Raw genomic sequence first — 144179 nt, forward strand, 5'->3', positions numbered from 1 at the left:
TAACATAAGTTTATTACAAACACAGGGGGAAAGGCAAACGACATATCAAGGGCAGGCAGCGGTCAGTAATCCAGAGCAGAGTCCGAAAGGTACATAACGGCAGGCAGGCTCAGGGCAAGCAGAGGTCAGTAATCCAGGGAGGTGTGACAAGGTACAGAACAGCAGGCAGGCTCAGGGCAGGCAGAATGGCCAAAAGTGGGAAAACTAGAAAACAGGAACTTGAGAAAAGACAGGAGCAAGGGAAAGGTATAAATAGGTATAAATACACTGGGGATAATGGGGAAGATGGGTGACACCTGGAGGGGGGTGGCGACAATCACAAATACAGGTGAAACAGATCAGGGTGTGACAGATACAAGTTATATCAGCTTAAAAGGGGTTTATTTACAACCTATGGGGTATAAGATGTTGGGAATAATGGCATAGGAGAGTCTGACATTAATTAAATACCCTAACCCTAAGCTATGTTCAATATCAGCAGAAATTTCCAGTGAGAAATGCTCAGTCTGAAGCCATTCGGCTATGAGTTTCACGGCCGTATAATAATGATACAAGTTTTATCAGCTTAAAAGGGTTCATTTACAACCTCTGTGGTATAACATGTTGAAGTGATATAGGTGAGTGACATATAACCCCTAAATTAAGTTCAGTCTTCGCCAATCAAGAGGGGCCTAGCTTAGTCCATCATGCCTGGGACAGGCCTCAATTCTAGGCCATAGGAAATCCTACATCCATCTCATTAGATCAGAACAGGATGATCAACAGTGATTCCTATTACTGGTTTGCATCCTAAAAAAAGGATAGTTGTGTTTTGCTGCATAAAACACTTCCATTGTTTGTCCCAATGATGTGGATCATTGTCAGGTTATTTGATATATAAGTTTAGGTTCTATAAGCTTAGGTTCTAGGCAGAGTTGCAAAGAAAAAGCCATATCTCAGACTGGCCAATAAAAAGAAAGTATTAAGATGGGCAAAAGAACACAGACACTGGACAGAGGAACTCTGCCTAGAGCACCAGCATCCCTGAGTCGGCTCTTCACTGTTGACGTTGAGACTGGCGTTTTGTGGGTACTATTTAATGAAGCAGCCAGTTGAGGGCTTGTGATGCGTCTGTTTCTCAAACTAGACACTATTGTACTTGTCCTCTTGCTCAGTTGTGCACCGGGGCCTCCCACTCCTCTTTCTATTCTGGTTAGAGCCAGTTTGAACTGTTCTGTGAAGGGAGTAGTACACAGTGTTGTACGAGATCTTCAAATTCTTGGCAATTTCTGGCATGAAATAGCCTTCATTTCTCAGAACAAGAATAGACTGACGAGTTTCAGAAGAAAGTTCTTTGTTTCTAGCCATTTTGAGCCTGTAATCGAACCCACACATGCTGATGCTCCAGATACTCAACTAGTCTTAAGAAGGCCAGTTTTATTGCTTCTTTAATCAGAACAACAGTTTTCAGCTGTGCTAACATAATTGCAAAAGGGTTTTCTAATGATCAATTAACCTTTTAAAATGATAAACTTGGATTAGCTAACACAACGTGCCATTGGAACACAGGAGTGATGGTTGCTGATAATGGGCCTCTGTACGCCTATGTAGATATTCCATAAAAAATCAGCCGTTTCCAGCTACAATAGTCATTTACAACATTAACAATGTCTATACTGTATTTCTGATCAATGTTATTTTAATGGACAAACTTTTGAACAGTAGTGTACATTTTTGTGTGATTTCATTCATAGGAAAATATAGATATATTTTGAAAGTTATTAGAGCAATGCATTTTGGCTAATGGTGTTCTACACTGCCTTTGTGTCCCAAATGTATTTATATAAAAAAGCAAATGCGTTAACAACCCAATATTGTTAATCAACCAGGTTCTCACCAAAATACTTTTTAATATAATAGTTTTCTATGCTTGTTTTTGCTTAATAGTTTGGGATACTGGCGCTAATTCGGATTTTATGAGGGTTGCCAGATTGGAGTAAAAATATTTTTGTTGTTGTTGGTATCGATTAAGGTATTTGATTGGGGAACGGGGTGACATTTTCATGATGGGGAATTAATTCATCATAAATGTGGGGAAACAGACGACCTGAAAAAAAACGTTTGGTTTAACAGTGAAAATCACTTACATTACAGATAGGAAAATAAAAATGTACCTCTAAAGAACCAGTTGCTCATCCACTGTTACTTCAGGCCCAGGGTTATAGAGGTATGGCAGACGCTCCAAACACTTCTCCCAGACCTCTCTTATGGCCGCCAATTTGTCTCACACGTCTTGCAGGTCTTGACTCACGGTTATTAAATCGTAGCATTCTTGAGAAAGTGTGAAAGACTTTCAGTGGCATCGTGGCACGGAAAATCGCCCTTCCACTCTCTGCATCCCAGAGACTACATGTAACTACAGTTGAAGTCGGAAGTTTACATACACCTTAGCCAAATACATTTAAACTCAGTTTTTCACAATTCCTGACATTTAATCCCAGTAAAAATTCCCTGTCTTAGGTCAGTTAGGATCACCACTTTATTTTAAGAATGTGAAATGTCATAATAATAGTAGAGAAATTGATTTATTTCAGCTTATATTTCTTTCATCACATTCCCAGTGGGTCAGAAGTTTAAAAATGAGTTTTAATGACTCCAACCTAAGTGTATGTAAACTTCCAACTTCAACTGTATGTTCTTTCTTATTGTGCAGTGGATTATAAAAATACCTGTATGCCTATGGATGTGTAGCTAGCCATCTAGCCAATCTGTGTTTGGGCCCTAAAACGTTTGGTATGAATATTAGTTCAGAACCTAGCTATGAACCTCAGCTATCATAGCCAGTTGTATCAACTTCAAAACACTCTAAATGACATTAATGAAGCCTATGGACTGAGTAGAATATATTTTTGTGCCAAGGATGCAAGTCGTATATACATGTAGTTATTACCAAGCATCCCCACATTGTAGCCTGTACATTTAATATAGTCACTGATCATGTACTCTACCTTGGGAAATAAAGGTGCAGTTCAGGTATGAATGTCTTTTAGATAATTTTTCAGTCACATCCAATACCAGGAGTATCAAATACCAGTCTTTGAATGACACTGTGTCTGCATGTATGTATTACAATTATACACTTCAACAGTGTTTACCAATCTTGGTCCTGGGACATCAATGGTTACACATTGTATCTAATAGACTAGAAACAGGATTTAACTAGTTAAAGGCTGATTTGTAATTCATATATACAGAAATAGAATTAAAAAAAATAGTACACTACACTTCCTACGCATCATGTAAATACTCTAAAACGGGTTCATCTCGATATCTAATGCCCTTCATCTGCATTGATCTGATGAACACAGGATAGGTGTAGTATTTCATCAAATGAGAGACTTAATTTCAACCAGTAGAGAAAGTGAAACGCTTTATTGAAAGAAGTTCATTATCTAAGTGTTATAAATACATGCATAAATATATTTGTAATATTATAAATACAAGTTCAATCTGTACTTCAATGCACATCTGTTGTGCATTATAAAAACAGAGGAAGAAAGAGGTGGTGAAAGGTGTAAGACAAAGGGAAAGAGGTAAGAACAAAGGAGAGAAGGCAGCATATGATTAATGAATCATTGCTACCCAAATATTCTCAGTTCATCACAATTACATACGTGTCTCTAGCCGGCCCGAAGGTTATCTTAAGAGCGGGTGAGGTGGCGATGATGGGACTGGGAGTTGGCATTCTCTCACATCAAAACATATCTGCAGACGAGAGACAGATAGCATGTTTAAGCCTTGTTTTTATTTTTTATTCTAACATTGTTAGTCATCATAATCATCAGGTTAAATGCTAAACTGACCTTGGATCCTTAACTCTGGGACTACTACATCTCTGTCTGTATTTCAATGTAAAACATCTCTTTAATTTTACATTTACATTTTAAGAGTATTCTTCCAATACTTCTTGTTGACCTGACCAAGTGACCTCTATGTAGCCAGTTCAGATGCGGGAGGGGTTCACCGACACAGCTGATATAACCTAGAGGATTCCAGGAGAAGAGGAGAGAGGGATGAAGTGAAGGAGAGAGATTGTTTATTGAGAAAATAAGGTAGTTAAAGTGACAGTGTTCAACAGGAATCTGTGTGTGGCCTCACCTGGTGTCCACACCACACTAAGTGGCTGCAGAGTACTTTATGCTGAAAAACATGAACGGAAACACAAGAACATAGCCTGTTTTGTTTTTGTACAGACATCACACTCATACCTAAACAGCACCCTCACCTGAGAAGTAGAAATCAAAGGGAGAGAAACTGCGAATTGAATAACTGCAGTTGACATAGCTAAGTAAATGGAAGAATACTCTTATTGCAATGTGAATGGCTCTTAAAAGAGCCTTTGGTTGTGCATAGTGTAGTCTATGGTGTTACCAGGGAACAGCACCCTCTTCAAAGAGGTAGGAGGTGAAGATCTCCCGCACACAGATTGCCTCTCTTGCTGCGTTGTTGGATCCCATCCTTAAAACATCCTGCAGAGCAGCAGACTTTTCCTCTGGAGCTGCAGATCCCCTCCTGGTCCTTGTGTCCATCCTCATGAAGTTATGCAGGACACAGGTAGCCTTCACACACCTGAATTCCTCCAGCAGGCAGTCCCAGATGGCCATGGTCACCCAACCTTGCTGTGCCCTACACGTTAACTGTAGGCAATCATTTTGAAGGAATCTCCAGTTACAAGGTATCTGTAGGAATATGAAAGATAATGTAATTATTAGACTTTTACATCACCAGGTCATTGTAGATTACTAAAGTATAATATCCCTGAAAACAAATCATGATAACATTGGATTGAAAGATGCATGGGCACACATATATGCATGTGTAGCATATGACAATAACAGGATCATATCAAGGATAGCATCACAAATGAATACATACATTCCACTTGAAGCTTGATGATGAGTTGATCATTTGAAACAAAAATGTGCACCCCTTTGAGTCCCCAGGACTGAGAACCACTGCTCTTCATTGGGACCTCTTCATATGCAGACTGACTTTCATAGCTCTCTTTATCTGAGGACAGAAAACCTCACAAGAATAAGACTTCATTATAATCAAATTACACCGCACTGAATATTATATTATACTATTATATTATACTATTATATCCATCCTCACTTCTAGGGACAGGAACTACACAAAAGTACCTGCCCTATCCAGAATAAACCACTCTGACAGTTGGGCCTGCTATCCCTTCACCCTCCTCCATGGCTGTTAGCTAGCTACCTACGAATGCATTTTGAGTTTTTTTTACAGCGATAAATACATCAAGATAGCTAGCTAATATGACGTTAGGTAGATGGTGACATTTCATTCACTTAGCTAGCTATCTATACAGTATGTGAAGTTTGCTAGATAGCTAACCAACTAGCTAGCTCATTCAGCAGCTCATTTGAGTTAGCCTGCACTGTAAGCTAATTAGCTAATAATACATCGGTTTTTTTTATTTTTATTTTCGAGATGTATTTATTTACTTACTTGAATAGGTTCAGACCCCTTAACCTTTTCCACATTTTGTTACATTACAGCCTTATGTCAAAGCAAAAACAGGTTTTTAGAAATGTTTGCAAATGTATAAAATAAAAACAATATTCCCACTCGGGTCATGGTACTGACGGCTATTATGCTACAGCAGTTTGCTAAATATAGTTGATGGAATGAGCCGTTATCTGACGTTTGTACATGGTTACAGCCACAACAACACTGCCCCTGGGGGTTTCCCAACCGGTGATGTAAGGGGATTTTCCACCCAACCGAACAGCCACTTAAATCCATCCAACGAGTGTCGAACTAAACGCTCAATCGAACATGTGAGGCGACTCATTTTATCCATAACATATTCCCGAGATCATCGCTTACTAGAGAGGTAGAAGTTGTATGCTTTTTAAAAAAACGAAAGGCCAATTGAAGCATATCGGAGAGCGACTTTTTGATTGCAGTAGCCTACCGTTGCCACGAAATGATCGGTCTGGGGGAATAGGACAGAATTGTGTTTGTGTCTGTTTGTTTTTTTTAACTACTCGAACAAGCTTTTCACCTCCTGGACAAACATCGTAACGTGCCATGAGAAACATGAGTGTTCAAAACGGCACTTCAAGTAAGTGACTTTTCTTTTACATAAGCTAAATCGGAGTTATGCATCTACGGTGTTTGATATGTGTTGTCGGACGACATTCACATTGGCATGGACAGTAGTATAATTTTCATACATATTTTACACAGATATAGAGAATAGTGTAAAGTAAACGCATTGTCATGGGTCTGTGTCAAAAAGGGGACTGACTGCAGGGGCCCAGACAAGTGACCCAACAGTTTAAACGGCGCACTGCCATGCTATTCAATTGGCAGTTTGTGTTGTCACTCTGTCTTCCCAAGCGTGACTGACAGTTGAGTAGAGGGGTCAACACCCACTTCTGAGATATTACACTAGTCTTAGGCACTAGTCTTAGGTACTAGTCTTAGGTACTAGTCTTAGGCTACTTGTTAAACCTATACTATTACATTGTAATACATATACTTACCTGATATACTATTACAGTCATTGTCATAAATGTATTTAGTCTTACCTGTTACACCTATACTATAACATTGTCACAAAGTAATTATTCATGAGTTAACTTGCTTTTTTCTCCCGCTTTGTACACCAGCAAACGACTTGGGTGAGTAGGCTATTTATTATTAATAATTATTTTATAGCTTGTAGGCCTGTAGTCTACATACATAGGGCCTCCTTGGCCTATGCATCATGCTCATGGTTTCATGTAGCTGGTACTGCACACATACAGACATAGATCACACTCAGATGGCCTACACACCAGCTCCCTTTGCAGGCTCCTCATCCCACTCCCTTTACTTTTTAGACATCATTCAGGAGGTGATCTCTGCAGACAGAGGGTTTCCCTGTCATGTCCAGTCTGGTTTCTGCCTCCCCGGACCTCCTCATCCCCCTGTAGACTCTGACCTCCAGGCCCAGAACCACAGGGTCATGCTCAGGCAGACCCCCTCCTCAACGCCCCCAGTGCTGGTGCCAAGGGGCACGACCTCCAGGGTGAGTACCAGGCCTTTCGGGATCTAATACAAAAATATATTCAGCCACTCTTGAAGGAAAATATGTACAATAAATTATAATTTTTATTAGGCCATTGATTCATAGAGTTCAATAGAAAAACCGAGAGGTCGACTTGTTAGTTAGTGATTTGATTTGTTTCTGCAGCCTCTCGGGTACTCTTTATGGTCGCATCAGTTCACACTGTTAATGTCTCAGTTTGTTGTAATAGCTGGGAGATAAAGTCAAGAAAACAGCTAATGGGTTGATCTGAAGTATGTTCTTATCAGGGATGTGTGCTATCACTTTTTCATTGTCTAGTGGTGGGAACCAAGGCAGACAGACACACCTCAGGGCTAAGTGAAACTCAACTACTGACAGTTTCCATGGATAAGGAATGTGCACAACGGCACATAGCGTGGTGATTTGATTCACTGGTGCTTTGACTTCTAAGGCGGCCTTGAGCACCTTGTTGTTATGCCTTGGGTTGCTGTTCTCAAATAGTCCTGAACTCACAGTGAGACAATTGTGGTCTGTGTGTGTCTGTGTGTCAAAGTGGTGCCTTGGAATAGACTGTTAGCTGAGTTGACACACCCCCGTCTGCATGATGTGGTCTCTCGTGGGGGAGGTGGCAGAAAAAGGAGAGAAAGAGTGTCATCTGATTCCAACTTTCGTTTTTGAGTTCCCTTCCTTCCGGGACCCAACCCTTTCAGGGTGGAAGTTCACATTCTGAGGCTTTTCTGCTTTTCTAATTGGTCGATCTGCTGTAGATTATGTCAACTTCCTGTTTCCTGAGCATGCTGCTCCTGGCTCGATTGGCTCGATCCTAGCTGCTTTTGTGTAGAGGCTTTAAGGCATGCCCATAATATCACTCTTACACACACACACACAAACCGCCTGTAGACGTTACTTTGAAGTGGAGCACAATGATCTCACACACACCTCTTTTTGTTCATACAGCCTTATCAACTTCTGGCGGTTTGTTTAGACAGACTTGAGTTGTAGGACGGCTTGTAATAACAAAGGGTTTTAAGGCGATCCCTTAAGTCGGTCAGCTTGTTTTTCTTTGTTCCGGTTTGTTTTTGGCGAATAGTTTTTCCTGTTGCTGGTCTCTAGGGATTCTTCAAACGGGCTGTTAATTAGAAGGTATGTGGTTGAAGTTGGAGAGTTAAGGGCAAAGTGTGTGTGAGAGAGATTGCTTCTGTCTATAATGACCACAGGCCATTTTTTTTTACTGATATAAGTATACCACTTTGACGTATAAGAGAAACCAGGAGAAATGGGCAGACCGAGAGAGAGCAAGAGAGAGGGAGGCATGAAGGATGAAAAACAGTTGCCAGAGAGGACGGAAGTATAGAGGGGTTTACCAAAAACGGAAGAGAGATGCTCTCTAATTTAACGGTTGAGAGGGGGGCATGGCAACAGAATGTGTCAAATGAGGACATAGAAAGTGGTGTACTGAGAGGGAATATGTAGATAAATGATCTCTGAAAACGCCCTCAACCGTTTTATTCTCAGTACCGTCATGATGATGTTTTGGATACAAAATGAACTGTTTGTTATCTGCTGTGTTCTTTACATGGATTTTTAAACACGGCCATTGACTTTAAATGATGTCTCTCCGCAGGCGCCCTGCTTCTTCCCTCAGCCCCAGCACCCCTCTAGCACCAGAGATATGGCAGCACCTCACCCCACTCGTGGGGTCTCTCATTCGGGCTCAAACCGACGAGGACGGGGGTCCTCTGGTTCAGGGACTTCCAGGGGACCAGCGGGTCCCTCTCGACAGGCCCAGACAGACACTGATCTGTTGGAGCAGATCCTGGAGAGGCCCACCCTGGCTGTGGTGGAGCAGCCCAAGGAGAGAGGCATGAGGTTCCGCTATGAGTGTGAGGGCCGCTCGGCCGGGAGCATCCTAGGAGCCTCCAGTGGGGACTCCAACAAGACCCTGCCTGCTATAGAGGTACCCAATAGATCCATATTGTATTTGGCTGTATTTTAATTTACAACAACAACTTAGCAGTTGCAGTTAACACCCTTATTCTTGTGATAACTTCATGACCACTCAGTCAGAACCTTGGTTTAACGTCTCATTAGAATAGAACCTAGTCCTTATATTTGTTTCCTGCAAATTGTGTTCCCAATGTCTTCCCTAACCTGCACTGGATGTGTATGTCTGTATGGGAAGTGGGAGGGTTAACGGAATGTACCATCTATCCCAGAATTCCCCCCTTGTTGGTTTGGCTGCCCTCAACATGTAGAGCCTTGTAAGGATCAGGGGCAGAGGGGAATGGGGAGGAATTGAATGTAACTGAAATAGAAAGTACCCCACAAATCCATGTCTTTGTCTGATTTAAACACGGTTGATCCCCACCCACATACTACAATTCAGACCGCAGAACACTATCAGACAAGTGCCAAGCTTGACATTTGAAAGGGAGAGGCACTGAATCTGTTTTGGTTGTTCACCTTACATTTATTCAGTTTTAATCATGCTCTCACTTGTGTTGGAGGAAGAAAGACGGTTTGATTGATGCATACAGTATCTCTCCTCCTCTTTCTTTGTCCCTCCCCCCGCTTTCTCTCCCCATTTCTTTCTCTTCTTCACACTCTTCCCCCTTTCTCCTCCCTCTTTCAGCTCCAGGGTCCCATTCAGAACATAAAGAAAGTGATGGTCACTGTTTCCCTGGTGACCAAAGACTACCCGTACCGCCCACACCCCCACTGCCTTGTGGGTAAAGACTGTGCGGATGGTACCGGAATCTGTGTCGTCTGCTTTAACCCCCACAGCAACCGACGTCACAGGTACCCCTCTCTTTCTCTCCTCTATTCATCACTCTCTTTTCTTAAATTTCTCCCTTTGTCTACCAGAGGCCCATATCCTCTTTCTCATTCATCCTTCACCTTTTTTGGGGTGCTTTGCCAGGAAAGTGCACTGGGTTAGTGTAAACATGTCTGTTTTTAATGGTTGGTAACCAACCATGTTTTTTGTGCATCTTGCAGTTTCGCTAACCTGGGCATCCAGTGTGTAAGGCGGAAGGAGCTGGATGCCTCTCTAGAGAAGAGACGGAATCAGAAGATCGACCCCTTTAAAAGTGAGTAGAGCCCTGACACGCACATTAAGCACATCGCAAGCACACACAGAATGTATCCAATTACACACATCCAATATTATTGTACAATAAAGTTGTATTGTCATTAGCAGTAGGGTAATATCCTCTCCTCTGTCCTCCCAGCGGGCCACTCTAAAAGCATCGAGGACATGGACATGAACGTGGTGCGGCTGTGTTTCCAGTGTGAGCTGGAGTGGGTGGATGGAAAGAGGGACTTCCTGAACCCCATAGTGTCCAACCCCGTCTATGACAAGAGTAAGATCCCCTCCCAAACATCCTCCTGACACTGACACGACCACCTACACATGACTGCTTTTACATAGTCCTCTAACGTGATGCGAACCAGTACTGTAAGACCACAGCTATGTAAATGTACTTCCTGAACGATCCAGCAGGTGCTCAATGTGCGTATGTGTGCATGTTTACAGAGGCGACTACCACATCTGAGTTGAAGATCAACCGTCTGAACATTGTTAAAGGGCCATGCACCGGCAAGACTGAGATCTACATGCTCTGCGACAAAGTCCAGAAAGGTGAGATGCAGCTAGACTCCCAAGTTGTAATATACAACAGGGAAGTAAACTCCTGTTAAAACAACTAAATGGAAGTGACACATGACGTGTGATGACACCTCTCAGGAAATACATTGTTGAAGTCAAACAGCTTGGAGAACTATACAAGCTGATTGGTGTGTGTTTGTGTGTGTGTGTGTGTGTGTGTGTGTGTGTGTGTGTGTGTGTGTGTGTGTGTGTGTGTGTGTGTGTGTGTGTGTGTGTGTGTGTGTGTGTGTGTGTGTGTGTGTGTGTGTGTGTGTGTGTGTGTGTGTGTGTGTGTGTTGCCCGCTCAGACGACATAGAGATCATCTTTAAGAGGGGGCCTTGGGAGGCCAAGGCGGAGTTTGCCCAGACGGACGTCCACCGGCAGATCGCTATCGTGTTCAAGACCCCGTCCTACCAGGAACAGGACGTGGGGGAGGAAGTGGAAGTAAAAGTCTTCCTGCGCCGTCTCTCTGACCACATGGACAGTGACCCCGTCACGTTTACCTACCAGCCCAACAACACAGGTTGATACAACTTATGATGTTATATATGATATCATAATGCTGTGTTATAACATGTTAGGTGATTTATTTATTTTTTGATGCCGTGTTCAGATCCCTATGAAGTGAAGCGGAAGAGAAAGATAAAGACGGACATCAGCTTCACAGAGAGATCCTGTGTGGCAGGTGAGGATTGGCCTCGGCTCTCTCTCTCTCTCTCTCTCTCTCTTTCCAGCTTCAATTTCTGTGACCTATTTCAGGACAGAAAGTAAAAAGGAAAGTGAAAGAGAGAACAATGAAGGCTGCTTACACAGCACCCTCACAAAAACAAATGACTGCACAGCTGAGTGTCAATAAGGTGTTCTAACACAAGTCCTTTCTACCGTCCACAGCTCAGAATGTGGCTGCAGCAGAATCCTCCACCTCCCAGCCATTCGAGCCGTTCACCTTCACCCCAGCAGAGAGCTGGCTGGACCCAGAGGAGTTGCATCCTCCTACCCAGTCTGGGGCCTCCACCATGGGGGAGATCCACTACAGTGACCCCCAGGAGGACAACTTCTTGAATGAGTGCATAAGCCCAGAGGACATCAGTGTTCTCTCTCTACTTCTGGAGCCTCTGTTCCATGATCCTGCCCTCCTTGGCTTTGGCCAGGGGGTCAACTCCCTCTTTGCCCCAGGTGGCATGGACATGAACTTTAACCCCAACCAGTGTGAGTCTGGGCAGGACTTGGGCTACTACAACGACCAGCAGTTCAACCAGCTAGTCAACGAGAATCAGGCCTCTCTGATGCAGCCCCTCCCACTGTCACTCCCCAGCTCCGCCCCTCAGGGTCAGTGTGATAACGAGGGGTGTGATTTGGTCCAGGTGAAGACAGAGGGGGACCTATGAGGGCAAAACATACCCCCTTAAGACTGAATGTGGTAACCTCTGAACTTTAAGGGGCTTTTTATTGTGTTGCTCTTCAAACCAGAAGTTTAGGGTGTGTAGGGACCTAACTCTGTACCCTGTGACAGTCCTCTCACCCAAACAAAGTACAGTATGAGAGTTTGGAGACACACTGGTAATAGCAGTAGCTGAGGCACCTTGTACCCTAATGGTGTGGTTACCCCTTACCCCCAAAGGCCTCGCTGGACGAGGCTATAATCCAGACCCGTCCCCCCTTCCCACACACGACCACTACCAGGCCCTAAAAGAATACATTTCAAAATGTCTGTCCAGACCCAAGCCTTTGAGTGTCATGTGCTGCCTTCACCATGCTGCTAACGTTAGCCTAAGGCTAATAGCCGTGATCAGCACAGCACCCACAGATGACATGTAGCTTTAGCATGTAGCTTTAGCATGTAGCTTTAGCGCCTCCGGGGAGACCAGAGTGATACTGGTGGAGGCGAGTTGCCCTTCCAATAGGCTAGCCATGGATGATAAAAATGGTTCCTACCTACCCATTGTCGAATACTACCTGTGGTGATTAGGGGACCATCCAGTACTCTGACCAAATACAAAATGGACACTTAAACTCAACTCTTGTCTGCCTTATCAGTTTTCCTTGTCAGGCTCCGTCTGTGTATATATTGTGGTTGAGGCAGACTTCGACAAGAACCTGCAGGAAATCCCTGAATTGAGGATTCAACTAAAGGAAAGCATAACTAAGGGCTCGATTCAATCCATATCGCGGATGTTCAGCGCTATAGCGGGATTGAAAATTAAAGGTAATTTCCAATTGAGCCGACATGTGCACCGTTTACCATGAATGCAGTCTCTGCGAATGTGCCATCATTGCCTTTAAATGTATTTTGCGCTGTAGCGTGGATCTTCAGCACTACAGATTGAATCGAGCCCTAAGCATTTAACTGTCGATGCAAGACAACCTGAAAACTACCCCTCTGTGGATAAATTGTTAAGTTAAAGGGACCATCTATCAAAGGCTGTTTATTTTTCACTTTCCATATGTGATATATTCTTTATTGTGTAGTCAAAGTCATTCTCTGTTGACTGGTATTTGTCGTTTTTGAATGTTGACATCAGTTTTAACCTCTGGCTCACCTGTTGACTCTGTTCATTATAATAACCAATATTCATGTACAGTAGAAACGACCATAGTCCAATGCGCTGTCGTTCCTAGTGTCTACCTCTGTCGTGTTGCTGTAAGTGATATTCAGTTAAACATGTTCAGTGTATGTTCAGTTCCTTAACAGATCCATAGCTTCTTTGTATACTGTATGCCAGACTCCTCCCTTCATACTAGCCTGTTGATTGTTGTCATTAGTCTTTCAAAAATAAAATGATTGCAAGTCTTCATCTTAAACTCTTGGTCACATCAAGTGCGTTTTGTTGTTGGTTGTATAGGCTATTTCATTTGTAATATAATTGACATGGTAAGTTTTTACTACATGTAAAAAGCAAACTGTCCGATGACAGAAAGGAGAGTGAAAAAGAGAGGGGACTGAATGAAAGACACAACGGCTGTGGGAGAACGGGGAGTCAGACGAGTGTGTGTCCTCCTCCTGGGTCCGTTGTAGTGTTCAGGCTCGGCTGCTTTTAATGCAATCCTGTTTTTAGCAGCCAGCTTTTGTTGCCGGTCAGAGTCCATCCCCCTCACATTCCTAACGCCGCACTCACATTTACTACAAAAACAACGTGACTTCCCCTAACCTCACCCACACAACCTGCCCAGTCGTGTACATGGGACCTGACTTGACTGTTGTGACTTGAGAATTACTGTAATACACAGAAATATATTATTTGAATTGTATGTAACTGGTGTAAAAGCAGAAATGCTCTTATGTTAGCCCCACCAGTTTCTGGGGAAGCGCTTTGATGAGGCGCTTCACTTTGTACTCCAATGCCATTGGATATGGCTTTTTGCCTCATAAGTTCGCACCACCTCTGAGTCACTGCGTCAACAATGACTCATTCTCCCATACAGCTTGTGTGTAGTACCTCTGAAATTTGTTCTCGTTTATTTTTAACCATATCTATTTGGATGTATTTATTAAACCGTCATAGTTTAATCCCTCGTGTTCAGTTTTTGCTGAGTCAGAGGACCATTATGGGAAGTTCTAAGGCCACTGTAAAATCATAATCTCGGCAGCAGTTCAAGCTTTCACCCAGGTTCTGTTTATTAGGCACAAACAGTAACGATGTTTTCAAATGTTTTTACAGGAGAGAAGTTTAGGCGGTTTACTCCTTTTTTATGCCTACTGAACACAACCCAGTGAAAGAGAGGCACAATTCACACCACCCTTATCTGCTTATCCCTTATCACCCTTATCCAGAGCGACTTACAAAATGGTGCATTCACCTTATGATATCCAGTGGAACAACCACTTTACAATAGTGCATCTAAATCTTTTAAGGGGGGGGGTTAGAAGGATTACTTTATCCTATCCTAGGTATTCCTTAAATAGATGGGGTTTCAGGTGTCTCCGGAAGGTGGGGATTGACTCCGCTGTCCTGGCGTCGTGAGGGAGCTTGTTCCACCATTGGGGTGCCAGAGCAGCGAACAGTTTTGACTGGGCTGAGCGGGAACTGTGCTTCCTCAGAGGTAGGGGGGCCAGCAGGCCAGTGGTGGATGAACGCAGTGCCCTTGTTTGGGTGTAGGGCCTGATCAGAGCCTGAAGGTATGGAGGTGCCGCTCCCTTCACAGCTCCGTAGGCAATCACCATGGTCTTGTAGCGGATGCGAGCTTCAACTGGAAGCCAGTGGAGAGAGCTTCAATATGAACTGCAATATGACGACGTACATGTGTTTGATAAGCTCAATAATAACATAGAAGCTGAATATCCCAGTTAAATGGTGTCTCTTTGCTCCTCCTGTAGACGTACAGGCCCAGTCTGAGCAGGTGTATTTCACAATGTGCTTTTTTCACTGTTGACCAACACTGGAAAAAGCGTGGCATAAAGCCACAGGGAAACCCCACACTGGGCTCACAGCCAAAAGTTTCATTCCCGCATGTACACACAGTTAGTGTGACTAAAGTTAGTCACACCCTGATGAGTATTACTAGAGGTAAAACCAATACACATTTCAAACTTGACTATAGTACATTTCATACTTGACTAAAGTATACACGCTCACATGAATGGTTTTATTTCTATAGACCTACTGTACATGCTCAAGTTTTTCCTGCTTTGGTCTGAATTCACTTTAAAACTAGCTCAGCAGCTTTCGGAGAATTTGCATACTTGCCCAGAAATTAACTTTTGGATTTTGTAACGTAACATTTCTACAGATTCATGCAGAAGAGCTTTTCCCAGTATTTAGATTAGTCATAAGAAAGCATAGACATGAGGTTATCTAGTAGTGAGTGTAACCTGCAGCTACCCTCTCAGTGTGGTTATTCCCTGTAATATAAGGACAATGGTGGGAAGACAAAGCAAGTGAGCGAATACAAAGCATTGGCAGCTAGTAAGGGGCTTGGATATTGAAAGTTCCCATCTATAAAAATGCTGATTGAGGGAGTTGAAATGTCCTGTGTGGCCACACAACAATCCCCATATCTCCTCGTCTTACTCACACATCACTTACTGTATTGTTCTGCAAATGTGTTTGAATGCAAATGAGAATGTGTGACATAAAAGTCAACGTTTAACCTTTCCTCTCTCCACCTTTTCTGGTGTTAAAACGTAACCTGTGTGTGTGAGACAATTTGAATCTTTGTGACGTGTTATTCAATATTTTTGTATAATATTATAGAATTAATTTAAACTAGATTGTCCTAAATGTGGAACGATTAAATCATTTAAATCATGTTGAAGGATGAAATTTAATTACCGTATAACAGAATTATAGGAGTGGATTTTGCTATAAGGATGAGCCATGATAAGGCCTGGAAGTGGTAAAACTTGACCATTTCCCTTGCACTTCATTTTAGCAGACTCTCTACTGCCTCCTAGTGGTTTCGGACAGGGTTGTGGAGTAACTGATTACATATAATCCATTAAATGTAATCTGATTATAAACAACTAACTGTAATCTGTCAGGTTATCAGAAAAAAATATTGTAATCAGATTACATATACTTTTTAAAAACTAGATTACTTCATGGATGACTAACATTCCGATAGGATGTTTGCGAAAAAAATACATTGACGCCTTTCTTTTTTTCCTCAATGACATTCAATTCAGCATTGAAAAAAGGCCCAACTTTGTTCCACCAGAGCAAGTCTGACCACAAGTCAAAGACCACTATGATGGATCCTTTTTGTCTTCTTCTAATGCCTCTTAAGGGGAAAGTAATCCAAAAGTAACTGAAAGTAATCAGATTACGTTACTGAGTTTAGGTAATCCAAAAGTGACGTAACTGATTACAGTTTTGGACAGGTAACTAGTCAAACAAATTACATTTATAGGTACCTTACCCAACCCTGGTTTGGGATCACTGAATGTTGATGGCCCTACACAGTGGGACTTAGCAGCTGTAATTTATCATGGGCCACATGAACACAACCAGTCACAAAGGCTGCGTCTACACAGGTTGCCCAATTATTGCCAAATTAACGATCTGATTGTTTAAAAGACCAATTAGTGGCAAAATATCAGAATTGGTCTGCCTGTATAAATGCAGTCTATGGTGTTGTTGTGGTTTAGAGATGGCCTACATAGCTGTTTCTATGGGGATTCAAGGGGATTTTGGCCTGGTAGGCTGACTGGCTGATCGTTGTGTGGAAAAAATTTGCAAACAAGATACTATCTTCTGAATTTAGCTGATAGTGTTGTCACCCCCTGAACCACAATGGTTACAATAGGGGAAAAGTTTGAACGCAAAATGATTCAACTTTCATAATGAACAGTCCCTCTAAAACATGTTACCAAACATTAGGAACACCTTCCTAATATAGATTTGTTTTGCCTTCAGAACAGCCTCAACTTATCGGGGAATGGACTCTGCAAGGTGTCGAAAGCATTCCACAGTGATGCTGGCCCATTTTCACTCCAATGCTTCCCACAGTTGTGTCAAGTTGGCTGATGTCCTTTGGGTGGTAGACCATTCTTGATACACACATGAAAGTGTTAAGGGTCAAAAACCAAGCAGTGTTGCAGTTCTTGACACAAACCAGTGCGCCTGGAACCTACTTCCATACCCCGTTCAAAGGCACTTAAATATTTTGTCTTCCCCATTCACCCTCTGAATGACACACATACACAATCCATGTCTCAATTCTCTCAAAGCTTAAAAATCCTTCTTTAACCTGTCTCCTTCCCTTCATCTACACTGATTGAAGTGGATTTAACAAGTGACATCAATAAGGGATCATAGCTTTCACCTGGATTCACCTGGTCAGTCTATGTCATGGAAAGAGCAGGTGTCCTTAGTGTTTTGTATACTCAGTGCTTGATTTCAATTTATTATAGGTCTATCAAGTAAAACTAGAAATCTATAAACCTCCCCACCAACCTACTTGTCAGTCAATGACATAATGGAAACATGTACACTACCGGTCAAAAGTTTGGGGTCACTTAGAAATGCCCTTGTTTTTGAAAGAAAAGCACATTTTTTTTGTCCGTTTAAATAACATCAAATTGATCAGAAATACAGCCTAGACATTGTTAATGTTGTAAATGACTATTGTAGCTGGAAAGGCAGATTTTTTAATGGAATATCTACATAGGCGTACAGTGGCCCATTATCAGCAACCATCACTCCTGTGTTCCAATGGCACGTTGTGTTAGCTAATCCAAGTTTATCATTTCCAAAGGCTAATTGATCATGAGAAAACCCTTTTACAATTATGTTAGCACAGCTGAAAACTGTTGTTCTAATTAAAGAAGCAATAAAACTGGCCTTCTTAAGACTAGTTGAGTATCTGGAGCATCAGCATTTGTGGGTTTGATTACAGGCTAAAAACAGCCAGAAACAAATAACGTTCCTCTGAAACTCGCCAGTCTATTCTTGTTCTGAGAAATGAAGGCTCTTCCATGCGAGAAATTGGCAAGAAACTGAAGATCTCGTACAACGCTCAGACTGGCTCTAAGCAGAATAGAAAGAGGAGTGGGAGGCCCCGGTGCACAACTGAGCAAGAGGACAAGTACATTAGAGTGTCTAGTTTGAGAAACAGATGCTTCACAAGTCCTCAACTGGCAGCTTAATTAAATAGTACCCGCAAAACACCAGTCTCAACATCAACATCAACAGTGAAGAGGCGACTCCGGGATGCTGGCCTTTTAGGCAGAGTTGCAAAGATGGTTGCTGATAATGGTCCACTGTACGCCTATGTAGATATTCCATAAAAAAATCGGCAGTTTCCAGCTACAATAGTCATTTACAACATTAACAATGTCTATACACTGTGTTTCTGATAAATTTGATGTTATTTTAATGGACAAAAAATGTGCTTTTCTTAAAAAAAAAAATCTAAGTGACCCCAAACTTTTGAACAGTAGCGTATGCATATAATCATAAGGGAATGGAGCAAAGCACTCAATTCTCACATCTCGTCAAGTTCAAAGTAGTTGAGAAGCTCTCAAGTCACATGTCCATATTCAAATCTATATCATACTACACTGTCATTCCATTCACTATCTTTACAATCAAATCACTCAAGACACTGACCACACAGCAGAGGCATATTCCCTGAATGATGATCCACACATAGTATAAATCACTGTTTACTCTGCCTGTGTAATGGCATAAAGACAGGTAAAAAAAAAAGGTATGGGCCTATGGGGAAAACGAGTGCCATCATACATTAGATTTACAGTAAGGGTAATTTAAGTCTTTGGCATACAACATCGCCTATCCTTATAAGGTGAGGATGAACCTGTAAACAGGTAATTGTTGAGAACTCATACTTTGTTGCTAGGTTACTACAGCCACAGGAGTCCCCCAACTAACAGGGACTCCCCGCCCAACAAGTGTCTTAACCACAAACCATTTGGTTATGGAAACAGTTACAGCGGACATGTGCTGGCACACTGAAGGAGTCGAAAGCGAAAGCCACAAAATAAACTGTGTTTACTGAAGAGCCAAGCAGCTTATTTTTCAATAATATCATTGGTTCCATATAAGGGAATTCATAGACATGGGTGTATGTGGTCTATCTGCCATTTAAGTGAGTTAAGGGGTGTGTGGTATAAATAAGACGAAGTCTATCTTGCCTTCTAGTCCTTGTAATCTCCCAAAAAGCACAAATAGAGAGAGAGTGGGACATAACACAGGAGGGTTATATTCAAATTGTAATGAGAAAAATGAGTTTATTTGTTTAAGATTCAATTACTGTAGGCTATTGCCTGTTGTGTTTAGATTAATGCCATGATGATGACATGTCGCCTCATTTATCAACCGTGAGTACATTTCGTACTAAAATCTGGCATAGGTGGAGATTGTAGGATTTGTGTGCGCAACAAATGATTGGGAATTATCAAACTGTGGTATGGAACATACAGTGCCTTCAGAAAGTATTCATACCTCTTGACTTATTCCACATTTTGTTGTCTTACAACCTGAATTCAAAATGGAAAGACTTGAAGATTGCTGTTCACCACCGCTCCCCATCTAACTTAACAGAGCTTGTGAAAATCTGTACCGACCCTTCTGGACAAATCAGTTAAAATTACACATACTTACAGCCCATGACAATCACATCAGATCCGTCCCGTGACATTACTTAGAATTCTGGATCCGGACCCGCTCACGTCCCAGATCAGGTCTCAGGTATTCGGTACAGGTTTATCCGTTAAGACCTCTACTGCATATGCATGTTTTTATTGATAAATTAGAGCCATACTGCACTGAACAAAAATGCAACATGCAACAATTTCAAAGATTTTACTGACTTACAGTTCATATAAGGAAATCAGTCAAAAACATTCATTAGGCTCTAATCTATTCACATGACTGGGAATACAGATATGCTTCTGTTGGTCACAGATACCTTGAAAAAAGGTAGGGGCATAGAGTTGATCAGGCTTTTGATTGTGGAATGTTGTCCCACTCCTCTTCAATGGCTGTGCGAAGTTGCTGGATATTGGTGGGAACTGGAACACGCTGATCCAGAACATCCCAAACATGCTCAAATGGGTGAAATGTCCGGTAAGTATGCAGTCCATGGAAGAACTGGTACATTTACAGCTTCCAGGAATTGTGTACAGGTCCTTGCAACATGGATCTCATGCTGAAACATGAGGTGTTGGCGGGCGGATGAACAGCACAACAATGGGCCTCAGGATCTCGTCACAGTATCTCTGTGCATTCAAATTGCCATGGATAAAATACAATTGTGTTCGTTGTCCGTAGCTTATGCCTGCCCATACCATAACCCCACCGCCACCATGGGGTATTCTGTTCACAACGTTGACATCAGCAAAGCACTCTCCCACACAACACCATACATGCTGTCTGCCGGTACAGTTGAAACTGGGATTCTTCTCCAGTGTGCCAGTGGCGATCGAAGGTGAGCATTTGCCCACTGAAGTTGTCTATGACGCTGAACTGCAGTCAGGTCAAGACCCTGGTGAGGATGATGAGCAACCAAATGAGATTCCCTGAGATGGTTTCTGATAGTTTGTGTAGAAATTCTTCGCTGGTGCAAACCCACAGTTTCATCAGCTGTCCGGGTGACTGGTCTCAGACGATCCCACAGGTGAAGAAGCCAGATGGGGAGCTCCAGGGCTGGAGTGCTTACGAGTGGTCTGCGTGTGTGAAGCCGGTTGGACATACTGCCAAATTCTCTAAAATGGCTTATGGTAGAGAAATGAATATTCAATTTATTCAATTATCTGGCAGCTCTGGTGGACATTCCTGCAGTCAGCATGCCAATTGCACGCTCCCTCAAAACATCTGGGGCATTGTGTTGTGTGATAAAACTGCACATTTTAGTGGCATTTTATTGTCCCCAGCAAAAGGTGCACCTGTGTAATGCTGTTTAATCAGCTTTTTGATATGCCTCACTTGTCAGGTGGATGGATTATCTTGGCAAAGGAGAAATGCTCACTAAAAGGGATGTAAACAAATTTTAGCACAAAATTAGAGAAGTAAGCTTTTGGTACATAAGGAACATTTCTGGGATTTTTTTATTTCAGCTCATGAAACATGGGACCAACACTTTACATGTTGCATTTATATTTTTGTTCAGTGTATATTTGTGCACTCGTGAACGAGGATTACAACTCCGCCTGGAACACGCAAGTGGTTAAATATAGAAACATTACTAAGTGCCAAATAAAGTAACAAGGTTGATGATTTCTTAAATCAGCCACAAATCCCATTGTGACAGGGGGAATGGAACCTTGTTGTGTGCAACAGGGAGTGGCAATTGAATCCAAGCTTCACAAAAACTTTGTATGCTCGACCCGCTCACTTTTCCACCACAAAATTGCCAAAAAGAGTAGAACCAGCTCACCTGCTTTTACACCATGATTTGACTAATAGATGTTCAATGTTTTTTTTTAAATAAATATTTAAAAAGGAATAGTTTCATTTTAAAAAGCGAGTTCAGTTACCACAACAGGGTTGACCTTAAAATTAGGGAGAGACGTAAATTAATAACTAAATAATTATCTTCAGAAATGAATTTGTCAAAGCAACAAAATAACTAGGGCTTTACAATGATGGAGAAACAGAGGAATTGACTGAGGGACACTTTAGCAAGCCTTTATTCAGATGTATTGACTTCTCCATGCGGTCTATATTAAAAGGGCACTTCATTTAATAACAGGCTTTTAAAATTTAATATTGGTGCACAATTTCCACTTAAAATATAAAAGGGATGCAAAAGGCACTCTTTTCGTGGAACTACCTATTCGTTGTGTAGCAGGAATAAACCAGTCATGACTGAAAAGGAGAGATGTCCTGCAATATGATAATGATTTAGGCCTAGGCTATAAAACAAATAAAAGCAAAAGAAACATATTAGGATTCATGCTGCTTTCTGATCTCCTAATGTATCCGTTTTATAATTGGACCTACATATTCTTTTTAATTAGCCTACCATTATTATAATACACATGAATCAAACACCTCCACTTCCTCCAAAATAACAATATTTGCTTGCAATACAACTGTTCAACCACTAGAAAATGTGAATGCGCATGGGGAAATGAAATACCTAGTCAGTTGCACAACAATGCATTCAACCAAAATGTGTCTTCTGCATATTGTATGAACTGTACCTGCGATACGCACACTTTCCCATTAAGTTCAACATTTATCAATACCAACTTTTGTGGGAAAACTGCCACAAGCAAGGTTTAGAGTATTTTTTGTGCGCAATCACCTTTGATAAATAAGGCTCCTGGCTGTCTTCTAGCTTTCTTAAATTGTGATACTGAAAAACTGATAAACACCTCCACCTAGAGGATAAACTGGAGCATGACAGTCTAGATTAGGCATCAAACGATCAATAAAAACAGATCAAGAAATGTGAATATTTTATTCCTCAGACAAATGATATATCACTGATTAAGGAAAGTCACACTATCAAACAGAGAAATGGGAATATATTTACATCGTAACAACCCAGATGGAGATGTGTCCAAATTAGCTGCTGAAAAATAGAACCTGAATTAATAAGGGTCTTTCAATGGGACCAAGTGTCACTGTCAACAGGAGGAGCACTGTCAGTGCTCCTCAGAAAATGACCCTTACTTCTTCTCCACCAGCTGTGGTTCAGAGAGTTTCTGGATGGCCAGCTCCTTCACCAGATTCTCCACACAACTCTTGAACAGAGGCTCTGGCTCCTGGGACACAAAACAATAGAGTCCAGTGAGAGAGAGTATGGGACAGAGCGGATAAAACCAAAACATTAGTCGATATCGACCGTGCATGTTTACCCTGGCAGGGTGATTACTGAGTGACACCTGTTCTTATTGACTGAAACAATGCAGTTACCTTGTGCTCCAGTTGTCTCTGTTTCTCCACGGCCTCTTCCACACTCAGGCCAACCCACTCAGCCTCCTCTGCAGGGATCTCAAACTGCTACTGGTGGCAAGGGAAGAGGGGCGAGGACAGAATGAGAGGGAGAGACAATGTAATGAGATCTTTTAACTGTCCACAAACTTTGTGCAGCACTTTCATTGACTTTATGAACTGCTGCATCATCTCCTATAGCAACTTTGATGAACGCTCAAGACAAAAAAAAGTGTGTTAATACTTCAAACCATCATGGTCCAAAACATAACAAACCCACTTTGTACTTGGTGTAGATCTTCTCCCTCTTGGCAGGGTCCTCTGGGTAGAGCTGGGTGTCTTTAAAGGCCAGCCTCAAGAGCATGGCCCGCCTCAGGTCCATTCCTAGCTTGGAGTTCAGGTCCTCCTTTGGTGTCTGGAAGAGAATCAATCAAGTCACTGGATGATGAAACCCATGTTAAGTGTCATCTTCTCAAAACACGGCACGTTGGAGAATTGACATATGTTCACACACTATAGCTAAAGATGACAACATGCAGCCTCCTCTCTCACCCTCAGGATGTAGAAGTCAAAGCCGTAGGCGGCATCAATGAGGTCTAGGGCGCGAGCCGTTACGGTGATGGTGAACTTGTGGTTGAGGATCTCACTGTACAACTCTCTGGTAAACAGCTGTGGCTTCCAGACTCTTTCCAGCCTGGTGGAGAGCTGAAGAGAGAGACAATGTTAGGATGCATGCTCAGATATAGAATAAAGTGTGTATGTGAATACAGGGAACAAAACAAATGTTAATTAATGCCCTGCATAGTACTCACTTTGTCATTGTTGGCATATCTGAAGCCTGATATCCATCCCTCGCCTCCCCATAGGCCATCCTGGGACTCTGGGGGATAGTAGATGGGGATGGGGACGTCTTGTACCCGCTCCTTGTGCCCTGTTTTAGGGTTGGCCCTGTACTTGACTCCCAGGGCCTTCCAGTGGACCGGGGTGGGCTGCGTGGTCTCCTCCAGAGAGCAGAGGTAGTGTTTGGGGAGGCGGGCATAGATCCCCTGCTTCAGTTTCATGGCTTCCCAGATTTTTGGGGGGTACTTGTGGAGAGGCATGGTCTGAGCTGGTGTTGACACACGCCTAGCTGGGGAAACATAAAAATACCATAGGGCAAAGATTAGTCTTATTTACAGTTCCTTTCTTATTTCGTTAAAGGAATATCGTTGCATTTAAATGTGCTTGTGTTAAACTCATTGTTAGACAACAGCAAGGTAAGGTCGGTGTAGCTAGCTAATTTAGCTATCTATGTTGCTGCTGTATTGTCCAGCAGTCAACGGCGAACAATACCGCACGTTGGGATCACTAAATAGGACAGCAATGAAGCCATTTATAATATAATTCCAAAATGGTTGCCAAATACTAGTTTCTACTCAGCTCAAATAGCAATTTACCTTTGAATTGGATAAGCGACAAATTACACCATCAGATGAAGCTTATTTCTCTCCACGTTACTTCATAATCAAGGACATGCACACATTTCCGTAAAAGATGGTCCCGCCCACTCTAAGAAGAACATTGATTGGTTAAGAAAAAATACGTTTACGTGGTGGTGATTGGTTTATTGGGCTTGCCAGTCATTATGTACATCCGGTCTGGTTCGTTGAAAGATGCACACAATGTGGGCCGCGGCGCGCGCAGCATCTGACTTTTGATTGACCGGTCATCTCATTTTAGTCATTTAGCAGAAGCAGTCAAGTGCTTTGCTCAAGGGTCGGGGATTCGAACCCACGGCCTTTCAGTAACGGGCCGAACGCTCTAATGTAACCGCTAGGCTACTTTTCATCATCAATACCAAACTGTATTAGAAAGCATGACTCAAATATATCAGAAAGAATGACTAGGTTGAAATAAAACCTTCCAACAAGAGCAGACGTGAAGTATTAACAACTGTAGCCATTTCATTTCAAGAGCACTATCACAAACTGATTTTTGTTGTTGCGTAGAATTCTCTATTAGCGAATTGCGATGAATTGCGATAGGTAACGGACCCTCAGAATTTACGCCCGAAAGGTGGAATTGAACCACTCTGCCGCTAAGCAGCTACAGGTTTGAAGCCTGCACCTCGGACCACCGAGGCTCATCCGGGCATTTAATAGTGAGTTTCCAAAGACAATTTATACCTGACAGTGTACATAAGTGTTTCAGTCTCGGTGACCAAATTTTGTGGCGAAAGCAACCATGCTATTTAGTATAAGGAATGTAAGCATTTGCTCCATTGAAAATAACAAGCGTTTTATTGACTCTATAATGAAAGAAATACAAATATTAAACGAAATTTGTTGTTAAAGGAGGGCTTTTCGAAATAATGCAAAATAGCTCAGATTTTATTGGCTGGTTGATAAATAAGGGGTGGAGTTTCTATAGTCTGTATCCAGGGTCACCGTCAAATAATAAATAATGTCTGATCCCTGGCTCTGACCCAACTCCCCAAGGGTGTCTCATGTGTGAAATAGGACCAATGTAAGCACCCACCTAATTATCTTACTTTATTATCTCTGTAGAGAGGTATCTTAGGAAAAATACTGTAAATGTAGGCCTATTTACTGCATGTGGTTGGCAGGACACTGAAGGTAGAATTGCCCACCATAAAGAGAAATTATGACAAAATGCACGAGTGGTTGCAGCAGTCTAAGGCACTGCATCTCAGTGTTAGAGGTGTCACTACAGTCCCTGGTTTGAATCCAGGCTGTATCATATCCGGCTGTGATTGGGATTCCCATACGGCGCCGCACAATTGGCCAAGCGTCGTCCAGGTTTGGCCGGGGTAGGCCGTCATTGTAAATAAGAATTTGTTCTTAACTGACTTGCCTAGTTAAATAAAGGTTACATTTTAATAAAATAAAAAATAAAAATACATTAGGCTATGTAATCAGTGTCTCTAACGTAGGAAGAACATGACTTTGGTTTTCTCATTTGTGGGTTCATTCATTTCAGACATGTTTTGTGCACAAAGGAAGCAGAATGTCTTTGGTTAAAATTATTTTATTCCAGCGCTTTCGATGAAGATTGGCACACAACCTTATGAAAGCAATCCATATGATATTTCAGGATCACGCATGTACTGTATATTTGTATATACTAAAACAGGGGTTCACAAACTGATTTGGCCCGCCACCACACCGTTTTGATTCTTGTGACCCCAACAATGTGAAAGAACCAATTTTTACTATTTTATTTGGGGCTATGGCAGTCAATCGAAAAACATTTTAACATTATTTCTGATTGTCTTCTCAACTCACCATCACATACTTTTTAATGTGGGGCTATGTTAGTCAATTGCAATTTAGTCTGACATACGGTCTCTTATCTCACCACCACCAATTAGATGGGTATGTCGCGTTGGAGCATCGTATGCCGCGTTCAAACCTACTGGGAACTCGGAACTGGGAATTAAGAAATACATCTCTGACTTCCAACTACAGCGCATTCAAAACAACGGGGAATTCTGAAAAAAACGAGCTCCGACTGGAGAAAATTGTTTTGAACGTCATCCAACTCTGAATACCAACTTGGAAAGTCGGAGCTCCAGAAAGATGCCCAACTTCCCAAGTTGGAATTGAGAGTTGGATGAAGTTCAAAATGATTCAATATGCATTTTCCCAGTCGGAGCTCGTTTTTTCAGAGTTCCCAGATGTCTTGAGCTCACTGAAGTCTGTTCCCAGTTCCAACCTCCAGTTGTTTTGAACGCGGCAGAAGTAATGCTGGATTTACAGCATGGCCAATGTATTCAAACTTTTCTGGCCCATGGTGTTGAATGCTGCGGTATATCTCCAAGTTTTGTGCTCAGGTCTTTGCTGCCAGTTGCTTTCGGTGTATCATATGGCAGAGGGAAACACATTTATAAATAGAGTGCAGAAGCCTGCCCACTGTCCCACCATAGATGGTGCCCCAACTGTGCAAAAGCCCACCATAGAGTAAAATCCCTGGGGAAGCCAAGCCAGAAAAGAATGCCATATTACAACTTATGTGTTGTGAAAATTGCATTGCATGCTCTATAACTTGTTAGTTCATATGCCTTGCGACTGTGATATATGCCTAAGGCCGAGACAATACGAAGATACAATGGCAGAATAAATTCAACCACACCTTTGTTTCATCACAAAACCAGAGAGCAAGCTCTGTCTGGTGAAATCCACAAAACATATTGCATGTAACAAACTTTTACATGACCTACACTATAGCATGGTCAAGAAAGTTCAAGGTCAAGAAAGTATTAATTTAGAACCATGGAGAGTTACTGCAATTCCCAAAGAAAACAGTAGCTGCCTCCACTATTCCAGCACCATTTCAACTGCAACATTTCAACATCATGAAATCAACTATGCTTAGTGTAAATACAGTGACAACTAAAAGATACCTAAAACAATTTGGTCCAATCAACGTAAATGAAATATAATGTGTCTGTCCATGGTTCTGATTTGTGTGTGTGTTCATGCAACTAGAAAAACCTGTTGACTCACCCTACTTGCAGAGAAAAGCCAATGCTATCCTCCTCTCTTTAATGCGGATGAAAAAGTGTATGACTCTGTCATAGAGTACAAGCTTTTATTTGTTGTTGCCCTAGGCTACCTGGCTAAAATGTTTGCTCGTTAGCCTAACTTCCTTTCATGGGCAACGTTAACTAATTAACATTAGCCTTCTACATCTAGCTACATACATATTGAACTTCCATCCTCTCAGTCCAGGGTACAATGCACTTTATGGTTGGGTCAGAATAGCCTTTATAATCATTGGCCAGTACAGAGAATTAAGTAAAAGCAAAAGTACAAACAACAACACAACGAGATGCAACAATTAAATTTGTCTCAATTGAAGTTGTTTCTATCGATTACGTATTTATGTGTTAGGAGTGAAGCCATATCCAAACTGGCTTCCCTTGACACTTTCTTTTGGTGCACCAGGACCATTCACAGTTGAGCTGACTCAGTTTAGCTCAACACTGATTGGCTATTATTTTATACTTTTTTTAATTAAGTTAGGCCAAATGCTCACTGGCTACCCTTGCATTCAATGCTATGGGTGCCAACAATGTCATACTCATTATGACCAGACCGCATCAGATAGATGGCCTACACATACGGAGACAGAGGGGCGCTGTTTCGCTTGCTTGGATGCTTTCTCCAGTGAGATACAGTCAGTCTCTTGCGAATTGAAGGAAAATTATGAAAACACAGATTAAATATACTTTTATTTAAAAAAATTATTGGTCAATCGTTTGTGGAAGCCTGGCTTCCCTTGGCAACTATGAATACACACTGCTGGTTATCTGAACAGATGGTTACAGTGTTTTCATAACATTGTTGAACAAGTTTAGAAGTTATTTGTTCTTTGTATCCATAGAGCCAGTTCTTTTTTCCTATAGTCATTTCCTATACTCATTCAGAATGCCTTCAGCTTTACCATTTATTTTATCCCTTTAGTACTATATTCACAAGTATGTGGTACAATTTCACAACTCTTAGTATAAAACTTAAAACAGAGCATAAAAAAAACTTTAAGCATATTTAATTGAATAAGTAAACCACACAAAATCACAGAGTAACTTTTTTCACCAAACCTAATCAGTGTTTCATCTAGAAATAACTTTCATATAAAGTAATTTCCTTTCACAATGCAATACTCACAATACTTTTCATATGATACTCTTCTCATTTGTTTAAATACATTTGCCCATCACTGCGCTTGATGGTTAACCACTTAACTGTTTGGTAGACCTATAGATTTTAAACTGGTTTGTCTACTATATATGGCTTTTGAGAACTACAGAAATAAAATGTGTGTTTGTAAAGTATAAACATCTAAATTACATGTATGATGCATGATAACTATACATAATGACTACTCGTTATTGCTAATTGATTTCAACATGGAGCAGGGTAGACAGGAAGGGAGAGGAAGAAATCAAAGAGTTCGTGGACATGGGGCCGCCAGAGAGGTGGGCATGGGCTCTGTCAAAGAGGTGGACATCAGAGAGAGGGAGGCAGACGGCAGGGAACTGTTGTGTCTAGTGAAGTTCGGGCCATCGTCGTTGACCATGTGGTAAACAGAGGCTTTACCATGGCAGAGGCTGCAGATTAGTTCAGCCCAATCTGAAAAGATCAACTGTCAATTCGAGTATGAGAACATTTCACCATGAAAACCGGAAAGTCTGCAGGATATGCACTATGCTTTACTAATTCATGTACAGTAAATTACATATTGTAATGCATGTAAATTCACAAAACATGTTACAGTATTCTTACCAGTGGAGGCTCCTCAGAGGAGGAAGGGGAGAACCATCCTCCTCAGTGAGTTTCATAAAAATGAAAATTGTTTAACATTTCAAAAGTTATCCTTTTTGGATAAAACTATTCTAAATATAAACATGTCACCAAATAGTTTATTAAAACACACTATTTTGCAATGAAGGTCTACAGTAGCATCAACAGCACTCTATAGGATAGCACCATGGTTGTAACGGCTGTCTATGGAAGAAGTGGACCAAAATGCGGCGGAGTTAGGGTTCGTCATTTTTAATGTTACGAACACTATGCAATTAACAAAACAACAAAACTGACAGCCAACACAGTCCTGTCAGGTGCAACAACAGTGACAAGCACAATTACCCACACCACACAACGGAAACGTAGGCAACTGATGTGTGACTCCCAATCAACCACAACCCTCTACAGCTGTGCTTGATTGGAAGTCACACGGCCAAAATTGAATGAAACAATAAAACACTTACTCCCTTCTGCCACGTCCTGACCCAACTACACCCTCTACTGGTCAGGACGTGACAATGGTATAGCCGAAGGAAACTAGTTTCTGTCCTCCTCTGGGTGCATTGACTTCAGTACAAAACCTAGGAGGCTCGTGGTTCTCACCCCCTTCCAAAGTCTTACACAGTAATTATGACAACTTCCGGAGAACGTCTTCCAACCTATCAGAGCTCTTGCAGCATGAACTGACATGTTGTCCACCGAATCAAAGGATCAGATTATTAATCTAGTACTGAAAGCATAAACTACAGCTAGCTAGCATTGCAGTGCATAACATGTGGTGAGTAGCTGACTCAAAGAGAGAGAAAGACAATAGTTTAACAGTTTTTAACAAATGTATTTCTTACAAAATGGAGGGCAAGCAAGTGATATAGAGAGAGTATTTGAAATTATGACTTGTTTCAGGAAATTAGGCATATGTGAGTGTCACTACTCCACAGGTGAGCCATTTGAACGTAATTTTTTTTTTTAATCAAAATGCATTTTTGGGGCAGAAATGCCTTCTGAAACAAGTGAACTTTAATGTGACTTAATAACAAACTTGTATGTAAATACGAATAAAATTGTTAAATTACGAGGCTAGTTGGTTTAGCCACAGAAAAAGCCAGCAACCTTCCCGCTAGCCATGTTTGGCTGAGATAATGAGTGGGCTGGACATGTCGAAAGATGAGTTTGGATTGGTCTGCTATATAGCACGCTACTGTCTATTTGAGCTGGTCAGTATGTGAAGGTAATCCTGTCTAATCCGGCTTTAAAAAAAATATATATCTCGTAGTAGAACTGTATAAGTGTTGCTCTCCACTTTTCTGGAGGACAGTTTTGAAATCAGTGGAATTAGAGTATGATAGCTAAGGAGATGGAGAAAACACCTGTTTCCGGATTACATCTTCAAACTTAAGGCAACCATGGCATCCGTGACAGGGAGAAGCGTCCATCCATGATGTTAAAGGTAAGATAGTCTAGCTAGCTACATTTTCAGATATTACACATTTCTAATTTTGACAGAATGTTATGTGTATGATCTTATTATTCGTATCTCAGAGCCATTTGCTTTGCTAATTATAGCCTAATGTTATCTAGCTAACATTGAACCTGGTTGGTTAGCTACCTGCAGATTCATGCAGGGTAGTAATGTCATGAGTTGGGATTGTGGTTCATTGTTTAGCTAGCTAGCTACAAGACTCCACTATGCAAGTAACCATTTCAATAGAATGTCACTGCGACAACTGTTGATAGACGTAGCTGGTAAATTAGCTCTGGCTACCTACTCTGATGTCAGAGCACTCTTGTCTGAGTGTGCCAGACCGCAGAATAACTGATGAATTTACGAACACAACATCCGTGGAATATGGCCGGTGTCAGTAAACGTTGGGAAAAAAGTGTAAATTGTTGCCAGCAGCACAGTTACAGTCACCAATGCTCTGGATAACATAAAAACAGCCTAACCAGCTCTGCTAGGGTGAGTAAAATGGTCAGTGAGCTGTTCTCTCCTTTGTGTCTGGAAGTAGCTAGCAAGCTAGCCAACGTTAACCAGTTAGCTTGGGTGCTTGACTGCTGTTGTTAGGGCAGAACGCTCGGATCAACCCTTAAAGAGATGGGTGGGGCTAAAGCTTAAGAGGGTGTGAACGATGCTGAATGGGTGTAGACAAAGAATAGCAGTAGGTACCAAAACATTCTCCAGTAGGTACCAAAACATTCAAAGGCCATTTTCTCAAAAGTGAGGTTACAAGTTTATCAATTTTCAAAGCAGAATTACTTTCCAATTGTTCCTCAAATGTAGTGTATGATATACAATTTTGTAGTTCTGTGTCTGCTTTAATCCAATGTAAAAAACACAATTTCAAATTTTGCTACATAAAAACTAATCAAGGCGGTCGGTCACAATATGTTTGACTTTCAGTCTCACTTACAGTACTCAGCTAGCAAATGCAGCTAGCTAGTTTAGCCTACTCAAACACCTTGCTCAAACAGAAGGATGCTATGTTAGCTAGCTCTTCCAACTCAAGGTAAGCTTTTGGTTTGACAAATTTATTGCCCCCGGGGCCTGCCTGTGTAAGTGCTAAACTGCATACTGACTGTACACTATAATGTTACTGCATGATTGTAGCGGGTTTACTAACGTGTTAGTTCTATTAGCTATGTTAACAATGATGTTACTTTAGCAAATATGGTGACAACAATGTAGCCTGTGTATAGTGGTTATGATATTGTTTGGCTTGGAAAGGTTTTTTCGCCTGGTCACATATAGCTGATGTGTTGTACATTGAAGTCCACAAGCAAAGGAAAAAGGTGAGAAGAGGAGAGCGCATAGATGCGAGAAGGAATACAACGTGGCTGCTATGAAAGTGAACTGTGTTTACTCATGATCAGGGGTGTATTAATTCTGCCGATTCTTTTTTAAATACATTTCTTGAATGGAAGCAAACAAAACGAGGTTAAACATACCTGAATTTGTCCAATAGAAACTCTCGTTTGCAACTGATGGACTAATGGTAACACCCTATGGTAGTATTAGCCATGGATGAGGCATGCGACATCAATACAGACCAATGTCAAGCTTGGATTCGCCATGCCAAAAGGTTTTTCCCACGGTGCATGAAGAATGAGGACATTCACTGTGATGTGGATGATAATTTATGGCTAAATGCTCAAGACAGGCTTGATGCAAATGAATGTGTGCTAAACGTTATGTTTCATTTTCATTCATTTAATTTGTTTCATTTAATTTCTTACATTTGATTACAGATAGTACACCTATGTTGGTATAATATATATATTTTCTTTTTTGCAATAATGATTGTAGAGGATGTCTTCAGTGATCACACATTTGATTACACATGGGATAGATACTATATTACGGAAATGATAGATTTTCTGTCAATTTCGTTGGGTAATGTAAGTGTATTGCCTTATGTGAAAACGGTGTAATCTACTGTAATTTACACTACTGTAGCATATTACTTTCAGCACTTCTAAGGGCGATTTGAAACATGTATCTTGCATTGTTTGCTATTGGATTAGCTCGTAGTTAAAACGACTACATTGAAAAGATGTTGTGTTTTGGTGATTAAACCAATGTACTCATTACATTTCCAAAGTGATAAAAAAAATGAACAGTACTTAAAGCTGTGTGTGAGTGTGTGTTTGTGAGTGTGTGCAATTGTTAAACTTCAATAACATTGATAAGAGGGAGTACTTAAACATACTCGAAGGCCTACTTAAACGTTAGGAGCATTAATAGCTAGCTGTATGTTTCCGTGACTTTTGTTGTTTATGGTGAAAATACTATAAAAAAATTCTGATGGCGATAATGTTGTGTTTCCGTCCCTTACAATCAATGCTTGTAACTCAATGCGCTGGCTTTTAAATATATCTATTGTTCTATAGGGCCAAATATGAGCACATTCTAAAATTGAGATTAATCACGATTAACTAATGCCATTAACTCGATTAATTACTGTGATCGTTTGACAGCACCTAAACGTTCAATGTACACAAAATGTGAATGATAAGACATGTCATCAATGTGCAATAATGGAAGTGAAAATATGTTTGAAATGGCATTATTGAAAAAATTCCTCATTTGGTCAGTGACTTGGTTTACAACCTACTGTGTCTTTGGTATGGCACCATGTTAATACAATGAAATACAATACTAGCATAATGATGTAGTACATGTATAGATTATACATTATATACAGTAAACATATAGGCACTTCCTGAGTACCCATAGGAATGATGTTAACTTTCCCACCCTATCCCAAAACACACACACAAGCATGATGACTACTGTGATTTCTACTCTTTACCTGAGAGCCTAATTCTTACATTAGGCTATCTAGCACTCTCAAATTACCTCAATGACATGGGGAGGAAGTCTTTCAGAAAATTCTGACAATAATAATATATTATATTAATTCCCCAGGCTGGATCTTAATTTCCCAAAGTGGTTTACTCCCCTTCAGTCCTCTACATCTCACATCACATTCACATGAAGGAAAGAAGGCAAGGAGCCCACTCTTCAATACTGAGATACATCCTAGGGCAAAGGTCCTTCCCTCAAAGAAAGGTGTTCTCTATGATCAACACGTGAGGCTCCTCAGTTTCCCCTGCAGGGGGTGCCAGTGGCTCTGCAGACCCTTCCTCCAGAGGAGCACAGCACATCTTCCCAGCACAGCCCTTCCCACAGGCCAGGCTGCAGGCCAGGTGTGAGAGCAGTGGGGGAATCTCCCTATGGATGATGTTGGGGTTGGTGTTGTTGTTATCCAGGTTGCCGTTGGCTGTGGGAGTGGAGAGGAGGAACTCTGGTTGTACGGTGCAACAGCTCACACCTACACTCTGTAGCACCTTGGTGACCCCCGACAACAGATCACCACACCTGTGGGAATAGATGCATATTGAGGTAACTGTATTACGGACCTTCCAACACCATCTCCCCAACATCAACATTCATTGTTTTGTACTATAAAAACAGATAAAAACCTGTGTATCTGGAACCCAGCGTGGCAGTGGACGTGTACAGACGCCACCAGGCAGCTCTCTGTCAGCTGCCACACATGGAGGTCGTGCACTGCCTGCACCCCTGGCACACTGGCGATCCGCCGGCCCAGATCAGACACACACACCTGGGATGGGCTGGCCTGGAGCAGCAGCCAACCGTAACGGCACACCTGGGGCAGAGCGGTGGCCAGCAGCACCACCACAGCCACCATGGAGAAGCCAGGGTCCAGGTAGATGAAGGGGCCACAGGCCCCAGAGCCATGCAGGCAGTCTGGGTCCAGGAGTAGCAGGGTAAGCCCGTTGGTGAGGGCCAGGATGGAGCCCAGCAGTGCCTGGGTGAGGGTGATGAGGGATGGGAGAAAGGCGGGAATTTGGACCCTGAGCCTTGTGGGGCTTTCTGACTTTAGGGCTGAGGCTGTGGTGGGGTCTGTCTGATTATCTGAGGAGACAGGATAAAAAGGGGGTAAGGCAGGAAGAACTGGACAACACTGAAATAATTAGTCTGTCTGCCACCCATTAAATAGCTTAAAATTATTAGTATGAAAAATTAAAAAATGTCTCAGTTTCACTTATGTATACCCAGTACCCAGTAGTTCTGAAAGTAGTGTTCACGAGCCAAAAATGTGCAGATATGTGCGCCACGTCATTGCTCTCTCTGTTGTGCTGCTGTGCGTGTGCATCATGTGCATCTTGCTAGCTGTCACTCATATGGCAAAAGCTCATTGGTTGAACTCGAATTAGTGGGGGGCTGGCCCAGGTGGGGGAGAATGGTGCAGCACAGCTTCCAGAAAAAAATTGCTTTCAAACTAGGGATTTTGTGCCTAATTGAGGTAAAACAGTCATTCTGCTCATAGATTATGCATGTATGAACTACACATTGATACTTACAGCCCACTACTAAAAATAATATTTAGCCAAAGTTGTGGACCATGTCTCTAAAGTCAAAAGGTTTGACAGCAATGCCATAAAATTAAAGTCAGTTGGGAACAGGTCTTTGATGTCCCAATACCTTGGCAACGGATCTATTAACTGATATGTAAAACTAACAATTGACACACATTGTCTGACCGGTGCAGCCTCGAGGAAACATAATCAATAGAACATATTCTAGCACTGTCCATCGGTGGCTGGCTTTTGGAGTCAGGTCCAGGAATGACATGTCATAATATCAGGGTTCAGATGGACTAAAATATTGTTGGGGGATCTGAAAAATCACAATCAGTCAATGGGTAATACCATTGCAGTCTTGGGTAAAGTATTTATTTTATAGGGCAATATCGGTAGAAATGTTACAAATAGGGAGGTTCAGGACCATCGTAAGACGTCACAGTAAAATGGAGGGATGTATTGCAAAAGGAAATAGCAAAATGGTAATATACTTGGAAAGATGGGTTAATCTGTGGACATCAGTGCGTTGGAGTTCAAATCAGAATTAATGGTGGATTGGCCGCTGTGATTGAAAATCCAGCATTTGCAGAAAGAGGAAATTAGGGACATACAAGTATGTATAATCCTTTAACTACATGTACCGTACATGAGTGAAAATAGCTGTAAGTAGCAGTACAAGTATTGTTGCATGTTAGTTTACTCCAATCAGGGGAGGAGTGTAGGGTTAAATAAAACCATACTAAAGGGGATTAGAAATGATGCAAACAATTACATTGATAGAACCCAAAATCTATCTGCAATATTAAAGCTGATCTATACCCTAGTTCTCCTTTTGATTTGTTGTTAAAATTCCAGACTAGGACGGATAAGACCACAAAATGCAACATCCTCCCCAAGCATAGAAATGACTCATCTACCAAATACCGAAATGTACTGTGAAGACCAAAGACAGGAAGATAACATTTCTCACCTCTGTGTCCCACGCACTTAGACACCTCAGAGTTGGGGTAGTTTGGATAACAGCCACTGGCCTCTGGATGTGGGAAGTTGTTTGGTGTCTCTGAAGTTCTGCAGTCTGCAGGGAGTGTGTGTGAGTCTGCAGAGAGTGTGTGTGCTCCATGACAGTGGTCTGAAAGGGGCCCCCGAGGGGCCACGGTATGGAGTGGGGATGTCTGGGGTGGGTGCTGAGAGTCACTGTCAGGGTTCAGGACACTGGAGGTCCCAGGGTTACAGAGTACAAGTGTTCTATCTTGGAAGGCACCATCCAGAGATGTAGGGAGGTTACTGAGGTCATTCTCTCCCCCCACTCCAGTGCTGTATTTGGTCTGGACCTTGGCCTTGACTGTAGTGTGTTGGAGAGAGGGAATGAAAAACAAACAGATGCTCATTGCTTATATTCTAGTTAACCTACGAGAATAATGCAGAACTTGTACACAATTCCCTCCTACACTGACATTAATAATAAAAGCAAAGAATGCACTGTGCCTTTTCCATTCACACCAAGGACAGAGATCTCCTCCCCCTCCCAGGCAGCTCTAGTCTTGGTCCCTAGCCAGCTGCCCCAGCTGAGCCCCAGCACCAGGAGGTTGTAGAGCAAGCTAACAGCCCCCATCACCGTGGCCAAAAGAGGGCGCAGTATAGGGTGGGGCTGCAGGGTGTGGCTGAGGATATCCAGAGAGACAGAGACACACAGGGCAGCCAGCAGGAGAGCTGAGATCAGAGCCCCCAGGGGCTGGACCCTCGCTTCGCTGTAGGACAGGCCACACAGGGAGGCCTCAGGGGGGAGGCGTCGGGGAAAAGGGTTGGCTGGAACAGACAGGGTGGGATGGGGATAAGAGGTTAGCTGGTTGGACTCAGAGTGGTCAGGGGAGAAACAATGGGTGGTTGTAGGGGTGAGAGGTTTGGAGGGAAACTGGGAAGTGGTGGTGAGGACAGGGGTTGAGAGGGGAGGAGAGGGACAGGGAGTTGAGCTGGAGGGGATGGGGGAGACACAGGAGGTGGTTAGGGCATATGGGGGAGGTTTGACAGGTGACTGAGTGGGGATGGAGGTGATGGAGGTGATGGAGGTGGAGAGAGGGGAGCCAGGTGGCGGTTTTTGGGGGCTTCTGCCCAGGGTGGGTTGAGCAAGAGGAAGAGCCATGTGCATGAGGATGAAGAGGGTGTGGAAGACGTCCACCATGGTGATTAGGGAGTTACAGAGGCGGCTGACAACAATCTCACACAGCAGGAGCAGGAAGGTCAGGACCAGCATGCATCTGTGCAGGGAACTGCCGTGGGGGAGCCCCAACCTGCTTGCCATCTCACCTGTCAGAGGATACAGACACATGAAAAAAGTAACATTTCGTGCTCAATATTGATGGAGCAGCCCATCAGATGCAAGTTAATGTAATAATTGTATAGCTTTTTCTGTCAATGTTTACTGCTGCGAAGGTTATTTGATTACCCAAAGTACAACATACACTCTTAAAAAATGGGTTCCAAAAGGGTTCTTCGGCTGTCCCCATAGGAGATCCCTTTTGGCTTCCATGTAGAACCCTCTGTGAAAAGCGTTCCACCCGGAAGCAAAAAGGGTTCTCCATTTCTCCTATGGGGACAGCCGAATAACTCTTTTAGGTTCTAGATAGCACCCTTTTATCTAAGACTGTACTGATAGAAACAAAGTTACAAACCAGGCAAATCCTGTAACCTTTAGTTCTATCTAATCTGCCCAGTGCTATAAATTGACAAATTTGATTTGAAATGTTTCAAAGGAGCTTTAGCACGTCTCTTGTTCAGTGGAATGTGTTACCTTGCAATGGTCCAAACCAAACTCAATAATACTCTAGCCTAGCTTATCCTAAAAAGTCATATAGGAATTAGTTTCACAGCATGAATAACTTGCTTGGAGCACACACGCACGCACACACACACACACACACACACACACACACACACACACACACACACACACACACACACACACACACACACGTTTGTGTGTGTGTGCTCCAAGCAGGTTATTCATGCTGTGAAACTAATTCCTATATGACTTTTATATATATATATATATATGAATTTAGCATATGTGCTCTGACTGAAATACATAAATCAAAAAGTGAAAAACAATTACCGGTAGCCTAATGCAATGAGCAATGATGTGCTCTAAAATCAGAGCAATTAAAATTAGGCTAGTCTGATGACCAAAAAAATCCCTGACAAATGGTTTGCCACTATCACTTTTAAATAGTGTGAATGAATATTTATATTATTGTTTTAGAGTTTCTTTACCTTTGACGCGCGGTAGATCACAAGCGTCAAATAATCACCTGGTAAATGTCGGCAAGATAATACGTCCACATTTGCGCTTCTGCGCGCCGAATTAAGAAGTTTCCTCATGTGTTCTGCTCCGTTATTCTCTCTCCTCTCTCTTTTTCTCTCCCACGCCCACCAAACCCCCAGTTTATAATCGCTGTCATGTGAGGGGATTCGCTCTCATCATCCTTCATTATCCCCAGTCTGCTGTCCCGTTCCCTTGTGTGGGTTAAGAGGAAAGCCCACCCACCCATTTAACCCTTTACTGCCCACACATCAAAAAAAGGTAATGCTGAGTGAAAGTAATTTAAACCTGAGCAAAGATTATACTATACTGAACAAAAATATAAACGCAACATGCAACAATTTAAACAATTTTATTTAGCACCAGATCATATAAGGAAATCAGTCAATTAAAATTAATTAATTCGGCCCTAATCTATGGATTTCACATGACTGGGCAGGGGCCAGCCATGGGTAGGCCCACCCACTTGGGAGCCAGGCCCACCCAATCAGAATTAGTTTTTCCCCACAAAAGGGCTTTTTCACAGACAGAAATACTCCTCAGTTTCATCAGCTGTCCGGGTGGCTGGTCACAGACAATCCTGCAGGTGAACAAGTCGGTCGTGGAGGTCCTGAACTGGCGTGGTTACACGTGGTCTATGGTTGTGAGGATGGTTAAACGTACTGCCAAATTGTCTAAAACAATGTTGCAGGCGGCTTATGGTAGAGAAATTAACATTACATTCTCTGGCAACAGCTCTGGTGGACATTCCTACAGTCAGCATGCCAATTGCACCCTCCCTCAAAACTTGAGACATCTGTGGCATTGTGTTTTGTGACAAAACTGCACATTTTAGAGTGAACTTTTGTCTACAGCACAAGGTGCACCTGTGTAATGATCATGCTGTTTAATCAGCTTCTTGATATATCACACCTGTCAGATGGATGGATTATCTTGGCAAAGGAGAAATGCTCACTAACAGGGATGTAAAACAAATTTGTGCACAAAACTTGAGATAAGCTTTTTGTGCGCATGGAATATTCCTGGGATCTTATATTTCAGCTCATGAAACCAACACTTTACATGTTGCGTTTATATTTTTGTTCAGTATATATATAGTATCAATAAGAATAAAGCTGTGTCATAACATCAGGGGGAAAGTTCCTAATAATGTTATATTCATCATAAAAACTCATTGTCATACTTAACCATGCTTGAGCGACCACATCTTACTCTCCAAGACATGAGTGGAGTCTTGTGGCAACCCAAGTGGCATCCCTCTGCTAGAGCTCTAAGTCTTGATGGTTGTGATGAGACAGAGAATAAACGATAGACACTGAAAAACATTTTTTTTAACCCTTTATTTAACTAGGCAAGTCAGTTAAGAACAAATTCTTATTTACATTGACGGCCTACACCGGCCAAACCCGGACGACGCTGCGCCAATTGTGTGCCGCCCTATGGGACTCCCAATCATGGCCGGTTGTGATACAGCCTGGAATTGAACCAGGGTGTTTGCAGTGATGCCTCTAGCACTGAGATGCAGTGCCTTAGACCACTGCGCCACTCGGGAGCCCGAGTCCAACTCAAGATTTATTGACAACCGGTCAGCAAGAGAAGCATATGAATAGCATACAATCTTCAAAATACATGTTAGATTACATTTTACATTCAGCAAGCTAGGGACCTTCCTTGGTCTCAGCCTATGAACGTCATACAGGACTGTCCAGGTTTGTCTTGTGATGGTTATGCTGACATGCCATCATCCCATGATACACAAATAGGAGGCTTAGTCGTGCCCTGGACATATTATGCTATTACAAACAAAGGAGAAGCCTTAGATTGAGAAGATCAACTCACCATCCCATGAGCGCCCCATACTGGATACAACTAACCCACATGAGCACCACATACTGAAACACACAAACCTATCCCTCTGTAACAGTGGGAATTCCAACCCAACCTGGGTGCGAACTCACAACCCTTTTCTTCCCCTCCATCCATGCCAGTGTAGATGCAGCGGTGCCAGAGTCCCATCTCAGACAGCTCCTCCCTGCAGTCCAGTGGACAGTGAGCCAACAGGCTAGATGAGGGTTGACACCACAGAAAAGTCCCTTTCCCCCTTATACCAACACGCCTGCACATTCCTCAGGCCCTGCTAAGCCCAGGGAAAGGCCTGGCGAGGCAACATTTGATCACTTGCCACTGTCCTTAGAAAAGAAACTCCTCATAAAGGTTGAATAGTTGGATCCTACAGATTTTATGATCCTTTAATAAAAGAGAATAAGGTATGCGTGGCGTCAGCCAGAATAGCAGGTAATTAGATATGACTCAAGTAAAAGTGAGTCACGCAGTAAAATACTATATGACTAAGTCTAAAAGTATTTGGTTTTAAATATACTTAAATATCAAAAGTAAACATAATTGCTAAAATATACTAAAGTATCAAAATATAAGTGTAAATCATTTGAAATTCCTTATATTAAGCAAACCAGGCACCATTTTCTTGTTTTTAATTTATTTAAGCATAGCCAGGGGCACACCAACATAATTTACAAACAAACCATGCAGTATGTATTATTTTCTTTAGGAATGTAGTGAAGTAAAAGTTGTCAAAAATATAAAGTATAGATACCCCCCCAAAACTACTTAAGTAGTACTTTGAAGTATTTTTTACTTAAGTACTTTACGCCACTGGTTGCCAAAGGGAGAAATTAGCCAGAATGGACACACGAGACTGAATGAGTTTGGTCTGTCCACTGACACTCAAATAGTTTAATAGCCAACACTGCTGACCCTTAACTTTCCAAGACGACCACATTAGTTTATCAACTAGACACCAGATTGTTGACTTGTTAATGTTTATGGCACATCTTCTCTGTCCGACCTCTGGTTTCACTTAGCATGCTGGGACAGAAAACTACAGCACTGTCAACCACAACAATTGTACTAAACACAGCTGAGAAACACGGTCGAAACTGTGCAGGTGGTCAATTGGGTTTCTGTCTTACAAATGCTACACAATTCATCACCAACACAACAACTGGGGCATATACAGAACATATAATGAATACATTGAAATATGTATAGCGCTTTTCATTACAGAAAGTCTAATCAGGGAAAATAAATATAGATGCAATATACAATAAAAACAACAGTGGGCCAGCAATCTAGGCTATGAAAATGACAGTCTTTAGAAGTAGGTTTTAAGGCCCATTTTTTAAGTTGTCATGGATGGAGTGGCTCTCGGATGGTCAGGGAGAGCATTCCATAGGCGAGGGGCAAGGGAGCATGAAGGCTCGGTCCCCCATAGTTTGGAGACGTGTATATGAACCTGGGTCAGGCAAAGCAACAAACATGAAACCAAGAGACATGAGAAATTAGGAAACCCTTTATTTCAACCAAGATTATACACAAAATCCATAAATGCAGTAAAACTTTAACCCAAATAAACAAAAACAAGACATTGTACCTTCATAGATAGTTTAGAAGAACACATTATGAGATGTAGGTGAATCTACAAAACACCACAGGTCACAATATTGCACAATATCATTGCTTATATGATTCACCTCATAAGTCTGCCTGTACTCTAAAGACAACACTAATGTATTTCAAGTGAGGTGTACTGGGAGCAGAAACCCACTGCACTACTTCTAGGTTTACTAAAATTAAAGGTGAACGAGGAAGCTGGGAAAAGCAGACTTAGAACTGAAGGTCACTTTTAATTAGTTTTCAGTGTTGCTTTCCTTGTGGATTTAAGCCTTTTCATGGGTGGCAGTTTGGGCTGGGGAAAAGTAGAACAAAAGAAATACTTGCATAGATACAGTAGGAAAGGGAATAAACATGAAGGAAAAAGAGCTATTACATGTTAATGTTAGCATGGGTGTTGAGTTAAGTTTATTCCAGAAGGTCCTGCCCTTAGTCTCTCTATCCAATCAGATCACACGTGTCTACTGTACAGAAAGAGAATGGCCCTTAAAATGTATTTTTACTCTCTGTAATTCAGGGAGCTTTGGAGATGCTGAGTTTCGCTTATGAAGTTTATGTTTAAGGCTTTCTCTAGCCCCCTCTCTCCTTTCCTCTCTCTTTCTCATGATCTTTCTTCATATAAGCAGCTGGGGGGGTGGGAGCGTGGAGTTGGATTAGTATTGGCTGGAATTCCTTCAGAACAGAATTAGTAATAAAAAGAGAACAGAATACCCCCCCCCCCCCCCACACACACACACAATCCCCTCGCCCCATGAGCCTGTCTCCGAGGGGGGCGGTGAATCGCCTCACCCCTCAACGTCCCATCTTAAAGTTTGGTCACATTTTTGGAAAGTTCAGATTGAGCCATGCCATCCCCTGAAATCTGATGCAAAGACGGACCTTTTGAGTCTTGACATAGTAGAGAATAACATCCATACCAGAATAGTACTGAATGCTTGGCCAAGATGCCACTTCATACTTCAAGTATGCCATGTCGTAGTAGTACGCAATCGTTGATCCGAGTGGTCTCAATGTTTTTTTTTTTTTTTAGAACCATCTCTATATCAGTACACATGTCCTATTGGCAAAACAAAAACTAGAGACAAAATGTGATAGAAATCCATAGAAATGAGAAAAACAATGGCAAGCATCCAAAACAGATCCTGTTCTCTCAATACCTCTCTTGAAAGAGGGGTCACTAGTCTGGCCAAGCTATCGGTCAGCTCTTGTACTGGGCCTTGGACCTGGTATGCGAATCCGATTTCCACTATTGTTATTGTAGTTCCACATTGTGTCCGTGGTTCTGTGTGAAGTGGATTACTACTTTTGTCTTTTAGATCTCTGACAGGTAACATATAACCCTCTTACATTAAGCCTCTTAATTCCTTCAACACAAAGCAGTATCACCTTGCCTAATACAACTCAGACCAGGTCACATCCCATCAGAACGAAAGACGACAGGACAACACCCATAGAGATACACAGTATTCTTATTCCATATCTCTGATGCACCAGAGATCATCATACCAACCTGATACCAACAAAAGGTGATAGTCATTTTGCATAGGCAGTCTCTCACTCCATCCATCCATCCCTGCCTTCCTTCCTTCTCTCTCTAGTCTGGTTCTAATGTCTCAAAGCTCCAGAATTTGTTAAAATGTGGGTTAGAACACTCTTGGAGCAGGCTTATGAAACACTAACAAAGGCCTCCTACAAAGACCTTTTTTAACTTGAGTCTCTAAAACTGATGTGCTGTGACATTGTCAGTTAAAGCCATACCATTTCCTTCCTCGTATAAAAAGCCATTTTAGGTCCATGTCACCTTGACCAATAAATTCCTCTTCTCTACATCTGAATAAATGGAATATGGCCATTGGCTAATTCGCTTAAACATACAAAAAAAACAGAGAAACATTATGGAAACACTAGCAGCATTTCATTTGCTTGTTGATGGGATGGTACTAACCAGCGGAATAGCAGTGCAAAATAGACTTTCAGACCTACAGTACTTGGTCCTAAATATGGTGGTCTGTCAAATGAAATATTTTCCGAAAATTCCAAATAATTTCCATGCAGAACATCCAATAAATCAATGCAGTTCCCAAAGAGAGTATTTTCAGTGAAACACTTCGTCACTTCATTAGTCAGTACATGCATTTATTTGAGAGAGGAACAAAAATGTTTTGCCATACATATCTGTGATTACCAGCACATTTCGATTAATTTAACAAATAATTTAAAATGACTAAAAATTAAAGCATTACAAACAGCGGGGGCAGCACAGGCATGATTACCTGGGCTGAAAAACAATCTGGTTGACCAGGGGAGACAGAACAGTGGGATTGAAACAAGGGGCTCTATTCAACCAAAACCTATATACAGAGGACCCCGCAGCTGAGACAAACCTGTATTCTTCTTGCGCTGTAAGAAAGCACCTTTTTGCCTTACCCTGGAACCTTCTAGATACCGGTTGAATAGGGCCCTTGGTACCTGGCCCATAGGTTCACAGTGTTGGGCATTCAGGCTCGCATATGTCCCAAGATGGTATAAGACAGAGGGACCCTTGTGTTCACTCAAACTTTCACCCACCTGTTTATATCAATGTCCTCCTCCTGGCCTAAAAGGAAAACACCAATATCCCCAGCGCTCCCAGGTGGCCTTAGCACAGTGGTGTTTAAGATGTAAAGTTTCAACACAGGAAGTCTCTCAGTCAGTGTTTTATCCGAGTGATGTGAACCATCACTCACATAGCTCCTCCTTAGCGAAACGTTTATTTTCATAATTGCACTCTCCCCCCCTCCCTATTGCCATATCCGTTGATCCCGCCACCCAGCATACTCTCATCTACCCCCCCCCCCCCAAAATTAAAATAAACGTAATAATTGCTCTAATTTGAATCCGAAATATACACCAAAACGGGGAAATCTTTAGAAGCAAACCCCATGGAAAATAACTAATAAAACGAGGAAGAGAAGGGGAGAAAAATAAATCACACGAAGAAAAGGCTCATTACAACTATTAAAATAAATATAAAACGACTGATTTCTCCAAGCAGCGAAACAAAAGAGATGAAATTAAACCTAGTTGAGTGGAAGGCAACATTTATCCTGTGTTGAGTTGGGACAGGAGATGGCACAGTGTTGTACCAGCAAAAGACAAAGAGTGAGGGAGGACTTGAAAGAGAGAGACAGTCAGACCTGCTTTTTATTTATACTCCTATTGAGTGTCACACTACATTTAAATCACTCTGGTCGGACAAAAAAAAAAAAATCCGTCTGGAAAAGAACGTCTAATAACTGTCCAGTCGAGAAAAAGAGAAGAGAAAAAAAAATTGTAGACTTTCTCCGTAATGAACGGCATCACTCCGTCAAGGCAGACATTTTGTTATCCAACATTTACAGAGGTTTCCAGAAAGCTTTAGATTGGAGTAACTCCGCTATCTGATTCTTAAAGGAAACCCAACATAATTTGTGACTGAGACCGTGTGCTTTTGGCAGATGACAGATGGTTTGGGTGTTCCAGAGCGTTGCTGGAAAGACACTGCAGGGGACGATTCCTGAGGGGGCCAAAGCGAACGGAGAGGAAGGAACAGAAAAGAAAGCGGTCACTTTGGCTGAGATCCCTTACGACGTGGGGGGGGAGAGACAGATAAAACGGTAACACACACATTCCTTGGTTATAAAACCCTCCATTTCCCAACTGTCATTGTCAGAGAATGACACACAAAGCCAGTGGGTCCTCTTGTCTGGGTCCCACACTGTCACACACAGCTGTGCACACTCTCTTTCGTCCAGCAGAGGGCAATAGTATGGTTTTGTGTCAGTGTGCAAACCCACGACACTATGAAGAACACACGTCGGGGTGGAGCAGGGGGGTGAGCAGAGTGTGTCCTGTGTCTTTGGTTAGCGCAGTGATAAACCCCCTCCGTCCCTCTCTACCTCTTTCTCACCCCCCCCCCCCCAGCATGAGCATGGTTTCCTGACTGACGGAATGTAGTGACAGCCAAAAGGTTAGTGTGATTTTCTTAGTGTCCATTCTTGTTTTTTTTTAGAAACTTTCTTTACAATACAGTGTGCGCGCGTTTCAGTTGAAGTGAATTCCTTATATGCTGTGACGAAGCTCAATGATTATTGTTTTGTGTCTTTTTTTGTTTTACTTAGATGACAACTGGTCCTCTGTTTTCATAGAGAGGGGGTGGTGAGGAGTCTGTGGTAACAACAACCAAATTGGAGGAGCAACAAGCCGAGTTACCGAGACAGAGACGATACGAGTCCTGTGTTCCTCTCTCCTACAGAACCACTGCAGAACAAACAGATAGGACCGACATTAGAGCACACATTGTATTATTTGATACAGATCGGCCAATCTATTTTTGGGGTGTGTTACCACAAATGTGTCTAGCGTGTGTGGACTGTACATTGTAAAGAGATCCAGGAGATTAGTAAGTGTAGGTGTACCATGACAGAGCTATGGTGCGTCTCTCCCAGTCTCCAGGCTGGCCTCCAGCAACAGCTCCTCCAGGTCCTGACCACAGCTCAGCTCTGCTGTCACACTCACTGCAAAATACACACACTTTCTGTCAGACTGTGTGTGTGTCTGCGAGTGTATCATGTGTATACCGTATGCATGTGTCGGTCACACCCGTTGTCCCACTACAGATAGGGTGTTCTCTCAGAGCCTGAGACTCACCGTGCTCCATCACACAGCTGCCAGGCCCAGGCTTGGGGCTCTCGGGGTCCAGCAGGTGAAGGGCGAACTCTGGCTTCAGGCCGTTGGGAAGGGCTGAGCCCACCACCTCCTCCACGCTCTCCCCCTCGTCCGTGGAGCTCTCGTCTGGGGACTCCTCTGCCTTGGGAGGGGAGCTACGGCCCTCCACCTCCTGGGAAGTGTCTGTCTTGGCTGGAACAGGTGAGGGCTCAGCAGGAAGAGTGGTCTGTGATTGCCCCTCTGGTTGAAGCTGCTGCTTCTGTAGTTCCTCTTGAACAGGATGTTGTTGTTGCTGCTGTTCCACCTGCACAGGAAGTGCCTGTTGTGCTAGTTGCTGCTGTTCCTCCGACAGATACAGTTCCTGTTCCACTTCTGCTACACTCTCCGTGGCTCCCTGCTCTGACGGACTCCCTGGCGCCACCTGGCGCTGTGCCCGTGGAAGTGTCTCTGTCGGTTCCTGTTGTGGGGGCAGAAGCTCAGAGTCTGGCTGCACTGTCTCAGGCTGTGACTGGAGCAGTGTTGTTAGAAGCAGACTCCCCAGGGACTTCGTGTTAGTCTGTGTAGCTAGCTGAGGTGCTAACGGTTGCGGCGCTAACGGTTGCTGAACTGTGTCACGAGCCTGTTCCGGACTCTGGTCCTGCTGTGGAAGCCTTTCTGACTGCATCTCATTTTCCTCCTCTGTGTTGGTTTGAGACTCTGCCTGTTCACAAAGTGTCTCTTCTACTGGTTCCTGACTCTCCTCCTCCTCCTCCTCTCCTTCCAGTACAGCTTCAGTGAACTGCTGCTCAACAGTAAACTGTTCTAGCTGGGGCTCTGTAGTTGTCTCTACCATCTGCTCTGTCTGTTGGGGTGATGCAAGTGTTGCTGCTGCTACTTCTGTCGGAAGGGAGGGTGAGTGTGATGGCTGGGCTGCTGTTAATGGGCTTTGCTCCGCCAGTACAGGTTGCGAACTGTCTAGAACGCCTTCCACTTCCTCCTCTGTGGGCTGGGTTAGGAGGTTGGATGGTAGTTCTAGCGTCTCCGACGGGTCATTAGGAGTCTCTACTACGGTCTCCTCTGAAGGGGGTTGCTCTGGCGCAACAGGACTCTGCTCCGTCTGTTTAGGATCGACCGTCTGCGGTTCGTCTGAACTCTGGACCAGCTCCTGTGTCAGTGGTGTGGGCGTGGCCTGGGGTTGTGTTCTCACCTCCTCCTGTGGGGGTTGTGAAGGAGGCTGTGAAGGAGGCTGTGGTTGCTGTGTGGTTTCCTTCACTAGTGACACCATCGGTTCTGTGGAGACCTGGGGCTTGGTCAGGCCAATCTTCCCCAGGACCTGGAACTGCTGTTGGTCAGGGGGGCTCTCTACTCTGGTCACCATGAAGATCTTGTGGCCCCTCCCGGGGCTCGACACAGAGATACAGCGGCCCGGCGAGGGGGGCGTACCGGGGGCCCCCGTGGACTCTGTGACGGTGATCCCTGAAATGACAGACCCCGTAGCTGGTGAGGCAGAGGGGGCGGGGGGCATCTGTGAGGCACTGAGGGGGTGCTGAGTTGTCGCTGCCCGAAGTGAAGGACCAGTGTGTTTGGGGACTGGGGAGACGGAGGGAGCTTTAGAGAGAACCACCTCTTCTTCCTCTTCGTCGTCCGTGTCCGAGTCGGACTCCAAAAGCAAAGGCAACACCACTCCCTCAGAGCTCGCTGCCAATTGGCTTTCGGTCAGGCGCTCAGTGTCTTTCACTCCTTCCTCTCCTCCCTCACACTCACTGTCTTTCCCATCATTATCAACATGCTCGCCGGAATCAGCTCCGTCCTCCTCTATGGTCCTGTCCTCGGTGGCGATCTCGGCCATGGAGGCCGAATGCATCTGCTGCTCGGTCTCCTCCTTCTCCTTGGCTAGGATGAAGTTCCGCTTGCAGCCGTTCTGGATCTCAGCCAGCAGGGAACGCTGCGTATCGATGAAGCTCTTCACCTGGGAGGCAGAAGGAAATCACAGAGGGATGAGAACTAGGTGAGATCGGGGCTGTCTACATTGATGTTCCCGGTCTCCTCCAACCCTACTCCCCCCATCCCTACAAATTCATTTAAAAAATGTTTTTCCTTGGACAACACAATTCATCTTGACAATGTATTACAAAGGACAACTTGCATACAGTCCCCACTCCTCTCTGTACTTCTCATCTCCTCCCTTTCCCCATTTCCCCCCTCTCTCTCACAGTCTCTTTCTTGGGCTCTCGGTCCAGGTCCAGGCGTAGGAGGGAGTTGTTGACTTTGAGAGCCAGGGAGAGGGCCATGAGGCCCCCCGTCTTGATCTCGTTCTCCCTCAGGTCCAGACGCAGCAGCCGGGGGCTCTCGGCGATGAACTCAGCCACCGCCACGGCACCTGACGTACAGTACAGGGGGAGAGGAGGAGATACAGGGCTCAGCTCAATGCCTTTTCACACACTAACAGCGCCATTTACATCGTCAATGAGGGTTTTATTTTAAACCGAAATTATTTTAATAGCTGTAAATACCTAAATAAGAACACAGACACACAGACACACAGACACACAGACACACACACACACACACACACACCCTCGCAAGACAGCTTGGTGGACGCCAGGCCTAGCCGGAGCACCGAGCGGTTGGCGATCAGACCGTCCTTCAGCTTGTGGACCCCCTCGTTCCCCACAGAGTTATGGCCCAGATTTAGGGTCTCCAAACTCTGGGTACAGGGCTAGAGAGAGAGAGGGAGAGAGAGAGGAACAGGTTTTACACATAGCATGGGATAGGGGGCAGCAAATATACTTTGACGTATGATGCAAAGTACAACACACTACAAACAGATGGCTGTTTCCATCACTTTGAAAATGTATATGTATATACAGCGCATTCGGAAAGTATTCAAAACCCTTCCCTTTTCCACATCTTGTTACGTTACAGCCAATTTTCTAACATGTATTAAATAAAAACAATCTACACACAATACCCCATAATGATAAAGCACATTTTTTGCAAATGTATAAAAAAAAAAAGAGAACAGAAATACCTTAACATAAGTATTCAGACCCTTTGCTATGAGACTCGAAATTGAGCTCAGGTGCATCCTGTTTCCATTGACCATCCTTGAGATGTTTCTACAACTTGGAGTCCACCTCTGGTAAATTCAATTGATTGGACATGATTTGGAAAGGCACACACCTGTCTATATGAAGGTCTCTCAGTTGACGGTGCATTTCAGAGCAAAAACCAAGTCATGAGGTTGAAGGAATTGTCCGTAGAGCTCCGAGACAGGATTGTGTTGAGGCACAGATCTGGGGAAGGGTACCACAAAAAAATTCTGCAGCATTGAAGATCCAAGAACACAGTGGCCTCCATCTTTCTTAAATGGAAGAAGTTTGGAACCACCAAGACCCTTCCTAGAGCTGGCCGCCCATCCAAACTGAGCAATCGCGGGAGAAGGGCCTTGGTCAGGGAGGTGACCAAGAACCCAATGGTCACTCTGACATGGCTCCAGAGTTCCTCTGTGGAGATGGTTGTCCTTCTGGAAGATTCTCCCATCTCTGCAGCACTCCACCAATCAGGCCTTTATGGTAGAGAGGCCAGACGGAAGCCACTCCTCAGTAAAAGGCACATGACAGCCCGCTTGGAGTTTGCCAAAAGGCACCTAAAGGACTCTCAGACCATGAGAAACAAGATTCTCTGGTCTGATGAAATCAAGAGCAAACTCTTTTGCCTGAATGCCAAGCGTCACGTCTGGAGGAAACCTGGCAACATCCCCACGGCGAAGCATGGTGGTGACAGCATCATGCTATGGGAATGTTTTTCAGCGGCAGGCACTGGGAGACTAGTTAGGATCGAGGGAAAGATGAACGGAGCAAAGTACTGAGAGATCCTTGATGAAAACCTGCTCCAAACCGCTCAGGACATCAGACTGGGGCGAAGGTTCACCTTCAAACAGGACAACGACCCTAAGCACACAGCCAAGACAACACAGGAGTGACTTCGGGACAAGTCTCTGAATGTCCTTGAGTGGCCCAGTCACAGCCAGAACTTAACCCGATCAAACATCTCGGGAGACACCTGAAAATAGCTGTGCAGCAACGCTCCCCATCCAACCTGACAGAGCTTGAAGGTCTGCAGAGAAGAATGGGAGAAACTCCCCAAATACAGGTGTGCCAAGCTTGTAGCGTCATGCCCAAGACTCGATGCTGTAATCGCTTCCAAAGGTGCTTTAACAAAGTACTGAGTAAAGGGTCTGAATACTTACGTAAATGTAATATTTCAGTTTAATATTTTTCATGAATTAGCAAATATTTAAAAAAAATCTGTTTTTGCTTTGTCATTATGGGGTATTGTGTGTAGATTGATGAGGGAAAAAAACAATTGCTTCACGGTTGGAACGTTCAACTACTCTCTGCGCCTCACAAAGACATGGCGATTGGAACAAAAATTCTCAAATTTGGATTCATCAGACCAAAAGGACAGATTTCCACAGGTCTAACGTCCATTGCTCGTGTTTCTTGGCCCAAGCAAGTCTCTTCTTCTTATTGGTGTCCTTTAGTAGTGGTTTCTTTGCAGCAATTCGACCATGAAGGCCTGATTCACAGTCTCCTCTGAACAGTTGATGTTGAGATGTGTCTGTTACTTACTTAATTTCTGAGGCCTGTAACTCTAATGAACTTATCCTCTGCAGTAGAAGTAACTCTGGGTCTTCCTTTCCTGTGGCGGTCCTCATGAGAGCGCTTGATGGTTTTTGCAACTGCACTTGAAGTTCTTGACTTTTTCCGGATTGACTGACCTTCATGTCTTAAACTAATGATGGACTGTCATTTCTCTTTGCTTATTTGAGCTTTTCTTGGCATAATATGGACTTGGTCTTTTAACAAATAGGGATATCTTCTGTATACCACCCCTACCTTGTCACAACACAACTGATGGCTCAAACACATTAAGGAGGAAAGAAATTCCACTAATTCACTTTTAACTTCTCTAGGGTAGGGGGCAGTATTTTGACATCCGGATGAAAGGCATGCCCATAGTAAACTGCCTGCTACTCAGGCTCAGAAGGTAGGATATGCATATAATTAGTAGATTTGGATAGAAAACTCTCTGAAGTTTCTAAAACTGTTTGAATGATGTCTGTGAGTATAACATAACTCATATGGCAGGCAAAAACCTGAGTAAAATCCAACCAGGAAGCGTGGAAATCTGATGTTTTTTAGTTTTTCAAGTGATAGCCTATACAGTATACAGTGACTTAGGGTTCATTTTGCACTTCCTAAGGCTTCCACTAGATGTCAACAGTCTTTAGAACATTGTTTCATGCTTCCACTGTGAATAGGGAGAGAACAAGAGCTCCCGGAAGTACATGAGTGAGAAAATGACATGAGCTCGGTGGCGCGCGCTCACTTGAGAGTTAGCTGTGTTCCTTTTCTTTTTTGAAGACATTGGAATCGTCCGGTTGGAATATTACTAAAGATTTATGTTAAAAACATCCTAAAGATTGATGCTATACATCGTTTCATATATTTCTACGAACGTAAATAGAACTTTGACTTTTGTCGTGACATTTTGCGCGTGCTTCCTGCATTTGGAGTAGTGGACTGAACGCGCAAACAAAAATGAGGTATTTGGACATAAATGATGGACTTTATCTAACAAAACAACGGTCCATTTATTGTGGACCTGGGATTCCTGGGAGTGCATTCTGATGAAGATCATCAAAGGTAAGTGAATATTTCTAATATTATTTCTGAGTTTTGTTGACTCCACAAAATGGCGGGTTTGGTTTCGTCTCTGAGCGATGTACTCAGATTATTGCAAAGTGTGCTTTCGCTGTAAAGTTTTTTTGAAATCTGACACAGCGGTTGCATTAAGGAGAAGTGTATCAATAATTCTTTGAATAACAGTTTAATATTTTATCAACGTTTATATTGAATATTTCTGTAAATTGATGTGCTCATTCACCGGAGGTTTTGGGAGGCAAAACATTTCTGAACATTACACGCCAATGTAAAATGTGTTTTTTCGATATAAATATGAACTTTATCGAGCAAAACATACATGTATTGTGTAACATGAAGTCCTATGAGTGCCATCTGATGAAGATCATCAAAGGTTAGTGATTCATTTTAGCTGTATTTCTGTTTTTTGTGACGCCTCTCCTTGCTTGGAAAATGGCTGTGTGGTTTTTCTTGTATAGGTGCTGTCCTAACATAATCTAATGCTATGCTTTCGCCGTAAACCCTTTTTGAAATCGGACAATGTGGTTGGATTAACGAGAAGTGTATCTTTAAAATGGGATATAATAGTTGTATGTTTGAGAAATTTGAATTATGAGATTTTTGTTGTTTTGAATTTGGCGCCCTGCTATTTCACTGGCTGTTGGCAGTGTGTCCCGCAGGTGGGATGCTAGCGTCCCACCTACCCCAGAGAGGTTAACAAGGCACACCTGTTAATTGAAACGCATTCCAGGTGACTACCTCATGAAGCTGGTTGAGAGAATGCCAAGAGTGTGCAAAGCTGTCATCAAGGCAAAGGGTGGTTACATAAAATATATTTCAATTTTTTTTAACACTTCTTTGGTTACTACATGATTCCATGTGTTATTTCATAGTTTTGATGTCTTCACTATTATTCTACAATGTAGAAAATAGTCAAAATAAAGAAAAACCCCAGAATGAGTAGGTGTTCAAACTTTTGACTGATACTATACTATGCCTACATGTACATGTCTCTCCCATTATGAGAGTGCAGCGGAGGCAGTCATGGGATCTCGTGCATGAGCGTTAGATGAATGTCCAGAGCGTGTGTTCTGCACCACTAGATCCAGTCCGTGATGAGAACGCTAGCCGACAGGCCTCTCTGAAGACCCGGGAATCTCCTGTCTATGTGCCAACATTCCCAGAAGGCCTCAGTATTCCAAACACCCCTCAACGTCCCGACAAAGGGACATCTAAAAAGGGACACCATTCTAGGCTCCTCAGTTCTTAAAGAGCAGCTGCTGCGATTTCATTTCTGTATTTTGATATGGCAAGGAAGTATCAGTCGTACCAAACCTGTCCACCTGGGGATCTGACTAGGATTCATTCCAGTTGGGTGATATACAGTATATTCACATTCATCATCCACCCAGCCCTAAAAACACTTTCCCTCAGGCCTGCTGACTAAGTCCTCCACGTGGTCAAAACAGTACCATTCTCTATGTCAAGGATAAACAGACTGTTGGGAACACCACTACTATGTGCATGAGCCACCCTCCCACTGACCGACAGGCCTGGATATAGACGTCACCACCATGCTTAACTAAAAAAGGTGCAGCCGTTTCCATCTCGGAATGTTGACTGCCCTGGGCCTTTAAAGCTAGGCCCAGTTCTCCTGGCAACCGGATCAGTGATAATGGCCTGTACCCAGCTTCTCTGTCCTGAGACAGGCTGGGAAGGGGGAGATAGCAGTGGGAGGGAAAGGGCACACCAAAGAGTTACATTGCACAGCTGCTGACATCACTGGAAGTAAAACGTGACTGGACATCAGTCACATTAGCCATACGGGTGGGATTCTTCAGAGCGAGTTCAATTAACTGTAGAACTTGCAGTGTTATGAACTTCATGTACAGAATGGTGTCCAATGTAACTGCCAACGCATGTCTATGGTTCCACAGGGAACCCATAGGGATTCATTGTCTGTTTTATACATCGTTTCTGTGGGAGTGATGTGAGGCAGGCACCAGACACAAAAACACAGGACTGCTTTAATCAGCAGAGTCCAGGGAGCACACGCAAACCACAGTTTCCTCAACCCCATGGCTGCATGACATGTGCGCGTGTGAACGCGTGCACATCAGTGCTGAGCCGAGGCGTCTCATTTTGTGCCGTGTGTTTACCAGTGCAGCTGCGAGGTAGCCCATGCCGTTGTGCGTTAGCTGGTTGTTCCAGAGCACCAGAGTGACCAGGCCTTTCCTCTGTTCCTTCAGGCCTTCACAGACGTAGGCCAGACCTGCACACCACACAGAGGGAGGGATAGAGTGGAAAAGGTTAGGGGTAATGGTTGAGCGCGGGGTTAGTTTGTGATTCAAATGACATTTGTGGTTAGAGAATGCGGTTCTTCCATTCTTTAAAACACGTCCAGGTTATTTGTTACAAGGAAACAAGAGTCGGAGAGGAACTATTTTATTATTTTGGACTGCAAGACAAAACACTCAACGCTGGGTTATGAGGTTGTCATGATGTGATAGAGAAGGTGAGAGAGAGAAAGAGAGAAGAGAGAAAAGAGAGAAGAGGAGAGAGAGAGGAAGAGAGGAGAGAGAAATAGTGAGAAAGAAAGGTTCAGACAGCGAGAGAGAGAGAGGACTGGGAGAGAAACAGAGTGAAGAGGCTGGTGTGAAAAGGCTGGTGTGAAGAGGCTGGTGAGAAGATAGCAGCGAGCTGTATCCCTACCAGAGTCCAGTATGTGGTTGTTGCGGAGGTCCAGTATCTGGATGTTGCAGTTGAACTTGAGCAAGTTGCCCAGCTGTGCTGAGTCCTGCAGGCCATTCAGCTTGTTATCAGCCAAGTACAGCTCCCGTAGGTTCATGTTCATCTTCAGAGCCGTGGCTGGAGAGAGGGAGAGATGAGAGAGGGAAGAAGAGACAAATGAGAGAAGGATGAGGAAATGGAGGCATAAACTTCTTGGTTAACACAGTGATGATTCCCTGTCTCCCGTCTTCCCGCCCTGTTACCCAGCAGCATTAGCGGTCGTCCAGAGAGCCCAGCGTTCTCTAGGTGCAGCACAGCAAGACTGCCGCTGATGCGGAGCGCCCGTGCCACAAACGGGGCAGAGTGATCCAGCAGGGGTGTGTTGCGGGCGTCCAGGTACTGCAGAGAGCTCGTCTGGGGGCAGAAAACACATGCAGTAATGTTTAAATCAAATTTCTAGTCAAATTTATTTTATAAATCCCTTTTCACATCCGCGGTTGTCAAAGTGCTTTACAGATACCCAGCCTAAAACCACTTTATTTGTATGAATTGTGAGTACAAAGAAAGGAGCCTCATTCTCTAGATCTCATAGCCACGTCGTCATGAGTCACTGACACATTCTTCTTACAATCAAAAAGGTAGAAAAAAACATGTCTCCTCCGTGTAGACATGCTAACCCATAACAGCAGACACAGTTTTGTTTGTGCCTTCGGGAGGCCTGCGATCTGCAGCCCACGCACTGTCAGCTGTGGCTAATATGGACGGCAGGTAGCCTAGCGGTTAGCGCATTGGGCCAGTAAACGAAAGGTTGCTAGTTCGAATCCCCGAGATGACATGGTGGAAAAATATGTCGATGTGCCCTTAAGACACATCACCCTAATTACTCCAGGGGTGATGGCCGTGACCCCGGCCGTGACCCCATTCTCCAAGGGTGTCTCAGAGAGAGTTGGGATATGCAATAAAAAAAAATAAAAAAATCACATTTCAGATTTTGCACATAATACACACTTGTGAAATAGGACAATTATAAGTGCCCACCAAATGATTATATCTGAACACCCATGTGTGCACAAACAGACTTGTACAGAGGATGTCTTTGGAAAATATACTGGATAATCCTCCCAGCATCCCTGGGAGTGGGAACACAGACACACCCCCCCCCCGGGCTTAACTGTGACCTGACCTCTCTTCCATAATCCAGGAACTTCCCGTAATCTGTAATCAGAGCTCTGATAGTGATGACTCACGTCATAGCGCCAGTTAAGAGCATTACACCTTGCTGTCACTGGAAAGAGACATTATTCTCTAACAAATACGTGCTACGCCCAGCCAGCGATGATGCATAGCCATATCCAGACACACCTGTGCACATAACCAGGCATGTATAGTACCTCTGCAAACGCAAAGGACGTCAAGCTGCTTGCTTCGAGAGTACTGCTTCCCCGTGATTTAGCTCAAAAGAGGCCTCGGAACTCAGGACCTCTGCCTTGCAAACACATGACCTCCCTCCTGAAGCGTCTCTACCCGTCACGCTATTGAAAAAGGCCTTTTAACTGCACAAGGGGCTGAGGAGTGAGTTTCACATATCCCCATCTGCTACACAAACACACAAGCCAAAAAGCACACTTGTGTACGTAGAGTAAACCTCCTGCATGCCTGAGCGCCCGATTGCAGCCCCAGGGGGTGCTTCAGTGGAGACCGCAGGTATGTCTCATCCTCATACATACCCAGGGGAGATGTCTTTCTAAACCAACATGGGTTTAGTGTTAATGAAACGGGGGATAGTAGGCTATGTTGCATTCAATACCCTAAACATGCCGCTGGATTCTACTCATTGTCATTTAAAAAAAGCGCCCATCACTTGCTTATTATGATGGCTAAATACTGCACAATTTAAACACCTGCCCCCTAATCCCCAAAAGTCTAAATATTGGACTATAAATTGTACCTTAAAAATGCTATAAAATATATTCTATTTATTATTTATGTTTGCATTGTCTAGAAGTAACCTGCAAGTAAGCATTTTGTCGGACGATGTATACCACGTGCATCCTGTACATACGACTAATAAAACTTGAAACATTTAGAAAATCCCTATCAATTAGTGGTGATAACATCACCCGACCCCTGCCCAGAGGTCAAGACCTCTTACCTTCCTCATCATGTGGGCTGCGGCCTGCCAGCCGCGGGTGCCGATGTGCTTGTTGAAGGAAATGTTGAGGTGTGTGGCCGACTCATAGTACTCAATCATGTCAAAGAGAGCGGACGCACCCTAGGAGGAAGAGAGGAGAGACAGAGGAGGATCAAATGTTAGGGCACACTTTACACTGGCCTTATACTCCAACTACCAAGATAAGATCATGAAAGAGAAATATTCCCTACAAGTGTTGCCATACGTTCTAAATGGGAGGAAGGGCTGACAGTGTTGTGCACAACCTCCGTTACTATGGAAACGGCCACCCGCCTCAAGGGTGGGGGGGGGGGCTGAGACCTGCTGGAACATACCACTGGTTGGTTGGTTGGTTGGTGAGTGAGTGCGAGAGACAGATCAAAGGAAAGTAGAGAAATTGGCCTATATGGTAGAAGCTGACACTACTGCTCAGACATCAACACTCCAAAAGGTCCGTGATTTTTACCCAGGAAACCTACACCCAGCATACTCATGAGCAGGCGAGTATTGTGAGTAGAAGGGGCCCCATTTGCCTGAAACAGCAGAAATAGTCAAGTCATGAGTCCGGTGGGTAAGTATCTGTCTGGCTGCAGAATCTGCATGTCGACCTCAGTCTAGGAATCACCACATGACTGGGGCCAGGACAGCACAATCTGCACAGGGAACATTTCCTCAACCCTCCAGAAGTCATTAGAAACTGTGGAATCATTCATGCAAATAATACCGTGCCTTTGGAATTAATTCACGCAAATCAAACAAAACATTGTCTTCGATTAAATAAGTAGGCAAAACGATAGAAATAAGACGATGTTACCTCAGATTCTATCTGACCAGAACCATGACCGTCCACAAGTAAAGGAACTGAACAAATAAGTCCTGACGGATGTCTGTGGCTGGCTGGTGTAGCTACAGTAAGTCTCATTAACAGAGAGCCTGATGAAGTGAGGCAGCTGGAAAAGGATAACACAACCCACTACAGAGAGACTGGGCTGATCCATGGCTCTGTCTCAAACACTGCCTCTCCCATTCACCCACTACTTCGCTCCCTTTCTCTCTGTCGCCCAGGTAGGGCCATCCACATCCAGGCCAGCGACAGCCAGCCCGGCAAACCCACTGTCCCCATCTAAACTCGACCGTCTCTCCCCTATAATGACCCCCTGCCTCGGGAAGGGGGGGGGGACTCCGTGAGAGAGCCACTAAAAAGAAGGTCTTTAATGAGCGCGTGTGAGGGAGCTCAGCAAGTCAGTTCAGTGACATTTTCAGGGCAGTCAGTGAGTGTGGGGGGGATGTGCCTGCATTCATACCACAATGTATTTGTTTAGTACTGTCGGTGTATCTATGCATGCATGTACATGCTTATGTGGATAGCAAATGGGTGCATGCACTGTCCTCTCTGCGTGCATGAATGTGCACTCGCGTATAGGTCTACAGTATAGTCTGTGCAAGCATGGACAAAAACGTGTGCATTTACAGCACTTGACTGAGTAGCACATGCAGCCAAGCCTACAAAAATGTGTGTTTGAGGAAATAAGAAGTGGTCAGACTCGGCAGCGTCGGTTTGTGTCCCTCTGGCCTACAGCAGAGCTCCGGTTCTGACCGCCTGTCTGTTCGTGTCTGACCGCCTGTCTGTCCGCGTCTCAACCCAACCCCATCTAATGGTGTTTACATTCACAGAGCTCTTAGAGTAATCGCACGACCCTGGGAGACACTGCACATCCTGTCAGAGGAGAGAGGGACAGGAAAACAGACGGGGGGGACGAGAGGACAGGGAAATAAGAGGAGGGAAATAATGAGAACGAGGAAAAGGAGTTGAAGAGAGGAAAGAAGGTAAAAAATTAAAAAAAATGGAAGATAGGAGGAGGGGAGGGGAAACCCGGGAAGGGAGAAGAGGGGGAAGGAGAGTAAGGGGTGTGGATAAACGTACATCTTCATCCAGGCTGGTCTGCTCCAGGTCCACCACTTTAAACTGGACCCGCTTGAACACCTCCTCCAGGGACTCACACGCCTTATAGTCCAGCTTCTCACCTGGAGGGACACAAGCGGTCACGCCTTGAAGAAAGACCTGTGTGCGAGTGCGTCTGTGTGCGCGTCTTTTGTACGCGGTGCATGTGTTTCAGTATACGCTTACCTTTAAGGTCCAGGCATTCATTTCGATGAGTTAGGTCTTTCAGCTCCTAAGAAAACACAGGGAAACAGAACAACCCTCAGTAAGACACACAAAGCCAATCACTCAGAGAGACAACACAGTAGGGCGATGTCACCATAGAGACAGACTGACTTTCATCACATAAAAAGGGGACCAATATGAACCCACGTAAATGGAAAGAAAAACCTACTGTGTACACAGACCTAAACCGTTGATACAAAGAACAGGTTGGCAGGACACAATTGCTCAATGGGATTAAAGTGTGTGTGTGTGTGTGTGTGTGTGTGTGTGTGTGTGTGTGTGTGTGTGTGTGTGTGTGCACGCTCTTGCGTCAGCAGAATACAACATCAAGCCAAGACCTGCCTGAACAGACAGGAAAACGGCAGACAAAGCATTTCTTCTCTTATCTGGACCAGTGTCATAGTATGATTGTGTGCCAATAATAATATCCAGCATTTTATCTGTTGAATGTCCCAGATCCCTATATAGGTAAAGGTTGATTCTTCCCGTTCAAACTCAGTGTGTTGATACACACACACACCTGGCTGACGCACGGCAGCCATTTTGTGCCAATAAGATGCACGAGATCAAAGGACAAGGGAAATAGTGCCATCTGAAATGTAGCAAGTCCATGAAACCTGAGCTGGACACATTGTGATAACAGTGTGTTATAGAGGCCCGTGGCGGGTATTGCCCTCAGTCACATCTCTACATCTCTACACGACCCACAAGTCTGTTTACGTGACGCATGTGTCCTCACTCCACAGCAACCAATTCGATTCCGCACAGTTAGCGTCATAACGCCGCTGCATTCAAAGAGGGGGGGGGGGCTATTCCAATCCACCCTTCCCCAGCCCACCTCCAACCCCGTCGCCCCCCAGCAAATCCCACTGTGCTGCCCTACACGGCACAGTGAACATGAACTCAATAACCTCACCTTCCACGCCACCGGCTGCTTGTCAGATAATCACGGCTGATAACCATAGCTAAACAGACCTATGTCCTCATATCAAAAGCAAAGTACACCGGAGTGTATTTTCAGGGTGTGCGATCTACACAGCCAAGAGCAACATTAGGGCCATCCGTTCGTGGGTCACTGTCAATACTTAAAATTGCAGATGACAAATCCAGCCAAGTCTGTCCAAGTTCAGCAGTGACAGATAGCTAAGAATGGATCAAGGCCCTGCAGCTCCGCTAGGATCTGAATATAGCCCAGGCAGACAGCCATTAGTGTGAGAAACTACAGACGAGGACCTTTCCATTTGCTCCCTGTTTGTTTTAGAAAACAGTCTAAAGCAAATAGTCCCCTGACCCTATAGCCTTCAGGTGGTTTTGACTGTCTGCAGGCGATACTGACAGACACTTCAGCCCAGACACACACACCCTTCTGGAGCAAATTAAAAAGTCATTGTACTTTAACTACAGCTGGTTTAGTCACTTGCCATGAAGAATACACAGCCATTAGCACAATATACTATGTTGCCAGAAGCCTACAGCAGATGCATGTGAATGTGACAGTGTGAGAGGAAAGACAGACCTATTCAGGTGTGTGAGAGTGCGTGTGAGCAGCACACAGTGAAGATGCGTAAGACCCACTGAGGTACTGCATAGTGTGTGTGTGTGTGTGTGTGTGTGTGTGTCACCCATTCAGGTACAGATACAATCATCTGAGTGAATGACTTTCTGGGGCTGATGGTGTGTGACCCTCCGTGGCGTTCTGGGATTGGCAGGTTGCCCACTCTTCTACCTGGGGTGATTGTGTGTGTGTGTCTGAGAGGGGCGAGCGAGAAACTACGGAAAGGGAACCCGATACGGCACTGCACAGGCCTCCACAATAGGATACAATAGGACTGTGTGGCCGCAGGTATGTCTGTCCCTGAATAATGAGTGTAGTTCTATACAAGTTAATGAGTCACGAGTACGCCGAAGTGAACATCTGTGTCCTTATGAGTGTGCGTATTCTTGAGTGTGTGTGTACATGTGCGTACACATCTATAGTTGTGCGTGTGTGACAGAGGGGGAGATTGAATGTCCTTGTGCCGAGGGGGAGCAGCGGAGACAGAAATGTGACACAGTGCTGCCAAGCGTCTAAGCCCCGGGGCTCTGGTTGGGGCTACTGAGGCTCAGGTATTCCACACACAGACGCCGAATAGGCTAGAGCCCCTTAAACACACACACACACACACACACACACACACACACACACACACACACACACACACACACTCTTAATGTGGGTAACCTGTAGGCCCCGGGCCGGACACCACGTGCACAGTACACACTAAATAAAAAGTGTATTTAAAGGGAAGGGGGGAAAAAAACACCTCTTTCTTGGCAGCCATTTTTTTTTGACGGGTATGTTTATACAGCCGTTTCTTTCAAGGATGACTAAGCAGAAAAACCAGGCCGTGGATCAGAGCAGACCAGCAGCCAACACACTGACGACGGTGTATTCACTGGCAGTTAACCCTACAGTGGAAAGTTACCCGGGCTTTATTTAAGGCCTGAGCAGAAAATCAGCTTAGCGCAGTGATGAGTCTTTCTACCAGTGTGCGCGATGTCACCCTCTCTCTCACCAATGACTAAACACCGCCTGAGTGGGGTGACGGGAGATTCCCTGAGCCTCCGTCACACACACACACACACACACACACACACACACACACACACACACACACACACACACACACACACACACACACGAGAGAGAGAGGAGGCGGATTGAGCAAGGTTTTTCTTGTGAGGAATGCGCGAGGTAGAGAGGTGCAGGAGGGGTAGACAGGCACAAGCGGTTGAGAGAGAAGGAAAGGGAGGCAATTCTTCCACCAAGAACATGTGTGTTTGCACAGTACGTGTGTGTGTGTGTGTGTGTGTGTGTGTGTGTGTGTGTGTGTGTGTGTGTGTGTGTGTGTGTGTGTGTGTGTGTGGGCAGTGCGAACCGCAAACATCCAACATTGATAAGGGCCTTTAAGTAAGCATGTCACGGTAGGGGCTCTAGCCTATTCGGCGTCTGTGTGTGGAATACCTGAGCCTGCTGTATTCGGCGCATGTGACAAATACGACAACATTTGATCACGTGTAGCTGCACTCCCCATCCTGCCGCCAGCCCGTCTGTCACTCACCCTCTGACTTTTCCCTGTGAGCTCATCCTCACCCAACTGCGGATTTAAACCGCCATCCCACACGCACACACCCTGACGCCCATCGTCTTCCTAAGACGAGATGCACGACAGAGAAAGACAAACCTGCTCAGGAGACTTCAGGAAGCTACTGTGGGTATAAAAAAATAATTTAAAAAACACGCCCATACTTCTGTACGCAAGCAACAGGGTGTGTATTGACCATCAACAGAAGGCTATTGACCATCGACAATGTTTACAGTAGGCTGCTTTAGCTTAAGCGTGTGTGTGTGTGTGTGTTTGTACTGTGCAAGGGTGTGTGTTTGAGAATGTGTGCATCTGTGGGTGTATGCGCGCGTGTGTTAAGGGAAGGTGGATGGGCGGAAAGAGTTCTGGGGTGGGTCTTTAAAATATATATATAATTAAATTGAACCTTTATTTAACCAAGCACTTCCGCAAACACTCAAAACTTTCCAATGACACGGCACAGCAGACAGACATGCTGGAGTGTGCGGTCGCTGGGCAGGAAACCGTGGCAACTTACAGTAGGAGTCTCACACACACACACACACCATCTCTTATGCTACTTATGGCTGTGCCTCGGTCTGGCTCTTCATTTCCATCTGTGATTGTATTTTTGTCCATTTTCTCTCTCGTTCCTCACAAGCAAATATCATGGTATCAATACGGCATTGGTCGACCTCTCACGCGAACGGAGAGGAAGAAAGACTATTGGACAGTATAGAACGACAGCGATAAGCCCAGTACAAACAGCCATGGCCCGTGTCATAATCTGTTATAAATTCATGAGCCCTCCCCTTGTTCTGCCCAGACACTTAAGATGAAATAGGCCTTTCACGGGTTCCTCCATTCATTCCTGTTCTGTTGCCAAGACAAAGTGTCTGCATAACAGGCTTTCAACTGAATGAAAAACAAACAATGCCCACTCTTGCATTAACACGTTAATGTGTGGACCCACACACACACACACACACACACACACACACACACACACACACACGGCGCCGGTATTTAAAAAAGGAAAACGGAGTCGAGGCATTCCCTATCAGATCTCAGCAGCTACTTATTATTAGGGATTAGAGCACAAGACCGGGCAAACGGAAAACAACAAACATCAACAAACCAGACAGACACAGCACATACATCCCCCTGCTGCTGTCAGCAAAGCCCAGCTAGCTCCATGACAATCCCCACGGTGGGTGTGAGTGAGCTGCCCCAACAGGGTGGTTTGAGGTCAGGTGGTGTTTGATTGGGTGCCAGGGTGAGAGAGGGTTTCACTGGTACCAGATTTTGATGAGGTGGTGATGGTGCTGGGGATTTAAAAGTCCAGATATAGGCTTAATCCAGCTCCACGACAAGACTAAAAGCTAATAAAGCCTGAATTAAGTTAGGGTTTCAGTGCTGTTATTAGGCTACTGAAATAGTGGTATGGAGAATGAGTGAGAGTGTGAGTGTGTTACTGTGGATCCACAAACTATTAAAAGCCTACACTTTGTTCGGGCTAACCTGTGTCAGTTTCTTCTTTGGATATGAGGTCTATATCTGTGTGTGCGTGTGTAAGTGTATTTCATTCAAGTTTACCTGCATCTGTTTAAGCACTTTGGGGATGGGTTTACAGTTGAGTTTCACGCAGGCCTGTCTGTAGGCAGAGAGAATCTCATCCACCGTCACATTCTGGGCTGAAAAACAAGAGTTAGATCAACAACATGACATGATTACACACACACGTCGATACCCAAAAGGTGTCCTGTTGACGACATCTGTTTGCGTCACAGACATTATAGCACAGTACGATTGACAACATGGCGGCATAACATTCTCACATTCACCTGGCTACTTTCTCACCTCTATATATAAAAAATAAAAAAACACATGAAACTGGTGAGTAAAAATCTGTCAAAACGTTCAGTGATATCACACATTAAAAAATATCTCCCTTGGTGGCTGAGTGAGTCATACACAAGGAGAGCATGTGGTATTTTGAGACACAGTAAGTATATGGGATTTGCAATCTGCTTAGCTAATGGACGGGAAACGAAGCCAACCGGATCCCCTCGCTATAAATGGCTGGTGTGAGTGTTCAGACTGCATCTGGCTCATCAGTGGAGAGAGGGGCACACCGTGGAGACCATCCGAGGTGCCTCTGGACTGCAGCTCTCTAAAGAGTACCGGGGCGTATGTGTGTGTGAGAGACCCACTGCCACCCTAGATGCTCTCTCTCAGGGCTAATTGATCAGGTGACTGTGGTGCAGATTCAGCCCGTTGTTTCAGCTCAGATAGACTAATGACAGAAATGCAGACAAAGGGACAGGTGTATGCATATGCTGTGAGTCTGTGTGCGCACACAAGGCATAAAGGTCTGATATTTTTGTCCTGCCATCAGCAGTTTGGCTACTTACGCTAAGGTGAGACAAAATGTCCCCTCTCTTGCCTTCCTCCCGCTCTCCTTCCCCACCCTTCATCTGACTCCCGCATTGTCATTCTAGCCCCGCTCCCGAGTGACAGGCCAGTCATCCTCTTAGCCTAGGTGCCAGTCTGTTTCTGCTCTCCTGCCAACTCCTAATGGAATTGTCATGTTCAGCTCGCCAATGAATCACGCAAAAGCACAAACAGATCTGGGACCAGGCTAAGGATTGTTGAAGACTGTGAACGTTGAAGAACGGTGAACGTTTCAGCCACAGTATGTATGTATGTATGTATGTATGCATGTACGTACGTATGAACGGTGAACGTTAAAGCTCTCCTGCAGGCCAGACAGGCACAACCAGTGATCAGCATCATGAGGCTCTGCTCTGCCTGCCATCAGACGCAGACTGAATGAACAACAGCCTGGCAAGCTGCAGGCTGCTCTAAAAGGGCCCTGGAAAGCACACAGACAGAGCCAGAGCTGCGCTGCTTATGCAACACACCTACCACTCACTCACACACTGAGAAAAAGGCTCAGGGCATCAACTGTTAGGCCCAGGCTGTGCTATATCAGGACTGATCTGAATACAGCGGAGCAGACGACAGAGGGATAAGGCTTTAAAAAGCAGTCAAAACAAAATGCGTCTGAAAAGAGGGTGAGTGTGTGTGTGTTGTGTGTGACAGAGCGAGAAAGAAAGAGTGTAGACTACGTGAGTGTGCTTGCCTTGTCTACCTCTCTCTCTGTGTGTGTGTGTGTGTGTGTGTGTGTGACCTGCTGATCCAGGAGGGGCTGTATTGTATTAGAATCACCTGGCTGGACATCCAGGGCAGGCAGCAACTCAATAAAGCAGTCTCAATAGTCGCCCGTCTCCAAAAACAATACAAAGTCTCTTATGAGATCTCCTCAAACTAACAAACAGAGATCGAGCATCTCCCTTCAAAAAATACCCAGAAGCAGATTGTGAAATCACCTTCACCATCCCTCCCCCTCACATTAAGACCATTCCTTAAAACAGAACACACCCAAAACACTCTACTTCACCATAGAACATATCGCTTGCTTTCCTTCTACAAAGTGTAGGCTCCTTGTGTCCCCCCCCGCCCCCACCATTGTTACAGGAGATCCAAAGACATATCACGCATCCTCCAAATGGTCAGAACAGTGAACATTTTCACGTAGACTTAATACCGCTACATGCTTTTTTTAATGTTCAATTGTTAACCCCAATTCCACCCTGCACACAAACCCTTTCAGTTCAGCTCTACCTGTAACTCCTGTTGCAACAGCCCTGAGGCTCATGTCAGCTCCTGTCAACGCTCCGTGTGTGTGTGTGTGTGTGTGTGCATGCTTAGGTGTATGACGTGTCCTTGGGAAAGCATTAGGCCTAGCTTGCAGGGTTGTTGTCGAGCAGGAGTGAGTGTACACTCTTTCTGGAGGGGGGAAAGAGAGACGTGAGTCGCAGGACGGTAGCACATTCCAACAGCCCAGAGGTGGAGAAACTCCCCTGGTTCTCAGAGCACGCCTCACACACACACACACACACACGATATTATCACTTTGTTACCTATTCTCAGTACTCCAGAGAACTAGTTCTCAGCAAGTAAGGAACTGGAATAGGAGTGGGGAGAGCGTGTTCTGTTGAGAAGCCAGGGCCACACTGTGTACCATACAGCTCCCTGGCCGGATACAGCTCAAGGTAAATAGAAGAAGGATAAGAAGTGCAATAAAAGCTACAGGGCCATAAAGTCTGGGCTGCTCCCGTTCCCCAGTAATCTGTGAGTTTTACGGCAACAGCACGGAGCACTAATTCACCTTTAAGCAGCACAATAGGGTTGGTTGATGCCTGGAATGACACGTCATCCCATCGACCTGTCCAAACATCGTTGATAAACTATTGTATCGTCTATTTGTATTTTTTTTTTACCCGGGGAGGGGGTAGAGCGTCCTTGCCTAGCAACGCAGTAAATGATCTGTAATGCAGCCTGTCACTCAAACCACCGATTAAAGTCTAAATAATTAGACTACAATGTGGAAATCGTCTATCCAATATTGTATTTTCTTGTGTGCAAATAAATAAATAAACCAATCATATGGTGATATGTGGTAACGATAACTTTGAATGATGATTTGGTACCAAACGTTGTAGGCCTACAGGCTGGTACGAGACCCTTTCAGTGGTGAAGAGCAAATTCAACTGAGATCAAGAGTGCATGTTCACCATAGAAGACGTCACTGGGCAGTCTCTTGGGAGAGCTAGGCAAAGTTACACTAAAATGGAATCGGAGGAGATGATGACCCACTGGCAGGGTAGTGAGGGAATGAGGGTCGCTTTCCGCTCTTGGCCAACGTCGCCCTCAAATACCTCTACATCTGTGCAAAAAGCGTTCTGTCTGAACTTGTTTTCAGTAGACCTTACAGCAGGTAATATTGTTACCCCACTCCGCAGTCTATTCAAGCCAGAAAAAGGTGAACATTGTGTTCCTTGCCAGAAACCTTTAGGTAGGTTAATATAAAATGACAAGAAAAACAGTCCAAATGGTTCTTAATTGCACTTTCGGTTTAATTTTCAAAGCTTATATTCACAGATGAGTCTTATTCTAAATACATGTAGCCAGGCTAGAATATTCTGTTGCATGTCTTAACCAAATAAATTACAGTGAAAATAAGTTTTGTTTACTTTATTTATTTTGTAATTTGTAGCCTATCCAAGTGTATTTTCTTTTTTATAGGCAACATTTATTTTGTTCCCATAAGCGCTGCTGTGAGAGCTTATGTAATGCCCGTTGCACAATTGAAGGATATGAATAAAACACTTCCACAATAAATCCATATCCGTTTAACTTGTACAAGTAACGTTAACTGCACATTTTATTGATAATAGTCTAGTGCAGGCCTATATTACTGGCTGTTTGGTTTGCAAGGATTTTCCGGCGGCACACAATTTGTTTTTCCTAAAACATTGGTCAGGTGGAGGGCAGAAACTTTTTGTAAGGTTTGTTTAAACTTCCCATTCGGTTTTTCTATCGTGCAATTGTTGGTTCTCTCTCATTATTACCATACCATGTTTTTATTTAGGCTATTCACATACATAACTTTCTGAGATATAAAACTCTGTTACGGTCCTCCAAATTCATTTGAAAGTTGATCATGAAAGATATGCTTAGACCAACAAGACACATTCAAATAAAATGGCGACAAGGGAAAATGCAGCTTTTGGCACTCTCTGCTGTCTACAATCTACATTGTAGGCCTACTTATTGCATTACTAGTAGACTAAGTCTACCTACATATTTATTGAAAAAGGCTTTGGCAAATAGGAATAGGTAGGCCATTTGGCATGTCGCCCAGCTGTGCGCTGCCTGCTGCCCAACTCTGGCAGTGCCAGTCTTGTTCAAATAGTTTAACCTATCATATGTAAAAAAAAAAAAAATATTATGTAAAAAAAAATATTATATGTTCCAACATCACCACTAGATGATGTTGGAACATTGCTGCAGGGACTTCCTTCCATTCATTGCAGTCAACGATGTCTGTCAATCATGGTTGATTTCCAATTATATCGTAATATCATCCAGCCCTACAGCACAAAGCCTACTGTATGGAGAAGGTGGGGGTGAGCTGTACTGCACAATTCCTGGATCTGAACAAGACTTCTAAAAACCTACATACAGTTTGAAAGGGAGACTGTCTGAGCTCTGAGGACAAGCCAAACTGTGCCAAATACACCATTTTACTCCTCCTTAAAGACATAACAATGTGCAGGCAGCAGGCACAACCCAAACAGGATTACCTATAGCCGACATTAATAACCTGTTTGCACAAAGGCCATAAAAAAAATACCTGTGGAGTTTGTTGGTGCTGTTGTGAAAGATATGTAATTTGTCAAAATAAAATGACGACAACGTTCAAGGAAGACATTTGCGTTCTTATTTATTCCTTTTCTTTGTTATGCAGTTAGGCTTATTTAAATGTATGCCATCAGGAACAATGTAGCCTATAATATTCCCCACAAATGCAGGTATTTGAGCCATTGAACCATATTTTATGAGCTTGAGCTAACGTTGTTCATCAACAGACGGTCCCCGATTGGGCTACATGTTAAAAACAATGACAGAATTCACCTTGGTGGTGAGGTGGCCAGGCGAGGCGTGAACAAATGATATGAGAGAACCTGTACAGTCAGTCTCTGGGGCTGCTATGCGATTACAACACTACTGTAGGTATTGGCCAGCCTTCATAAAGCCGTCAAGTGCTGCTGCCGAGCCTTCTCTCCCAGCTCGTGAGCTTGGCTTGCTGATTCTAATCAATAGGCCTACAACAGGTAAATTAACACTAGAAAGGCCTTGAGGGACCCCTTCAAGCCATTGACATATTTTGGACATCAACAGAAAGTCAACAAAAACAAATCATATATGCTATTGGAAAAATTATAATTTGGTTGTGTTTATGAAGCTCGTGTTACGAATTCGGATTAAAATGGATCTTTTTTTTTATCTACACGGGGGAAAAAATGTATTAACATGGAGTTGGTCAAGAGTATTAGTGAGGTCGGACACTGATGTTGAGCGATTAGGCCTGGCCAGCCTGTGTTCCAATTCATCCCAAAGGCGTTCAATGGGGTTGACGTCAGGCCTCAGTGCAGGCCAGTTCTTCCATACCGATCTCCACAAGCCATTTTCTTCACAATAACAGCACTTACAGTTGACAGTGGGCAGCTCTAGCAGGGCAGAAATTTGACAAACGGACTTGTTGAAAAGGTGGCATCCTATGACAGTGCCACGTTGAAAGTCACTGAGCTCTTCAATAAGGCCATTCTACTGCCAATGCTTGTCTCTGGAGATTGCATGGCTGTTTGCTCAATTTTATACACCTGTCAGCAACGGGTGTGGCTGAAATAGCAGAATCCACTCATTTGAAGGGGTGTCCACATACACACAAAACTATCTTGATTAGATAAGTATTCAACCCTGAGTCAATACATTAGAATCACCTTTGGCAGCGATTACAGCTGTGAGTCTTTTTGGGTAAGTCTCTAAGCGCTTTGCACACCTGGGGTCTCATTTATCAATCATGCGAAGGCACAAGTATGTGAGTAAACCATGCTGGGGGTCATTTCCACTCAAAGTGTGAGATTTATCAATATGAACATTTGCTTGAGAGTACGCGTAAATTTACACACAGCCATGACAATGCGTACCGCACAGTGTCAAGTGGTGGAATAAGGGAACTGCTTGTCAAGTGTAGATATGTTGAAAATGTGTGAAATTGTGAGAGTAATAATTCAATCATTTTTCAATGTCATTGTGAATTCATGGAACATATTGGCAGGCTATATCAATAGAATTTGACCACATCAGTGCATTTGTTACTATAATAATCCATATCAAGTCCAGTAATTTGTTAAATTAGAAGTATGTGGGATTGTGAAACCATTGTTGAAATACTATAAAAAACTGAGATAATGGGAAATCGAATGAGAGATGGCTGATCTTGCTCAACTGGAAGATTTGGCACACAATGCATTTAGTAAAGAGAGTTTAGAGACAGGTGGGACCTTTTTTAAAAATTTTTTTTTACAGAAAATACAGATTGGCTCAACAGATATCGTTTTCCAAACCAATCTCATAAGATTTTTGCGAGGATGAAAGACCTACTTTAGAAAGACAAACATGTCATTCCAGTGCACATCCAAGTGCTATCCACCCTCGGGTGTTTGGCAACGGGCACTTTTCAGCCGGAACTTGCCCATCGGCATCACACAGCCCTCGATGAGCCAATGTTTTGGATGAAATCATCAGCAAAAAGATCTAACATACTATTTTTCAAACACCATCGTACAACAGGTTGAAGTCAAAAGGGGTTTCTTTGCCATCAATGGGTTCACAAATACAAACGGAGCAAGATGGCACCCACATCAAAACATTTCCAAAAACACAATACCACTTTGACATTATGGGGTACTGTGTGTTGGCCTGTGACAAAAACAATATATATTTAATCCATTTTAAATCCAGGCTGTAACAAACATTTTTGGGGAAAAAGTGTCAAAACTTTCTGAAGGCCCTCTACACCGCCATACAGACATGGTACCATCACTTCACTGTCCGCCCGGGCGCGCGCGCGCACACACACACACACACTGTAGGTCTACATTAGAGGTCGACCGATTATGATTTTAACGTACCGATACCGATTATTGGATGACCAAAAAAGCCGATACCGATTAATCGGACGCTTTGATTTATTTATTTATTTGTAATAATGACAATTACAACAATACTGAATGAACACTTATTTTAACTTAATATAATACATCAATAAAATCAATTTAGCCTCAAATAATGAAACATGTTCAATGTGGTTTAAATAATGCAAATACAAAAAGTGTTGGAGAAGAAAATAAAAGTGCAATATGTGCCATGTAAAAAAGCTAACGTTTAATTTCCTTGCTCAGAACATATGAAAGCTGGTGGTTCCTTTTAACATGAGTCTTCAATATTCCCAGGTAAGAAGTTTTAGTTTGTAGTTATTATAGGAATTATAGGACTATATCTCTCTATACGATTTGTATTTCATATACCTTTGACTATTGGATGTTCTTATAGGCACTTTAGTATTGCCAGTGTAACAGTATAGCTTCCGTCCCTCTCCTCGCGCCTACCTGGGCTTGAACCAGGAACACATCGACAACAGCCACCCTCGAAGCAGTGTTACCCATGTAGAGCAAGGGAAACAACTACTCCAAGTCTCAGAGCGAGCGACGTTTGAAATGCTATTAGCGCGCACCATACTAACTAGCTAGCCATTTCACATCGGTTACACTAGCCTCATCTTGGGAGTTGATAGGCTTGAAGTCATAAACAGCGCAATGCATTGCGAAGGGCTGCTGGCAAAACGCACGAAAGTGGTAGCCTGACTGCCATTAGGTACCGAGTTGAGATCCTCAGACCCCTTGTGAGACCATATGCTGGTGCGGTTGGCCCTGGGTTCCTCCTAATGCAAGACAATGCTAGACCTCATGTGGCTGGAGTGTGTCAGCAGTTCCTGCAAGAGGAAGGCATTGATGCTATGGACTGGCCCGCCCGTTCCCCAGACCTGAATCCAATTGAGCACATCTGGGACATCATGTCTCGCTCCATCCACCAACGCCACGTTGCACCACAGACTGTCCAGGAGTTGGCGGATGCTTTAGTCCAGGTCTGGGAGGAGATCCCCCAGGAGACCATCCGCCACCTCATCAGGAGCATGCCCAGGCGTTGTAGGGAGGTCATACAGGCACGTGGAGGCCACACACACTACTGAGTCTCGTTTTGACTTGTTTTAAGGACATTACATCAAAGTTGGATCAGCCTGTAGTGTGGTTTTCCACTTTAGTTTTGAGTGTGACTCCAAATCCAGACCTCCATGGGTTGATAAATTGGATTTCCATTGATTATTTTTGTGTGATTTTGTTGTCAGCACATTCAACTATGAAAAGATAAAAGTATTTAATAAGATTATTTCATTCATTCAGATCTAGGATGTGTTATTTTAGTGTTCCCTTTATTTTTTTGAGCAGTATATATATATAAATAAATACTGATTACCGATTGTTATGAAAACTTTAAAATCGGCCCTAATTAAATCGGCCATTCCGATTAATCGGTCGACCTCTAGTCTACATGGCAGAGTACAGATGTGAATGAGAGAAACCAGATAAGGGAACGAGGGAGGATGGGAGTAATGAAAAGCGGTATGGCCACTTACTGGGTGGAGAGGGCTGGACTGAACGAGAGTCAGTCAGGCAGGTGTGTAAGGTAGAAAAGGGATGATTGGGAAGAAGAAAGGAAGGAACGAAGGATGGAGACCGAGGAGCTCCACTAAACTCTGATTGACAGCACTGCTGACAGCACAGAATTCAGGGGGAAGGAGGGAGACAGAAAAGGTGGAAGGAAAAGAGGGTAAAGCAGACGTGGAAATGAGGCAGGGGTGAAGAATGGAGGGAATACAGGCAGGGCACTGAGAAAGGAGGTAGAAGGCATGCAGTTCTACTGAGGGTGCGACATAGAACTAGCCTATTAAGGGTTAGACACTTGGCCCTGATCCCTTCGCACTGTGGTGGAAAGCAATTAAGTAAAAATACTTGAAAGTACTACTTAAGTTGTTTTGGGGGGTATCTGCACTTTACTATTTATATTTTTGACTTTTACTTCACTACATTCTTAAAGAAAAGTATGTACTTTTTACGCAAAACATTTTCCCTGACACCCAAAAGTATTCATTACATTTTGAATGCTTAGCAGGACAATAAAATGGTCGAATTTATACAATTATCAAAAGAACATCCCTGGTCATCCCTACAGCCTCTGATCTGGTTAACTCACTAAACACATGCTTCATTTGTAAATTAAAACAAGGTAAACGATGTCAGTGTTGGAGCGGGCCCCTGGCTATCCGTAAATACTTTTTTACATTTTTAAACAAGAAAATTATGCCATCTGGTTTGCTTAATATAAGAACTTTGAAATGATTTATACTTAAGTATATTTTAGCAATAATATTTACTTTTGATACTTACATTTAAAACCAAATACTTTTAGACTTTTACCCAAGTAGTAGTTTACTTGGTTACTTTCACTTAAGTCAGTATCTATTAAAAGGTATCTTATGCTTTTACTCAAGTATGACAATTGGGTACTTTTTTCCACCACTGCCTTTGCACTAGCTAGCCAAGGTTGGGAGAACTTGAACGAAAGCACAGGCCTAAAGGGAGAGTACAGTCTCATAACATTCTTCTTTTACTTTACGATCAGGCTTCAACAAGCGCAGGAAAATGTGGCTTTGAAAACGCGCCTTTGAACACAACTGAAGAGGAGACATGAAGCACACAGTGAAGAGTCAAACTGAAAGTCAAATATACTGTGTAGAATATGGGACGTAGCTTCCCATGTTGCACTGACGTAAAAACCCAAGTGTTCAAACCAACCACAAAGGTCAGCCTTTCCCACACCACCTACCTCACCATTTGTCTTTAAATTAAATGTTATATATCTGTTCATGTTTGAAATGGATGAAAAGTATTTTTGTTTGTTGTTGTTGTTGTCGGACCCCAGTAAGACAAGCTGTCGCCATTGGCGTCGGCTACTGGGGATCCTAATCAAATCATAACCATCCGGTCATATAGTAAGGACTACCTTATGAGTAGGCCAATCCACTGACGTGCACACACCTTAGCTAGGGATAATCCTTGACGTATGAAGAGCACAAACAATTAGAGGCCATTAAAGTGAGCCCTGGTGGAACAGGCGGAACCCGCTCTCCTGGGGCCTGAACGGAGAAGTCGTCATCCCTATTGTGTTTCTGGTCTTGGTAGGGCAGCAGGGAAGGGCCAGTCTAAATACAGTGCATTCGGAAAGTATTCAGACCCCTTGACTTTTGACATTTTGTTATGTTACAGCCTTATTCTAAAATTGATTAAATATACTTTTTTCGCATCAATTTTAGAATAAGGCTGTAACGTAACAAAATGTGGAAAATGTCAAGGGGTCTGAATACTTTCTGAATGCACTGCACATGGCTCTGGGCCAGTCTATGTGGGCATTTTATGTTCTGCAGTAAACCTACAGTTCCTTCAGAAAGTATTCATACCCCTTAACTTATTCCACATTCTTGTGTTACAGCTGGAATTCAAAATGGGGGAAAACATTTTTTTTCTCACCCATCTACCCACAATACCGCATAACTACAAAGTGTAAACATGTTTTATTTATTTTTGGCAAATTTACTGAACATGAAATACACCCTAGTCAACATGTTAGAATCACCTTTGGCAGCGATTACAGCTGTGAGTGTTTCTGGATAATTCTCTAAGAGCTTTACACACCTGGATTGTACAATATTTGTACATTATTCTTTGAAAAACATTCAAGGTCTTAAGTTGGTTGTTGATCATTGCTAGATAGCCATTTTCAAGTCTTGCCATTGATTTAAGATGATTTAAGTGAAAACTGTTACTCGGCCACTCAGGAACATTCACGGTCTTCTTGGTAAGCAACATCAGTGGCCTTGTGTTTTAGGTTACGGTCTTGCAGAAAGGTGAATTTGTCTCCCAGAGTCTGTTGGAAAGCAGACAACCAGGTTTTTGCCTGTGCTTGGCTTCATTCCGTTTAATTTTATCCTAGAAAAAAAATTCCCTTGTCCTTGCCAATGACAAGTATACCCATAACATGATGCAGCCACCACTATGCTGACAATATGAAGAGTGGTACTCAGTGATGTGTTGAATTTTCCCCAAACACAACGCTTTGTATTGTGATTGAATCGGTGTTTGAAATTCACTGCTCGACTGAGGGACCTTACAGATAATTGTATGTGTGGGGTACAGTGATGAGGTAGTTATTCAACAATGGGGTAGTGCGAGTAGACCACTAACACAAAACCTCAATTTAAATCCATTTTAATTCAGGATGTAAAAAAAATTTTTTTTAAATCAAGGGGTGTCAATGCTTTCTGACGGCACTTTCTGGCGGTAATCTAAATCAGGCTGTAAACAAATTTGACCTTTAAGCTGACAGTAATGCCTCCTTTTACCTCTAGATACAGCCTAAAGCTCCCTACTGAATATTTCTACAGAGGGGAAAATGGCATTTCTGGATTATATCTACGCTACTACTGCTTTAGAAGGGTTTACTGCGCAAGCTAGCTGCATCCTAAATGAATCCAAATGCAGTCTGACACACAGGGAGAAATTTGGGTCAATCCCCCTCCTCTCTCTATTTCACTCTCTCGTTGACAGGGAATAAACTGCAAACACCCACTGGCCATCGGTGCTGTGTGTTTTCCCCCTTTCACCACAGTGGCTGGGAGGAGCATAGAGGGGAGTGTGGAGACACTTATCAGTGCTGAGAGGGACCGTTTCTGGGTTAGAGAGGGAAAGCAGTCTGGGTGCCATAGAATTCAATTTGGTAGATTCAAAGCAATGTTCTGTGGTAGGTGGACCAGCCGTGTCAATGTTTGAATGTTCGTTTATCAAAACACCTGTAAGAATTGTGCTGAGTTCTGCACGTGGAGCAATGCTTTTCTATTGAGTAGACAGTGAAATCTTCTGTAGATTTTTAGAGCCATGTCCATTCTACTAATTTTAATTCTATGCTGGGCACGGTGTCTGAAGGGACTAGGATTGGGTCCAGGTGTCCCCGACTCAGCCAAGCCACCACAGATGAACACCGTCTGCACTAGCAAGAGCATCCGAGTCATCTGCGGACCGCATGTAGGACTGAGACTTCAGAGGATAGCATTGTTTTCAATCAAATGGGAGGGAGGAGAAGGAGGAAAGAAAGCGAGGGGGAACGACTGAATGCTGCTTTGAAGATAACAGCATATTACTTTTGATGTTCTGTGGTAAATCATCTCTTCAGAAAGATAACTATGATCTTGGATGTCAATTAATATTACCGTTCTGCAATGACTGACACAAATTAGCGTGGTAGACAAAGCATGAATGACTGATAAGTCAGTGCATGATGGAAAGTGAAAGTCACCGGAGCTAATCATTTGTGGCTGAACACTGACTGTGACTCAGGGTGTTGATGACATGGTGATACTGAGACATGCTAAGCCATGCCAACCGGCATGGTGGTCTTTAATGATCAAGGTTGACAAAGGACGAAAAGGAGACGAGGAGAGGAAGAGCAGAGCTATGCACACCTGATGAGGAACTGCATTTGTCACTCAGAGAAAATCCACGCAACACTGCGGCACGCAACATCACAGGTTCTTTAATAGACACTCCATTTAATTATGTGACCTGTATCGATCGGCCCCCACATTGAGGGGACACGGATAAGTAGAAATGGCAAGCAGCCATTTTGTAGGGTTGAGAGGTCCCCAGGACTGGGCGTAGGGTTCAGAGGGAAGCGACAGGAGGACTGGGCCTGGTGAAGCAATCAGTCAGCAGTCACAGGCCATTGACTGTGTGGAATGAGGGGAGCCCTCTGGACGAGCCTCCGGGAGGGAGCGGAGCCGGGACTGGACCTGACACCACTTAACAACTGAGTGTTAGGAGTCTTAAATAGCACCCTGCTCCCCCGTCCCCATCCCCGCCATTTCACACCACCATGCTGCACAGGGTGGCAGCAGCGTAATTCACACATGACAGCTGACACTGGTCACAGGGGGCGAGGAACGCATGGTCCATGAAAGAGAGAAAGGCCTATGCTATGGGGCAAAGCTCTACTGACAGTGGCCTGGACGGATGCCTGCTGGATAGGCCTGTTCCCGATTAAACAAAATCTTGGTCGACCTAGAGTTGTCTGTTTTTTCGACCAATCTATTGGTCAACATTTTTAAACATGTATTTTTCCCTATATAGACATACCCTATGTGTTTTAATAAAATCAACAATACGTAGGCTACTGAGCTTGTCTGATGCTTTAACTCACCACCACTGTGGAGCTTCTCAATCAGAAATACTATCAGATCCCCAAATGGGCACATTTATGGCCTACATTTGCGCGCAGGCCAGGTAGCCTAGGCCTACTTCTATGCATAATCAGGTGCCGTCCTTACTCAAGATTGACAGGAGGCTACAAACAAAAGACAACGAATAAATTGACAACTCGTCAATTTACGTTGTGCGGTCCTCAAACAATGTGTCCACTCTGAAAATGAGAACAATAAAAGACTAATAATAATAATATTGAATGCATTAACAGAAATTACTGTAATCAAATAAACATTGTAGATTAGAAATTATAGGAATTAACAGTAAATGTACTACTGGTGATACTGGTGTGCCATCGCAATGGATTAGTCCACAGACAGGAATGATAGAAACTAGGGTTGGGTTTATCCAGATTATCATATTGTCCTGTCATCACGGGATTTACGGTATTACCGGTTTAGTACAGAAGGGGGCGCCATAAAACAGGGAAAAATCCCACTGGACGTCTACTACCAGAATGCTAACAAAATTAATGCAAGTAAGAGCGAATATCCATGAGGCTGCTAGCGAAATATGCTAAGGGGTGAAAACTAAAAAACGAACTGCAAAGACAGGTAACAAGCTCATAAAGTAATACATACAGTGCATTCGGAAAGCATTCAGACCCCTTGACTTTATCCCCAAGAAATGTACATTACAGCCTTATTCGAAAATGTATTATAAAGTTTTTTCCCCCCTCAATCTACAAACAATACCCAATAACGACAAAGCCAAGACATATTTTTTGAATTTTTTGAAAATGCATAAAAAAAACAGAAATATCACATTTACGTAACTATTCAGACCCTTTACTTAGTACTTTGTTGAAGCACCTTTGGCAGTGATTACAGCCTCGAGTCTTCTTGGGTATGATGCTACAAGCTTGGCACACCTGTATTTGGGGAGTTTCTCCCATTCTTCTCTGCAGATCCTCTCAAGCGCCGTCAGGTTGGATGGGGAGCGTCGCTGCATAGCTATTTTTAGGTCTCTCCAGAGATGTTCGATCGGGTTCAAGTCCGGGCTCTGGCTGGGCCATTCAGAGACGTGTCCCGAAGCCACTACTGCGTTGTCTTGGCTGTGTGCTTAGGGTCGTTGTACTGTTGGAAGGTGAACCTTCTCCCCAGTCTGAGGTCCTGAGCGCTCTGGAGCAGGTTTTCATCAAGGATCTCTCTGTACTTTGCTCCGTTCATCTTTCCCTCATTCCTGACTAGTCACCCAGTCCCTGCCACTGAAAAACATCCCTTATGGCTTGGTTTTTGCTCTGACATGCACTGTCAACTGTGGGACCTTATATAGGCAGGTGTGGGCCTTTCCAAATCGTGTCCAATCAATTGAATCTACCACAGGTGGACTCCAATCAAGTTGTAGAAACATCTCAAGAATGATCAATGGAAACCGGCTGCACCTGAGCTTAATTTCAAGTCTCATAGCAAAGGGTAAAAATATTTATTTAGATAAGGTATTTCAGATTATTTTTTATAAATTTGCAAACATTTCTAAATACCTGTCATTATGGGGTACTGTGAGTAGATTGATGAGGATTATATATATTTTTTTATCCGTTTTAGAATAAGGCTGTAACCTAACAAAATGTGGAAAAAGGGAAGAGGTCTGAATACTTTCCAAACACAGGAGCTACAGAATGTCATTTTTGGTGAGTTAGGACATTTACAAGTGAATGTGAACGAGACACATTGTGCAAATGAACAAAGTTTTGACTCATGCTTTATGACGGAAGAACTGGCTCTGGAGCAGCATGTGTACACGCTGTGTCTGAGTGGAGTCTGGAGTCGCTTGGGCAACGAGCCTGCCTGCTCTGCTCGAAGATGGTGGGGGAGGAGCAGACGGGCCGAGAACAGAGGAGAAAAAAGGATATCCAGATACAGATAACTCATGCAAAAGGGATTTGACTTCTCAAACACTGCAGAAAGACAACACAATGATGCCCCGTCACCTTACTAAAATCAGCCACTTATTTAGAAAACTAGCAAGTTAAACTTAGGGGTCACGTTAATGCAGAATTCTGCGTTTTTTCACGCAGCAAAAAAATAGAAAAAATAAAGACAAAACGCATAAGAAATATCTTGCTGCATTTTGTAGACGCAGATCTAAAATGCTTCTTATTGTAATTTCTGCTAGACGTCAGACAAACTCTGTGCTTCAGTTGCACCTCTCCATTCAGATGAGAATTCACTAATGGCATTCAATCAGCAGACAGCGCTCTGACTGACGGTGTAGCCAGCATACATTTCTCCAGTAAAATGCAATATTAACTTTAAGGCAAACAATAGGAACTGTACACAGAACAAAAATATAAATGCTGCAACAGGCAACAATTTCTAAGATTTTATTGAGTTACTGTTCATATAAAGAAAATCTGTCACTTGAAATAAATGCTAAATGACTTAAATGTAATGTAATGTAATGTAAATGAAATAAATTAATTACGCACTATGCCTCTATGGATTTCACATGACTGGGAATACAGATATGCATCTGTTCACAGATACCTTAAAAAAAGGTAGAGTCGTGGACAAGAAAACCAGTCAGTATCTGGTGTGACCACCATTTGCCTCATGCAGCGAGACACATCTCCTTCCCATAGAGTTGATCAGGCTGTTGATTGTGGCCTGTGGAATGTTGCCCCAATCCTCTTCAACGGCTGTGCAAAGTTGCTGGAACAGTGTCATACGCGTCGATCCAGAGCATCCCAAACATGCTCAACGGGTGACATCTGGTGAGTATGCAGGCCATGGAAGAATTGGGACATTTTCAGCTTCCAGGAATTGTGTACAGATCCTTGCGACATGGGGCCGTGCATTATTATGCTGAAACATGAGGTGATGGTGGCACGACAATGGGCCTCGTCATGGTATCTCTGTGCATTGAAATTGCCATCGATAAAATGCAATTGTGTTCGTTGTCCGTAGCTTATGACTGCCTATACCATAACCCCACCACCACTATGGGGCACTCTGCTTACAACGTTGACATCAGCAAACCGTTCGCCCGTGGCTCTTAAAAGGTGAGCTTTGCCCACTAAAGGCGGTTACGAAACCGAACGGCAGTCAGGTCAAGACCCTGGTGAGGGTGACGAGCACACAGATGAGCTTTCCGGAGACGGTTTCCGGAGACAGTTTGTGCAAAAATTATTTGGTTGTGCAAACCCACAGTTTCATCAGCTGTCTGGGTGGCTGGTCTCAGAAAATCCTGCATGTGAAGAAGTTGGATGTGGAAGTCTTAGGCTGGCGTGGTTACATCTGGTCTGCGGTTGTAAGGCCGTTTTTGCAAAAAAATATTTGTTTTCCATTGTAAACTCATTGCACTTCTGCTGTCATCTGATGAAAACGATGCTATTTACTGGCGAATGTGTTTCGATAATGTATTTTCTGTGAAGGGAAACAATAGTTGCACGTCCCTGATCACTCAATTGAAGAAAAAAAAAAAAGACAGTTGGCTTTCGATATAAAACGCAACCCTTCAATAAACAGCTGGACTCACATGCTCCCACTTTATCCCATTGTGCTATTTACAAACAAACACGTGACTGGGCTCAACCGTTTTGGAGTACTACGGTAAGCTTCATCACGTAAAATAATGTGACAGGTGAAATGAACACGATCTGCTTCATTGTATTACACAAGTAAACTGAAGGTATTTACTTAAAAAGAAGCAACAAATATAAAAATGTATTGAAAATGTATTAAATAGCTTCAACGGTATTGCGTGTATTGAAAAACCATCCTGCGGATATTTATACGGTATATCACCCAAGCCTAATAGGAACCAACCCAGCACACATATGATCATTTTGTTTAGGTTATGTTAGTCCAAGCTTAACAATGAGGAAGATGAGCTTCTAACCCCCCCCCACACACACACACACACACAACACACACCTGGACTGACATCCCTGGGCTGATCTAAGGGCAACAGCTGACTGACCATCTCTGAGTGCTGCTTTTCCCCCTGGACCACGTCTGGCCCCACTCACTCACTCACTCACCCAGGGACACATGACTGTGAGAAACAAGAACAGAATGTCCAGGCCAGGCTGTCTAGAAGAAACCAACACAACCACAATGGCGCCTCAGGAGGGAGAAAGTTGGAGGGGGGCCTGAGAAGTCAGCAGTCCTGGATTTGGTAGCGATATGAATCTAGCAGGGAATCAAGTGCTCCAGAATCACATGGAATGTGATTATGAAACGATTCCGTGCTAATTTAGAGCTAGCCTGCTGGTCAATAATTAACAGAGGGCACTTAGCGGAGGCTAATGCGAGAGAAATGGACAAACTTCTGTTTCTCTAACTGAGGGACAAAGTGTCCATATCGGGCGAATTCACCTTCAGATGCAGGCAAACTGTTGCATTTAACATCAATTTAAGTTCATAACACCCGTTATAAGTGAATTAACATGTGTCATTATAACAGGTCATAAGGGCCATCTCCTGAGGCAAGAGAAATATTTTCTTCCAGCTTGGTGACGTGTTGATCTGTCATTAATTGTGGTGACAACAAGCGACATTTCAATTTAAAGACGGCTTCACAGTAATTGTGATGCCACTGAGCCTCAATGCTGTTGATGAGGCATTGTCAGGCACAGAGGGATTGTGATATCATGGGCTTAAAACAGTACAACTGAACTGGCTCGCCACAGGGCCCTGTCTATTTATAAGTGAGCAGGCATTTTGTGATGAGCATCGGCCAGCACTGTTTAAAATAGATAAGAGGGGTGACAAGTGTTTTATGTGGGAAGCTAGTCATCCCTCAGGCAACAAAAAAAAATGTAACAGGTAAAAATAATGAAGGATGGAGGTGGCTGAAGAATACAGTTTTTGGGACAATAACAAGGTCGTCATATTAAACACTGCAAACTCCTTGAGGTATGTTGTTTTCATAAGTGGAGCAGAGCAGCTCCCCCCCTGTAAACACGTTGGTCAAAATGGTGGCCTCTGAGCACACTGGCTACAGTCCCAAAGTCCATGACTGAAGTTCTAGCAGACACACAGTTAAAAGGGCAGGGTTCATGTCATGACCCCAAACTGCAGGGGCAGAGCAGGACAGACACAGTACAAACAGTACACAAAACACACTACAAACTGCAGCCAAGTAAACGCGTTGGCCCAGGCTCAACAACGAAGCGTTTAGGCCTGTCAGGTCCAACTCTGGTCCAGAGGCACATCACATAGCCTAACGTCACTAGAGGATAATCAGACTTCAAGGGTCAGTTCATTACTGGTGCCAATTTCCAAGTGGGCCTTCTTTGTTTTGACATGAGATCCAGCATTCGACATTCTTTTCTTCAGGGAAAAATGCTTTCACTTATAACAAAACGCAGTGTAGCTAACAGAATCAGAATATTTACAAATATCAACTAATCTCATTTGTATGTTACGTCAATGGAAGAACCAACAATAGCCCACACGCTTCTAGCATAATATATGGCACTGGTTCCCAACCAGGGTTATTAGGATTCCTGGGGGTACTTGGCCTATCCACAGGGGTAGTTGAGAAGACTAATGAGACTGTAGGTTTACTGGTAAAAATGTTAATGCACTTGAGGGGGTACTTCAGGGGTACTCCGGGCAGAGCTAAATTCAGTTGGTGGTACAGTAACCCGAAAAAGGTTGGGAACCACTGATGTAACTAGTCAGCACATGGTTTTCCCACGAACGCCCGAGAGAAGGAGAAAGGATGGACGAGAGAGGGAAAGGATGAGAGAGGGAAAGGAAGGGGGAATAAGGAGGGAGAGGAAGCAAAGCTGCTAAGAGTCATGATGGGAAGTTCAGGAATCTGGAGGAAATTATGCAACATTCAGTCCCCAGCCAGGACTGAAGGAAAGTGCTACAGGACAAAAAGAGGCTAGGACTCCTTGTACAATCTCACTGCAGGGTGACACTATGCAGGGAGTAGTGTCATCTATCAATTTGTTCAGACTAAAAATCACCTTCAATGTTAGAGGCTAGTCTCTACAATACACAGTGGATGTGTATTTCAATGGCAAACTACATCGTGATCGATCTACATCTATCCACTAGCGCTGCAGAAACTAAACATACACTGTCTCATAAGGCTGTTATCCTAGAGGCCACATAAACTATGACCATTCTGAACATGTCAGCATGTGAGACAACAAAGAAAGGCTATACAATTTAATGACTTGTAGATACTACTACAAACAGGCCTAAACCACTATGGCAATAAGAGCCTACAGTTTAGTCTAACACTGAAAATATAACACCTAGTGAATTCATCTTAATGCCTACCTCTAGTCTAGCACAGTGTGAATAACATGGAGAATCATCCCGTCTCTGGGTCTGCTCCAGGTGGAGAGAGCAGCACTAAGCACCTGTTTGAGGCCAAGTTTGTTCCTCCTGACTGCTTAGATGAGGTTTGGGCAGTGAAGAGCTGATCCTAGTGACTCAAGGAAGTCTCCAGGCCGGAGCCATTGTGACAATGATGAGTCCAAGTGAACCATGAAGAGGCTTGGGGGTGGGGATCCGTTTCATTTCCTGGGCCTCGGTCGGTTCATTCACTGCCCATCACACCCACTCAAGAAACACTTCTTCATGAGTGAACATGACCCTGGGAAAGACAGCTGAACCAAGACACACACAGAGACAGAGAGAGAAATCTGGGCTAGGCCTACTCCTTCACGCAATATCAAAGAAGAGGAAGGAAAGACAAAGACAAAGACAGACAAGGATACTGGATGGGGATTGAGCACATTGCACGCTTGTTAAGAATACTAGGCCTCAAACTTCCTGGGATGTCTAGATCTGGATGTTTCAGATGGTGAAAATGGAAATAATGAACATGTTGAGAGTAAAGCATCAGTAGACAACATCACTGAGTCTTCTGCAGCGCTTACTATCGATGGGTTATCATCATGATTAAAACTCATTTAACATTGGCCTGAGTTATCTACCACTTAGGGCTGGGCGGTATACCGTATTTGACTCTATACCGGTATTGATGCACTGACAGCTTTGAGTATTTACTTTACCTTCTATAATGGTATTTCAATGTTTGGTTTGTTAAATATGATACGCAGCTCTGGCGTGTGTGCCATTTTTCTTTTAATAGTTTACGCTGTTTGCTACTTCAGTCATCGCTCTCCCTCTCCTTCTGCTGCATGCCACTAACCACACCAAGCCCTCTGTCACTCGAGAAGAGAGCAGTTGCTCGACAACAGAGTAACGAGCACTTTCTTACCGTTCACTCTGCATGGTCTGACCGACGGGCTCCCGAGTGGCGCAGCGGTCTAAGGCACTGCGTCTCAGTGCTAGAGGCGTCACTAGAAACACCCTGGTTCGATTCCAGGCTGTATCACAGCCGGCCGTGATTGGGAGTCCCACAGGGCGGCGCACAATTCGCCCAGCGTTGTCAGGGTTTGGCCGTCATTGTAAATAAGAATTTGTCCTTAACTGACTTGCCTAGTTAAATAAAAAGTTGTATAAAAAAATAAAAGACGCAACAATGTTGGTGGCGTGCTACTTTCCACAAGCGTTCTACACACCTGCTATTCCCAAGCTGGGGTACGCAATGCCGTCTCGGGTACGCCAAATAAAACTGTGATTCACATTTTCAAACGGTCCATTTAGATTTTCCAACGGGGCTACTGCCAAAAATAAAATGAAACCATTTAGCGAAATAACAACACAATGTCAAATACAGGTAGCCTAGTCAAACAATGAACATCCAATCACATTAACCGTTACTCTCTCACGGGAAACCTTCACTTCTGCGCAGACATTTTGAAACGAAACATGCCAATTTGAAAAATAAGCCACGGGAGTTTGAGTGAGAATTAATACAACTTTCGAATAGTAAGACATGTATAAAAGCAACATACCATGAATAAGAAGGGGCTAGAAGCATCTTATATGGTGAGCTACCGAGTGACTAGGACAGGCAAGTTCCATACTAATGTGGAGGACTTAATTCTTCTTGCTACTGAGGATATGGCTGGGACAATGCTGGTGGAAAAGGTTAAAAAAACTAGAGACACAAATGCCTTCATCAAACAACACTGTTCCACGACGCATCAGTGACATGGCAGGAAATGCATACAAGCCAGTGAATTCTATTTGTTACAGCTGGATGGGTCAACAGACGTGGCGGGCCTGGCACAGCTCCTGGTATATGTCCGTTATGTTTATGGGGAGTCAATTAAGGAAGACATCCTCTTCTGCAAACAAGGACAACAGAAGATCTTTTTAAAGTACTGGACAGATTTGTGACATCAAATGGACTTTGGTGGTCAAGATGTGTTGGTATCTGTACTGATGGAGCAAAAGCCATGACAGGGAGACATAGTGGAGTGGTAACACACGTGCAAGCAGTTGCTCCCGACGCCACTTGGGTACACTGCAGCAAACACCGAGAGGCTCTTGCTGCCAAAGGAATGCCTGGCTGCTTGAAAGACGTTTTAGACACTACAGTGAAAATTGTTAACTTTGTTAAAGCAAGGCCTCTGAACGCGTGTATTTTCTACACTATGCAATGATATGGGCAGCGTCCATGTAACACTTTTACAACATACAGAAGTGCGCTGGTTATCAAGGGAAAAAATATTGACACGACATGTTTTTTCTCGCCTGAATGATCAGAATCTAGGATTACAGGGACTCTCTGCAACTATATTCAATGTGCGGGACAAAATTGAGGCTATGATTAAGAAGTTGGAGCTCTTCTCTGTCTGCATTAAGAAGGACAATACACAAGTCTTTCCATCATTGTATGATTTGTTGTGTGCAAATTAACTCAAGCTTACGGACAATGACAAATGTGATATAGCAAAGCCCCTGAGTGAGCTGGGTGCGCAATTACGCAGGAACTTTCACGAAAAAAAAAATACTCACACTCATTCTTATGTTTAATAAATATTGTATAGTGTGTGTGCGGCAGGCTTACAATGACGTCAAAAAACAACATTTGAGAGTGCGCTGACCCTGGTGCTAGAGGGTGTACGCAGCTGGAGGTTAAATGTTTGAAGGGGTACAGGACTTAAAAAGTTTGGGAACCACTGCTATACACTATTAGTTTGTGTATCTTACGATCTGCAAACTATCTGCTTGTTTGTCTTTTCTTTGCAAGGTGTTGCTAAAAAATAGTGTTAGCCGCTAATGCTAATCACTAGTTAGCTGGCTCGCTAGATTGCTAAATGTTCCAAGAGTCAGAGCAAACGCAACTAACTAATACTGTCTGGTACCAGCGCTGGTGTAGGCCTAGATAAGATACCGTTGTACAAACATGCTTATCTTAGAGAGGAATAGGCGAAGCATGAATGTTAGCTAGCTACACAAAGTAAGAAAACATGTCATGTAACATTAATTAGGGTCACATGGAAACACTGACCAAGACATTCGTTCTTACCCGGTCAATAAATCCTCCCGGGTTTATTCAAGATGCTGACCACTATATTCTAACTATTGATGGGTTCTGACTTCTAAACTTGAAATATCCTTATTCATGTTATTGTGGGAGACGGAAATGCAGAACATTTACATTATCAGAACATGTTATTGTTAGACATCAGGTATCCTATGGAGAGAATAAGGGCCACAGTCTGGTACAAGTCGACAGGACAGCCGTGAGTTTGGGAAGAGTGAGGAATTTGGGCCGAGGTCAGATGAAGTGCGAAATAACAGGCATCGCTAAAGTCCTGTCTAGCAACAGATATGTATTGGCGGTCCAGCATAGGACGAAGGTTTAAATACCAGTGCTTGTGTAAATATGTCTTTGTCTTATGCAGCTGCATGGCCCAGTGGGTGAATAAACTTGGTTTGAGCTTTACTAGTCGTCCGTGAGTTTTACTCTGTTTATTTAGAACCTAACACTATAGAATTAGAATAATGATTATATTTCCATGATTCCAATAGTTCGCCAATTAACTAGGCCTATATAGTTTGCCCATATCATGCTTTGTGGCACAGCGTGGAAATGATCATTAAAGTGCAGGAAATGCAGAAATTGATGAAAATGATTTTTGCTTGGAGTAGGCTTGAACAGTATAAATGGAGAAAAGCCCATTGAAATAACTTATAAGTTATGTGTTGCCCCCCTAGGTTCATGAGCTACGCATAAAGCATATTTACAACTACTAAAAAACATAAAATAAACATAAAATACCATCATAAATGTCCAAGACATTGTGATGTGATATTTTGTCCATATCGCCCAGCCCTACCACCATTTTGTCCTATTTACTGTTGGCAGTGTAACTGACATGACTGATAGTATTGTATTGATAGAAATATAGGAATGCGCACACTGATCAAGATATCAGTCATGTCTCTACCCTAGATGGCAGAACGTTATCTTGAGTCATGTGATATCCCTGGCACCCTCCCTCTCCGGCCACTGGACCGTTGAAACTGATAACTTCTTGTCGACCATGGCCGTAACCTCAGGAACTGCCGTGATGTAACGGGGGGGGGAGGGACGTCGCCTGCAGTCTGATGAAGTTCAATTCCGCCTTGGATTTTCCACATGAGTAAACCCATCGAGATAATTCTTGTTTTGATGTGAAATTTAATTTCACGAATTAGGGTATTTCTATTCATGTTCCCCTATCTGGGAACTCATGTAAAACAAATTGAACTGTGTTCAGTTAGTGACATGGTAAATGTCACCCACTTGACCCTCATTGGACACGACTGTCTGAGTAGGTTTGTTTTGGTGTTAAAGTACTATGAAGCTACCCAGATCATTTCAATTCAATTGAACATTGAGATTGAAAACGCATGTCAACCTTGCTGCTTTTTTTTGCATCCCCTGAAATCTCCCCACCCACACCTGACCCTCCTACATTAATGAACCTAGTCTGCAAGTGCTTGGGGTGCCAACAGGATATGTTCAATTAAGAGAAACTGCAGCATCCTTATAAAAATAAGCACACAGGCATACAAACACTTGACTTGTTCTGTATGCAAAACAGAAAGACAAATTGTCCATTCAGAATTAATACACCTCTATCCCCATAGCGCATGTAAGGAATATCACTACAAGCCACATACAACAACACAGGCTAATACTGAGGCGTTTTCCCTAAATAAACAGTGCCCACTACTAAAAGGGCATGCATTTAAGGGAGTGCCTGGTCTGACTCACGAGGAAGACGCACAGAGACGTCTAAGGGAACTCACTTCATTTTGAGCTGGTGGAGAAACCCATGTGGAACCATTACCCACCTTGTATTCTCATATGTCAAGCCATCTGTGTAAGATGATTAAATTCTTCATTTTGACAAGGGAGTCTGATAGATTTATATAGACCCTAGGTATTGTATAGGCCCTAGGTACTCACTACCGTAAGTTGCTCTGGATAAGAGCGTCTGCTAAATCTCAAATTTAAATGTATTGCCTGGGGATGAAATTGACAATGGTGTGACTGCAGGTTGGGGTCTAATGGTTGCCATGGAAGGCAGAGATGAACCTGGGGGCTCAGAAGCAAGAGAGAATGAAACAATCCAATAGGGTTATCACAATACCACTAGCAGCTATTCCATGGCAAAAAAAGAAAACACCAAATTAAACTCTATGGCCCTATAAACACCTACTTTGTCAAATTGTGGATGCTAAAGCTTGCAAAATAAACAAACGTAACTCTATGTGACGACATAATGCTGTTTGTTTTTAACATTAAGACTGTTTCCATCAATAAACTACATACGCTTCATGGTTCAGAGTATCACGCCAACCCTACAATCCAACACTAAAAGTGCAAAGTCTGGTGAGCGTAAAAACCCTCTATTAGGCCAGGGACAACAGAAAGGTACACCGTGACAGTGTCCCTCTTTGCCAGTCAGAGTTCAAGAGCACCAGTCTGCACTGTATGGCATCCCCAGCTTGAGGTCACAGCAAGGCTAAGGACGCCATACAAACAAGGCCTAAAAGTATACGAGTCACATAAGCAGATATAGCTTAGAAAACTGTGTTAGAAATTACCATGTCTCCAAGGGTCCTTGGGCTCCACTGCTCCAGAGACAATATCCTCATCTGAAGGAAAAGTCACCCTCTTGCCATGTTTGTGTTTATCATCCCCCTCATCCAGGGCTGGAGAGAGGACCTCTCCTGGGGCAGTGACAGGTGGCGAGTCCTCATGTTCTGAGGGTTTCTCAGGTTCCTTGTTGGTGACAGCGTCTGGAGTTGATGAATCTGGACTGGTACTGCTTGAGGATGTCTCCTCTGCTAGGGATGGTCCCTGGTCAGTAGGTTCTGACTCCAACGTGCCACTTTCATCCAGACTCAAATCCACACCAATGTCCATATCCCCACCATCATCCCCTTCCTCAATAGCAAACACGAGGGCCAATGGCGTCGTATCCTTGATACTCTCTTCTTGGCATTGGTCGTCATGATAAACGTCAAAGTCAGAACTGACTATTGCAGGGGTATCTGGGACGCTGTTGTTCTTATTCCCATTCACTTCGTCAATTTCTAGTGTCTCTTTTGACCGGTGGTTGTCCTCCCTTCGCGGGTTGTCTGTGAGCTTGGCTAGGGAGGACGTGTTGGCGGCTTCGTTGCCTATGCCTTGTTTACACAAATCTCCATCCATCAGTTCCGAAAGCCGGGGTATGATCTCTTCCGAGTTATTGGTAGTATTGTCACCAACATTATTCTTCATTTTGACATTGCACAAATCTAGAGCTTGCTCCTCGACATTCATATTTTCATTTCCAGGAAGAAGTGTTGGCAATTGACTGGATTCGAGAACTCTGTACTTGACCCAAGATATTTAAAGTGATGCCTTTTGAGTAGATTTCAGTCTAGCCTTTGAATACTGGTCTTTGATCCTTCAATAGCTAACATAATTATGTAAAATAAGTGCTTTCATCAAGAAGGTTTACAACTTTGTCAATGACAATATAAGTGCTTTTTGAGTGTTAACGTAATTGACAAAACAGCTATTTGTGCCCACACACACACACAACTATTTCAAGAGAGAATTTCGCACATTATTGACACCTTTGAAGCAAGCAAATGTGACTGGTTTGACACGTGATGCGTGCCTGCAGTTCAGAATATTTAGAGCCTGAAATTGTAATTTCAGAAAACCTTTGATAAATTTACCATATCACATGTCCAGGAACGGTAAACTGTTGTGAAATTATCAAGAGATAAAGGCAACAACACCTCGTGTCAAACGACCGTGACAAATCCTCCTAACCAAGAAACAATGTATTCTACTGCTAGTCTCAATCTAGTTTATACTCGTTTGGCTAGCTAACTTAATGCTAGGTAACCACGATAGATATCAACAAAGTGCATAGATAGCCGTTTTATGTTACAGTATTCTGTCTTTTGTTGGTCAGCACACTCTAAAAGTGGATGTGGAAGCTAGCTAACGTTATAGCTATATTTTGGGTGACCAGCTAGCTAAAACTGTACCCACGGTGCCTCCATTACGTTAGCAAAATACTATTTCATGTGCATGAAGTAGTTGCCCAACAATGACATCTAGACCGGTGTAGTTTTATGCACCTTTCGGTAAACCCAAATGCTTTGTTTTCGAGTCAATCATTCTATTTCAAGAAAAATTATTTCCGAATGTCGTTCGCGGTCTCACCAGAGCACCTCGCATCACAATCCTCGACTAGGCAAGGAGAAAAACAAGCGTCATAGTCCGGACAGTTTCGTTCTCGTGCCCAAATGATTTAACTGTTGAACAATAATCTCCTTTTTGGTTGTTATTTTAAAACAAAGACATGCCGCTTATTGACGTTCCCCGAGAAGCGCTTGAATGTAAAGATGCTGTTTTCTCTCCTCGTCCTTGTGCTAGCTAACGTTAGCTTACTCAAGTCCAACAACTGTTTGTTGTCCATACGTCATCGCATATCCAGGGGCATGGAGTTTCCACTAGTTACCACAGCCACAAAGTTATGTCGAAAACATTGAAACCAAAATTCTATTGTTGGTCTTAATTTAAGGTTAGGCATAAGGTAGGCATGTGTGGTTAGGGTTAGTTTTAACATCAGATTTGAAGGAGACAAATTGTAGAAATAGGCAGGTTTTATTACTTTGTGGCTGGGGTAACTAGTGACGACCGGGGGGGCATGTTCAGTAGACGTTACGTCGCAGGACGCTGCAAATTGAAATGTAATACATAGAACGGTCGTAGGATCGCTAAAACGTTTGACACAGAACACTTCTAGTTCCTAAATTATATTTATATTTGCAGCGTTTTAAACCGCTAAAATTATTACGCCCCTTGCTGGTCATTTGGTGTAAGTACTTTCGCATAAAAACATACTCATTTGAATCATAGATATTTACTGTCGCAATATATGTTACAAATATTTGTGTGCCGATGTGCTGTCTGACAATAAAATGTGATGCACATTGGCAAATCATCGTCCCATGGCCTTTGCAATCAACCTTGTCAAATTGTGACATGTAGACACAACTGGGTTTCCACTAGATAACACAGCCACAAAGTCAACATTGTCTTTATCGTAAAAATAGAGACAAATTGTAGAAATAGGCGAGGTTTATGACTTTGTGGCAACTAGCTGTCAGAGCAGCTCACAGATTACTGCACCTGTACATAGCCCATCTATAATTTAGCCCAAACAACTACCTCTTCCCCTTCTGTATTTATTTATTTATTTAGCTCCTTTGCACCCCATTATTTCTATTTCTACTTTGCACTTTCTTCCACTGCAAACCTACCATTCCAGTGTTTTACTTGCTATATTGTATGTACTTCGCCACCATGGCCTTTTTTTGCCTTTACCTCCCTTATCTCACCTCATTTGCTTACATTGTATATAGACTTATTTTTCTACTGTATTATTGACTGTATGTTTGTTTTACTCCATGTGTAACTCTGTGTTGTTGTATGTGTCAAACTGCTTTGCTTTATCTTGGCCAGGTTGCAATTGTAAATGAGAACTTGTTCTCAACTTGCCTACCTGGTTAAATAAAGGTGAAATAAATAAATAAAAATGACCACCACACAACTGTACAGAATGATGACAGACAATACTGTAATTACGATATAACTAACTTTGAAAATATCCTCATATTTGCATCATGTACCATCAAGGGTGACAACACAGTGATAATTGAACTGATCTCCACCCGACACAGCCAGAAGAGGAATGGTCACCCCTCAGAGCCTGGTTCCTCTCCAGGTTTCTTCCTAGGTTCCCTGCCTTTCTAGGGAGTTTTTCCTAGCCACCATGCTTCTACATCTGCATTGCTTGCTGTTTGGGGTTTTAGGCTGGGTTTCTGTATAGCACTTTGTGACACCGGCTGATATAAAAAGGGCTTTATAAATACATTTGATTGAAATAAATTTGATTCATTTGATTTGAGAAAAACTATTTTGTTTTCAGTTCAACCACCTACAAATCCCAATTCAACTCATTGCATACAGAATTATTTCTGTATGGTCTTTGTTTTCAAAAAATATACACTGATTATACAAAACATTAAGGACACCTGCTCTTTCCATGACATAGACTGATCAGGTGAATCCATGTGAAAGCTATGATCCCTTATTGATGTAACTTGTTAAATCCACTTCAATCAGTGTAGATGAAGGTTAAAGAAGGATTTTTAAGCATTGAGACAATTGAGACATGGATTGTGTATGTGTGCCATTCAGAGGGTGCATGGGAAAGACAAAAAAATATAAGTGCCTTTGAAGGGGGTATGGTAGTAGGTGCCAGGCACACCGGATTGTGTCAAGAACTGCAAAACCTCTGAGTTTTTCACGCTCAACATTTTCCCGTGTGTATCAAGAATGGTCCACCCCCATACGACATCCAGTCAACTTGACACAACTGTGGGAAGCATTGGAGTCAACATGGACCAGCATCCCTGTGGAACGCTTTCTACACCTTCTAGGTATTCCTAATGTTTGGTATACTCTGTGTATATAATGGTGAGACAAAAATGTCTCCACCTGCTGGAACTGAACAGTTTCAGTAGAGCTGAATAATACATGATCAATAAGTTGTTCTACATGGATATTCATTAGCATTTGAAACCGATTCTAACACATCTTAAGTGGAGGCAAAAATAAATAGCCTAAATATCAGCATGTTGATATTTGTAGCCACTGTAAACCCAGCTAACAATTCTAGGGAAAGAGAACGTTTTTGTAATGTTACCCGTAATGTTCCCCACATGTTTGAGTGTCCAGTTTTCCGTTAGTTATGGGAACATTCTATGTATGTTTGCAAAAACATCCTGAGAACCTATTAAGCATGTTTTGGCATTAGAGTAAGGAGAACATTCCCTAAATGTCAAACAGAATTTACCCAGGACGTGGTTATCATGTTCTCAGAATAGCCAACATTAATGTTCTTGACACGTTTCATTGGAAAGTTGCAAGAACATTCCTGTGTCCAATTTTCTGAGGGTTAGGAGAATATTCCATCAATGTCCCACCAAACATAGAACATGGTTGCCAATGTTCTCAGAACACGTCACCTGATGGTCCCAAAGAAACATTCTCCCCGCAAAAAAATGTTTTCATTACACATCACACCTTCTTACTGTTGCAAAGCCCATCAAGGATTAGTGAACCACTCATAGTGCTCAGTCTGTTGACAAGGTTAGGGACACACACAACGGTTTTAACATAGTGTTTTCAATTGACTTATTTGACATAGATGATTGCATTGTGGGTGGCAGGTAGCCCAGTGGTTAAGAGCGTTGGGCCAGTGACCGAAAGATTGTTGGTTCAAATCCCTGAGCCGACTAGGTGAAAATTCTGTCAATGTGCCCTTGTGCAAGGCTCTTAAACCTAAATTACTCTGGATAAGAGTGTCTGCTAAATGACAGGAAAAGTTCATTTATACAGTAATTATTATTCAGTATGTCTTCACCTGGGATTTGAAATCATAACTTCTTAGGTTCACAGCATTCCAATCTTTGTGCTACGCCACCATGTTTGCATCAGTTAGCAGTTCATCTGACTATTCTCTCATCATTGATTTGATTTACTCATTATAGCAATTTTAGGGCTTTCTGTATAGTGGTCTAATGTTGGTGGGGCATTTTACCCTGTTTTAATGTTAATCCTGAATCACCATGATCAATAATATAGTTTTTCTTGAGTACTTTTAACAGCTGAGATTTACTTCAATGCGCATTCACCCTGTTGCTTACACCTATCCAGTTGTTTCAGATCTACACAAGTGCCTAGGGAGAAGGGGTTAGTGTTTGCTTCAGGACAGGCCCTTACTATGCTGGCCTGATAAGCACATTCCCTAGGGATATCCCTTATTGGGACAGTGGTTAGGGCATCTGTCATTGGTGCTAGTGGCCTGGGTTTGAGACCTGCTAGGGTACTCAGACGTTCTAAGCAATAATGTCATTATATGGCAACAGGTACAAAACCCCTACTGATCAAATTAAAATCAGTTTCTCATTGAAAGATGGGAATCTGTAGGATTACCCCTTGAGCATGAATTATGACCAAATTTCCACTACCTCATACATTATCCAGGGGCGGAAATCCCGGGGGGGACACGACCCCCCCATCCTGGGAAAAATATGATTTGTCCCCCCCAATATATCACTGAAACATAACTATGTAATTTAAATAATATTAATAATACGCAATGAAAGCAATTGTGCTGATTATAGACACTTAATAGCTCGTTTTTAAGTTTCAAAAGATTGCGACCCCCCCCACCCTTTGCCTCACAATGGTTTGATCCACTGCCAGTTCCTTAGCTTGCGAGGTAACGTAGAGGTCGTATCTACTGTCTGAAAGGCACTCAATGCACGTAACTGACGTGAGGTTAATCCAGTCAATCGCGCACACACACTAGCTGAATATGCAGAGCCAGCGCGCAAATATTAACTATTAAGCTAGCTAGTACCTATTCCATTTATGTGGCGTCGTCAAAGATGGAATCTTTGCTATCGTCAATTTATTCCAAGATCAGCATGCATGTAAGTTAGTGCTTCAAAGTCCCTGTGATAAGGTTAGCGATAAACTGAACAGAACTACACTCTCTTCTACCATTGTTTTAAATATATTTAATGGTCTCGTTGCAAAAGCTAAATTGTCGCAAGGGAACTTTTATTTATATATTTTATTTCACCTTTATTTAACCCGGGTAGCAAAGATTATAGCAAACACCACTGAATTGGTGCTCGCTAGCTTTGCAAATTCAGCTATTGTTAGAAGCCAGCCAATATGAAACAAACGATTAAAATTACAAAAGGTTGCAGCATATGTTGTGTAAATGGTGAACTCATACAGCTGTCAACTCTTGTCACTGCAATCCGTTTCACATTTGCTAGCTACCTTTTAGATCGAAGCCCATATAGAATGATAGAAGATAAGATGATAGAAGCCCATCTCCTACTGTAAATAACCTACATACTGTGTGTGTGTAGCCAACCAGGTAGAAAAATGGCAGAAAAATGGCAGAAAAAAGACGGACATCAGAGTATTTTTCAGTACACCAAAACGCAAAGTAAGAACCCTAGTAGCCTAATATCTCAAAGACTAGTTGATAAAATGTTCATAAGAAAGAAATGAAATTCTAATGGAAATGTTTCACAATGATGTCATTAGGCAGAGCAGGCAACAGATGGCACACAGACAGCAGAGTTGGGGACAGATATGCAGGGACAGACTGGTAGAGACAGGGAGTCTCAGGTAAGTTTGTTGAGTCTTTGTTTGGCAACATTATGAAAGGTTCTCAATTTTTTTTACTTGTAAAATAGGAACATAATTGGAAAATGCCATGGATACCCCCACTCTCAACTTAAACTGGTGACTGAACTAAGATTTGTTAAAGGCAATGGTATTGCTGTTGTGATTAGTTGTGTAGTTTTGGGTACCGGTAGTTAGGAGTACGGCAAACACCTTATTTCTTTGGTTCCTCAATATACATTTACCATATTAAATGTAGGTTATGTGTTACAGCACTACTTTTGGTGTCCCCCTCAGGAATTGCTCTTGAGAAAATGTAATGTAATTGTCCCCTCCAAAGTTGATATCAGATTTTCGCCCCTGACATTATCAGTACTTAACAATTTTATATAGCTGAGCATCTCTACACTGTCTTCTTAAAATACACACGTCTGCGTTTACACAGATCTTTTTCAGAGCTAATCTGATTGGTCAAAAGACCAATTATTGAAAAAATACCAGCACTGTTCGTCGGGAGCTTCGTGAAATAGGTCGTGAAATAGGTTTCCATGGCCAAGCAGCCGCACACAATCCTAAGATCACCATGCGCAATGCCATGCGTTGGCTGGAGTCGTGTAAAGCTCGCCGCATTGGACTCTCAAGCAGTGGAAACGCATTCTCTGTAGTGATGAATCACGCTTCATCAAATCAAACCAAATGTTATTTGTCACATGTGCCGAATACAACAGGTGTAGACCTTACAGTGAAATGCTGACTTACAAGCCCTTAACCAACAATGCAGTTCTAAGAAAAAATAAAAATAGAAATCTAACAAATAATTAAGGAGCAACAATAAAATAACAGTAGCGAGGCTATATACAGGGGGCACCGGTTAGTCAAGGTAATTGAGGTAATAAGTACATGTAGGTAGAGGTAAAGTGACTATTCATGAATAATAAACAGAGAGTAGCAGTAGTGTACAAATGGGGGGTGGGGTAGGGGCAATGCAAATAGTCCGGGTTGTCACATCTTTCGTAGTGAACAGACCAAGGGACAGCAAGTATAGTGCTCATCTTAACTTTTATTTTTGAGAGAACACTTAAACAAAATAAACAAACGACAAACAACAGTTCCGTAAGGTACAACGACTATACGAAAAACAACCACCCACAAACCCAAAGGAAAAAACAGGCTGCCTAAGTGTGGCTTCCAATCAGAGACAACGAAAGACACCTGCCTCTGATTGGAAACCAACCCCCCTCCCTGACCATACTGCAATGGCAAATTACCATTTTTACTGGTCAGGACGTGACAGTACCCCCCCCCCCCCCGAAGATGCAGACCCCGACTGCACCTCAAAACAAAAAAAAACACAAAAACAACCCCAAATCTAAAGTAAGGGAAGGGAGGGTGGCCACCGTCAACGACGGTTCCTGTGCTACACCCACCCTTTGCCTATCCTCCAGCTACGGAGGTGGCTCTGGCTCCGGGCGTAGCCCCCGTTCTGTGCTGCCGACCCCCGCTGAAGGCTCTGGGCTGTAGACCTTTTCTGAAGACTCTGGGCTGCAGACCACCGCTGAAGGCTCTTGGCTGCAGACCACCGCTGAAGGCTCTTGGCTGCAGACCACCGCTGAAGGCTCTTGACTGCAGACCACCGCTGAAGGCCTCGGGCTGCAGGGCGTTGCTGGAGGCCTCGGGCTGGTAGGCGTCGCTGGAGGCCCTGGGCTGAGAGGCGTCGCTGGAGGCTCCGGGCTGAGAGGCGTCGCTGGAGGCTCCGGGCTGAGAGGCGTCGCTGGAGGCTCCGGACTGAAGAGCGTCGCTGGAGGCTCCGGACTGAAGAGTGTCTCTGTAGGTTCCAGACTGGGGACCGTCGCTGCAGGCTCCGTACCATGGATCATCACTACTGGTTCTACGTCATGGATAATCACTGGAGGCTTTGTGCCATTGATCCTCAGTGGAGGCTCCGGGCCATGTATTATCACTGGAGGCTTTGTGCCATGGATCATCCCTACAAGCTCCGGGCCATGGATCATCACTGGAGGCTTCGTGCCTTGGATCATCCCTACAGGCTCCGGCCATGGATCATCACAGGAGGCTTCGTGCCATGGATTAACACTACAGGCTCCGGGCCATGGATCATCACTAGAGGCTTCGTGCCATGGATTATTGCTGGAGACGTCGGACCATTGACCATCACTAGAGGCTTCCTACGGGGCGCTGGAACTGGTCTCACCAGATTGGGGAGACGGACTGCGGACCGCGTGCTCAAAGCAGGCACCGGCCTTACCGGGCTATGGAGGCGCACTGGAGGTCTACTACGTGGGACTGGCATGGTAGGCGCCAGGCTAGTAACACGCACCTTTGGGCTAGTGCGGGGAGCAGGAACAGGACGTACTGGGCTATGGTGGCGCACTGGAGGAAGAGGGCGCGGAGCAGGCACAGGACGTACTGGGCTATGGTGGGGTACTGGAGGAAGAGTACGCGGAGCAGGCACAGGGTACACTGGGTCTTGGAGACGCACTGGAGGTCTGGAGCGCACGGCCTGCACAACCCGTCCTGCACAACCCGTCCTGGCTGGATGGTCACTGTAGCCCGGCACAGGCGGAGCGCTGGCACAGGGCGAACTGGGCTGTGCTGGGGAATGAGGGCTGACGTGCGTAGAGCTGGCGCAGGATAAACTGGGCCGAGGAGACGCACTGGCGGCCAGATGCGCTGAGCAGGCACACTCCTTCCTGGCTGAGTGCCAACTCTAGTACGGAAACGCTGCGGAGCCCGTACCGACCGCACCGGACTGTGCGTGCGGATGGGCGAGATAGTGCGCACTACCCCATAATGCATCGCTCGCCCCTCTGCACGCCTGCTCAGTCGTGCCCTCTCCACCAGTACCTCCTTCCAGAATCTCGCGTCAAGCTCCGTGCTTGACTACATGACTGGCACCGGTTTGCTCCACGGCTCTCTCCTGTACACCCGGGAAGTTAGGTCAGGGCTCGCCTCTGACCTAGCCAAACTACCCGTATGCCCCCCCCCGCCTCTCAGCCTCCTCCTGACGTTCCAGCCGTTCCTCCCAGTAACGCCGTTCCGCCTTCGCTGCTTCTATCTCCTCCGGCGGGCGGTGATGTTCTCCAGGTTGACTCCAGGGTCCTTTCCCATCCAGGATACTTATGTTTCTAGCTCCAACAGTGCAGTAATAATATCTTTTTTTTAAGAAATCTTTTTTTCCCAAGATGGCGTAGCAGTTCAGACGTCCTCTACCCTCCTCTTGTCGTGTCCCGTGTATATATATATTTACATTTTTTTTTTTTCTTCACTTACATTTTTATATATATATTTTTTTAATTCTAAAAACTCAACCTCAAAGCACTCTCCTGCAACCCGCCTCACCAATTTAAAAAAGAAAGTATTATTTACCTCATCTGAATTCCACAACAGAAGCTAACAAGAGGTTAGCCATTTTCACTGGCTAACGTTGAAGTTCAGCTAGCCACGGTTAGCTGTCCTCAGCTATCCATTAGCTCGAAAAGCTATCGCCAGTTTTTGTACAGCGCGACTCAGACCAGAGCATACCGGACCTATTCTCTCTCCTTTCCCCGATTTCTACCGCAGGCTCTGGACATTTACACCTGGATCTTGCAGCTAACTAGCTGCTACCTGAGTGACTATTGGCAACGTCGGTCACGGAATTAACACACATTATTACGGAGCTAGCCAGCTAGCCAGCTGAAGAGTTCCATCAGCCACTCCTGGGCTATTCCTGAGCTAGCCAGCTGAAGTGTCTCCTGGGCTACAACTCACCTATCCTGACCCGTTTTACTGCCGATGCGGAGCCCCATCGGGTCTTCACGACTGGACCACCGACGTTATCTGCCCGAGGGAGTTATCCAACTGGCCCCTCCGTCGCGACGTAACCTGATCGCCCATCTGCGGCCCGCTAATCGTTAGCTGTCTTTTCGGCTGCGATCTGAATAGGTCTATCGGACACTTTTCTTGGGCCACTATAACTAACTATTTTGCCAACTTGGACTGGTCCCCCCTTCCACACGGAACCCTACTAACCCACAGACGGAAACGCACGAGGTGGCTAAAAACAGACCTCCCTCCCATCTTCCACCAGCTTGCTACCTATGGCCCGGCTAGCTGTCTGAATCTCACTGGACCCTTTGATCACTCGGCTAAGCATGCCTCTCCTTAATGTCAATATGCCTTCTCCATTGCTGTTCTGGTTAGTGTTTATTGGCTTATTTCACTGTAGAGCCTCTAGCCCTGCTCATTATACCTTATCCAACCTCTCAGTTCCTCCACCCACACATGCTATGACATCTTCTGGTTTCAATGATGTTTCTAGAGACAATATCTCTCTCATAATCACTAAATGCCTAGGTTTACCTCCTCTGTACTCACATCCCACCATACCTTTGTCTGTACATTATACCTTGAAGCTATTTTATCGCCCCCAGAAACCTGCTCCTTTTTCTCTCTATTCTGGACGTCACAGACGACCAATTCTTATAGCTTTTAGCCGTACCCTCATACTTATTCTTCTCTGCTCCTCTGGGGATGTAGAGGTGAATCCAGGCCCTGCAGTGCCTGGCTCCACTCCTACTCCCCAGGCGCTCTCTTTTGATGACTTCTGCAACCGTAATAACCTTGGTTTCATGCATGTTAACATTAGAAGCCTCCTCCCTAAGTTTGTTTTATTCACTGCTTTAGCACACTCTGCCAACCCGGATGTCCTAGCTGTGTCTGAATCTTGGCTTAGGAAGTCCACCAAAAACTCAGAAATCTTCATCCCTAACTACAACATTTTCAGACAAGATAGAACGACCAAAGGGGGCGGTGTTGCAATCTACTGCAGAGATAGCCTGCAGAGTTCTGTCCTGCTATCCAGGTCTGTACCCAAACAATTTGAACTTCTACTTTTAAAAATCCACCTCTCCAAAAACAAGTCTCTCACCCATGCCGCCTGCTATAGACCCCCCCCCCCCCGGCCCCTAGTTGTGCTCTGGACACCATATGTGAACTGATTGCCCCCCATCTATCTTCAGAGCTCGTGCTACTAGGTGACCTAAACTGGGACATGCTTAACACCCCAGCCATCCTACAATCCAAGCTTGATGCCCTCAATCTCACACAAATTATTAATGAACCCACCAGGTACAACCCCAAAGCTGCAAACACTGGCACCCTCATAGATATCATCCTAACCAACGTGCCCTCTAAATACACCTCTGCTGTTTTCAACCAAGATCTCAGCGATCACTGCCTCATTGCCTGCACCCGTAATGGGTCAGCGGTCAAACGACCTCCACTCATCACTGTCAAACGCTCCCTGAAACATTTCAACGAGCAAGCCTTTCTAATCGACCTGGCCCTGGTATCCTGGAAGGATATTGACCTCATCCCGTCAGTAGAGGATGCCTGGTTATTTTTTTAAAATGCCTTCCTCTCCATCTTAAATAAGCATGCCCCTTTCAAGAAATTTAGAACCAGGAACAGATATAGCCCTTGGTTCTCCCCAGACCTGACTGCCCTTAACCAACACAAAAATATCCTGTGGCGTTCTGCATTAGCATCGAACTGCCCCGCGATATGCAACTTTTTAGGGAAGTTAGAAACCAATACACACAGGCAGTTAGAAACGCCAAGGCTAGCTTTTTCAAACAGAAATTCGCTTCGTGCAACTCCAACTCTAAAAAGTTCTGGGACATTGTAAAGTCCATGGAGAATAAGAACACCTCCTCCCAACTGCCCACTGCACTGAGGATAGGAAACTCTGTCACCACCGATAAGCCCACTATAATTGAGAATTTCAATAAGCATTTTTCTACGGCTGGCCATGCTTTCCACCTAACTACCCCTACTGCATTCAACAGCACTGCACCCCCCACAGCTACTCGCCCAAGCCTCCCCCATTTCTCCTTCTCCCAAATCCATTCAGCTGATGTTCTGAAAGAGCTGCAAAATCTGGACCCCTACAAATCAGCTGGGCTTGACAATCTGGACCCTTTTTTTCTAAAATTATCTGCCGAAATTATTGCAACCCCTATTACTAGCCTGTTCAACCTCTCTTTCGTGTCGTCTGAGATTCCCATAGATTGGAAAGCAGCTGCTGTCATCCCCCTCTTCAAAGGAGGTGACACTCTTGACCCAAATTGCTACAGACCTATATCCATCCTACCCTGCCTTTCTAAGGTCTTCGAAAGCCAAGTCAACAAACAGATTACCGACCATTTCGAATCCCACCGCACCCTCTCCGCTATGCAATCTGGTTTCAGAGCTGGTCATGGGTGCACCTCAGCCACGCTCAAGGTCCTAAACGACATCGTAACCGCCATCGATAAGAAACAATACTGTGCTGCCGTATTCATTGACCTGGCCAAAGCTTTTGACTCTGTTAATCACCACATCCTCATCGGGAGACTCAGTAGCCTTGGTTTCTCAAACGATTGCGTCGCCTGGTTCACCAACTACTTCTCTGACAGAGTTCAGTGTGTCAAATCGGAGGGCCTACTGTCTGGACCTCTGGCAGTCTCTATGGGCGTACCACAGGGTTCAATTCTTGGGCCAACTCTTTTCTCTGTATACATAAATGATGTCGCTCTTGCTGCTGGTAAATCTCTGATCCACCTCTACGCAGACGACACCATTCTGTACACTTCTGGCCCTTCTTTGGACACTGTGTTAACAACCCTCCAGACGAGCTTCAATGCCATTCAACTCTCCTTCCGTGGTCTCCAACTGCTCCTAAACACAAGTAAAACTAAATGCATGCTCTTCAACAGATCGCTGCCTGCACCTGCCCGCCTGTCCAGCATCACTTCTCTGGACGGTTCTAACTTAGAATTTGTGGACAACTACAAATACCTAGGTGTCTGGTTAGACTGTAAACTCTCCTTCCAGACTCACATCAATCATCTCCAATCCAAAGTGAAATCTCGAATTGGCTTCCTATTTCGCAACAAAGCATCCTTCACTCATGCTGCCAAACATACCCTCGTAAAACTGACCATCCTACCAATCCTCAACTTCGGCGATGTCATTTACAAAATAGCTTCCAATACCCTACTCAACAAGCTGGATGCAGTCTATCACAGTGCCATCCGTTTTGTCACCAAAGCCCCATATACTACCCACCACTGCGACCTGTACGCTCTCGTTGGCTGGCCTTCGCTTCATAATCGTCGCCAAACACATTGGCTCCAGGTCATCTACAAGACCCTGCTAGGTAAAGTCCCCCCTTATCTCCGCTCACTGGTCACCATAGCAGCACCCACCTGTAGCACGCGCTCCAGCAGGTATATCTCTCTGGTCACCCCTAAAGCCAACTCCTCCTTTCGTCGTCTCTCCTTCCAGTTCTCTGCTGCCAATGACTGGAACGAACTACAAAAATCTCTGAAACTGGAAACACTTATCTCCCTCACTAGCTTTAAGCACCAGCTGTCAGAGCAGCTCACAGATCACTGCACCTGTACATAGCCCATCTATAATTTAGCCCAAACTACTACCTCTTCCCCTACTGTATTTATTTATTTTATTTATTTTGCTCCTTTTCACCATATTATTTATATTTTATCTCTGAACTTTCTTCAAACTACAAATCTACCATTCCAGTGTTTTTCTTGCTATACTTTATTTACTTTGCCACCATGGCATTTTTTTTTGCCTTTACCTCCCTTATCTCACATCATTTGCTCACATTGTATATAGTCTTATTTTTTTTTTCTACTGCATCATTGATTGTATGTTGTTTTACTCCATGTGTAACTCTGTGTTTTTGTATGTTGTCGAACTGCTTTGCTTTATCTTGGCCAGGTCGCAATTGTAAATGAGAACTTGTTCTCAACTTGCCTACCTGGTTAAATAAAGGTGAAATAAATAAATAAATAAATAAAAATATAACAATATAAACCCAACAATATAAAACAATACACATAAATCCCCAAAATGTTATTAAATAAATTAAGAAATATCAGAATGAGCAATGTCAGAGTTCAGAATATAAATACACACTGAACCAAAAAAAAGTGTCGGTCCCATGTTTCATGAGCTGAAATAAAATATCCCAAAAATGTTCCATACGCACAAAAAACGTATGCATGCCAGTCTGTCTTGGCTAAGAGTTGAGGAGACACTGACTGCATCACTTCTTCTTTTAATGATAAACATTCATGTGTTGAAAATTCCAAATTGTTTGCATCGTCAACTGACACACATACTTATCCCACCAGACAGGCCACCAGGGGTCTTTTCACAGTCCCCAAATCTAGAACAAATTCAAGAAAGCCTACAGTATTATATAGAGCCAATATTGCATGGTACTCTCTTCCATTTCATATTGCTCAAATGAACAGCAAACCTGGTTTCAAAAAACAGATAAAGCAACACTTCGCGGCACAACATCTCTCTCCAATTTGACCTAGATATTTTGTGTGTACAGTATATATTGATATGTAGGCTATGTGTGCCATTTTTAAATGTATGTAGTTCTGTCCTTGAGCTGTTCTTGTCTATTAATGTTCTGTAATATGTCATGTTTCATGTTTTGTATGGACCCCAGGAAGAGCAGCTGCTGCTTTTGCAACAGCTAAGTAGGATCTTAATAAAATAGCAAAACACCAAACCCTCAGAAAACTGGACACAGGAATGTTCTTTCAACTTTCCAATTAAACCTGTCTTGGATATTCTGAGAACATGGCAACCATGTTTTGGTTAAGTTCTTTTTGACATTTAGGGAATGTTAACTCTAACACCAAAACATGCTAAATAGGTTTTCTGGAGGTTTTTACTAATGTCCCCCTAACTAACAAAAAACTAGACATTCAAACATCTGGGGAAGATTATGGGTAACATCACAAAAACGTTCTCTCTCCCTAAAATTGTTAGCTGGGTAGACAGGCCTGGCACTCTTCATCAGGCATGCAGTTTCCTTGTCCTCCATACAGTAGGTAGGCTGGGTGATGTTTCGGCGACTGTAAAAGTGCCAGAAAAGACCACCACACCTTGAAAGTGGTCTGGAACAGTTTCCAATGAGTCGAGCCTCTGCCATTCTCTCACACTGCAGTCCACATCCTGCAGGAGCCGGGACAGGTGGAACAAAAAGCTGGTGCAGTGATGTATCATTGAAATACCATTAGCCAGCTAGCTAGCAAATAAACATGCCGTAAACTTCATGAGTTAGCACCAGATATTTCAGTTCAACCCTCAAATGTTTTGTATTAACAACATACATAAGATAAACATATAATGAAAATATGTAAAATATTTGGCAGAGATCTCTGCCTAGGCGACCTCACGGTGCCATGGCAATCACGGAACCTAAGCATGTAACCTAAGCAACCCATTGTGGAGGTCTTATCAGATCTCAAAAGTTGGACTCGGACCCGAATGGACCCAAGGACAATTAGACCCGGACTCAAAAGGACCTATCATAAAAAAAGATGGCTCCAGAGTCAAACGGACCGTAGAACAATCAGACCTGAACTCTGAATGGACCCGACGACAATCAGCTGTAGTTACATACACCCAATGACAATCAAACAGGACCCAACCCTGATGGAAAAGTTAGATTTATGGACCAGGACCCACTCAGTTACCGGGTCAGCATTGGCGTGTATTCATAGATGCCAAGGGAAGCCAGGGAAAGCAAAGCTTCCACAAAAAAATTTGCAAGAAAAAAGAAAACATATACAGTACCATTCAAAAGTTTGGAAACACCTACTCATTCAAGGGATTTTCTTTACTTTGACTATTTTATACATTGTAGATAACACATATGGAATCATGTAGTAACCAAAAAAGTGTTAAACAAATCAAAATATATTTCAGATTTTAGATTCTTCAAAGTAGCCACCCTTTGCCTTGATGACAGCTTTGCACACTCTTGGCATTACTAGTTAACCTTGTCCATGAAAGGAAGTTAGGCTAGCGAGCAAGCATTTTAGCCAGGTAGCCTAGGACAACAACAAAAATAAAAGCATGTACGCTATGACCGTTTCGTCAACATGAATTAGGATGGCTTTTCCATTTCTCTACAAGTAGGGTGAGTTAACATGTTTTTTCTACATGCATGAACACGGGCACACACACACACACACACACACACACACACACACACACACACACACACACACACACACACACACACACACACACACACACACACACACACACACACACACACACACACACACACAATCAGAACCATGGACAGCCACATCATATTTAGCTTACGTTGATTGGACTAAATTGTTTTTGGCATCTTTTACTTGTCACTGTATTAGACTAAGCATAGGTGATTTGATGATGTTGAAGTTGAAATGGTGTTGGAATAGTGGAGGCAGCTCCTGTTTTCTTTGTGACTTGTGGTAACTCTCTGTGGTTCTAAATCAATAGTTGTTTAGTGGTACGAAAATGTTGGAAACATTAACTTGCTTGACCATGCTGTAGGTCATGTAACTGTCTGTTACTGTACATGCAAAATGCTTTGTGGACTTCACTGGACAGAGGTTGCTATCCGGTTTTGTGATAAAACAAAGGTGTGGTTAAATTTATTCTTCCACTGTCTTCTTATTGTCTCGGCCTTTAGGCCTATATATCACGGTGTCAAGGCATATCAACTAACAGGTTAACAATTAAATTATCACAACAAATAGGTTTTAATATGGCTTTTTTTCTCTGGCTTGGCTTCCCCAGTAATTTTACCCACACACCACTACTGCGGTTCAGGTATTGGGTATTCAGGTTCAGGTGGACCCGTAAAGACCTCTAACCCACTGGGCACAAACTGTTTGAATCAGCATTGTTTTAATGTAATTTGTTAATGTATTGTGCTGTGGAATCCACGTGGAAAACACATTGGATTTGAAAAAAGTAATCAACTGTTGTTTTGAGAGTGACATTTCAAACACAGCATTATGTTATCATGGTAACAAACCATGTATAATATAGACAAACCTTGTATAAAATAGGTTGTATTTGTACATTTAAACAAACTAATGTAACATTTAACCTTAAAATGAGTAACAGATCCAGGTCACATTGAGGTTACTGAAACTAAAAATGCGTTCTTACAGTATGTAAATCACATAAAGAGTGCATGTTCATGATAGCATGCCATGCATAGGTTGTAACAGCTTTGTGGAAATCTTGACAATTTATATAATAATCTGTCTAACATCTCGAAAGGCATTAACCAAAAAAATCAGACATTGGTTTTACCATTGGAATTTGGTTGTGCTTTTAGATGGTTGAAAGCATACTGATAACACATTGGAAATTCAACTAACTTTTAGCTGTTTTTTGAGTGGGTGAACATAGGTTGTAATGTCATTGATCAATGTCTCAAACAAATGGTACCCAGTTATCCACACTGAAATGACGTGGTGTGCACAGTGGGAAGTGCACGTTTCTTCATAAAGCAGAAAAAATCCATTATGACACCTTTCTGTTTCTCATTGACATTCAACTCAGCATAAAAAAATATGCATGTTTAAGTTTGTTCCACCTGAGCAAGTCTGACCCACAACCCCGCTTTGATGACACAACAAATGCGTTTGATGCATCTTTTTTGTCGTCTTCTCATGCCTCTTCAGGGGAAAGTAATCCAAAAGTGACTAACAGTAATCAGATTATGTTACCGAGTTTGGGTAATCCAAAAGTTATGTTACTGATTACAATTTTGGAAAGGTAAGTAGTAACTGATGGAATCAGATAATGTTACTGAGTTTGGGTAATCCAGAAGTTACGTTACTAATTACAATTTTGGAAAGGTAAGTAGTAACTAATGGATTACATTTATAGAAGAATGTAACCTATCCAACCCTGATTGACAGGTGTGCATATTCTTGAGATATTTACACAGTGTCAAGATACACAAACAACTGTATGTGAAACATTTCCTGCATTTTGTTCCAACTTTTCTCATTAATCTTTAAATAGAATACATTATACCAGTAGTTTTATTTCGACCACCCTGACAGCAGAATGATTGTGTGTTAACCAATCCTCACACAAGAGGGCAGTAAGTAACAGGGCGGTTTTATGCCAAGAAAAAGAAAGAGACATTTATGGTGAAAGTGGATTTATGTAACCTAATTAATTAATATGTTAGGACACTACAGACACATAGTCCACTCATGGCTTTATTTACCTTTTTCATGTTGTGTGTAATCACAAATCAGATGCTGCAAGCTCAAGTACACAGTACAAATATGATACAAATATGAACATTTAAAATATTTTTATTTTCCTATAAAAAACTGTAAGAATAATGCTTGAAATGTAGTATAATCAAATTCTAAAACAACTAACTAAGATTTCACCTTCCTTATAACTGTAAAATATACAGTATTTATAGAAAATTAGAAATGTGCATATTTTGTAAAGGCCTTTCTTGATCAAAGCATCTGCCCCCATCACTGTGAATGTCACACAGAGCTCTAGCTTGGCTTCCTGAAATCGTTAGGAACTCGCCTTTCATCTCATATTATTGTCCGTCTATAACAAACAGAAAGTGTTTTTTTTCCAAATCTATGAATTATTTTAGATTAATGGCTGTAAATCGATATCTGAATGTGCTACAGTGATGAAGCTGCTACTTTATGATGTAAGGATTGCAGGCATGTGTTTTGACAGTGGCTGTGAAGTAGGGTTCAGCCAGGAGTTGATGGACAGTCGGAAGAGCGAATGAAATGGTAGGAGGGACATCCCAGCTTCAAGTGGTTTCAGATTTCACATCCTACAGTATGTCACACAGGCTAATAAAATATACTACTGTGTCCATGAGAACCAGGGCTATTGCGCAATGCAAGCCATTTCGATCTAAGGTGTCCACAGATCGATTTATAAGTGAGAGACAGGGGACTACATCTATCGGTTATTAATAATGAAATGCATTTCTGAAGTGCTTTTCACAAGCTCCCCCCTAGAGCATTACATATTGACTCAAATCATCTGGACCATTTCCAGTGTGAAGCACTGAACTCAACACAGACAACTCTAACGGAGAGGTGCTGAGAATTATTGCCTAATGTCTGTTAATATGCAAGCTATAGAGTATTGGACATCCCCCTGTCTTTGTGATGGATGCATGCCTCACTACGAAGGAATAGGCCTATATACATTAATGAGTCTAAAACAGAGTTTCAGAGCTATGGTAATATCATCATGGCCTCGCCACATGGTCAGGCCAGCGTATTACCCCACATTAGAACAGTTCACTAGATTTGTCTCCGAGTCATAAACACCATCTGACATGTCGTGCGTGACCCCCTGCGTTTGCATGAGGACTGAAAACAGTTACCAGGCTGCTCTAATGTGTCTGGGATTCCAGATTAATGCAACAAACAAGGATTTAATTTACCGCTGGCGCGCAGAGACAGAGCAGGACGGGAAACCGAGACCTCCCACGGGTGGACAAAAGTAAATATTTTAACATCAAATTGGAAGCCCTTGCAGCAGCTTGTTTTTTGAAGTCATTTCTGGACTTTCTCTATTTCCTCTGCAATCATTAATGGCTTGCTTTGTCACTGCCAATCTCTTGGTTGCCCAGTTTGAGGAAAACCAACTGTATCCGCTGTGCGTTTCCCCTTCCCTAAATTCTAAAAGAAAAAAGGTGGAGGGGAAAGAGAGAGGGACAAAGAGAGATAAAGAGAGAGAGAGGACATTTTGAGTAAAAGTTCAGACTCACTTTAAACATGGCAATAGGCCAATGGCTGCACTGCGGGAAGACAAATTAACCTTGGGCCTTCCCATAGGTTGCCCTTGGACAGATTTTATCTGATTCTATTCAATCTCTCATTCTTTTGGCAATAGGGGAGGACTCACTAGCTGTCACAGACAGGTGGCCAGCTACAGATCCGCCTGGCCTTCCTGTTAGGTGAGTGAGTGTGTGGAAAGTGAAGCCAGCCATCACACTATGCGAAGATCCCAACACAATTTATTTGCACACCGTCTAGGTTTTCATCATTTGAGATGTCATGGTTGGGACCAGCCATTTGTTTTGTCTGCATCTTGTGACAGTCATCCTCAGGACAAGGGCAGAAGGCTCTCTGTATTTATTGGTGACAGTAGCTGGTCTATTTATTGGTGACAGTAGCTGGTCACAGTGACCTGTGTGATGAGTGAGGAAAGAAGATGGAGAAGAGACGAGGGGTCGTAGAGGGAAAGAGTCTGAACTCACATTTGGAAAGTTCAAAAGGTCAGGAGTAACAAGAAAACAGTACTCTCAGTCATGGCAGGGATCAAACCCCCTCCAACACCTAATCCTCCTGCTGCCACCCTTCTCCATAACCCTATTGGTTTGGTTTATTCAGATCCCCATGAGCTTTTTCCTAAAGCAGCAGCTATTCTTCCTGGGGTCCACACAAAAACATAAAACAAGAAGAATTCAGAAATAAGTATTCTGACCCTTTACTCAGTACTTTGTTGAAGCACCTTTGGCAGCGATTACAGCCTCGAGTCTTCTTGGGTATGACGCTACAAGCTTGGCACACCTGTATTTGTGGAGTTTCTCCCATTCTTCATTGCAGATCCTTTCAAGCTCTGTCAGGTTGGATGAGGAGCGTCTCTGCACAGCTATTTTCAGGTCTCTCCAGAGATGTTCGATCGGGTTCATGTCCTGGCTCTGGCTTGGCCACTCAAGGACTTTCACAGACTTGTCCTGAAGCCACTCATGAGTTGTCTTGGCTGTCTGCTTTGGGTCATTTTCCTGTTGGAAGCAGGTTTTCCTCTGGAGCAGGTTTTCATGATGGATCTCTCTGTACTTTGCTACGTTCATTGTTCCCTCGATTCTGGCTAGTCTCCCAGTCCCTGCTGCTGAAAAACATCCCAAAGAATGATGGTGCCACCATCATGCTTTACTGTAGGGATGGTGCCAGGTTTCTTCCAGACGTGATGCTTGGCATTGAGGCCAAAGACTTCAATCTTGGTTTCATCAAACCAGAAAATCTTGTTTCTCATGGTCTGAGATTCCTTTAGGTGCCTTTGGGCAAAACTCTAAGCGGGCTGTCATGTGCCTTTTACTAAGGAGTGGCTTCCATCTGGCCACTACCATAAAGGCCTGATTGGTGGAGTGCTGCAGAGATGGTTATCCTTCTGGAATGTTCTCCCATCTACACAGAGGAACTCTGGAGCTCTGTCAGAGTGACCATCGGGTTCTTGGCCACCTCCCTGACCAAGGCCCTTCTCCCCGATTGCTCAGTTTGGCCGGGTGGCCAGCTCTAGGAAGACTCTTGGTGTTTCCAAACTTCTTCCATTTAAGAATGACGGAGGCCACTGTGTTCTTGGGGACCTTCAGTGGTGCAGACATTTTTTGGTAACCTTCCCCAGATCTGTGCCTCGACACAACCCTGTCTCTGAGCTGTACGGACAATTCCTTTGACCTCATGGCTTGGTTTTTGCTCTGACATGCACTGTCAACTATGGGACCTTATATTGACAGATGTGTGCCTTTCCAAATCATGTCCAATCAATTGAATTTACCAGAGGTAGACTCCAATCAAGTTGTAGAAACATCTACTTCCGGATGCTGGAGTGAGTGGTCGTGCTGCACCTCGCTCCGCGGGTAATATTACATTTCATTACATTACATTGGAATGATTTGATTAGTGTATTGTTAGCTAGCTACATAGTTGTATCTGCTGCCTTTGTATCAAGGATAAAGGTGTAGCTCTGAGGAACTAACAAGGTTAGCTAGCCAGCTGTATTCGTTCGTTCGCGCCGTTTTCGAAACGGCATCAACACCATAACACCACAGCCACTGCTAGCTAGCCAACTTTACCAATTAGCAGTACTGTAGAAACTATATACATTACAACGGAACGATTTGACTAGTGTAATGTTAGCTAGCTACATAGTTGTCTTTGTATCAAGATAAAGGCGTAGTACAGAGTAACTATCGAGGTTAGCTAGCCAGCTACATTTTCTAACATAGTCTACAACGCGCCCACTGCTAGCTAGCTAACCCTACCAGCTAGCTGTATCATTTTTAGTCAATAAGATTTTTACAACGTAAGCTTAACTTTCTGAACATTCGAGATGTGTAGGCCACTTGTGTAGCTAGCAGGACTGACTTTGTGTTAGCTAGCCAACGTTTAATTACTTCTGCGTTATGAACTAGACACGGACACGAATGATCCATTGGTTGCTTGTTGTTTCCAAGTATTGGTGCTAACCGTGTGTTATAGGATGCTAGCATGCTAGTTAGCTAGTTAGCTACGGCGTCATAGGACACGGCGCACTAGGTGGGTTTTCACGGAAGAATACTGTACCAAGTTATCTAGCGAAATAAACTAAGTTTGAGCCTATTCCTGGAAACATTGAACCACTGTAGTTTACATCAATTTTAATTTCTAGTGGTAGCTAGAAAAGTTATATTTTTGCGTTTTAGTTTTTCAGTGAATTATTAGTGAGGGAGGCCCTGCTCTCTCGCTTCCCCAGTTGTTTAGTTAATTTTCATGCCAATCTCCTTTGCATTAGCGTAGCCTCTCCTGTAGCCTATCAACTATGTGTCGGTCTATCCCTGTTCTCTCCTCTCAGCACTGGCCATACAAAAGCTTCACATCGCGTGGCCTCTGCCACTCTAACCTGGTGGTCCCAGCGCGCACGACCCAAGTGGAGTTCCAGGTCTCCGGCAGCCTTTGGAACTGCCGGTCTGTGGCCAACAAGGCAGAGTTCATCTCAGCCTATGCTACCCTCCAGTCCCTCGACTTCTTGGCACTGACGGAAACATGGATTACCACAGAAAACACTGCTACTCCTACTGCTCTCTCCTCGTCCGACCACGTGTTCTCGCACACCCCGAGAGCATCTGGTCAGCGGGGTGGTGGCACTGGAATCCTCATCTCTCCCAAGTGGACATTCTCTCTTTCTCCCCTGACCCATCTGTCTATCTCCTCATTTGAATTCCATGCTGTCACAATCACTAGCCCATTCAAGCTTAACTTGTTATGGATAGGGGGCAGTATTTTCACGGCCGGATAAAAAACATACCCGATTTAATCTGGTTATTACTCCTGCCCAGAAACTAGAATATGCATATAATTAGTAGCGTTTGGATAGAAAACACTCCAAAGTTTCTAAAACTGTTTGAATGGTGTCTGGGAGTATAACAGAACTCAAATGGCAGGCCAAAACCTGAGAAGATTCTGTACAGGAAGTACCCTGTCTGACCATTTCTTGGCCTTCTTTGTCATCTCTATCCAAAACAAAGGATCTCTGCTGTAACATGACATTTTCTAAGGCTCCCATAGGCTCTCAGAAGGCGCCAGAACGTTGAATGATGACTTTGCAGCCCATGGCTGAAAAACAGTAGCGCATTTGGTAAGTGGTCGATCTGAGAACAATGAGACGGGTGCGCGCGTGCACGTGAAGAGTCCATTTTAGATTTTGAGTCTTTGAACGGAAAGGACGTCTCCCGGTCAGAATATTATCGCTTTTTTATGAGAAATATCGCATAAAAATTGATTTTAAACAGCGTTTGACATGCTTCGAAGTACGGTAATGGAATATTTAGAATTTTTTTGTCACGATACGCGTCCGCGCATCACCCTTCGTTACCCTTCGGATAGTGTCTTGAACGCACGAACAAAACGCCGCTATTTGGATATAACTATGGATTATTTTGAACCAAAACAACGTTTGTGGATGAAGTAGAAGTCCTGGGAGTGCATTCTGACGAAGAACAGCAAAGGTAATCCAATTTTTCTTATAGTAAATCTGAGTTTGGTGAGTACCAAACTTGGTGGGTGTCAAAATAGCTAGCCTGTGATGGAGAGCTATCTACTCAAAATATTGCAAAATGTGCTTTCACCGAAAAGCTATTTTAAAATCGGACACCGCGATTGCATAAAGGAGTTCTGTATCTATAATTCTTAAAATAATCGTTATGTTTTTTGTGAACGTTTATCGTGAGTAATTTAGTAAATTCACCGGAAGTGTTCGGTGGGAATGCTAGTTCTGAACGTCACATGCTAATGTAAAAAGCTGGTTTTTGATATAAATATGAACTTGATTGAACAAAACATGCATGTATTGTATAATATAATGTCCTAGGAGTGTCATCTGATGAAGATCATCAAAGGTTAGTGCTGCATTTAGCTGTGGTTTTGGTTTTTGTGACATTATACGCTAGCTTGAAAAATGGGTGTCTGATTATTTCTGGCTGGGTACTCTCCTGACATAATCTAATGTTTTGCTTTCGTTGTAAAGCCTTTTTGAAATCGGACAGTGTGGTTAGATAAAGGAGAGTCTTGTCTTTAAAATGCTGTAAAATAGTCATATGTTTGAAAAATTGAAGTTTTCGGATTTTCGAGGAGTTTGTATTTCACGTCACGCCTTATCATTGGATATTGGAGCGGTGTTCCTCTAGCGGAACGTCTAGATGTAAGAGGTTTTAACATCCTTAACATTTATCGCCCTCCAGGTTCCCTTGGAGAGTTCATCAATGAGCTTGACGCCTTGATAAGTTCCTTTCCTGAGGATGGCTCACCCCTCACAGTTCTGGGTGACTTTAACCTCCCTACGTCTACCTTTGACTCATTTCTCTCTGCCTCCTTCTTTCCACTCCTCTCCTCTTTTGACCTCACCCTCTCACCGTCCCCCCCTACTCACAAGGCAGGCAATACGCTTGACCTCATCTTCACTAGATGCTGTTCTTCTACTAATCTCACTGCAACTCCCCTCCAAGTCTCCGATCACTACCTTGTATCCTTTTCCCTCTCGCTTTCCTATAACACTATTCACTCTGCCCCTACTCAGATGGTATTGCGCCTTCGCAACCTTTGCTCTCTCTCTCCTGCTACTCTCTCCTCTTCCATCCTATCATCTCTTCCCTCTGCTCAACCTTCTCCAACCAATCTCCTGATTCTGCCTCCTCAACCCTCCTCTCCTCCCTTTCTGCATCCTTTGACTCTCTATGTCCCCTATCCTCCCGACCGGCTCGGTCCTCCCATCCTGCTCCGTGGCTTGACGACTCATTGCGAGCTCACAGAACAGGGCTCCGGGCAGCCGAGCGGAAATGGAGGAAAACTAGCCTCCCTGCGGACCTGGCATCTTTTCACTCCCTCCTCTCTACATTTTCCTCCTCTGTTTCTGCTGTTAAAGCCACTCTAACTTTCTACCACTCTAACTTCCAAGTATCTGCCTCTAACCCTAGGAAGCTCTTTGCCACCTTCTCCTCCCTCCTGAATCCTCCTCCCCCTCCCCCCTCCTCCCTCTCTGCGGATGACTTCGTCAACCATTTTGAAAAAAAGGTTGACGACATCCGATCCTCGTTTGTTAAGTCAAACGACGCCGCTGGTCCTGCTCACATTGCCCTACCCTATGCTTTGACCTCTTTCTCCCCTCTCTCTCCAGATGAAATCTTGCGTCTTGTGACGGCCGGCCGCCCAACAACCTGCCCGCTTGACCCTATCCCCTCCTCTCTTCTCCAGACCATTTCCGGAGACCTTCTCCCTTACCTCACCTCGCTCATCAAATCAAATCAAATCAAATGTATTTATATAGCCCTTCTTACATCAGCTGATATCACAAAGTACTGTACAGAAACCCAGCCTAAAACCCCAAACAGCAAGCAATGCAGGTGTAGAAGCACGGTGGCTAGGAAAAACTCCCTAGAAAGGCCAAAACCTAGGAAGAAACCTAGAGAGGAACCAGGCTATGAGGGGTGGCCAGTCCTCTTCTGGCTGTGCCGGGTGGAGATTATAACAGCACATGGCCTAGATGTTCAAATGTTCATAAATGACCAGCATTGTCAAATAATAATAATCATAGTAGTTGTCGAGGGTGCAATAAGTCAGTAACACAAGAGTAAGTGTCAGTTGGCTTTTTCATAGCCGATCTTTGAGAGTATCTCTACCGCTCCTGCTGTCTCTAGAGAGTTGAAAACAGCAGGTCTGGGACAGGTAGCACGTCCGGTGAATAGGTCAGGGTTCCAGCAGGTCTGGGACAACAGGTCTGGGACATGTAGCACGTCCGGTGAACAGGTCAGGGTTCCATAGCTGCTGGCAGAACAGTTGGAACTGGAGCAGCAGCACGGCCAGGTGAACTGGGGACAGCAAGGAGTCATCAAGCCAGGTAGTCCTGAGGCATGGTCCTAGGGCTCAGGTTCTCCGAGAGAGAGAAAGAAAGAAAGAAAAAGAGAGAATTAGAGAGAGCATATTTAAATGCACACAGGACACCGGAAAAGACAAGAGAAATACTCCAGATGTGACAGACTGACCCTAGCCCCCCGACACATAAACTACTGCAGCATAAATACTGGGGCTGAGACAGGAGGGGTCAGGAGACACTGTGGCCCCATCCGATGAAACCCCCGGACAGGGCCAAACAGGTAGGATATAACCCCACCCACTTTGCCAAAGCACAGCCTCCACACCACTGGAGGGATATCTCCAACCACCAACATACCATCCCGGGACAAGGCCGAGTATAGCACACAAAGATCTCCGCCACGGCACAGCCCAAGGGGGGGCGCCAACCCAGACAGGAAGACCACGTCAGTGACTCAACCCACTCAAGTGACACACCCCTCCCAGGGATGGCATGGAAGAACACCAGTAAGCCAGTGACTCAGCCCCCGTAATAGGGGTAGAGGCAGAGAATCCCAGTGGAAAGAGGGTAAACCGGCCAGGCAGAGACAGCAAGGGCGGTTTGTTGCTCCAGCCTTTCCGTTCACCTTCACACCCCTGGGCCAGACTACACTTAATCATAGGACCTACTGAAGAGATATGTCTTCAGTAAAGACTTAAAGGTTGAGATTGAGTCTGCGTCTCTCACATGGGTAGGCAGACTATTTCATAAAAATGGAGCTCTATAGGAGAAAGCCCTGCCTCCAGCTGTTTGCTTAGAAATTCTAGGAACAATTAGGAGGCCCGCGTCTTGTGACCGTAGCGTACGTGTAGGTATGTACGGCAGGACCAAATTGGAAAGATTTGGAAAGACAACCATCCAGATTAATTGTCAGATTCAACAGAAGATCTCTTTGTTTCTTGGGACCTAGAACAAGCATCTCTGTTTTGTCCGAGTTTAAGAGTAAAAAGTTTGCAGCCATCCACTTCCTTATGTCTGAGACACAGGCTTCTAGCGAGGGCAATTTTGGGGCTTCACCATGTTTCATTGAAATGTACAGCTGTGTGTCATCCGCATAGCAGTGAAATTTAACATTATGTTTTCGAATGACATTCCCAAGAGGTAAAATATATAGTGAAAACAATAGTGGTCCTAAAACGGAACCTTGAGGAACACCGAAATTTACAGTTGATTTGTCAGAGGACAAACCATTCACAGAGACAAACTGATATCTTTCCGACAGATAAGACCTAAACCAGGCCAGAACTTGTCCATGTAGACCAATTTGGGTTTCCAATCTCTCCAAAAGAATGTGGTGATCGATGGTATCAAAAGCAGCACTAAGATCTAGGAGCACGAGGACAGACGCAGAACCTCGGTCTGACGTCATTAAAAGGTCATTTACCACCTTCACAAGTGCAGTCTCAGTGCTATGATGGGGTCTAAAACCAGACTGAAGTGTATTGTGTACATTGTTTGTCTTCAGGAAGGCAGTGAGTTGCTGCGCAACAGCTTTTTCTAAACTTTTTGAGAGGAATGGAAGATTCGATATAGGCCAATAGTTTTTTATAATTTCTGGGTCAAGATTTGGCTTTTTCAAGAGAGGCTTTATTACTGCCACTTTTAGTGAGTTTGGTACACATCCGGTGGATAGAGAGCTGTTTATTATGTTCAACATAAGAGGGCCAAGCACAGAAAGCAGCTCTTTCAGTAGTTTAGTTGGAATAGGGTCCAGTATGCAGCTTGAAGGTTTAGAGGCCATGATTATTGTCATCATTGTGTCAAGAGATATAGTACTAAAACACTTTAGTGTCTCCCTTGATCCTAGGTCCTGGCAGGGTTGTGCAGACTCAGGACAACGGAGCTTTGGAGGAATACGCAGATTTAAAGAGGAGTCCGTAATTTGCTTTCTAATGATCATGATCTTTTCCTCAAAGAAGTTCATGAATTCATCACTGCTGAAGTGAGAGCCATCCTCTCCTGGGGAATGCTGCTTTTTAGTTAACTTTGCGTCAGTATCAAAAATACATTTCGTATTGTTCTTATTTTCCTCAATTAAGTTGGAAAAATAGAATGATCGAGCAGCAGTGAGGGCTCTTCGATACTGCACGGTACTGTCTTTCCAAGCTAGTCGGAAGACTTCCAGTTTGGTGTGACGCCATTTCCGTTCCAATTTTCTGGAAGCTTGCTTCAGAGCTCGTGTATTTTCTGTATACCATTGAGCTAGTTTCTTATGACAAATGTTTTTAGTTTTTAGGGGTGCAACTGCATCTAGGGTATTGCGCAAGGTTAAATTGAGTTCCTCGGTTAGGTGGTTAACTGATTTTTGTCCTCTGACGTCCTTGGGTAGGCAGAGGGAGTCTGGAAGGGCATCAAGGAATCTTTGGGTTGTCTGAGAATTTATAGCACGACTTTTAATGCTTCTTGGTTGGGGTCTGAGCAGATTATTTGTTGCGATTGCGAACGTAATAAAAAGGTGGTCCGATAGTCCAGGATTATGAGGAAAAACATTAAGATCCACAACATTTATTCCATGGGACAAAACTAGGTCCAGAGTATGACTGTGGCAGTGAGTAGGTCCAGAGACATGTTGGACAAAACCCACTGAGTCGATGATGGCTCTGAAAGCCATCATCATCGGGTCTGTGGACTTTTCCATGTGAATATTAAAGTCACCAAAAATTAGAATATTATCTGCGATGACTACAAGGTCCGATAGGAATTCAGGGAACTCAGTGAGGAACGCTGCATATGGCCCAGGAGGCCTGTAAACAGTAGCTATAAAAAGTGATTGAGTAGGCTGCATAGGTTTCATGACTAGAAGCTCAAAAGACGAAAACGTCGTTGTTGTTTTTTTTGGGGTAAATTTAAATTTGCTATCATAAATGTTAGCAACACCTCCGACTTTGCGGGATGCGCGGGGGATATGGTCACTAGTGTAACCAGGGGGTGAGGCCTCATTTAACACAGTAAATTCATCAGGCTTAAGCCATGTTTCAGTCAGGCCAATCACATCAAGATTATGATCAGTGATTAGTTCATTGACTATAACTGCCTTTGAAGTGAGGGATCTAACATTAAGTAGTCCTATTTTGAGATGTGAGGTATCACAATCTCTTTCAATAATGGCTGGAATGGAGGAGGTCTTTATACTAGTGAGATTGCTAAACCGAACACCGCCATCTTTAATTTTGCCCAACCTAGATCGAGGCACAGACACGGTCTCAATGGGGATAGCTGATCTGACTACACTGACTGTGCTAGTGGCAGACTCCACTAAGCTGGCAGGCTGGCTAACAGCCTGCTGCCTGGATGGGGCCACAGTGTCTCCTGACTCCTCCTGTCTCAGCCCCAGTATTTATGCTGCAGTAGTTTATGTGTCGGGGGGCTAGGGTCAGTCTGTCACATCTGGAGTATTTCTCTTGTCTTTTCCGGTGTCCTGTGTGAATTTAAATATGCTCATCAACTCATCCTTGACCGCTGGCTACGTCCCTTCCGTCTTCAAGAGAGCGAGAGTTGCACCCCTTTCTCAAAAAACCTACACTCGATCCCTCCGATGTCAACAACTACAGACCAGTATCCCTTCTTTCTTTTCTCTCCAAAACTCTTGAACGTGCCGTCCTTGGCCAGCTCTCCTGCTATCTCTCTCAGAATGACCTTCTCGATCCAAATCAGTCAGGTTTCAAGGCTGGTCATTCAACTGAGACTGCTCTTCTCTGTGTCACGGAGGCTCTCGGCACTGCTAAAGCTAACTCTCTCTCCTCTGCTCTCATCCTTCTAGACCTATCTGCTGCCTTTGATACTGTGAACCATCAGATCCTCCTCTCCACCCTCTCCGAGTTGGGTATCTCCGGCGCGGCTCACTCTTGGATTGCGTCCTACCTGACAGGTCGCTCCTACCAGGTGGCGTGGCGAGAATCCGTCTCCACACCACGTGCTCTCACCACTGGTGTCCCCCAGGGCTCAGTTCTAGGCCCTCTCCTATTCTCGCTATACACCAAGTCACTTGGCTCTGTCATATCCTCACATGGTCTCTCCTATCATTGCTACGCAGACGACACACAATTAATCTTCTCCTTTCCCCCTTCTGATAACCAGGTGGCGAATCGCATCTCTGCATGTCTGGCAGACATATCAGTGTGGATGACGGATCACCACCTCAAGCTGAACCTCGGCAAGACGGAGCTGCTCTTCCTCCCGGGGAAGGACTGCCCTTTCCATGATCTTGCCATCCCGGTGGACAACTCCATTGTGTCCTCCTCCCAGAGTGCTAAGAGCCTCGGCATGACTCTGGACAACACCCTGTCGTTCTCCGCTAACATCAAGGCGGTGACCCGATCCTGTAGGTTCATGCTATACAACATTCGCAGAGTACGACCCTGCCTTACACAGGAAGCGGCGCAGGTCCTAATCCAGGCACTTGTCATCTCCCGTCTGGATTACTGCAACTCCCTGTTGGCGGGGCTCCCTGCCTGTGCCATTAAACCCCTACAACTCATCCAGAACGCCGCAGCCCGTCTGGTGTTCAACCTTCCCAAGTTCTCTCACGTCACCCCGCTCCTCTGCACACTCCACTGGCTTCCAGTTGAAACTCGCATCTGCTACAAGACCATGGTGCTTGCCTACGGAGCTGTGAGGGGAATGGCACCTCCGTACCTTCAGGCTCTGATCAGGCCCTACACCCAAACAAGGGCACTGCGTTCATCCACCTCTGGCCTGCTGGTCCCCCTATCTCTGCAGAAGCACAGTTCCCGTTCAGCTCAGTCAAAACTGTTCGCTGCCCTGGCACCCCAATGGTGGAACAAGCTCCCTCACGACGCCAGGACAGCGGAGTCAATCACCACCTTCCGTAGACACCTGAAACCCCACCTCTTTAAGGAATACCTGGGATAGGATATAGTAATCCTTCTAACCCCCCCCCCCCCCCAAAAAAAGGATATAGATGTACTATTGTAAAGTGGTTGTTCCACTGGATATCATAAGGTGAATGCACCAATTTGTAAGTCGCTCTGGATAAGAGCGTCTGCTAAATGACGTAAATGTAAATGATCAATGGAAACAGGATGCACCTGAGCTCAAGGGTCTGAATACTTATGTAAATAAGGCATTTCAGTTTTTATTTTTAATACATTTGCAAACATTGAAAAAAATTTTTTCACTTTGTCATTATGGGGTATTGTGTGTAGGTTCCTGAGGGAAAACAATTATTTAATCGATTTTAGAATAAGACTGTAAGAAAATGTGGGAAGAAGGGGTCTGAATACTTTCCGAATGCACTGTACACTGAGTATACCAAACACTAGGAACACTTTCCTAATATTGAGTGGCACACATACACAATCCACATCTCATTTTATAACCTGTCTCCTCCCCTTCATCTACGCTGATTGAAGTGGATTTAACAAGTGACACCAATACGGGATCATAGCTTTCATCTGGATTCACCTGGTCAGTCTATGTCATGGAAAGAGCATAATGTTTTGCACACCCAGTGTACCTATGTCAGTACCTGTATATGTACACTGAGTGCACAAAACATTAGGAACACCTGCTTTTTCCATGACATAGACAGACCAGGTGAATCCATGTGATTATCCCTTATTGATGTCACTTGATAAATCCACTTCAATTGGGGGGTCATTTCTCCTCGCTCTGCTGATGAGTATTTTGCTCTGCTCCGTTCGTACAGGAGTAATAAAGGACCAGTGCACTAATTTGGTGGGCAAAAGTTTTTCCCCCTACATGTTTTATATTGTTATTTATCAGGAGGTGCTGCAGCCCCCTCAGCAGCCCTACTTCCCGCAGCTATGGGACAGTGTGCACTGCTATGGCGATTGCATCATCCATGGATCTGTTGGGGCTGTATGCTAATTGTAGTGGCTCTAGGGTGTTGGGTAAGATGGAGGTGATAAGACCCTTAACTAGCCTCTCAAAGAACTTCATGATGACAGAAGTGAGTGCTATGGGGTGATATAGTTCATTTAGTTCAGTTACCTTCGCTTTCTTGGGTACATAAACAATAGTGGACATCTTGAAGCAAGTGGGGACAACAGACTGGGATAAGGAGAGATTGAATGTGCATTAACACTCCAGCCAGCTAGTCTGCACATGCTCTGAGGACGCGGCTTGGGATGCTGTCTGGGCCGGCAGCCTTGCGAGGGTTAACAGGCAATGAAAAGCCATAGCTAGTGAGTTTCTTCAATAACAATTTATGATCAATAACAACAGGACCCATCATCTTCAATGAACGATGGAGATGAATTAGGTTTTCTTCCCATGTTATAATTTAAGGTATTCCAAAGTCTTTTTCCATTGTGTTTTATGTCATTTATCTTGGTTTGGAATATAATTTTTTCTTCTTCTTTTTATTAAGTTTAGTCACAAAATGTCTCAATTTACAGTATATCAACCAATCAGCTGACTTGTTTGCCACCTCTTTTGCATAATTTCTTTAAACCATCCAATTTTTCAATTCATCATCAATAGGAGACAATGGCGTTAGCATATCTGGGTACAACACCTGTCATCACAAACAGCCACCTGCCGGCCTTAGGTGTGTAGCTGTGGCTTACACAGGTGCAGTGCAGGGAACGGGAGTGTGACTTGCTCGAGTGCAGAACTTCCATGGATGGGAGTCAGTCAGGGGGGCCTCTCCCACTGGTTGGTCATAAATCCTGGAACGTGGCGACTAGGAGGATTGCGTTGTTACTTTGACTCATGCCTTTTTCCTCTCCTCTGCTTTATGGAGATGTCAGGCGAGGACTGGGGGAGGTCGGCCTGGGTCCCGAGGAAGGAATCAATCTTCTAAATAAACCAAATCCAAAAGTCAATCTCTGATCTGTTTCACACACGCAAGGAATGGCTGCTTGTGGAATCAAGGGCCTCCACGGTGTAGCTAAAAGGGAATAACCCTCCCCGGAAATGACCAAGCCTCTACACATTTTAGAGTATCGTTGGCAATGGCTTTCATCATGGGCAATTTTCTACAACCTACAGCATTTCACGGATTCACAGACAATGGCGATAATAATGTAGTAACCATAACAACAAAACAGATAATGCATTTACTTGCCTGTAATTGGTGGTAATGACCCAATTACAATTTCCACAGTTTGACCGATGAGTCACTAACAACAATATCCATGGATAGTCTTTATGGCAACACACAGTGGAGCCTGTGTCTCTCAAGGACACCTGGTCCTGCGGGCCCTTCCACTGGTCCCCTTCTCCCACGTCCCCTAAGGGATAATGGAGCTTGGCTGCTAATGATTGGTTTACCATGGCTTCTTTCACCGGGTGGAGCTGTCCTCCCTCCCACTAAACATGATAAACAACTAATGTCCCTGATGTTTACTGTTTACTGTCTTGCCCCCCACATCCATATTGTCTATTTACCTTCATGTTTTTATGTGTCAATGTAATGTCTGTATGTCTGTTTCTCTGTTGTTTTTACTTATTTTTGAATTGTAAAGTGTGTGGAGACTATATAAATTGACTTTAAATAAATTGTGATTTGATTTGAACTAGGGCCGAACATTCATACCTGATAGCCAGAACTTCCCTGACCGAAATTGTACATGGGTACACCAGATACCAGATATGAAAAATGAATTATTTCGCTTTGTACCAAGACATCAAAGAAAGAGAGATGGAGAAAGTTACAGAAGTTATACTTAAAACCTTCCTGACCGGGGGATGCAACTTGATCTATGACCTCTATGTACACAAACACACTGTAAACTGTCTACTGTAAACTGTTAAGATTAAACTCAGACCATGCACATACGCATACCACAGACTAAAATACATAGTTGTTTACACATGCACGCACGCGCGCACACACACACACAGACACACACACACAAATAAACACACATGTACGCTTGCACATAAACACACAAATATTCACACACATGAACGCTAACATGTAAATACACAAATACACACATGAACGCTTACACATAAAAAAACACACTTATACATTATCTGTGTGACACACAGATCCAAGCCATATGATGGGGAGCGTCACAATTCCCAGGCCTTGATGTGGAGGCCAACTCTGGCCCTTTTAGCTGTCTCCACCCACTGGGCATAGACGCCAATTCAATGTCTATTCAATTGAAATGACGTGGAAACAACTTTGATTCAACCAGTGTGTGACCAGTGGGCAGTCCTTTCAACGCACCACTGGGATGTTCAACAGAGCTGGAGAAACACACGGACGCTCACAGAGCATGAATGAAAATGAAATATAGTGGAGGAATGAGATACACAGAGCTTTCCCTGCTGGGGAAAAACAGCACAGACCAGCATATGCTGGTGATTAGGGCTGGTTTTGCTGATGACCAGCCTTCGCTGTGTTTTGGACACTGGTGACCAGCGTACCAGCTATAATGGTCACCAGCAAAGCCAGCATCAAGTCAAATTAGGCTGGCTTGAAAATTGATATTTATTTCTATTGGAATCCAGCCAGACTGGGGATATCCAACAAGTGGAACTTTTATTCACCCAGAAAGTGCATTCAGACTGACTACCAGGGTTAGAAAGATGAATACATGAGACTACCTAAACCATCTAAACTGGAACAACCATTTCAATAACAGGTGCAGTAAGTCCAACTAACAGATTGGATTAGTTTAGAAAAATGTATATGATTTATCTTTGTGTAGCATAAAATGTGTTAATCAATGTACATGCAAAAACACAACAAAAAATCGAACTTCAATAGAGCATGCTGGGAAATATGATGGGTGTGGTTTTGCAGACCAGCTTGACAATGCTGGACCAGCATTGACCAGCTTGGTCACCAGCATACCAGCATAAGCTGGTCAACAGCATAAACTAGTCACCAGTATACCGTCTGTGCCCAGCTAGACGGCCAGCCTAACCAGCTAGACCATGCTGGTCAACCAGCATAACCAGCTAGACCATGCTGGTCAACCAGCATAACCAGCTAGAACATGCTGGTCAGACCAACTTGACCAGTATCCAACCAGCACTGACCAGCATAGACCAGGATGGACTAGCTTGAAATTTATGCTGGTCTATACCGTTTAAAAACACTACTCTTGTGTCACTCTGCTTTGATTAAGATTGCTGTCTCTGGCAGAGGTTTACTCTTACTGGGGATGCTCTGCTGCTTCCTTAAAATGTGTCTGTCTGTGGTAGTACAGTAGTTCTGAAAGTCATCATGTTAAACTGGGACTACTTTTGTTGTAGGACTTCTGTGTGTTCGTTTAGTATTCCTCCATCCTGGAAAATAGGACCAGTCTCGTTCTGGGAATGTAATATCTGTATGCATGCTCTGTCTCCAGAGTTGGTCTTTCCAATGGAACCTATTGCTGGATCTCCTTTGTTTTAGGGGAGTCTGGAGAGAGGAAGCCTCAGTCAGGCAGGTTAGCATAGGGGTGGGTACAGGGGCGTTAGTGATGCTAGCCCTCTCAGGTCTTCAAGGTGCACTATGCAGACATCGCTCCAACCTTTCCTGGTTGCTAATATTCTAATAATTTGCTTAATTTCAGTTTATCTGACAAAACAAGCAAGTGTAGCGTGGAGAATCATTGTACCATCTAAACAGCTGTGAAATATATTTTCCAGCTGTTTGAAGCTGGTGTACTAAACTGAAAGTAAAAGATGCAAAAACGAAACTTAAAAACATGAAGCATAAAAAAGTGCACATAGAAAAGATCTACTGCTTCTTAGACTTGGTTTCAATGAGAATGACAGATCTATAACTCACATTTCTATGTGAATTTGGTAGCGTCGCCCAAAAAGTTACATATTGCAGCTTTAAGCCAGCTTTGATGGCTACCATATGTCCACCCGGTTTCCCAATCAAAACGCTTTTCTCTTTAAACATTATGAAAATACAGGGCGGGCCCTGGGAGATATAAAATCAAAGGAGGATTTGGTCTGTCACTGAGCACCTGTGTGTGGGGACTGACAGGAACAGAGATGGGCTTCGGCTCCACTGCCACGTCATTAGAAGAAAAAGAGGGAGAGAAAGAGTGGGAGGTTTTCCAGCACTGCAATCCATCCAGCCACCCATCCGTCCATCCCACCTGTGCTAAGCCTCCGTCCGCTCTTGCCTTTTATTCCACCATCTGTTTTTTCCATCTATCCCTTTCTCTCTCTATCCATAACTCGTTGCATCTCTCTTTCACACCCCATGTCTCTATCCCTCAATCATTTTTCTTGTGTAGAGATTTATCTCGTGTCCTGCCTCCCCTGTCCCTCCAACACACACACACACACACACACACACACACACACACACACACACACACACACACACACACACACACACACACACACACACACACACACACACACACACACACACACACACACACACTCCATTTGAATATTCATTTCCGTCTGACTGTGATGTGCTCTGAAGTGTTTCCTGTTCCCAGCGTTCTCACTTCCCTGAGAAGCAGACCTGGCACTGTGTCCCTTCCCATCCTGTTCCAGTCCCAATCCCATTTTCTTCCTACCCTATTCCCAGCTAGAGAATAGGGTCAGGAAGTGAGAATAGGGTCAGGGAAGTGAGAAAGTGAGAGTCCCCATCCATACAGGTCACTGTTAATTTAGCATTAGTGGCCTTGGGATTCTGTCATGGAATAGTTGTTGTGCTAACCTCTTCCTTCTTACAGACACTATCCCCTCGTCACCAGGACATCTTCTATGGCTCACCTCTAACATGCTAGACATATTAGTCTATTTCACAGCTGGATATTTCCGAGAATTTGTAAGGTATGATTCCTCGGACAGGAATCAAATAAAAAGGGTCAAATAAGATTTGAACCAACCACGTACCACCCTTGTGCTGCCAATCACGATCGTTCCATATGTTTTTATCCATCAACGCTACTTCTGCATTGCTACAAAAATACTGAATAAACAATATGAAAACACAGTTTTAGATTTATTATTACTTAGGTAAATTTTCAATGGTCTCAGATTTGTAATAGATTTACACACTGACGCCACAAAGCCACAAACAGACAAGAAAACCGGACATTAAGGCGACCACAAATCTCTGTTGAGGAAGAGCCCAGACTCTCAGAGGTGGTCCAGAACAGATGATGGGCAGACGAAGGGAGAGAGGAGGGAAATGGGCGACATGGACGTCTGTGGAACTGATTTGGTTCTGTGGTCGATTGTTTTCACTCAACCTCCCTGTCTGCCGTCACATCGAGAAAAGAGAGGTACCGGTACTTTCACATCGCCAATCATTTACTTGTACGCTTCCTCCTCTTCCCTTCTCCCTTTACCTCCTCTCCTCTCATCTCCCCTCCCATAACCTCCTCTCCTCTGCCTTCCTGCCCTCCCTCACCGGGGCTCAGGTTGGTCACTCCCTGCCTGTCAATGATGATAAAAACGTCCCTCTGATGACAGCACCTTCTCATGCCTGTGTTTGTGTGTGTGTGTGTGTGTGTGTGTGTGTGTGTGTGTGTGTGTGTGTGTGTGTGTGTGTGTGTGTGTGTGTGTGTGTGTGTGTGTGTGTGTGTGTGTGTGTGTGTGTGAGTGTGGAGAGAGCTTGGAGGTCTGGGAAGGCAGATGCACAGTCTAGAACAGAGGTTCCCAAACTTTTTATAGTCCCGTACCCCTTCAAACATTCAACCTCCAGCTGCGTACCCCCTCTAGCACCAGGGCCAGCGCAATCTCAAATGTTGTTTTTTGCCATCATAGTAAGCCTGCCACACACATACTATACAATACATGTATTAAACATATGAGTGTGAGTTTTTATCACAACCCAGCTCGTGGGAAGTGATAAAGAGCTCTTATAGGAACAGGGCACAAATAATAATATAATAATAATCAATAATGTTTCTCTTTATTTAACCATCTTACATATAAAACCTTAGTTGTTCATTGAAAATTGTGAATAACTCACCACAGGTTAATGAGAAGGGTGTGCTTGAAGGATGCACATACAGTTGAAGTTGGAAGTTTACATACACCTTAGCCAAGTACATTTAAACTCAGTTTTTCACATTTCCTGACATTAAATCCTAGTAAAAATTCCCTGTCTTAGGTCAGTTAGGATCACCACTTTATTTTAAGAATGTGAAATGTCAGAATAATATTAGAGAGAATTATTTATTTCAGCTTTTATTTCTGTCATCACATTCCCAGTGGGTTAGACGTTTACATACACTCAATTAGTATTTTGTAGCATTGCCTTTAAATTGTTTAATTTGGATCAAACGTTTCAGGTAGCCTTCCACAAGCTTCCCACAATAAGTTGGGTGAATTTTGGCCCATTCTTCCTGACAGAGCTGGTGTAACAGTCAGGTTTGCAGGCCTCCTAGCTCACACACGCTTTTTCAGTTCTGCCCACAGATTTTCTATAGGATTGAGGTCAGGGCTTTGTGATGGCCACTTCAATACCTTGACTTTGTTGTCCTTAAGCCATTTTGCCACAATTTTGGAAGTATGCTTGGGGTCATTGTCCATTTGTAAGACCCATTTGCGACCAAGCTTTAACTTCCTGACTGATGTCTTGAGATGTTGCTTCAATATATCAACATAATTTTCCTCCCTCATGATGCCATCTATTTTGTAAAGTGCACCAGTCCCTCCTGCAGCAAAGCACCCCCACAACATGATGCTGCCACCCCCGTGCTTCACGGTTGGGATGGTGTTCTGCGGCTTGCAAGCCTCTCCCTTTATCCTCCACACATAACAATAGTCATTATGGCCAAACAGTTCTATTTTTGTTTCATCAGACCAGAGGACATTTCTTTCTTTGTCCCCATGTGCAGTTGCAAACCGTAGTCTGGCTTTTTTATGGAGGTTTTGGAGCAGTGGCTTCTTCCTTGCTGAGCGGCCTTCCAGGTTATGTCGATATAGGGCTCGTTTTACTGTGGATATAGATACTTTGTACCTGTTTCCGCCAGCATCTTCACAAGGTCCTTTGCTGTTGTTCTGGGATTGATTTACACTTTTCGCACCAAAGTACGTTCATCTCTAGAAGACAGAATGCGTCTCCTTCCTGAGTGGTATGACGGCTGGGTGGTCCCATGGGGTTTATACTTGTGTATCATTGTTTGTACAGATGAACGTGGTACCTTCAGGCGTTTAGAAATTGCTCCCAAGGATGAACCAGACTTGTGGAGGTCATCAATGTTTTTTCTGAGGTCTTGGCTGATTTCTTTTGATTTTCCCATGATGTCAAGCAAAGAGGCACTGAGTTTGAAGGTAGGCCTTGAAATACATCCACAGGTACACCTCCAATTGACTCAAATTATGTCAATTAGCCTATCAGAAGCTTCTAAAGCCATGACATAATTTTCTGGAATTTTCCAAGCTGTTTAAAGGCACAGTCAACTTAGTGTATGTCAACCTCTGACCCACTGGAATTGTGATACAGTGAATTATAAGTGAAATAATCTGTCTATAAACAAATGTTGGAAAAATTACTTGTGTTATGCACAAAGTAGATGTCCTAACCAACTTGCCAAAACTATAGTTTGTTAACAAGAAATTTGTGGGGTGGTTGAAAAAGTAGTTTTAATGACTCCAACCGAAGTGTATGTAAACTTCCGACTTCAACTGTAACTCTGCAATGTTGGCTTGTATTGGAGAGATTCTCAGTCTTAAATCATTTTCCACACACAGTCTGTGCCTGTATTTAATTTTCATGCTAATGAGTGCCGAGAATCCACTCTCACATACTGTAGGTATGTGCTTGCAAAGGGCATCAGTGTCTTAACAATGCGATTTGTCAAGGCAGGATACTCTGAGCGCAGCCCAATCCAGAAATCTGGCAGTGGCTTCTGATTAAATTAAATTTTCACAGAACCGCTTGTTGCAATTTTGATGAGGCTCTCTTGTTCAGATATCGGTAAGTGGACTGGAAGCAGGGCATGAAAGCGCTAATGAATCCAGTTGTTTGTGGCATCCGTTTCGGGAAAGTACCTGTGTAATTGTGCACCCAACTCACTCAGTTGCTTTGCTATATCACATTTGACATTGTCCATGAGCTTGAGTTCATTTGCACACAAAAAAATCATACAATGATGCATCAGATTCACAACTGTCAGTGTCCATGCTAGCTGGTCTAACAACAAATGTAGAATTACTGATGCTAGCATTGGATGTGCTTGTGGAAGCAGAAGAACTTGTCGTTGACAGGTGCAGGTGTAGTACTGCTGGTAGTAGCAGGTGTAATACTGCTGGTAGTAGCAGGTGTAGTACTGCTGGTAGTAGCAGGTGTAGTACTGCTGGTAGTAGCAGTACTACCAGTAGAGCTGGTTTGTGTCTCTATGGATGCTGGCCTTGTTTTTTTTACCATTTATCAATTTTCTAGCAAACGGCTACGTTTGGCTACATACGGACTGTTAGTGGAATTCCCGCTAGAGAGTAATGGTTAATGTGATTGGATGTTAATTATTTGACTGGGCTACCTGTATTTGACATTGTGTTGTTATTTCGCTGAACACTAGATGGGTTTAATTTAGGCAAGAAAAAAACCTCACCCAAATGTATAGCCCCTTTGGAAAATCTAAATGGACTGTTTGAAAATGAAAACAAACACAATTTGTCACGTCCTGACCAGTAAGGGGTTATTTTTTCTTATAGTTTGGTCTGGGCGTGGCAGGGGGTATTTGTTTTATGTGGTTCAGGGTGTTCAGTTGGAGGCAGCTGTCTATCGTTGCCTCTGATTGAAGGTCCTATAAATAGGAATGTGTTTGTCATGAGATTTTGTGGGAGATTGTTTCTTGTTTTGCTGTGTGCCTGACGAGACTGTCTAGTTCGTTTGTTTTTGTATACGTTGCTTGTGTTTTTCCTTCTTCACTAATAAAAAGAAGATGAGTATACATTTTCCCGCTGCGTTTTGGTCTACACCCTACGACACCCGTGACACAAATTTTTATATATTTAAAAAAAAGTGAATCACATTTTTTGGGGGGCGTACCCCCGACAGCGTTGCGTGTGCCCCATTTTGGGAATACCTGGTCTAGGCTTGTTTTTCTCATTCTGGTGACAAACAGAATTGTGATTTATCTGACTGTGCTGTTGCTCAGGCCAAAACAGGAAGGAGGGAGGGATGGATGGATGGATGGATGAAAACGGGGGTTGATTGCTCAATCGCAGTTTTGCAGGACCTGTAACGGCTGTCGTAGAGAGTGGACCAAAGCGCAGCGTGTTGAGTGCTCATGATTAATATTTATTTTAACTCAGAACACTAAAGAAAAATAACAAAGAGAAAACGAAAGCGCACAGTTCTGTCAGGTACATAAACTAAACAGAAGACAACTTCCCACAAACACAGGATGAAAAACAAAACCTACTTAAGTATGATCTCCAATTAGAGACAACGAGGACCAGCTGCCTCGAATTAGAGATCATTCCAAAAAACAACAACATAGAAATAGAAAACTAGAACCTAAACATAGAAATACAAAACATAGAAAAACGGACCTACTCTACCATAGAAAATAACATCTTACTATGGTCAGGACGTGACAGGACCTTACATTTTTGAGTGCTGGTCTGGTGTTGGTCCAGAGTCAGGCTGACATTTTGGATTGTGTCTGGCCCTAGTAGCAGCCAGGAAATGTGTAGTATATGAACCAGTCATCGCCATGTTGACAATGTCACTTCCTCCTAGGTATGGAGAGCGGAGGGAAAAAGTTATTGAGGGTGGATGTTTTGGTGTTCTCTTGCCATAATCAACCACAATCTGGCCCGTTTTCCCTATGCAACGAAACACAATACAGTCACATATTAAACGGAAACCGTGTAGTAATGTTTTCATCGAGCTCTGTGCCGGGTGACTGTGAAATAAGGACAATCTGGTCACGGAGCGCTGTTATAGCTCTCATTGTTAATGGAGGCTTTGTCCATAGCCAATGAGCGTTTTGGATGAAGCGCAAGCTGAAGTAATGGGGCTTCCTCTCTTTCTTTTCCTTCCCAGTTGAGCTCTAAATCTGAATCACCCACGTGAGAACATGGGGGCTAGTCAGCTATACACCTGAACGTGGTTCACGCTAAGTTCCGGAAAGCAGAGACCATGTGACTAATGTATTGACAGAGGATCCTTCCCATACATGTCTCTGATAGTAAAATGTGGTTGGAAAGAGATTTGTATTTGACACATGGCGGTACCATATGACGTTTGAATTTTCTGTCACCACATTTACATTTTAGTCATTTAGCAGACAATCTTATCCAGAGCAACTTACAGTGGTGAGTGCATACATTTTCATTTGTACTGGTCCCCTGTGGGAATCAAACCCACAACCTTGGCATTGCAAGTGCCATGCTCTACCAACTGCCCCACGGGACCATCAGATCAGTCGATCTGCATCCACAGGCATCACCAGATCTTGGGGTGAAACAATGCTTGACATGTCAGTCATCCATCTCCTTGTTGTTGAGTCTTCAGTCCGTGGAGGAAGGAGAGAGGAAGAGAGAGAGTGCTGCATTTCCAAGTACAGCAGTAGCTAGCAGACTGAGTCTACTGGCCAGCGAGGATACGGTACGCTGTATTTACAATAACTAGTTTGGCATGGAGATCGGGTCTGTGTATCGCTAGCATGCGTCAGTTAGCTCACGGCTCCATTAACAGTGTATTACATTAGTGTTAGCTGTTAGCGCCTGTTAGCTACTCTTCTCCCAGCAGTGTCTCAGCTCAGTAATTAAGCCCTGGTCAGCCCACCACCGGAGATGAGAGGGTATACATCAACCTCCCCATCGCTTTGTCTTCATGCCGTACCAACCCTTCCTACCTTTGGAGTTGCAGCTCAGTGGTGCTGGAAGCGAGGTCGTAATTAAAGGGAAGGGAATGGCGTAGGTCACTCCAAACCAGGCCCATGCCTTCCCTGGGTTGGGGGGGAATGTTATCCTTCACACCCTCTCTCACCAGGATAGATGGTGCGGGCGAGGGTGTTTAGCATAACAAACATTATCATGCCTTAGGTCTCTGGACTTTCATCACTGCCCCGGAGGCAACTGTATGATATAATGAGACACTCAACAAGTCCGGTCCCCTTCATGGGGTGGTGGTTAGTGATGGGCTTGGTATTGTGTAAAAATAAAAAATGTAACTGATTATTAGGACTACGCTTGAAGTAGTTAATTGTACATTATTGGGCTATGCCATGAGTATAGCCTGTGTAGTGTCACACAAAGTCTTATATCAGGGGTTCCCAAACTTTTCTGTCCCGTGACCTATTTATGATATTAAAAAACAATCTCGACCCCATCATATAAAAAAAAAGTTATGTAAACAATGACCGATACTAACTTTTTTAACAATATTTGTAATAACATTTCAATCTGAGGAAGTATGGTTTGAAATGCATCAGAAAGGTATTGGGAAATTCAGGAAAACTTAATGGAAGATCATCAGGCAATAATTGTGTATGATCTTCTGTGTAGAAAAGAACATCACGTTCTTCTTTCACACTTGGAGGGGCTGGTGGTGTAGTGGTTAACGGCACTGTAGTGGTTAATAGCTGGTTCTTTACACTCTGTTCTAGGGTTTCTATGGGAAACAGACGACACAATTGTGTTCCTGGGAGTCTTATTTTTCAGGAATGCGGCCATAATATTTTGTAGCATAACCCATTCAAAAGCGAGAGCCATATTCCGAGGAAAAAAACACTCTCATTACAACCCCATTTAGAGGCTCACGTAACCCTGGTTCTATGAACCAAGCACCCATTTTTTCCCCCAGTTTTTCCCGCGACCCCTAGGTTGGGAAACGCTGGCTTATATGGTGACAAGAGGCACTAAAAGCATCCAACCATTGGGTTGTGTGCTCTATGCTCTGTACACATTTGTTTGATATAAGCTGTACCAATTGAACATTTGCTGCTTTGAGATGAATGAGCAAAGGAGGGCGAGAGTCGTAAAAAGAAACAAACACACTCACACTGAGAAAAACAGAACAGACAAACCACAACAGAGGGGGATGAGGGCGGTGGAGGGGGGAGGATGGAGGGAGGGTGGGCGGAGGAAGAGAATGCACGATCAGGCCCAGATCTGTCGGGAAGCGGTAGCTTGGGCCGGACGAATTCACAGATGTTTTTAAAGTACTAATCTAATCTCTATGCCAGGCCTTTTCCCCCTCCCCGCTCCCTTCCCTCCTTTTTTCTTCCTTCTCTTCCTTTTTAACTCTGGATAGGCTGAAGCCCATGTTAATGTTCCTCAAGAGCACCATGTACTGCTCAGAGATCGCCTGCAGTTATTCATGCGCCTGTTATCGGCCCTGTTCTCAGGCTTAGGCACATGTGTTAATGCAATGCAAAACACAAAGCCACCTTAAAAAAGGGAAGAAGTGTTTCTTGTTTGGTTATGTCACCCCTGGTGACCATTCATCACATTCGATGAACTCACATTTTTTACTCAAGCAGTCGTTTTATTCAGCTTATCCTTGTCTCGTTTACCTATATTCTGACTATCAAAATGTTACAATTTTGCTCCCAGTAAAGAACCAAGGGGATCGTATTGCCATCGCATAGTAAAATATTGGATATGTTTAAGGGCATACTTTGAATTTTGACTACCGACTCCCTCTCTCCCCCCGTCTTTCCCTTCCTCCCCCTTTTCTCCTTTCCTCGCCACAATTCTCCCTTTCATCCTTCCTTCAATCACTTGCCAGGGAGGAAGAGTATTCTGTGTAATACAGTAGCCACATTGAAATACAGTCACAGCTCCCCACGACTCAACGGATGTACATGTTCAAGAAATGTACTCTCCTAATGTGACTGCAAACCTCAACCCTGTGGTTTAACCTGTATCACCCCAGACATGCAAGACGAGAAACAAAGAAGTACTATCAGAAACGTCCACAAATAATATCAAGTAAGAGGCCAATGAAGTGTATAAACGTAAGTGGGAGTGGAGTCTGCTCTGACGCATTCATTGTACAGTACTGCAGACAGATTCGATATACAACACAATGACATCTATCATATGTAGGCATATAAAAACAAACACATCAGTGAATGAATCAAGAGGAGCAGCTGGACAGAGAAGCTTTGTTTGGTTGTTGTGTTGCTGGGCTCTGACTATTTGGAATATGTTTGCCACAGACCGGGGCACCGGGGCTGGGCACTCCTACTGTTGACCCTCAGTACCTGGCCACGTAGTGCATTGAATGTGAAAGTCATAAAATACATTCTATGATGATTCTATCCTGGCAACGACACACAAACCCACCCCACCCCCCCCACCCCCCACACTCCCTTTCCTCTCTGGGCTTCAGAACATCTGGAGAAGAGTGACATCCTGCAAGTAAACAGACCAACAGCTGTCCTCCACCGGCTCCTCTCTCTCTCTCTCACTCCCTCTTTCCCTTTCCCTGCCTCGCTATTTCTATCTATCTCTGTCTGTCCGTCTCCTTTCCCTCCCTCTCCATAGCACCCTCTCTCCTTGGATATGGTCCCATTAGGCAGTTCTTGATGGATATTGTTATGCCATTGTTTGGTTGGTTTGTGGGCCAGATCAAGTTGAAAGCTGAATATGGCAGATAGTTGAATCAGTCAGTTAGAAGAGATGAGGAGGGTGTCAATGTGGCTCGTCTGAAGCCCCTCTTTCTGGGAGCTAGGGTTAGAAGAGGATCAGGTCATTATTAAGGGGGCTGTCCCATAGAGAGACGATAGTCTGGTCTAGATGGGTGGGGGGGTTGAAGGGATGAGGGGGTGAGGAGTTTAGGTGACGACAGGATTCAAAACACTGCCTTTATTGTCAACAAGTTGCTCATTAAAGCAACACTTAGGGAAGATCACCTCCCTCCTCTCATCTCCAGTGTTGACAGCAAAGCAGAAGTCGGCAGAGGGGAGAATATGGAGGGGAGAGACGGAGGGGAGGGACGAATGCGATTTCCAGTTGAGCAGGGACAGCATCTACATCGTGAGACACCTGTAAAAACATCATTTTTTAATCCGGGACTGTGGGGGACTGAGGGAAGGAGGGAAGGGGCAAAACGGAGGTGGAACGGGAGCATGGCGGGCCGGAGGGTGGGGATTGGGGGGGGGGGGGTTCATGCTTTTCTCTCACCCCTAAGTCGTTATCCAGCCTTGAATTTCCATGGCGAGGACTCTGATTTAAGACTGCGATAGGGATTCCAGGAATAAACGGGATACAGAGATGCAAGCACCAACCAAAACCACAAGCTGGTCCTAACTCGCCCCCTAAGCAAACCGCCATAATCCCCATTTACACACACCATCATCCCCCCAATTCCACAAAACAACCCCAGCCCCCCCATACCAATCACAGAACCTGTGACTCCCACCCCAGCACTCCCGGTGCGCCGGTCTGCTTCAGGATGGGGATTGGGGTCAGCCTTAACAGCTTTATTACAGGCTGGCTTCCGGTCGGCCTGAAGGTTTGACGTGCCGCAGCACCTGCCTCGTTCTGCGACCCTCTCACTCATCCAGGTTTGGTCATTCCTTCCAGAATGGGTCCATCTTCGAAACCCAAAACCCTGGCTATCTGTTTTATGTGTTCCAGACCAACCATCAACTCAGCAAACTGTATTCAGCTAGCACATGACGTTCTGAGAACCATATGTTTCTAAGAGCTTGGTGAGAGCGTGGTTATCGTATGGTTATTTTGCATACAATCTTTCCACAATTTTCTGGGAATGGTGAAGGATAGTTACTTGGCTTTGGAACCAACTCAGCACATTGAAGGAACTTGACAAAATAATGTTATTTTCTTGGTATTTCATTACTTTAACAGAACGTTTCAGGAAGTTCAAACATGGTTACATTTAATTTCAATTTTGGTAATGTTTTAGGAACATTCCACAGCTGGTTTGACCTTGGGAATGTTCTCAAATAGTTCTGAGAACGTTAGGAAACAACGTTCTTCTGTGGGAATTTCAATAATTCAGCATAACGTTTTCTACAGGTTCCCTCATGGTTCTATTTAAAGTCATGTTCTCAAAACGCTCAGAGAACATTAAGAAACAACATTCTTCTGTGAGAATTTCAGGACTTCAGCATAATGTTTTCTACAGGTTTCCTCATGATTCTATTTAAAGTCATGTTCTCAGAACATTAAGAAAACTTTCAATAATCAACACAGGAAAACAGTAACGTTCAAAGAACGTTCTAAACTTTTTATTTAAAACGGAGTGGCTACGGATACGGAGTTTCAATTTGCCCAGGCAAAAAAATATGGATATTTCTGCAAAATAATATTTTTACTGTCAGGTCAACTCTCACTCCTCCCCTCCAGCATTGGACATCGCTGGTTTACTAACCACCAATCCGGGCAACCATCATTATGCGCACCTGCACCTCATGATTAGGCTCACCTGGACTCCATTTTCTCTCTCATTACCTCCCTTATATCTGGCCCTCTCTTAGGTCTATTCCCCAGGCAGTGTTAATGTTGTTCCATGTCTGTTCGCTACACTTGTGTCTTGTATTGTTCTCTGTTACGTTTATTATTAAACTCACTACTTGCACTTGCTTCCCGTCTCCCAGCTTCGTTGTTACATTTACGTAGCTGAGTGCCCATGTCTCTGCCTACATAGCTACTGTGCTTAGTGCTCTACTGTTGCTCCTCCCCCCATTGACTTTGTCTGGTCACTAGTGTAGCCTACAAACTTCATGTTGTACACAAAACTGTTCAAACTATTGCATTACATAACTCAGTAAGCATAAGACCGATTTCATTTTCTTTTTTTCGGGAGGGATGTAGGCTACATGCAACTATTGACATGTTTTACACAAAATACATTATCGGCATGTCCGTACAAACTTTGTTGTCAGTATTGCAAACATTAGCGCGACACAAACAGGCAGTCTAGCAATTTCATGTCCTTCTTAGCTATTGAGTTACACGCTATTATATCAGTGTATATGGCATAACTATGGCACCGGATGATGCAAAACGAACCCATTATCAGACTCTTTCTTCCGGATACAGGCTCGGCTGTCACACCCTGATCTGTTTCACCTGTCTTGTGCTTGTCTTCAACCCCCACCTGGTGTCTCCTATTTTTCCACATTATCCCCTGTGTATTTATACTTGCGTGTTCTGTTTGTCTGTTGCCAGTTCGTCTTGTTTTGTTAGGTCTTAACAGCGTGTTTCTCATTTCTAAAGTTCTTGTTCTAGTGTTCCCGGATCCGACCTTTCTGCCTGCCCTGACCCTGAGCCTGCCTGCCGTTCTGTACCTTTTTGACTCTTGGATCACAAACCTCTGCCTGCCCCCGCCCGACCTTCCCTTTTGCCTGCCCCATTGTTATTATAAATATTCTGAGAACCGAACCATCCGCCTCCTGTGTCTGCATATGGGTCATATCCTGAGTCGTGGTATCGGCTGCCTAGAATGTTCGGCTGCCCAGAGGTGGAACGCATCAAGATAAAGACACGCGTTCTAATTAGCAATTTCTCAAGGCTGAGAAATGCCTGTTTTTCCAACAGTCCGACTCCTTCCTAGGGTACTGCATTTCCACGTCAGGGTTGGAGATGGAGAGTGACCGCATTACAGTCGTGCATAATTGGCCGACTCCCACCACGGTAAAGGAAGTGCAGCGGTTTCTAGGGTTTGCCAACTACTACCGGAGGTTTATCCGGGGCTTTAGTCGGGTAGCGGCTCCCATTACCTCACTGCTGAAGGTGGGACCGGTGCGTTTGCAGTGGTCAGCTGAGGCGGACAGGGCTTTTGGTCAGCTGAGGGCTCTGTTTACCTCGGCTCCTGTGCTGGCTCATCCGGATCCCTCTTTGGCGTTCATAGTGGAGGTGGATGCGTCCGAGGCTGGGATAGGAGCTGTGCTCTCTCAGCGCTCGGGTACGCCACCAAAGCTCCGCCCCTGTGCCTTCTTTTCGAAGAAGCTCAGCCCGGCGGAGCGAAACTATGACGTGGGGGACCGGGAGTTGTTGGCTGTCATCAATGCTTTGAAGGCGTGGAGACATTGGCTTGAGGGGGCTAAACACCCTTTTCTCATCTGGACTGACCACCGGAATCTGGAGTACATCCGGGCGGCAAGGAGACTGAACCCTCGCCAGGCAAGGTGGGCCATGTTCTTTACCCGTTTTGTTTTCACCCTGTCCTACAGACCAGGTTCCCAGAACGTTAAGGCAGATGCACTGTCCCAGATGTATGACACAGAGGAGCTGTCCATGGATCCCACTCCCATACTCCCGGCCTCTTGCCTGGTGGCACCGGTAGTGTGGGAGCTGGACGCGGACATCGAGCAGGCGTTACGTACAGAGCCCACTCCCCCCCAGTGTCCAGCTGGGCGTCTGTACGTTACGTTTGCTGTCCGCGACAGTTTGATCTATTGGGCCCACATGTCACCCTCCTCTGGTCATCCGGGCATCAGTCGGACAGTGTGCTGTCTTAGTGGGAAGTACTGGTGGTCCACCTTGGCTAAGGACGTGAGAGTTTATGTTTCCTCCTGCTCAGTGTGCGCCCAGTGCAAGGCCCCTAGGCACCTGCCCAGAGGGAAGTTACAACCCTTACCCGTTCCACAACGGCTGTGGTCGCACCTGTCGGTGGACTTCCTGACTGATCTGCCTCCCTCACAGGGTAACACCACGATCCTGGTCGTTGTGGATCAGTTTTCTAAGTCCTGCCTTCTGCTCCCTTTGCCTAGTCTCCCTACGGCCCTACAGACTGCGGAGGCCCTGTTCACACACGTCTTCCGGCACAACGGGGTGCCTGAGGAAATAGTATTTGATCGAGTTCCCCAGTTCACGTCAAGGGTCTGGAGGGCGTTCATGGAACTTCTGGGGGTCTCGGTCAGCCTTACCTCAGGTTTTCACCCCGAGAGTAACGGGCAGGTGGAGAGAGTAAACCAGGTTGTGGGTAGGTTTCTGCGGTCTTATTGCCACGACCGGCCGTGGGAGTGTGCAGCGTTCATACCCTGGGCAGAGATGGCCCAGAACTCGCTCCGCCACTCCTCTTCCAACCTCTCCCCTTTCCAGTGCGTACTGGGGTACCAGCCGGTTCTGGCGCCGTGGCATCAGAGCCAGATCGAGGCTCCTGCGGTGGACGACTGGTTTAGGTGCTCGGAGGAGACATGGGACGCCACTCATGTGCACCTTCAGCGGGCTGTGAGGCATCAGAAAGCCAGCACAGACCGCCACCGTAGTGAGGCCCCGGTGTTTGCACCGGGGGACCAGGTCTGGCTCTCGACCCGAAACCTGCCCCTCCGCCTGCCCTGCCGGAAGCGGGGTCCGTGGTTTGTGGGGCCATTCAAAGTCCTGAGGAGAGTGAACGAGGTTTGTTACAGTTTACAGCTTCCCCCAGATTACCGTATTAACTCCTCGTTCCATGTCCAGGAGTCCAAGGTGTGGGAGGTTCCTCCACCTCCTCTGGACATCGAGGGGGCCCCGGCATATGCAGTCCGATCCATACTGGACTCGAGGTGTCGGGTGAGGGGCCTTCAGTACCTCGTGGAGTGGGAGGGGTACGGTCCGGAGGAGAGATGCTGGGTGCCGGTGGAGGACGTATTGGACCCTTCGATGCTGCGGGATTTCCACCGTCTCCATCCGGATCGCCCTGCGCCTAGCCCTCCGGGTCGTCCTCGAGCTGGAGGTGCTGCTGGAGCTGCTGGAGCACTGCTGGAGCTGCGCGTCAAGGGGGGGGTACTGTCACGACTTCCGCCGGAGTCGGTCCCTCTCCTTGTTCGAGCGGCGGTCGACGTCCGGCCTTCTAGCCATCACCGATCCACTTTTCATTTTCCATTGGTCGTTGTTTTTTTACACACCTGGTTTCAATTCCCCATTACATGTTCATTATTTAACCCTCTGGTTTCCCCCATGTTTGTCTGCGTGTTTGTTTTATTGTAAGGCTCTATCTGACGGCTGGCATATTGTTACCGGGTTTTGTTATTACGCCTGTTTATTTCGTGGTACCGGTATTTTTCCAGCACCATAGTATTGTGTTTATACTGGTGTTTTTTCTTGAATTAAATACCTTGTCCACGCATCTCAGCTCTCCTGCCCCTGACTCCTTTCACCAGTTACCCCCAGCCTTGACACAAAGCCAAGCAATTCCATGGAACAACTAAATTCTCTTGCCACAGACCTCAGGCCTTGTAGGTTTCCACCTTCAGATAACACATATGGTCACTCCCCTCTATGTAGATGATTAACACCCATTGGCCTCTCGCCACCATTGTCTTTCTGTCTCAATTCTTGCTTGTTTACAGATTCTATTGGTGGCGTATCCATAGCAATGATACAAAAAATAAGACACACACATAATGCAGGTGTCTGTCCAATGATACACATAGGACTACACAATAGCTCTCCCCAAGCCTGTAATGGCACAGACATACATATACCATACAACTACATGCCCTAAAGCCAGTCACAGGACCAGGCAATGACTTCCCTCAGGCCTACTACAGCACAGGCATACATACATAATGCAATTGCATGTCTCAGTGCTAGTCACAGGACCAGGTAATGACTTCCCTCAGGCCTATAACAGCACAGGCATACATTTTCTGCTTACGTCTGTTTTTACATGTCTAGTGATTAACTCTATGTTGATCCAGCTCTGTTCATTCACCTGGCCTCAGCCTTTATTCTGCGTACACATGTCTATTAATTAACCCTATGTTGATTCTGCTCACTACTTCTGGGACAACAGTCCAGATACTGGAAAATCACCCATAGTCATGAATTTTCTCCTACAGTGCTTAGGGTTGTTGTCCTGTTGGAAGGTGAACCTTCTCCCCAGTCTGAGGTCCTGAGCGCTCTGGAGCAGGTTTTCATCAAGGATCTCTCTGTACATTGCTCCGTTCATCTTTCCTTCAATCCTGACTAGTCTCCCAGTCCCTGGTGCTGAAAAACATCCCCACAGCATGATGCTGCCACCACCATGCTTCACCATAGGGATGGTGCATGGTTTTCTTCAGACGTGACGCTTGGCATTCAGGCCAAAGAGTTCAATCTTGGTTTCATCAGACCAGAGAATCTTGTTTGTCATGGTCTGAGAGTCCTTTAGTTGCCCTTTGGTCAACTCCAAGCGGGCTGGCATGTGCCATTTACTGAGGAGTGGCTTCCGTCTGGCCACTCCACCATAAAGGCCTGATTGGTGGAATGCTACAGAGTTTGTTGTTGTTCTGGAAGGTTCTCCCATCTCCACAGAGGAACTCAGGAGCTCTGTCAGAGCAACTATCGGGTTCTTGGTCACTTCCTTGACCAAGGCCCTTCTCCACTGATTGCTCAGTTTGGCTGGGCAGCCAGCTCTAGGAAGAGTCTTGGTGGTTCCAAACTTCATCCGTTTAAGAATGATGGAGCCCACTGTGTCCTTGGGGACCTTCAATGCTGCAGAAATGTTTTGGTACCCTTCCTTAGATCTGTGCCTCGACACAATCCTGTCTCGGCGCTTTACGCACAATTCCTTCAACCTCATGGCTTGGTTTTTGTTCTGACATGCACTGTCAAATATAGAGCCTTATATAGACCAGTATGTCCCTTTCCAAATCATGTCCAATCAATTGAATTTACCACAGGTGGACTCCAATCAAGTTGTAGAAACATCTCAAGGATGATCAATGGAAATAGGATGCGCCTGAGCAAAATTTTTCAAAAATGTCTAAAAATCTTTTTTCGCTTTGTCATATTGGGGTATTGTGTTTAGATTGATGAGGACAAACATGTATTTAATGCATTTTATAATAAGGCTGTAACGTAACAAAATGTGGAAAAAGGGAAGGAGTCTGAATACTTTCCGAATGCGCTGTATATACGCCTATGTTTTGGAATGATGTTTGAAATTGCTGCAGGGTTTTTATTTTAGCTGTTCAGAAATATGAGGTAGAGACATAGGCATCATTATCATGGTTCGGAAGAGGGTGAGTAAAGGCTCTGCTACACTTCAGCCATCGGCTTCCGGTGTAGCCATCAGACATCAGCCAATGAGGGAATGCTTTCTTTGAAATCAATGAAAGCTACTATTCTGCCCGTGTTGCAATCGCATTGCGTCACATCCAAAAGCCGCGTCCAAGCTCATAAATAGCCGCGGTTCAAATCTTGATGGATGACGCGCACGGTCATTCTATCTTTTGAATTGAAATCATGAGAAATAAAGTTGATTTTGGTTGCATATGGCCTCGAGTATACACCACTGGTTATTTTACAAAGATTTCTGAAGTCAAGAATCTACTAGCTAGCAGAAACTTTAGCTAGCTAGCTAGATTGACTATGTTCACAATGTAAACAAAAGCAACTTGTGTAATTACAGGATCATTTATTGCAACCACTAGAAAAAATTACAATGAGTACTTGCGAAAAACTGGACCAAAGCTATTGTACTTACACATAATCGAAGAATATTGTACAGAACTGTAGGGGAAAATGAAGATGCTCTTCCCCTCTGCTCTCAAAACAACACTGTATAGCAGGTAGAAGGTGACATTGACACAACGCTAATGACAAAGCATCACCATGCTTATAGTGGAGCTGAAGTGTAAAGAGCGACACCTGAAGGGAGGGGGAGTGTGAGCAGAAGCTACGTTAGAAAAACAAATGTGTACGGAAAATAACACACGCGCAGAAATAGGTTTCCCAAGCAGGCGTGGGCAAAAACTCTGTATCCGTAACCTCGGCCTATTTAAAAACGTATACGTTCTGTTCTCAGCGTGAACAAAACTCTCTCTATCCTCTATCTTGCTAAGTGAGTTCAGGTGTATTGGCCATGCCCACTAATTGGCCAAACCTGATCTTTAAGAGAGCTTGGTTCCTTTGAAATATGGTCTGTTTGAATAGACTAAAATGAACAGCTTCGTATACGTAAAAAAAACAACATGGCATTCTAGCTCCATCCTGGTGGTGCAGTGGACTAATTCCATGGATAGAGAACAGAAGGTTTGAATCTCAATGTCGCTGTGCCACAATAAAAAATAAATGTGTTTGCATGATTATTGCCTAAGCAAATGAATATTTCCATGTGTCCTATCTCTGCTTGGAGTTTAGTTAACCTAACCTAGCAGCGTTATTAAAAGTCTTATTGAAACATGTTCTCAGAACGTTATTTAATTACCTTCAAATCACCTATCATTTCCGTTCTCAGAACGTTAATACAACC

At 43.9% G+C, this 144179-nt stretch overlaps 4 protein-coding genes, 2 long non-coding RNA genes and 1 other non-coding gene across 8 annotated transcripts; 1 reads left to right on the forward strand and 6 right to left on the reverse strand.

The window, feature by feature from the left end:
* Nucleotides 1-3684: 3684 nt before the first annotated feature.
* Nucleotides 3685-4189, reverse strand: LOC123729149 (uncharacterized). Its single transcript, XR_006760908.1, has 3 exons — nt 4138-4189; nt 3920-4021; nt 3685-3744 (listed from the first exon to the last, which is right to left on the reverse strand). It is a non-coding gene; the product is annotated as an uncharacterized lncRNA (long non-coding RNA).
* Nucleotides 4190-4391: 202 nt separating this feature from the next.
* On the reverse strand, nt 4392-5739 carry LOC123729242 (uncharacterized). Its single transcript, XR_006760958.1, has 3 exons — nt 5515-5739; nt 4915-5049; nt 4392-4718 (listed from the first exon to the last, which is right to left on the reverse strand). It is a non-coding gene; the product is annotated as an uncharacterized lncRNA (long non-coding RNA).
* A 61-nt stretch (nt 5740-5800) lies between these two features.
* LOC123729241 (transcription factor RelB) lies at nt 5801-13533 on the forward strand. Of its 2 annotated transcripts, XM_045703521.1 has the most exons (11): nt 5801-6133; nt 6684-6695; nt 6897-7084; nt 8709-9041; nt 9717-9883; nt 10082-10173; nt 10315-10446; nt 10620-10724; nt 11039-11254; nt 11345-11416; nt 11623-13533. In XM_045703521.1, the coding sequence occupies exons 1-11, from the start codon at nt 6100-6102 to the stop codon at nt 12117-12119; spliced, it is 1848 nt and encodes a 615-aa protein (XP_045559477.1). In that variant the 5' UTR covers nt 5801-6099; the 3' UTR covers nt 12120-13533. The 2 variants fall into 2 exon arrangements, with proteins under 2 accessions (XP_045559477.1, XP_045559478.1); XM_045703522.1 differs by lacking the exons at nt 5801-6133; nt 6684-6695; nt 6897-7084 and adding an exon at nt 7941-8227.
* Nucleotides 13534-22582: 9049 nt separating this feature from the next.
* mrpl28 (mitochondrial ribosomal protein L28) lies at nt 22583-24650 on the reverse strand. The gene is made up of 6 exons (XM_045703524.1): nt 24509-24650; nt 23885-24201; nt 23625-23777; nt 23353-23487; nt 23055-23141; nt 22583-22903 (listed from the first exon to the last, which is right to left on the reverse strand). Exons 2-6 carry the CDS (start codon nt 24170-24172, stop codon nt 22808-22810), a joined length of 759 nt encoding a protein of 252 aa, XP_045559480.1. The 5' UTR covers nt 24173-24201; nt 24509-24650; the 3' UTR covers nt 22583-22807.
* A 467-nt stretch (nt 24651-25117) lies between these two features.
* trnastop-uca (transfer RNA opal suppressor (anticodon UCA)) lies at nt 25118-25204 on the reverse strand. The gene has a single exon. It is a non-coding gene; the product is annotated as a tRNA-Sec (tRNA).
* A 6553-nt stretch (nt 25205-31757) lies between these two features.
* LOC123729177 (probable zinc transporter protein DDB_G0282067) lies at nt 31758-38761 on the reverse strand. Its single transcript, XM_045703379.1, has 5 exons — nt 38534-38761; nt 36752-37570; nt 36237-36656; nt 34361-34817; nt 31758-34256 (listed from the first exon to the last, which is right to left on the reverse strand). The coding sequence occupies exons 2-5, from the start codon at nt 37563-37565 to the stop codon at nt 33938-33940; spliced, it is 2010 nt and encodes a 669-aa protein (XP_045559335.1). The 5' UTR covers nt 37566-37570; nt 38534-38761; the 3' UTR covers nt 31758-33937.
* A 3176-nt stretch (nt 38762-41937) lies between these two features.
* ppp1r37 (protein phosphatase 1, regulatory subunit 37) lies at nt 41938-91320 on the reverse strand. Its single transcript, XM_045703525.1, has 13 exons — nt 89431-91320; nt 64194-64291; nt 59455-59500; nt 59251-59351; nt 57309-57428; nt 55420-55570; nt 55139-55294; nt 54586-54698; nt 49296-49437; nt 48932-49098; nt 46722-48687; nt 46490-46588; nt 41938-46331 (listed from the first exon to the last, which is right to left on the reverse strand). The coding sequence occupies exons 1-12, from the start codon at nt 90149-90151 to the stop codon at nt 46500-46502; spliced, it is 3870 nt and encodes a 1289-aa protein (XP_045559481.1). The 5' UTR covers nt 90152-91320; the 3' UTR covers nt 41938-46331; nt 46490-46499.
* Nucleotides 91321-144179: the final 52859 nt, after the last annotated feature.

This window comes from Salmo salar, chromosome ssa20 (genome assembly GCF_905237065.1).
Source record: "Salmo salar chromosome ssa20, Ssal_v3.1, whole genome shotgun sequence".
NCBI lineage: Eukaryota > Metazoa > Chordata > Actinopteri > Salmoniformes > Salmonidae > Salmo > Salmo salar.

Excerpts from the sequence above, each read along its gene's own strand:
- LOC123729177 (XM_045703379.1), bottom strand. The coding sequence starts at position 37,565 with ATGGCAAGCAGGTTGGGGCTCCCCCACGGCAGTTCCCTGCACAGATGC. Across the intron at positions 34,818-36,236 it reads TAAGTGCGTGGGACACAGAG|ATAATCAGACAGACCCCACC; the intron begins GTGAGAAATGTT and ends CTGTCTCCTCAG. Across the intron at positions 34,257-34,360 it reads GCTGGGTTCCAGATACACAG|GTGTGGTGATCTGTTGTCGG; the intron begins GTTTTTATCTGT and ends CTATTCCCACAG.
- ppp1r37 (XM_045703525.1), bottom strand. The coding sequence starts at position 90,151 with ATGAATGTCGAGGAGCAAGCTCTAGATTTGTGCAATGTCAAAATGAAG. Across the intron at positions 57,429-59,250 it reads AGACCAGCCTGGATGAAGAT|GGTGCGTCCGCTCTCTTTGA; the intron begins GTACGTTTATCC and ends TCTTCCTCCTAG. Across the intron at positions 46,589-46,721 it reads CAGCTGTGTGATGGAGCACG|TGAGTGTGACAGCAGAGCTG; the intron begins GTGAGTCTCAGG and ends TGTATTTTGCAG.
- LOC123729241 (XM_045703521.1), top strand. The coding sequence starts at position 6,100 with ATGAGAAACATGAGTGTTCAAAACGGCACTTCAA. Across the intron at positions 9,884-10,081 it reads CACAGCAACCGACGTCACAG|TTTCGCTAACCTGGGCATCC; the intron begins GTACCCCTCTCT and ends TGCATCTTGCAG. Across the intron at positions 10,174-10,314 it reads GAAGATCGACCCCTTTAAAA|CGGGCCACTCTAAAAGCATC; the intron begins GTGAGTAGAGCC and ends CTGTCCTCCCAG.
- mrpl28 (XM_045703524.1), bottom strand. The coding sequence starts at position 24,172 with ATGCCTCTCCACAAGTACCCCCCAAAAATCTGGGAAGCCATGAAACTG. Across the intron at positions 23,488-23,624 it reads TTGACTTCTACATCCTGAGG|ACACCAAAGGAGGACCTGAA; the intron begins GTGAGAGAGGAG and ends ATTCTCTTCCAG. Across the intron at positions 22,904-23,054 it reads AGAGACAACTGGAGCACAAG|GAGCCAGAGCCTCTGTTCAA; the intron begins GTAACTGCATTG and ends TTTGTGTCCCAG.